The following is a 126780-nucleotide window of genomic DNA, read 5'->3' on the forward strand; positions in this document are numbered from 1 at the left end:
TCATCGGTGGAGGGAGGTATCCAAGCTTGTGTCAGGTTTCCTTGGTTTGTCTTCCGTTCACTGGGGAAGTCCCCTGGCCGCCTTTCCAGGCGCTCCTCCTGAGCTGCAGCTCCTTGCGTGGAGGTTGAAGTGGTGAGCAGGTCACTTCTCCAGGGAACAGGAGGAATGTGCAGATCTGTGGGAAACAGCCTGTAGGCTCCACGCCGTGCCGCTGCCCTCAGCACCATCACAGGATGGGACTTTCTGTGTCCCTGTGGAGGCATGAGGGAGTTCAGTGAGGGGAATCATCCAACAGGGACATAGTCTGCAAGGAAAACAGTGAGATAATGGCAGTGGTGCATTCCCTGGCAGCTCCAGGATGGTCTCAGAGAAGCAAAAGTCTCTTGTTTTTCTGGGTGCAAGGGCAAGCAGCTAGAGATGTCTTCTGCCTTGCCAAACATGACGTGGCTCTAAGGAGGACCAGGCAGGATTTCTGCTGGAGCTTGCACACAGCAGAGTTTGGCCAGCATCTGAATCAAGACAGGGCAAATGTCCGCAGGACGCAAATCCAGAGCTACTCTTACTGTCTGAGCACGTAAACATCAGCTAAAACACACAAAGTCCATGTTTAGTGAGATGGTTTTATCAGCAACATTCCTGCAAGCAGAAGTCCAGGAATACAAACACACCACAACAAACACGTGAAGAATTTGATAAGGCTGAACTGCATCTCTGAACATCTCTCTCCTGGTTTTTCTCTGGGTATTTAAAGTTTTATGGTAGGTCACGATTGCTTAAGAGGCACTGCACGTGCATTAGAGCTAAATGTATTTACTTCCACGTCAACCTCCAATAGAGCAAACAGGAAAGCAGGTGAGGATTTACATGAATCCAGTATCTGAGGAAGTGTAAGCTATGCTTGTTCCCACCTTGGTGAATGTAGGGGATGCAGGAGGTGGCACAGGGGGAAAAGTGAGAAGGTGGAAAGTGAAGATTAGATGGACGAGTCTGTGCTGGCCAGCAAATAACTGTGCAGATCATCAAAGTTGCATCACGGTAACCTAAGTGGGAGCCAGCCTTGTGGAAGTGTCAGCATTTGACCCTATCCCACATGACATAGAATCATAGAATCATAGAATCATAGAATGGTTAGGGCTGGAAGGGACCTTCAAAGGTCATCTAGTCCAACCCCCCTGCAAGGAACAGGGATATCTCCAACTAGATCAGGTTGTTCAGGGCCTCATCCAACCTGGCCTTGAACGTCTCCAGGGATGGAGCATCCACCACCTCTCTGGGCAACCTGTTCCAGTGTTCTACAACTCTCAAACATCCTCGTCTCAAAATTGGAGAGACATGGATTTGGCAGATGGATCACTCAGTGGATAAGGATTTGGCTGGATGGCCACACTCGAAGAGTTGTGGTCAACGGTTCAATGTCCACGTGGAGACCAGTGACGAGTGGTGTTCCTCAGGGGTTAGTACTGGGACCAGTGCTATTTAACATCTTTATTGGAGACATGGGCAGTGGGATCGAGTGCACCCTCAGCAAATTTGCTGATGACACCAAGCCGTGTGGTGTTGTGGACACGCTGGAGGGAAGGGATGCCATCCAGAGGGACCTTGACAGGCTGGAGAGGTGGGCCTGTGAGAACCTCATGAAGTTCAACAAGGCCAAGTGCAAGGTCCTGCACATGGGTCAGGGCAATCCCAAGCACAAGTACTGGCTGGGCGGAGAATGGATTGAGAGCAGTCCTGAGGAAAAGGACTTGGGAGTGCTGGTGGATGAGAAGCTCAACATGAGCCGGTAATGTGCACTTGCAGCCCGGAAGGCTTTAAAATGAAAGAGGGGAGATTTAGATTAGATCTAAGGAAGAAATTCTCCTCTCAGAGGGTGGTGAGGCACTGGACCAGGTTGCCCAGAGAAGTTGTGGATGTCCCATCCCTGGAAGTGTTCAAGGCCAGGTTGGATGAGGCTTCGAGCTACCTGATCTAGTGGAAGGTAGAGGAGGCAATGGAGCAGCACACCCAGACAGGCCGCCTCTCTCCCCCCACCCTGCACCCCATCTCCCTCTCTTCAGAGCTGAACGCAGCACTGCAGGGGGATCTCATGAGAGCAGAGCAGAGGGGCAGAATCCCATCCCTTGACCTGCTGCCCATGCTGCTTTGGATGCAGCCCAGGATACGGTTGGCTTTATGGGCTGCCAGTGCATGTAATCGAGGGTCCGGAAGACCCCGGATTTATATGTGAGCCAAAGTCCTTGGAAAAGAGACACAGCCAAGCCCCATCTGGGCCTTTATGGGTGGGCATGTATGTCTAGGGGGAGGTGAAGCAGATCCTCATCCAGGCTACGTTGCTCTCTCAACAGAAAGCAGGGAGGTTCGTAAACCAAACAATTGCTCCGGAGCATCTCCAGTGTCTTACAAGGAGGTACCCATGAGCTGCCATGGCAGTTCAGTGTTCTGAATTTAATATTTATAGGCAGAGAGAGATGGTACATGGCTGTACTGTGTATAGCCTTGCAATTTATGTGTTGGCAGCAGTGGTTGATGGGAGATGTGCTCTGAGGCTCGAAAGCGTGCTTAAGCTTTGTAAATACAATCAGTTCAGGCTGAAGTGAGCGAACAATGTGGAATGTTTCGAGGCCAAATTTGAGTTCAGAAAAAAACACCATTGAGCCAGTGGTACTTGAGTGTGTTGCGAAAGCGTGCGTCTCCGGGGCTGCAGCGTGACCTCCTGGCTCAGGCAGTAAGGACCCCAGTAGACTCGTTGCAAATTAAAACGTTGCATATGCTCTGAGTGCAAAAAGATTGTACACAGTGCCTGTAAGAAGCCTTCCTGAAAGACTCTTTCCTCTGCTGGTGGTCTTGCAGCTTCGGCACTGGATGTCTGGCTCACGCTCTCTATTTTTCAAAAACATTAATAATCATAATCCATATAAAACTGTCATATTGGTTCAACATGCACGTCACCAAAGCTCTGACTAATTTATCAAAGATTTAGTGTTCAGCTGAACAAAGTCTCACTTTTGTAAGCAGATGCAGTTTGCTGGATTGTCCTATCATCACCCGTTGTTTCCAGGGGAAAGATGCATCCTATCAGCAACTTCTAAGAGTTAAAAAATGTACATTTTAAAATAGTAATGTAAACACTTATCGCATGTTCCACGTTAGTCGTTAATTAAATAGAGAGCTTAGGGGCTAGCGCTGCTTGTGCCAAAGTGGGTCTGCAGCCCTACAGCCGCCAGCGAACGGATGTGCAGAGACCGATGGTCCATCACAATGGTGATGGTGCGTTGCACAGCAGCTGCACCACTAGAAATAAGACCAAGAGCCACTCCAGGGAGCGAAAATTGCTCAAGCAGAGGTGGAAATTGAGATTGTCAGTTCAAAGATGTGGCACACGACACAGCCCTGGCCTGTCTGGATGCCTGCGGGGCTGTTTCCATGAGTAGTGGCAGCACGTCAGACTTTGGTAGGAATAGCTGAGGAGATGGGGAAAGACTGCAAAGGTGAGAGAAGGCAGTGGTGGGAAACACACAGCAGAAGAGAGGGTCTGGTGTGGGGGTTTGCTCAGGTAAGGACCAAGTTTGAATCAAGTGTGGTTCTGCATCTTATTTTGGAGCCCAGACAGCACAGTCGGGTACAGACAGAGTCTGTCCCACGTGATGCACATGGGGACAGTTTTATGTCCCACCTGCAAAGCGATGAAGTGACACAGGCACCTTTGGGACCTCCTCCCTGGCCACTGCGTCCACCCCATGGGCACCCTATATGGAATCTCCCAGCAACAAAACGCAGTGTAAAGCAGGACAGAGGGACGCAGTGTCTGACCTGCAGATGGTGGGACCCAGCCATGGAGAATGATTAGGCCAGGTGGGGGTGGACAGTGAGATGGATGGGGATGAGCAAGTAGATGGCAAAATCCTTGCTGGTGCAGGGTAGGAAGAGGGGTGTGAGGCAGTCCTGGCACACGTAGCACGGAGGAGATGGTATCGTATACAATGCATTATTCTTACTTCCTTATACAGTAAATTGGTAACTTTTTTGTATTAAATCAGATTTTATCACTGAGTCAATCTTGCACTTTTCTATTCTTGTTCTCTACAAATGACCTTTTTTAGCTCTCCTCAGCTCTTTCCTGATGGGACTCATTAGGAGCTGGTGCTGATTCTTACAGGCATTCACTTTCACTTAGCATCTGGAGATTTTTTTGGACAACACTTTGTTGAAACCGTCCTTGCAGCTTTCTTCTATGCTTAGTATCAGCAGCTCCTCCTGGGTCATGTGCCTGCATCCCACAATGATGTTTGGTGTGAGCTGAGTCCTTCCCCTCTCTGTTTCTGATGAGATATGAGTGTCATCAAGGAAAGCACCTCCTTGCCTAGATGTTTTGTAGAAGCACAACCTGAATCTGCAGAATTTCCTGAGTGTTTTCCTGATGTATTTTGACCATAAACCCCACATAAACCTCAGAGTAGAACAATGTGGTAAACAAATAACTCCCTTATTTTTCAAAAACTCCCAAAAATTCTTGCCTAACTTGGTTGAATTATTCATAAAAGCTTTAACTCTACCATGTGTGCTAATCACAGCTTTGGTGTCAAAGAGTAACTTTTGCATGTGTGTTTTACTTTGTAGGGTGTTTGTACACTTCCTCGTGCAAAAGCTAGCTGGTGTTTTCTACTCATCATTTGATATCTGTATCATGTAATTAGCAGCCTATTCTGTGTTGCGCAGAATTATTTCTGTTGTTCAGTTTTCTCAGCAAACCAGAGCCTTATATAAAGGAAGATTGTTCTCATTTGTCGATCTGTTTTGTATTTCTGACAGTTCAAGAGCTCTCTCATGTGGGTGCCCCATGACTGTGTTTTTTTCATAACACACCAGGCTTTCTGCAAATATTCAGTGCTTATGGGTGGACATTATTCCAGCAAAGCAGCCAAGGATGCACACCCGCAGATAAGGTGAACAGAATCAAGCAAGCAATAGGGAATCCTGAAATCTTCCCCTGCAGTGTTTCTAACACAGAAGAGCAGATGAAGTAATTAATTGTCTGTGGTCTGTTTCACAAATGTCAGTCTTTGTTCACTGTTCAAAGGGTTGGTTGGGGACTTCATCCTTACCCGCTCCTCTTCTCTTCCAGAGGTTGCTTTTTGCCTGCTTCTCTACCTGATCATCCAAAGTGGAGCAACCAGAATCTGGACCAGTCCCTTCAGGCACGGTGATGAATGGTGTGATCAAGCAGGATCGCTCAGACCAAAAAAGTGCACCAAGCAGAAATGAAGAAGAAAAGGCACCCAAAGAAAACGCTGCCAGTGAAGTGAGAGACGGCACCAAGCTCCAGCCACCACCCTTTGCGGAGCGGAAGAACGGTAAGTTTCTCGCTCGGCGGTGTCAAGAGAGGGGAAGTAGGACTGGATAAATGCTGGTTTAGCGTCTCTCGCACGTGCTGGCTTTGCGCATCATCATTGTTTTCATGTGTGGTGCCTCCGAGGGCGTTTCTGATGGCAACGTTTTAAGATTTAATGGAAGTGCCTCCTCAGCTCAGTATTCCTGGGTCAGCCTTAAATGCTGTTGTCAGATTTGAGGCAGTTACCATGTTCTTCGCGATCCAAATGTAGCATTTCAAGATCTTTGGAAGAGACTGATGTTCTGATCGTAGTAATGGGATTTGCTGGGGAATTAGAGTGATGTGAAGTTGATCAGTGCAGAAGAAATCGAGAGGGTATTTTGTTTGCAAAGGCACTGATAGACCTGTTCTGCTTTCACAGAGCACCGGAGGCTTCAGATAACCTTGCCTTCAGCAAAATTGTGTTGGTGTAACAGAGAGCAGGATTTGGCCTGGGCCTCTGCAAGGGTCATGCATGTTTCCTTGGTCGTGGATCCAGAAACTAGTCTTGCTGGCAGACATTGATCTGAGTTTCAGTGGAGATCTGTTGGTAGAAAGCTGGTGGACAGAAAACCCAACAATTCAGCCTGCACAAAGCACGCTCGGGCTGAGGGGTTGTTTGCCATTTCTTTCAGGCAACTGTATAATATATGAAATGAAGAAAATTCCTTTGGTGCACTCCAAGGCTTTCAACATTAAGTCCTCAAAATATCGTGCAATGTGAAAGTGCAGCTTGAAGGCACTATTTTTGCTTTGTGTCTTTGATTGTTTGCATTATTGTACAGGACCCAATTTTTCTCAATCACTATAAATCAGAATTAATCCAAATGATGTCAGCATGGCAATGTACTGGTGTCAGACTGGAGTAACACAACAGAGAACCAGGCCCAGAGTCTGACCATAGTCAGACAGTCACACCAGCGAGGGCACTTCTTTTCTACAGTCCCAGATGTCCAAGTATACCTAACATAATATGATAACAATGGGAAAGATGATGTGGACTTGTAAAAGGGGCAGTGTTAAGACCACCTGGTGATGCATAACATTCACATTTCCTCTGTAGCTTTCACATCCTTATTTTTTGCATCCGTTTTCCCACGTGGTTTTTGTTATGGCAAGGCAAAGAAAGAAACGTCTCCAGGTGCCCATAGGCATGACCAGCAGACATGCAGGCACCGCCTGCTCTAAGCCCTGCAGCACCGCCAGCAGCTGCCTTGCAGCGGACCCTGCGTAAGGGGCTCATGCCCCCCAGGGCTGCCGGCTCAGTAGCCCACTGCAGCCCCTCTACGCCAGGCTGTTTGCAGCGTCTCTAAGTGAGAAGAACCCCCCAGAGTCTGGGCATCTCTCCAGCCCTTTGCTCTCCTCCTTTTGCTGCTTTTCCCTTTCTTTCGCACATTTAGACAGCACAGGGGCTCAGCTCTTCCTGCCGTCCCCGTGCAGGAGCAGCCGGCTTCCTTCATCTCACATCATCTCGCCCGTTGGCAGGCCCACCAAGTGTCACGCACGTCGTGTGGCACCCAGGCCTGCCTTTGATGTCACGTTCTCTGGTGTGACATCTCCCGCAGGGCTGGTGGAGCAGCCTGACGAGTGCCTGGGGAGCAAAGAGGGGGGGACATCCCACAGCCCCACGGACTGCCCTCCGCAGCGGTACATGGCAGTCACCTCCCTTTGCCCTGCAGGACACCTCAGAGCCCTGAAGCAGATTAGTCCCTGCCAAGGGCAGATCCTCCATGTTCCACTCAGTGCCATTTGTTGGGTTGTCACAGCAGGGACCTTCTATTCCGTCTGCAGGGTTTGGGGTCAGTAGTTGAGATTGCTGGGGGGAAAGTGAGATGTCAGTGTCTCCTTGTATCCCATCCCCATGAAGAGCACCTGTATGAGTGTATTCACCACTCCCACCCTCATCTCCCACCCTACAAATACATGGAGGAAAGCAGCAGGAGGGAGCAGGGATCCATCACCCAAGATGATGCTACTGAAGGAGAAAGTGCCTGCGAATGAGTTTGGTGAAAGGGAAGAAGCTCCCATCTGTTGTCTTTAAGGATCTGCCAGGCCATGTAAGGAGCAGCAAGTGGAAGGTTTGTGACCCTCCCCCTCCACCCACCTCCACCTCCTCCTCCTCCTCCTCCTGCCCTGTTGCATCCCACTGCCTGAGGGTATAAAATGCGAGCTCCTCGCGCTCCTCAGCCAGGCAGGATCTGGCCCCTTTATATCATGCTCTTTGCAGCTGTGGGCTGGTGGTCTGTGGTGGTTCAGTGGGCATTGGACAGACACCCGCCTGTCAAGGGTGCAGCTCCTCAGCTCCTGCCCAAGTCTGAACTTTCAAACTGCAGTCTTTATTTGACTTAACTTTGATTTAATAAAAACAGTCTAGCAGGAATATTTTTAAATAGGAAAACAGCCTTTTTAACTCTAGTATTACTCAAAAATGGCTGAGGGGATTTTATTTAAATTTGTAAAAATAAATCACCTTTGAGCAAGCAGAAAGCCCGTTCGACAGGACCTACAAAAACCCAGCACTGGATGCATAGGTCCAGGAAAGTGAACACTGTTACCTCTACAACGAGGAGGAATCCTGGCATCTGCCTGCTCAGCTGTACCCCCAGCCCCTGGCCCTTTTCTGCTGCTGGGGTGGTACACTGTTAGGCTGCCCTTTTACCAGGACTGTGCCTGATCCCACAGCCCATGGTATTCATACGCTCAATGACATCTTCTCCTCCTAAGTTCTGGTCCACACTGGCCTGAACTGGGCAGAACTGTAAACTGGTGCCTTGGAAGAGCCTAAGGCAAACATGGCTGTGCGTCTTCCTAAAGTCACTAGTGATACTTGGTTTAGAGATGAGATCTGCCTAGACCTCCCACCGTACCCGTTGGGCATGCACTGTGGCTGGGTACTGGACTCGTGGGCCCTTGCACTTCTGTCTTGCCAGAGACAGGCTCTTTGAGCTCACCCTCTCAATCAATGCTCTACTCGGCCCGTTCCACCTGTCCATGTAGTGGGACTGTTGAGTCGCAAAGTCAATGCATGGCATCTCTCGGGGTGAGAACACACAATGTTCTGCCCACACTTCTGTTCTTCCCACAGCTGATTTGTTTGCACACAAAGGCAAGTACAAAAAGCAATAAGATAATTCGTGATGCAGTGGGCACATGGGTTCCTGCAGGGCGCTGGGGTCCCCAGCAGCCACCTCCTAGGGTGCTGGAGCCTTCAGCCTGGGGATGATGAGGGACAGTGTCTGCACTGCACAGTGTGAACCAGAGCCCCACTGGACAGGTACCAAAGGTCGTCACACCCTGATCCAGGGGTGCTTAGTATGTGCATTCTTCACAGGCTCAATCATCCGCAGGCTCAGTGCTCTCTGACCCCCAGTTTGGGGTCTCTCTCTCAGTGCTCTCTGACCAGTTTGGGGTCAGAGAGGGGTCTGCAGTGCAGCCTCCTCCACATGGTTTCTAATTGCTGGGTCAAGGAAAACAAACATGCTCTCTTCAACACCTTGCGTCTTTGTCGCCTGCTTATTGAATAGGAGTTCCTGACAGCACCTTAAGCATCCTTAGGATTCATAAGCTGCTTTTCCCTCCCAAGTCCATCTGAACCTCTCTCAGATGTTGATACCAGGGCCAGTGGTAACACTCTGAAGCATCAAAGCTCCCAGGATCATTTTCTTCAGCTGGTAACAGCTTCCATCCCACCCCATTCAATTCCATCCCATCTCACCCCATCCCATCATGCTGCACACCTGTACTTTTATCTTTGGCAGCTGTGCCATGGGAACAGCTGTACAACATTGTGCTTGTCTTTTCTGGCTTGCATCAATACAACCCTTTCCCTGCTCATTCCCTGTGTGACTGAAGATAATGATTTCTCTGCACGCCTTCCCGGCAGTGGGGGAGGCAGTGAGGATGCAGGGTCTGTAGATGACTTTGGCCACACATCTCTCTCAGTGCCAAATTGGCCAGGTGGATTTCAGAAAGAATTTCACGATAACACTTACAATCACAAGGGGTCAAAGGACATGCAGAAGCTACTTACTATCAAACAGCTCCTCAAAAACTGTCTCGGTGCACGTGCTCGGTGTGCTAGGAGTTAGGTATTGTCTGGCACAGTCCAGAGATAGCCAAGTCCCTGGCTCAGAGCTGCTGTCCCTTGTTGCCTACCTTGGGACTCTGAGAGTGAAATGTATTTCACTTACAGAGTTATCTAAGCGTGAGACATCCTGTCTGATCCGATAAGGTTTCTCTGCCTCAGAAATTCTGCTCAGAGTGGGCTCAGTCCCCTCTGGAGGGTCCCATTTCTCTCCAGTGACTATGGGAGTTTAGTTGACCAGCTCTGACCAAGGCACCCTTCAGAGAAGAGATCTATTTCACCCATTTGTTTCCGTGTACATGTCTCCAAGTCTGGGTGTCAGAGCTCCCGCTGCAGGTGATGGATCTAGTCGGCAGGCACATGGCCAGAGACTACTGCAGTTCGGAGAGCTGAAGAGTTCCCCCTGTGCCTACTCTGGTTGAGCAGCACATTCACTAACTGCTCGTAGTGTTTCCACATAGGTTTCCCATTGCTGATTTTGGAAAATAATGTGGTTAAACTCTTCTGTTTATTTGTGTTGCGAATCAGACCTTCTGACCACCGGCTCCTTCAGCCCCTGCAACAAAGGGGAGGATTTTCAAGTGCCCATCTGGTTTGCGTTTAGTGTAATGTGCAGAAAGGTTGCACATTTTCAGGGCCCGTGTTCATAAGTAGTAGATTGTACAACAGTTTATTACACAAATGGAGCTTTTTATTGCTGGGCTTTGTTGAGCTGCCAGTTGGGATAAAAAAAAAAGTAACATGCTTCGTAGTCCCTATCAAGGAAAATTAGAAAGCATTAAATTCTGCTCAAACTATCAGCCATTGATGAACTGGTAATCAAATCCAGAAAGGCTGGTGGGAGGTCAAGACTTTCTTGCTCTTGGTGTTTCTGAATCAATAACTACTATGAAAGACATGTAAGACAAATTTAAAAAAAAAAAAAGAGAGAGAGAGATCTGACCTAGAAGTCATTACAACAACACAGTGCATAGGCCAGAAGAGACAAGATATCTACAAGTTTCGGGGAGAAAACCCTACATAGTCTTTGCTCAGTCCTTGTGGTGAGCATGTGTTTTAGTTTAAATCTATATTGGAATGGTTATTAAATTACTATCTGGTCCCAAACAAAATCTGGCCCTTGTTCCACAGAGCCAGGTAAGAGGTGTATCTACAGGAAGATTTTCCAAATTACCTCTGGATCTAAATCAAATAAATATTGCAAACATTGTATTGAACCCAGGTGATATCTAATCCGCAATGAAATATCAGCCTACAGCCTTGAACTGTGCAGCCCAGCTTTAATGCCACTTAAATCAGAATGTAAGAACTAAAAGAATTCCAGGAATCCAATGATATAAACTGTATTTTTAGAGCTGTGAGTGACTTGCGAGAGTGAAACATTGCAGTGACTAAAGATAGCACAAGCAAGGTTTTCCATGATTTATCGCAAGAACGTTCACAGTGAGTTAAAGTCATCGAATGTTGTGATAGCAGCACCTACACGTTGGCGTGCTTCCAAGACAAGTCATTCATAACATATTTGTCACAGAGCAAAATTTCCATAACAGAGCTCTGAGTTGCATCTCACTTGCAGGAGCACCACACACATCGCTTGTCTGTTAAGGCACTGAGAGGTTCACTTGTTTCCTAGGATCTGTCATTTTCTTTAAGACAGGAACCTACTTGTCTGCATGTTTCAAACCTCTCACAAGCTCTGTCTGGCTGAACGACCAAAGCAGTGGTGGCAGAGGACAAGGACCCTGCCTTGGACCCTGCCGGTCGTGGTCCCACTCCACTGCTTGCTGGCCATCTGGAGTTTAGTTATCACTTTAGTAGGAGTTCACCGAGTGACTTGTCATTCCTCCTTGGGGGTCTGTGTTGCTTTGTGCACTGAGAGGTGGGGTAGGACCTTTCTTTGCTGACCAAAATGTCTACAGGGGTTATTTTAAGGATAAAGTCATGGCAAACATTTCCTGACACCTCATGATCAGCGTTGCTCTTGGCTCCTGGCCCTTGCTAGCTGCAGTTTGCAGGGTAAAGGAACGGGCTTGTTGAGAGAGGGATACGCCGCAGAACTGTTTTCTCCCAGTTTCTAACACACCAGGATGCATTCAGACAGAAATGGCCCACCCTGCAGAGAACTCACCTCACAGGCAGGTTGGCCTTTGCCTCCTACAGCCACTTCCCTGGTAGCCTGAGAGTCACCTTGAGTCTTATTTTCTCATGTGTCAAGTCCCAAGTTCGCCTTCCAGCACAGAAACCCTCTGGACGTGCGTGGCCCTGGCCATGCTCCCATGTGGGCTTCCCTTCTCTGCTGGATGGGGACGTCACGTGCAGGGTGGGGATGGTGGCTGGGAGACTGGAGTCAATTCCCCTCTCTCCCATCCCTTGACTAAACCTGCTCTCAGTCCCATGGTGTCCCTGCCCAGCTGACTGGTCTCCACCGAAAAAACAAGGCTGTGCCCAACTCTGTGTAATCATCTTCGCCTCGTCTTGTAGTGGGGCTACCTGTGAGTCACTCCCATTTCTTTTTCAGGTATTTTTTTGAGACGTTTCTAAGCACAATTTTAATCTCATTTTGACTCAAAGCTGCTGCTTCGTTTCCCCTTTCAGAAATCAGACTGAAATGGGGATAGTTGTGTATCATGATCCTTCTAGTTATTCCATCTCCATGTGCTTCGAACCAGGTCTCATGATGCTTCCACGAGTGACCCCATCCTGCTGCTTGTCGCAGCCTTCATGCTGCAAAACACAGTAGTGCTGAGCCACCGTTGTCTTCAATGAGTCTGTTCTCGGGGTGGGGCTGAGTGCCCCACTGTTCAGGACCATTGCTCAGCACCCAGCAGGTGCGGGAGCCCCCAGGACACCGGGTCTCCTTCATTCACTGTCAGACCGGCCTTAGCACTCAGTGCCCAGGCTCTGCCTGTTGTCCTTCCCCTGTAACCATGCCTGTGATTAAATAAACAAAGTGTGTCCGTGATTATAAGCTTTCCTGGGGAAAGCTTTCCTGCTGCACTGGGGAAAGAGCACGGATGTCTCCATGCACAGATTGCATTTGTGTTTCATCTCGCTTACATTCGTGGTTATTTCTGTGTTGCTTTCATGATTTGCACATTCTTGAGGCCGTTGCTTGAAGCACCTGCAGGCAGGTCGCACTTAGAGTCTCCCTCTTTTTTTTGTAGCAAATTTTGGGAGCTACCTAGTCAAAGGTAAATTTGACTAGGACACATTTTTTAATTCGTGATCAAGCCTGATGAATGGCATGTGAATGACATCTGAACATGTGAAAGTTTTTTTTAAAAACTGTGATCTGTGGTATAAAACCTGACAGCCCTGAAATCATAAAAGGAAAACATGCTCTTGCAAGAATAACACCATGTGTGCTCCATACGTGTTTAACCTGCAGGACTCAGTAGCATGTTGAGCAAGCTGACACCAAAAAATCAGGAGGATTCTGGAAAGGATTAGGTATTTCTGGAGGTAATGGGAATACCCACGACATCATAAAGAGCAAGCATCACAAACACAAGCAGAGAATCTAACAGAGCATGGTAGCAAAAGACACCTATTGCAATAAGTCCTTAGGTAAGCTGGCCTAATAGAAAAATTGGCTAAGAAATTAGGCTTAGCTAGTCCTTCAGCATAATTTGTCAATTAGACCAGTTTACCTCATGTGCTGGGCTTATGTGGCGGGGTTTTGGTAGCAGGGGAGGGACTGTAGGGATAACCCCTATAAGGAGCTGCCAGAAGCTGCCCCGGCTCCAAGTCAGACTCATCTCAGGCCAGGGCTGAGCCCATCAGTGCCTCTGCTAATGCCATATTTAAGAAGGAGATAAAGGAGCCCGCGCCACGAGGGACCTGCAGTGGAGAGACAGCGGAGGCAGGGGGACAGGACCTGGCCCCTTGGTCTCCCATGTGGGAGAGACTGGAGATGGCCGTAGTGGCACTGCTTGCAGTGCTCCAAAGCACCTCGCTCCCGAGGTGCCCGCTGGGCAGAGTTCATCCTGCCGGGACTGCCGAGGTTCATCGGGCCAGTTGGGCCTGGCATGGCTGCAGCAGAGAGAGGACTGAGATCTGAGAGAAATGGCCCTGCAGCCTGTGGTGAGGTGGCAGGTGGCCCACCTGCAGCCATGAGAGACACGGTGGAGCAGAGACCCACCCGCAGCCCATGGGAGAGGACGCCACACTGGAGCAGAGGTGCCTGCATCCAAAGCTCATAGAGGACTGTCTCCGTGGGAAAGGACCCCATGCTGCTGGAGGCTGACAACAAAGCGAACATGCATCTGGAGTCCATGGCGGACCCCATGTCAGAGCGGGTGGCTGTGCCCTAAGAAGCCATTACTCCATGGGAATAGCCCATGCTGGAGCAATCTGATGGGTAAGGACCAGATTCCAAGGGAAGGGACCCCATGCTGGAGCCGTGGAAGTGTCAGGAGTCCTTGCCCTTTAAGGAAGGAGCAGCAGAAACAGCATGTGATGAACTGACCTGAAAGCTCCATTCCCTGTCCCCCTGCACCACCCGTGGGGAAGAGGCCGAGCCAGGAAGAAGGGAGGGGTGAGGGGAAGGTGTTTTTAGATCTGGCGTTGTTTCTTGTTATCCTGTCAGGTAACCGTTCATAAACTAAATTGATTTGTCCCCAAGCCAAGTTCATTTTGCCCGGGACCACGTGTTGATGAGTGATCCCTCCCTGTTCTTATCTCGACTCTCAGGTCTTTTGTTACATTTTCTTCTCTCCACCTCACCAGGGGTGAGTGGGAGGAAGGAGTGCGCGAGCAGCTGCGTGGTGCTCAGTTGCCGCCCGGAGCTAAACCACGGCACAGCACCTGGGGAATTACTGCATTCTCCAGCACTTCAAGTCTTTCAGCTGGGACACACCGGTTCCTTCCAAAATATCTGTTCCTATGTAAAAGGAAATTACACATTTATGCAAAAACATCTGGGAAAGTTTCTCTGGCCCTTGCTTCGTGCTCGGTTTCCTCAGTGCTCTCAGATGGTGAGCAGCAAGCCCAAAGGAGTCACAGAGAGCTGTCACAGGAGACACGGAGTACTGTAGACTTCATTAGAGTCAAACACAAAGACAGCCTTGCTCCACATCAACAAGTCATAGCTGGTGCCTCACTGATGACGCTGATAGCCTTTAGACCTGTGCTTTTGTAGTATTGGTAAGAGGGGAAGAGGTGATGATTTGTTACAGCTTTCAGTAGATCACCAAGTTGTAAAGATTGAGAACATTGAAGAGATGATCATAAATGGTGCCTTCTGTCCTTGAACAGAACGAATATATGAACATACTGGAAGATGTTTCCAGTTAATGCCCCATCTGTGTTAGATTTGTCCATTCACAAAGAGGAAACATATTTTCACTCTGGATGACTTTTTAAATTCAGAGACAACAAGGAAAGCAAGTACGTAAGTTGTATCTGCGTGTCTGCGTGCGCAAGCGTTTGTGAGCGTGGACGTGCACGTGTGCATGTGTGAACCCCGCAGGCGCTTCGCTCGGAGCTGCCTGACCTCTGCACGATTTGCAGAGGAACGGCACAAAACCGCACGTCACCACGCGGTCCTCATGACATTCTCCGCAGCGCGGTGCGAGCTCTTTTTTTAACTGACTTCGTGGAAATTGTCATCAGTAGAGGAAGCCCAGGGTGAAACGCCTGGGAACCAGCTCCTGCCGTGGGAAGGGTGGGTGGACTCAAACAAGGGCGTCCCTATGTGGCCCAGGGTCGGGTCCTGGGTGGGGGGCTTCCTCGGGCAGCTGGGAGGGCACTGCCACAGGGTGCCAGGCTCCGTGAGGGGCCAGCGCAGGCACCCATGCCTGGAAAGCATGATCCATGTCTCTGCTTGGTCAGGGCTTGTGCGCAGACCTCATGGAGAGCTGGGGAGCACCAGAGAGACCAGTTGGATGCGGAGCCTGCTCCACAGCTAATTAGCAGCCAGGAAGATCTCTGTGGGAGACCTGCTCGGAGCTGGCTATGCAGGGCTGGCTAGGGCTGGTTCCTCCCTTCCTCTGACATTCCTGTCACAACAGCCCTGTCTGCCCTCGTGCTCCCTTGCGTGCCCAGTTGCTCTGTTTGTCCCCGGGGGACAGACAGTCTGTGATCGTAGCCCTTGTGCTCCGTTCCCATGTTTGTTGTAGATCCTGGTTTCTCAGGACTGGTTCTGGGGCAGGCTTGAAGGGGTGGCACTTCCAGGAATCCATCTGCAGACCCAGCGCTGCATCGTCTTCTGGTAACATCTGGCACAATACGTTTGCGCAGATGTTTAGCGCAAACTGTGGCTGCTTCCCAGTAGTTCGCTGGGGTGGTGTTTGGAGAACGGCTCCATGGATGGGAAAAGCTGCTTCATACTGGGGTTGTGCAAATCAGCTCATATATTTTAAAACCAGAAGAGAGGAAATTCACAGCTGTGTGTTTGTTATATGTGCATTTAAGGCCAAATCAGGCCCGTTTCTGGCTTGGACATAGAGAACACCACAGGGAGAGGGCTGTTCCTTCTGAGGCTGCTAAGCAGCAGCAAAATCCCTCCACAGCTACTGCTGCAGCCCTGGGTCTGCACACCCATTGTTTCTCCTGCACTACATCTCCCAAAAGATACGGGAAATCTCTGCTACCTCCTCCTTTTTCCCCATCCCCCTAAATCCTGCTGCTCAGTGCTGGAGGTCATGAGGTGGGGACACAATAGATCAATGTGAGTATCGCTCCACTGGGCTTTTCTGGACCCACGGGTCTGGGGTAGGACCTGTACTTGCCATCCTATACTGATGAGGTTTCTGCTTTACAAACCCTCCTTCCCAAGGCAGCCTCCCACACTGTCTCACTGAGTTCTTCAGCAGGAGGGGAACGTTTTGATAGGTCGGGTCCCATATTCCTGATGTGCATGCTTCAAGCACCTGTTAAACCTTCTGGAGGTCAGCAGCACCTACAGAGCTGCAGGGGCTGGAGCTGCAATTGCACATGAATTTTAGGGTATGGCACACATTGCTGTTAGCAGTGGATGTCAAACGCTAATCAGCTTGGGGGTAGTGAACTTCGATTTGTTCCTTTTATGGGTTCTTCTCCCAAAACCACAGTCCTACAATGCTCATACCAGACGTGAAGCGTTCCTCTGGCCAGCCAGCAGCAGGCAGGACAATAGACATTGTCCTCAGTGGTGCGCAATCTAGCCAAGGATGGCTGAACTGGTCAGGATGCAAAAGACTCTTTGGAAACGTGAAAGTAAACACTGAGCAGCACTGCTCACACTGAAGCATAGCTTCCAACTACCCGGGGAAGTTAAAGAGGAGAAGAAAAAGAAGGACTAGGACATACAGGCACTGTTAATTATGAGATGGCATCAGGAGGCTGGCTGATGTTTTAGCATGCCCATAAACACCAAGCAGTGAGCCTCTATGTTTGCAGGAGGACTGGGAGCGAGAAGTCTTGGAGGACCACAAAGCAGGCCTGGAACAGGCTCCAGGCTTTTCTCAACTGGAGGAGCGCTGCCCCAGCAGTGGGAGTGCTGGACTGCCAGAGCCGCTGTCGCCTGTGGCTATGAGCAGCCATGGTTTGCTGCGGAGTGACAGGCATGGAGACCAAGGTGGCTGTGGATTTGTTACAGTATTACTGTCCAAATCGGTTACAGGAGAGACTAATGTGAAGCCAGCAGAAGCACCGCACGTCCTGTACTCAGGACTGCGTTTGCAAACCGCTGGAGCAGTGCTCGGAAGGAACACGGTTACTAGCAAAGATGTTAGTAAAACAAGAGGAATCGTAACATTAATGTAAACATGACAGATCCCTTCCTGATGGATGCATGTAGTCCATAAACATCATTGTCACAATGGAGATCTTGCCAGAGATTCCTGAAGGTGCTTTCAAGCATGCTGCAGCCTCGTCCTGTGGTTCTTGAGGTTTCAAAATTATGACCATCTGTTTGCAATTGAGGTCTGTTTGGAGGCAGAGGAGAGTGCTGCCAGGAAACTCCTTTTGGACCAAGAGTGCCTTCAGTCCTGCTAAGAGATTCCCACAGGCAGGTACAGCCCAGAAGGGTTCTGCATCATCCCAAGATGTGGTGGTCAAGCTCAGCTAAAATGCCTGTGATGGGTATGATGTCAGGCCAGCACAAGGGTATGTGAATGTGATGATGAATGGAGGTTCCTCACATTGAAGGCTCAGCCCTGCAAACATCTCCTGTCTGCTGTACTGGCATAGTCACTGCTCAGAATAAGAACTCCCAAGAGTGAGCATGAAGTTGGCTTCCAGAATTCGCAAATGCAGCCTGGCTACTTGAAACCTTCTCAGCATACTTTAATTCTTACTTTGCAATATCTGTTGGGCACAAAAGTCTGTGGACATGATTCAAGCAAGCCGTGCAGGTCACCTCAATTTCATAAAGACCCTGAGGTGTGTCATATAGGGATAATGGTTGGGCATCACTTTGGAAGTGCTCTGCCACCCTTGCGAGTTCTGCACAGACACCAAGGAAGGAAGGACAACACAGACCCTTTCCAGCAGGGAAAGGGATCAAAAGGAAGCAACGATCCTGGGAAGGTGGGAGATTTTGCCAGCGCTTGCATGTTTCTGTTGAAACCACGGAGGGGCTGACACAGAATCTGTCCATCTGCCTCATGTGGTTTGTCCAAGCATGGGCTGCAGTCATCTAAATGTGCACCTCGTAACTAATAATGACAGGTGCCTGCTCCCCTCAGCTCTGTGCAGCCTCGGACTCGCAATGGGAATGATCAGCAGCTTTGCTGTATGCCCGAAGGTCCCCTGAAGGAGGCTGCCTTTATTAGCACTGAACCAGGGTTTGAAACGTGAGTTTAAATGTCCATCTGCCTTAAAAGCCTCGGCAGCCCCTGATGTGTGTGTGTGTGTTGAGATCTTGCTCACTCAGTAGAGATTTGCTCCACTGAAAATGAGCCTGAAAGTTGATAAGAGCCCCTCATTAGGCCTGAAATAGCCCTTTGCAATGTGAGACTGTCTGGAATAGGTATCATATGAAGAGGAACAGTCACAGCACAGCAGAAACCAGACTGAGATCATGCCTGCACTTCGGTCCAGCCACAGGTGCACAGGCTGCGCGGAGGTGTTGCTTTGCTCATGCCGTACGTCACCCAGCACAGCAATGTTTTGGTGCTCCCTCTTCCTGAGATACAATACCAAAGAAATCTATAGAAAGAGCAGAGAGATATTGGAGAGAGAAGAAACAAGGGTGAGAGTTGCTCTGGAAAAGATGCAGTGAGTGCAATCGGGAAACTGGGTTAGGAGACAGGATTCCTGTCCCATTCCCAGGCAGCTCCAGAAAAAGAGCAGAGGTTTTTCCCCAGTTACCTGTAGCTGGGTGAAAAGCAGCAATCCTGATATGAGAGTGCCGCGGCAGCGACTCGTTCCACTGCCTTCAAAGAGGGAGGAGTGACTATACTTTTTTTCCAGCCTGTCCTGGTACCACGTGTGGGAAACACTTCTGACACTGTGCAACTGGGATTTCATTCTGTTAAGGTTTTGCTCTGTGCCAGTGATAAAACTCCTCTCTCCTTGGTCATTTTGTAGGGCTGGAAAGCATGCCTCGTCATTCAAGCACACTTTAAAGTTGGTCAAAACTGTCTGAAAATACATTTCTCTGCTATAGAACATAAAAATATTATCCTTCTGGCATGCCACCGTGAGAATATTAAAAATAGCTTACTGAGTTACTCTGTGAAAGTCACTAACATAGTAAGACTTGCGTGTCTTGTTTCATTAATGAAGGAACTCTAATACTTTGCTTTAATATGATACTGCTGTAAATCAATAAATATTTTTGGAAAAATTCAATCCTATTATTCAGAGATATTTTTGTAGGGTGAAGTTAGGAAGGAACATTTATTGCCATGACTTTCATCCAACTCAATAAGCTATTTGCATCTGAAAACTTTAGTGCTAGTTAAATTCAAGTATGGTTGTGCACACGGGATGGCATTTGCTTTGCCAGTTTGTGTCACTGCTGTTTGTCCAACACAGAGAAGAATCTGTTTGGCAGAGAAAGGCTTGGAGCTAGATCCTGTCCTCACCCTCGCAGCAGAAACCTGTGGCTTACCTAGGGAAGAGATAGAGTCATGACAGGGTTCCTGGCTTTTCCTGAACAGCATCCAGAAGACAGCAAGTCTGGGATGTGGCCTGACTCTGAGACACAGGATTCTGTCCCGTTTCCAGTCTCCAATTGTTTGTTAATAAACCGCTGGGTCTGTGGCCATCCCAGATGAATGCACTGAGAATGCAGCTGAAGAACAAAGGAATGGTCCTGGCTGGATCAGGGCAGAGGTTACTCCAGCTCACCGTCCTGTCTACAGCACTGGTAGCCAAAAGAAATGTGGAAAAATGGCAATGGCACAGTAGCAATTCTCCCACCCAGCAATTAGCGACACGGGGCTTTCCTCAACCAGGAGAAAGACTTTAGATTTTATGGCCTCAGTGGATATTTCTTCCACAGATTTGTCTAATTGCTTTTTGAACCCGCGTAAAAGAGGTGATTTGCTGCTTCCGCTATAATCCACCGAGGGATATAAATCACAGCTCTGCTGCCATAGCCAGAGAAACAGGCAGAATTCCTCCCGCGGCTGCTTCCCCGGCTGCTGCCCCACTGCTGCTGCTGCCTCTGCGCTCTCCAGAGAAGCAGAGAGAGCCCTCATTTTTTGTTGCTTGCAAAGGCTGCCGTGATGGACTATGCTTTGAGGTTAGAAATAGGGTTCTACAACGCCTGAGCCCCTGAGGTGCCTCTCGGTTGGCTCTGCCAGGGATTCACAGTTTCTCGCCTTTAAACATCTCTGCAGGGTGAGGAATGGCTTCTGCAGTAGGAGCACAGATGAGCTGAAGGAAAAGGGTCCTCTGAGACAAAAAACAGTGTTCAGCTGTTAAAGCTGAGAACATGCATCTGGGAGCGAGTGATATAAAACACCACAGTGTGGTTATGAGCCTGGAACTAAGCGTTACTCCCCACCTCTAAATCCACACAACCGTATGGGCATGCTAGGTACATCTGGAGGAAACCTCTCCTGCCCAAAGCCAAGATCAGCTTTCCCTCAGTCATTCCTGACAGAAGTTTGTCCACCGTGATTTTAAAAACCTTCTTTGATGGAGATTCCAACTCTTGCCCAAGCCATCTTCACTCTGATCCCTTCTTGAAGTGCAAACCCATAACTCCTAGTCCTACACGATAGGGATATGGAGAATAAAATTCTCTGTTTCTTTCCATGGTAGCCTTCTCTAGATTTAAAAACTTATTAGGGTTCCCCTCAGCCCAGTTCTCTGCAGACTGACCCTCAGTCTTTGGGTCTTTCATTGAAGGCCCTATTTTATAGACTTCTGGTCTGTCTTTCTGTCCGTTGGACTCTCTTCCGTTGTCTCTGATCTTTCTTAAGGTGATGCACAGCAGAACACAGTGCATGCCCATGCGGAGCCGAGCAGGTTTCAGCGGTTTGCTTTGCAGCCCGCACTGTACCAGCCCAGTGCTCACCCTCTCACCCTCGCGTAGCATCGCCGATGGTCTTGACCTGGCTCATGATCCAGGCCTGTTTCCACAGAATAGCTGCAGAGCATTTTGCTCTGTACGTTGTGTATGTGCAGCAGACCATTCCTGACTAATTCTCACTGGATTCGTTTCTGTAAGTGTCCTCGCATCCTGAGCTCTTTTTAAAATTAATTTCCAGCTGTAATCCTGCTCTGCTGCACGTGTGTGTCCCCCTCCAACTTTCTCTCTTATTAAATATGGTAATTTGCTACTCCACTTTGCAGAAGGACATATGGAAAACAAGGGAACTCTGCGGCATTTAGTGACCCACTGAGAGCTTCTTCCTGAGCGTGCCTTTCTAAGCGTCTCGCACCACCTTGAGCAGTTTCATATAGAACATGTTTTCCCAATAAGCTTTTGAGAATGTCGTGTCAGACAGTGTCAACAGCCTTGTTAAACAGAAGATGGATGACATGTACTGCTTCTTCCCTATCCACAAGTGCCACAGAAGGATTAGATTTGACACATTCCCACTGGCTGTTTTTTATTTCTTTTCCCTGATTTGTATCAGTATTTGTTTGCTGCCTCAATTATTTGTCCCAGTACTTTTCTGGAAATGGAAGTTAAACTAGCTGATCTATAATTTTCCTTTTTCAAAAACAGATATTCTGTTTAGCATTTTTGAAAGCTGTAAGGAGTGTTATTCTAGCCTCATCTCTTTAAAAGTCTGTTTAAGTTGCCAGTGCTTAGAGCATTACAACAGATGTGCATCTTCCAGTTGTTGCATAGAAGGCAGAGTTATGTTGTACCTTGACTGATTATTTCCAAGACTGACTCCTTGCTGGGTGGTGGGCCCAATGGGCATGTGACAGCTACTTTGTACGAAGGGATGTTCTCCTGAAATGAAACACGCTGGTGAGAGGCAGAGGAAAGCTCTGGGAAGTGCTGCACAAAGGTTGGAAATTTTGTTATTCCCTTTTAATAAAGAAATTACGGATTCCCACAGTGATGGTGTCATTGGAAGCGTAATGTAAGAGTCAGCACTCTCAGTGTAGGGGAGACCATTGCAAATCCTGCTATTGCTGTGCACAGCGTGTGTGCTGCTGTCAAAGAAATACAATAATGATTTATCATAGCATCGTTTAGGTTAGAAAAGACCCTTAAGATCAGCTAGTCCAACCATAAACCTAACACTGCCAAGCCCACCACTAAACCATGTCCTTAAGGGTCACATCTACACATCTTTCAAATGCCACTGGGGATGGTGACTCCACCACTTCCCTGGGCAGCCTGTTCCAAGGCTTGACAACTCTTTCAGTGAAGAAATTTTTTCCTAATACCCAATCTAAACCTCCTCTGGTGCAACTTGAGGCCATTTCCTCTTGTTCTATCACTTGTTACTTGGGAAAGAGACCAACCCCCACCTCGCTACAACCTCCTTTCAGGCAGTTGTAGAGAGTGAGAAGGTCTCCCCTCAGCCTCTTTTTCTCCAGGCTGAACAACCCCAGTTCCCTCAGCTGCTCCTCATAACACTTGTGCTCCAGATCCTTCACCAGCTTCATTGCCCTTCTCTGGACACACTCCAGCACCTCAATGTTGGTCTTGTAGTGAGGGGCCCAAAGCTGAACACAGTATTCGTGGTGCGGCCTCACCAGTGCCAAATACAGGGGTGCAAACACTGCCCTAGTCCTGCTGGCCACAGCATTTCTGATACAAGCCAGGATGCTATTGGCCTTCTTGGCCACCTGGTCATGCTGCCAACTCGTATTCAGTCAGTGGTTTGAAGAAGTCTATCTTAAATGGACTGTAAGAAAATGCACCTCATCAGGTGCATAAAGCCACAAACATACTAATTAAAGACAATAGTAGATACGTAAATAGAGGCACCTTAAGCAGGAGGAAGGAAGGATATGATTTCACATCCCCATGCTCTGCAAGGTCCCACTGCCCCCTTACAGGAAACACAGAGGAGAGATGCTCCAGGGCATAAAGCAAGGCTGGGTGACAGTATCAGGGGAAGAGAGGGGCAGGTATCCAAAGCATCTCTAAGAAGAATATGAGTATCACTGACTACCCAAGGAAATAAGGAAGTCCAGGAATGACATCTCTTTCTCTATCTGACCCAAGAGCACAGAATCATAGAATCATAGAATGGTTTGGGTTGGAAGGGACCTCAAAGATTATCTTCCACTACACCAGGTTGCTCAAAGCCTCATCCAACCTGGCCTTGAACGCTTCCAGGGATGGGGCAGCCACAACTTCTCTGGGCAACCTGTGCCAGTGCCTCACCACCCTCATTGTAAAAGACTTCTTCCTTATATCTCATCTAAATCTGCTCTCTTTCAGTTTAAAGCCATTGCCCCTTGTCCTGTCACTGCACGCCCTTGTACAAAGTCCCTCTCCAGCTTTCCTGTAGCCCCTTTAGGCACTGGAAGGCTGCTAGAAGGTCTCCCCAGAGCCTTCTCTTCTCCAAGCTGAAAATCCCAACTCTGCCTGTCTCCACAGCAGAGGTGCTCCAGCCCTCGCATCATCTTTGTGGCCTCCTCTGGACCCGCTCCAGCAGCTCCATGTCCTTCTGATGTTGGGGACCCCAGAGCTGAACGCAGTACTGCAGGTGGGGTCTCATGAGAGCACCTCCCTCAACCTGCTGCCCATGCTTGATCTTGGTTCCTTATTCTTCCAAATTGAATGTAATTTTCTTCTCTCTCTGATGCTGAGTTACAGCTTGGAAAGCATCAAAATGCCCCTTTCAGACCTTGTCCTGGATATACTACAGCGTTTGGGAAAGATTAAGGCAGAGGGAAATAGAGGTCAGCACTGCTCCTTTCCAGCTGCCAAGACCCTCCGGCAGTGCCAGAGCTGACCTGGACTCCTTTCAGAAGAAGTGAGCAGAAACACCGCATTCACCAGGCACCCTTCCACTGCACATGATTTCCTTCACTCTCAGCCTTGGGCAGCCGCCCACCTGCCCAGCAGCCGTCCTGCCAGAGGGAACAGGCAAAAGCCAGGCAATGGCACATGTGGTACCGGATGGAAAGCTTACACCTGCCCAGGCTCGCAACACCCAGCGCAAGGCATGATCCCATCTTGATTGCCTTAACAAGCCAGCCCTGATAACAGCGTTATGGAACTTGTGGATGCAGGTCAGTTTGTTAACCATATATAGCATAACCCAATACAGCTGACTGAGAGCATTTTAATAACTTTGAGGTTATTTCCGTAAAAATAGAAGGAATCTAATGTTTAATCTTTAATTCACTCAGAAACAAAAATACAAGCTTGCTTCTTTCTGCCTTTCCAGCACTTCACAGATCATCATGTGCAATGCATACAAAACACGCGGGAACTTTACCGTGCTCAGACCAAATCTCATTTTCAGGTCTTTCTTTCTTTTTTCATCTTCTTTTAATAAGCTTCCCTCTCCCATAAATTTAGGAATGCGACCTTGGCCATAATCTCTCCTGCATCTCCTTCTCACAGATGCTGTTCAACCACTTACCTCCTTTCAGTCCCTACGTTCTTCCCCCCAATACCTGTGAGGAGCTCAAAGCTTCACAAACTTTTCCCATTTCTCTTTGTCAACAAGGAAACCCACATTTCAGCTCCCGTAAACCTGTGCTCAGCTTCACGTTTCCTGTGAGGCCAGCAACAACCAATTCAGTTTCCTACCTCTGTGCAGTAGTCTGTTTTCTGTGATTTGGAGGAGAACTCTATCCCACCCACTCTGGGTAGAAGCACCCAAAGCACAGAGGTAGGGAGCCACCAGCAAGAGAAGAGCGGTTCCGAGTGTGCAAGTGTGAACATACATGAAGACAGCGTGGGAGCTACGCTCCTCCAGCCGTGGAAAGGCATTAGTCCATAGGACGGACTCACAGGATAAATTTGGCCCTGAATTCAGCCCATTCTGTCACTTTTCAGCGTAGGTGGACACTGGGCGATGTGTCTCAGTGCCGGTCTGGCTGACTGCAGCGTGGTGTCCTCGCAGGCGGAAATGGAGGACAGAAGGAGCAAAACTCCTTCTCAACTCTCTCTAAAATCTGGCAGTGAGGAAAGCAGCCTGTATCTTAATGATCTTGGAGATTTATTCCTCTTTGCTTTTCGTAAAAGAACCTCCTTCCTGCACTTTTCACCTTCTCCAAACAGTTTGACTTTCACTTGCTCTGGGCCGCTGTGACTTTCTGTGCCGTGTTTTATTTCCTGAATAAAATTCTCTGTTTCTGCTCTGCAAGAAAGCAGCAACACTATATGATTACCAGAGAAATGCAGCTGTATTTGTGAGGACTCGTACTGGACCTTCTCCCCTCCTTCAGCAGGAGAGGGAAGGGACCAGGGGCCATTCATCCTCAGGTGTTGGCACAACTTTGGTTGGAAGAATGGGGCTGAAAATTTGAAATTTTTTCATTTTTCCTCTTTGGTACAAGGAATTTCACAGGTAGCAAATTGCTCACACAGCTGCAGCCAACTCAGTCCAGCGGTGACTGTGGAGGAGGATGTAGGAACAAGAACCCCCATGAATAAGGACCCAGCTGCGTTCCTGAGCACCCACTCAGCCCCAGGGCAGCATGTGCTGGCCCTGGGTACACCACTTCAGCTCTGCCTGTTCTTTTCGCAGTTCACTTATGTTTCACACGGTCAGCCCATGGGATTGCTGTTTCTCTCTGTCTCTCAGGATTGCCCATCCCATAACCATCCCTATGATGTCCCAACACCCTGCTATGGGGTAAAGCATCTGCAGCACAGTATTAAATACCAACACCAGCTTCTACACTACTCCACTACTCCATGCCCTGTCACTCCTCCTCCCATGGAAGGATCTCCCTGCATGTTTTATGAGTTGTGGAGGAAATGCTGTCATGAAGGAAGTAGACACATCATCTCTCCAGAACAACAGTGGTGTCTTCTCACGCATCTCCTTGGCACAGCATTGCTTATTTTGACTGACAAGTGTCACATACTGGCAAAGGTTTGCACTGCTCTTTGGGAAGAAGGAAAGAAAGGGATTTTTCTCAGGACCCAGAGGAGACCATGCAGAGTTTGCTGCCACCAAGGCAGGCACTGAAGGTTGCCCAAGGGTTAGAGGACACCGTGTCTGCAAAGACATGGTGCAACAGAGGGGTTTCAAATTTCTACAGTCTGTTTGGTGACCTAAGCTTTTCTACATCAAACATATCTCTGCTAATGTTCATGAAGCTCCCTTCATGAACAAGGGGGTAAGATTTGGGTCTTGTGATCCTTAAAAGTCACAGACCAAATTGGACAGCAGCTGTGGGGGGTCTAAAGGAAAAGGGCATGGCTATGAAGATGGTGAGCACGTTATTGCCATGCCACGTGGAGCAGGACCCTGATGGGTTGTCCTGCATGGATACGGCCACGTGGAAAGACTAAACAGCAAATCCTCAAGGGTGCCAGCAGCAGCAAGAGTCCAGCATGCAGAGTGAATGGGAGCAGCCTAAAAGCTGCACCCAGCACAGAGCCTTACCAGAGATGGTCTCTGCCAGTGCAAAACCCTGGTGTAGAACTGTTTTCTATGGCAGTGCAACAACGCAGAGATGTTGTCCTGCAGCACAGGGCTCCTCTGCCCACATGGGGAAGGGATGCCAGGGGCCAGGAGCTTGAGAAGTTGGTGACAGAGTCATTATGGATAGTCTCTGCTCATGGATGGGCCAGTCGAGGTGGGCCAGTGAGCCAGATGGTTGTGTCTGTGACTCACTGCTGTCATGTATTCATGGTACGTGGGAGCAAAGCAGGAGGCATGGAGGCAGGCTGCAGGTAGCGCTGTTGCACCAGGCTGAGGGGTGCAGCAGAGCTCCTGCTCCAGGAAAGCTCCGAGATGTTGAAGGTGGTTTGCCCAGAGTAGGAAAGCTGTGCTAGGGTACTTAGCTTATTGTCATTTTGAAAAAAAAATAAAAAAAATCCGTATTTCTGGAAAGAAACCAGCCAGCTTGCCCTGCTTTCCAAGGAGGAAAAGCAGTGGCAGCCTATAGCACCCAAGCACCTGGTGGCACCCAGAACTTTAGTGCATGGAGCCCAAAACCCCCACAACCCATCTCATGCTGAGGTTTAAGGGCTGCCAAGAGCTAGATCAGAGGAAGGTCATCAGAGGCCTTTGCAGTGCTCAGGCTCCTGTGTTTGGAGCAGTCCGGAGGACACAGCTGTCCTGCAAGCAGACACACTGGAAGCCATGGGATACCCTGGCAGCCAACCAGTCACTAGTACATCCAAATAATGTCTGGATTTCCTTGTAAATTAATAAAAACTGGTGCATTTCCATGAAACATCTTGATGTCTATGAATCAGCATTTTCCAATAAAGTTGTTTCATCAGAAAATTCCCAGTGTGATCCCGCCCTGATAAGGCGCGGAGCGTTGGCTGCGGTTCAGACAGCGAGCCTCAGCCGCGGGGCAGCTGTGGAGAGCGATGTCTCTGGGCGATGACGATTGTGCCTGACCTTTCCTGCAGCGTGACTGTGTGGCCTGGGCATCTGAGATGTTATTTATAGACAGGAGCAGCAAGTACTGTGGAGACAGTCTCCAGCGGGCCCTCGAGGCAGCGAGCTGCAGCGGGACGAGCTGCTGGCGAGGAGTTTGTTCAGTGGAAAAGCCACTTTACAGAAACACGAGGAGAAACAAACTCCCTTTCGGAGATAAACCGTTCCTGCAGGGGGCTGTGCTCTGGGTGCGCTCTTCTGTACGGCACGGGGACACTGCTCGCTGTGTGAAGTTGCCGATACAGCGATGGGGGGTTCCATCTCCTCTCGTTCCTCTCCCCGTCCGTTGCCCGAGGAGGATTTGTTACAGCACATCAAGGCACTAGTTTCTCTGGGCGCCTGCAGCTCTCTGTGTGTGTTTTCGTACATCTCAAGACATAAGAATTGCTGGGGAAGTTTGCTGGTATGTGACTGTGAGGGCCACATCGCAAAGAAATATATTGCTTTGGCTTCACCTGGAGCATGAAACGACAAAATGTAATGACTCCTTCTCGGATCCATCTGCACAAGTTCTCTGCGTTTCCTAGAGCTGCTGAGCTCTCCAAGCGCAATTGTCTGTATTGGCCCGACAAGCTGACCCAGGAGCTGTCGGAAGGGGTTTGCAGGGCTGAGGACAAAATGGGCGGTGCCAGGACACATAGGTGCTCCAGTTCACTTTGGAAAAAAATAAACACACACCAGTTTTTCCTGAACAAAACATTATTCGAATTTTCTTCACATTAGGAAGTTAGGGCTGTTATTCCCAGAGCTTCCATCAATTACCTGCAGCATACTTGAGAAGTTATTTTCTGCTTCTGACCCCACTTCTTTTCTGTAAAATGAGGTCATTACAATGTCCCTGCCACTCCAAGTTTTTGACACTTGCCGATGGATTTCTCCCCTTGTGTACAATACAACAAAGAAATGAAACTAAGGTGTAGTTTCTGCTCAAGTCCCCTTCAGACACCTGTTCAGAAGCCTCTGTGGACTGGTGGGACAACAGGCACATTTTATTCCAAGCTAACAGTTTGTTTTGGCACAAGCTATAACCAAGCTGGTATGCTGCTGCTGTGGGTGATGAAGTGGTAATGAACCCTCAAAAGCTGAAGAAGAGACTCTTCCAGAATTGCCTACTTTATCTGAGCAAGCTATCCAAAAGACTGAAAATGTCCTTCTGAAGAGAAGAAACACCTCAGAGTATGGCTCTCTGCGTCCTTGCTTAGAGGCATCACAGTGTCTAGCAGGACCTGTAGTATGAGACCATCAGAAGAGATGCCTGGAGAAGCATCCTCTCTGGTTCAAAGGACATGCAGGAGTTCCTGTCTCAACAAGACTGGCGTGTAGGTGTTGTTGGATCCGGTACATCCTGAGAGGCCAAGACATAAGATTTGCAGGGCATCTTTTTTATTAAGTTGTCGTCTGAGAGGAGGGAGCCAGAGGCTGCTGTGGGATTTTTCTGGGACACAGGCACTGTAACAAAGGCTTGGGACAGAGTGTTTACAGCAACACTTACGAGATGCCAGATTACAGTCTTAGGTTTTCACAGGATGAAAATTTGCTGCTTCTGACTGAATTACATGTTTAGTGCTGTGGCTTTTGATAGGTATTCCATGTAGCAGATGACAGCCCTGTAGCAAGGGCTGTCCTAAAGAGTTCAATAGTGAGAGACGGTAGAAGTCAGATATTATCCAAAACCAGTTCAGAAATCTCCCTGGGAAACGGGCTGAACTGATGATTTCTGAAATAAGACCTTCCTGGCGCTTTTAATGTATAGTCAAAAGTGTCTGAATAACCTTCACCTTCTTTTGGCAAAGAGCAATTCACACGTACAGCTATGCAATGCATGAACTTGCGGGAACTTTCGGATCCATAAGTTATCCTATTCTTACGCAGTTTCATTTTAGCTTTCATCAGAACGTGGAAGTCAAACACCAGTATTTTAAGACTGTGCATAATTGCTTCTCAGAAAATAATAGGATGGGATTATATGTTCCTTGAAAGAAAATTCTGCTTATTAACAAACAGGGAACAAATCCTTTATTCCATTTTTTAATGTCAGAGGCAGTTCAGAGACAGATGTATATCTGTGGTTTTACGTAATGCTATGACAATATGTATATTAATGGATTTACTTCGGAGAGGCATTTGTTTGCATACGTGCACTCTCAGTCCCCTTTGGTAAAGATAAATATTTATTCTGACAGCATATATTGTGTTTCCAAGATGGACTGATTCAGGTTTTCATTCGGCATTGGAGAGTTGTGGCAAATCATTAGTTTAAACAGTACAAATAGACTTACATTCTTTAATTTGTACTTCTGCTTATATAAATCAGCCGTAAGACATGTAAACCAAACTAGTTGCAATTCTTCCAATTTAATGATATTTTTATTTGATGTCTGGAAACCATGTTGAAATGCACTGCCATTGCAACAGTGCCTTCTGACAGCCATCTTTGAAAAACGCAAGAATAAAATGGTGGAAGCAGGTTGAAAACTGTACCGTATTCCTCAGGTATACTCTCCAAGCACTGAGCAAAACCTTCCAAGTGAGCAAGTGTACACTGAAGAGAAATGACCAATTCTTTCACTTACCTGCCCCTTTCTGTCCATAACAATAAACATCCCTGCCCACTGGGAATCTGTCAAGTATCACCTAGAAGAGATCTTCCACTTGGAAGAATATATACGTGCTCCTGCAGACCAGTTCTGCCTCACTCCTCTTAGATGTAGCAGGGCACAGGTGGTGTGGATGTCAGTCGCCAGAGGAGGTCCAGGACCTCTGGTTGATATTGAGTCTATTCGTAGAATCATAGAATCATAGAATGGTTTGGGTTGGAAGGGACCTCAAAGATCATCTAGTTCCAACTCCCCTGCCATGGGCAGGGAAATCCTCCACTACACCAGGTTGCCCAAAGCCTTATCCAACCTGGCCTTGAAATTAATTGCAAAGCCTTCGCTCCTCAGCAGCCCTGCTCTTGCACCCCTTGAGAAACACAGCACCAAGCAGACCCTCCCATTTTTCCCTCCTCCGTTGCACCTGAAAGGGAGACTCTGCTCTTAAGTGTCCCCACGGTGCTCCTGAAAGGTGCTGCTGATGGTTGCAAATGTACAGGTTGGTTGACGTCAGCCTGTAGTGAGAAGCTGATTGAAACCCTTCTGCCTGCATAGGGGAGTGGAGGGACAGGCAACTTGGAAGGGCCTTGGAAGGCTTGGAAGAGGCCTTTGGGCAGAGCTGGGGCATGAGCAGGAAGAAACGAGGGGCTGGCTGGTACGGGCACAGGGGGATGGCCGCACACCCATAGTGATTCAAGCACCTTTGTGATCACTTTTCTCTCCATGAAAAAAACCCAGCCCCTTCAGTCTCCTCTTAATGACAATGATGCTGCAGAGCTGAAAATTGCTCTTGGTTCAACTTATAATAATTTATTAATTTATGATTAATTGTGCTTAGCACTTGTGAAAGAAAGGATTGGTTTTCAGCTATTCATGGCCAATGTGTGTTAACTCTCTATGTGCATCTTCCCTTGACTGAGAGCCAAAAACTCCTGTATCCAAAGATACAGAGAAAGGAGATTATGGGAAATATTTTTCTACCCATACTGGAATACACAACTTCCACTAACTCTTGTTCATCTTTGAAAGCTGTGCGATGACTCGTTGGCCTTATCCCTGATGTTTCTGCTGCTGTTTCTCACTCCCCTCCTTCTTCCCACCATTTGTTCTTTAAGAAAGAGAAATAACTTCCTCGTATTCCAGTTCATAGGCTCTATAATTTCAGAATGTCACCCTTCTGCAGTGTTCTCTCTCCACCCCACTGGAGTCAGTGATGGACCCTAGTTATCTGATTCTAGCAAAACAAAACAAATATGCTGGCCCAATGATCTTCTGACCATATATAGGCTTAAATAGCCTTTTGGAAGATATGGTTGATATCTGTGATCAGCACAGGGCAATTAGGAACCATAATGAAACAGCCGTCTTACCAGTAATTTATCAGGCAGTCTCAAACTATTTCCTCTGGGAGGGTGTCAGCTTCAAGACCACCTCCTGCTTGGGAAATGCAACGAATTAATTTTTGTGGAGGATCTGACAGGAGGGGCACAGAGCTCAGAGCAGTAATTGCATGAACCTGAGCACACAGCTACATCTCAGAAATGCAATGTCCCGAAGGAAAGCAGAAGGGAGAGATTTAGCGTTGAGATAGTTCTCACGGAAGCTGCTCTCTGAGAGTACTTCGACAGAGTATTATTTGCTTTTCAATTGCCTCAAAAAAATCTACTTTTCTATTGTGTAATAAAGAAAAAAAAAACTAAATTCAGTTCCCTACTTTGCAATAGTAGGAACAGACTGTAGCTAACTGGGATAACAGTGCAGGTGCACCATAGTGTACAACATGGCTGTGGAGAGCTCACCTCCAGACTCCTGCTGCCTTTATTTATGGAGAATCTGCATTGCCTTTAGCAGCCTTTAGGATCAAAGCATGGCCAAAGGGACCATTGAGCAGACCTGGTGTATTCCAGCAGTGGCACGGTGACATGTGCTGTTGCACATTACCCTTTGCATCCACAGGTTTAGTTCTGCTGGATCTGTCAGGATCTTGCCAAGACACATGATTTTGTTTGCCGTGGGTATAGTGGAAAGAGGCAGAAGGAGAATTTCCAGGCCCAGACAAGATGGGTTTGAAGGTGTCACCGTCATTTTGTAGTAACTTCTGTAAAGCACAAAGTGGGCAGCTGTCAATGGCTGCTGGGGTGGGAAGGGGCTGGAGGAGAGGCCGGAGGTCAGGCGTGACGGGAGCAGTGCAGGCAATAAAAACAAAGGCTGAGCTGCAGGCCTGCCTTTTCTTTGTAAATTCCTTTGTTGCTAAGAATAACCTGCCTGGACAATGTCCTACAGCATACTCCAACCTAAAGGGCATTTTGGTCTGACAAATAAAAACTAATAGGGCGAAGTTATTACCATATCAACGTGCGGATTGAAAACATGTGTTGAGTGATGAAAGGCGAAGGCTTGATGACAGGCCCATACCGGAGATGGTGCATCTTGGGGAGGAGACTCGCTGTTTGGGAAATGCCATATTTTACCATTGAGTTCATTAGTGTTTGCCACAAGGAAAACAACAAAGGTTGACTCCAGCAAAAAACTCCAGCTCAGATCCTATCACTGCGTACAAGATGTTTGCTTTGGAAACACCTCTCCGGGGTTTCTGTCAGCCTGTTGCTCTGTGTATGCTGTCTCATGGACAGTTTAGGATTTCACTCTGCCTGTGTTTGGACTGTGTCCCAGGAGTGTGCTCGGTGTCAGGAATACAAGCTGGAAAAAGTGTGCATTCTGGAAGACTCGCCACTGAACGACATCCCCGCGGTGCCTGCATGCTGGGCAGGTCAGCACACACCGGGGGCTGGTGCAGGCACTTGGCGAGCCGTGCACCAGGGAGTGACCAAAACCACCAAGTACTGTTAAATCTACCAGCGACTGTAGACAGAGACAGCAGAGCGAGCTGTGCGGAAGTTTTGGTTCAATACATGTTTATTATAAATCACTTTCTGCTTGTCTGTTTAGAATACTCTGTCTTTCCTTAATGTTTTTAAGGTAGTAACAGACCCTGTGTTTCACGTTGACAACAATATTTTTATGTGAGAAAATAATTACACATCCTTGTTATTCATATTTTCAGATGAGATGTTAACCATAACTGTGGGTCCAAACACCTCACTCCAAACGTTGCAAATTGAAGACCAAATCAGCCACAGCACAGCAACTTTGCTAATTTTTGTGACAATAACCAGTGTATCTGTGACTTGGGACAATGTACCTGCCTCAGATTAACATCTGACAGTCTTTAGCAGTCATGGTCCTTGTCAGCTTTCCATCAAGATATTACATCAAGAGCTGGTACTTAAAACCCAACTGAATTAAATATTTAGGTCCCTGAAAACACATCAGTATCCAGGCAGCACCACTTTGGCTGTGGGCAGGGACCCCACAGCAGAGGGGCCCTCAGTTGCCACAGCCCTAAGCAACAGAAGTAAAATCAGAAGAGCCTGCACAAGCATTTGTGCCAGTCAACTCTCAGAAAATTTTACTGAGAAGACGCAGTCTGCAGGGAAACTTTTAACCAGTATAAATTCTTGCTCCATCACAGATTTTGCCAGATGCTACATTGCTGCCGGAATTGTGGCACTGCTGCCTTGTGGACTGGGTTTAAGTTAGGTGTACTCTCATCACACTTACATCACAAAAAATTGTATATTCTAATTAAGAAAGGTTCATTCAGATGTGTGCCTGTGTCTATTAATTGCATCTTGTGCAATGTATTAATTGCTACGGAATGGGACAGCCAGTCTCTCAGTCCGTTAAATGTTATCCCAGTCCACTCAGAAAAGTTTCTCTTCAGTGAAATCTAATTGTTCAACCTTTCATAACTCCAAAGACTGAAGAATGATGTTGGAGAAATTAATTTTCAGTTTGAAGGAAATCATATTACAATATCTATCTGGCTTATATTGTTGGGGTTTTTTTGACCTACAATATTTCCCTGACCTCAGTTTTGCCACTTAAGTGGGTGCCGGCAAAAGGGAAAGCAGGCTCAAGGACCGAAAATGACTATTGGAAATACCTGTGATGGAAGAGTAAGACCAAATTTTGTTTTACTTATTTCTGGCAAAGTCAGCTTACAGTGGTTGGAAATCCACAGAAACGAGAAACCTTTCTTCTTCTGGTAAAACAGACTAGCTCAATTTGTTCATGAAGCCCCTCTGGTTTCCTTCTGTCTTCCTTGAGAGCTCATAGGATGTAGCACAGTGTGAACATTTCAGATGACTTTTGATGGCTATCAGGTTTTTCACGGACCCTTTGAGATGTCACGTGTGTTTCTAGTTGCTCCCCACTGGGAGACTCCAGACTGGTGTGGGCTGGGCAGGTGTGAGTGTCCCGCAGACCTGGGAGGAGGATGCACCACAACTGGCAGAGTGGTGGGAGGAAGAGATGTGCAGCTCCATGCCACGAGGTGCCCCAGGTGCCTGGGGCAGGGACAGGTCCTGTAACATGCATTGGATGGTGACTCACTCCGTGTTGGAAGCAGGACTTCAGTGTGCCAGGACATTTCATTCAGCACGTTGCAAGTGTACATTCCAGTTTGGTATTGCCCGTGACGTGTAGGAATGTAGTGGTAGAAATACAGAAAGCTGAGACATTTCTTGGGCTTCTCGGTTTGATAAGGACTTTGCGTGCTCTGCACAGCACTCTGCAGTAGGGAAAACGAAAATAGGAAGTTGTTTGTTGTGGCTTAGGCACCTCCTCTGCTCTTCTCTCCCCCAAGACCCAGATAATAAAGAGTCTACAAAGAAAAACTGCATATAGATGGCAGCTGGAGGCTCTGGGGCTCCAGGGAATGGTGGGAATGGGGTCAGAGACGGTGAAGGGACAGTCACAAAAATAGTGAGGTCCCTGCTGCCAAACTTCCCCTGCCCTTTGAGAAAGGGCATAGGGCACGGGGGTGTCTGCAGAGAAGAGGGCTCTCCCGGAGGATGCAGGCATCCCTGCTGGAGGAGGGACAACCACTGGGTCCATCCCCAGGCAGCAGATATGCCGGGGCACAGAGCAAGTGGCAGCTCCAAGAGGGCAGGTGTCTGAGTGCAGGCAGAGAGGGGGCATCTGCCAGGCAGGCAGAGCTGCCCACCGCAGAAGGAGGGGGAGCTGCTTACCCAGGCAGGGGACGTTCGCTGCAAGGGGGTCTCCAGACCAGACCTCCAGTCCCTCTTTGCTTCCTGTGGCTGCGCCCAGAAGAGCAGAGTGTCGCCGGGGCTGAGGGGACACACCAAGCCGTTGCCCCTGCTGCAGCTTGCAGAGTCCGCACGGACGGGTACCGGCCTCGCAGGGTGGCAACAGCACCTGCCCTGCCGCACCCATCCTGCCCTCCCAGGGCAGAATCACTAAGCAGAGCTCTTTGGAAGCAGCAACCTGCCTGTGTGGGTCGTGTCTCCTTCCTCCTCTGCTGGGCCTGCAGAGAGGGCGACAGGTCAACCTGGTACATGCGGCCAGTTGCAGTCAGGCTCCTGCCCCTACGCATGGGCATGGACGGCGTTCGGGAATGGCAGAGCTGCTTCGCATGCACCCATCCATGGCTTAAACACGGGAAGCTCCCTTTCTACCCCTCTGTGTTGGAATACATAAAACTGTTTTCTGTCTCATGGTATTAATAATCCCTTGGATGTCTTTGTTTGAAGTATTGCAGTGGGAAGTGCTATTTTAAGTCTCCATTGAGTCAGGCGGAATGTGAAACCTCCTCCCGCCGGACACTTCACACTTGGTGCTTATCTGCGTCCACGCTGGTATTTTGTCTAATACAATGTGGAGATTAGCTCTCCTTGCAATTTCACTTTCACAATTTACATTTCATTTGTTTGCAGCAGCCACAACAGTCTGCACGAGATCGTGTCCATATGTTCCTGGTGCATCGTATACGTGGCAGCGCAGTTGTTTAGTGCTAGGGCTGTGCTCTGGGAAGTGGAGGGTCAGGTCCTGCCAGGTGCTTGCTGGGCAGACCTTGGAGCTCGCAAGCTGGTCCTAGAGTCATCGAGAAGGTTCAGCTTGCAAACAATTCGTCAAGTAGCCACGAACAGTGTTTGGCTCTTTAGCTTGAGATAACACTCAGCTGACTTTCTGCATATTCAGAAAGTATTTTTGTTTTTGAAGTGCTTCTAAGTGGAACTCCCTCCTCCTGTTGGCAAAATCGCTGTGGGAGACGTCCTGGTGTAAGCTCCCCTGGGCCGGACGGATTCTGCTCTGTGGCAGCCAGCACATCAGGTCTGGACGCTGAGCCTAGACTGGCACAAGAAGTGCTTTGCTTTACTTTTTTAAACCTGTGCTGTTTTATTGTGATTGTGGACTGAAACTCACTTCTGAAACCAAGGGAAGGGAATGTCTTTGGCTAAAAAAAATGTAAAAGCTGTTGCTGAAAAGGGAACATTTTTATTAAGTTTGCAACAGAAGCTCAGAATAAAAAATGTGTCGAAAGAATGATCCAGGGTGTAGTTTTTGTGATTAAATCTTCATGAGATGTAACAACAGGGGAAGGAGAGGTGGACTATCAGAGTAACTAAACAGTTACTTTGCTGTTGTAACTGTAAAATTGTTTGCATAATATGAATATAAAGAAAAAATTGTGTGTTATTAATGAAGGAAGGTGAAAAAATGGACGTTCTACATGAAAAACTAAGAAATTCATAATTGTAGAAATATCATAAATGTTTTAATTCCTTGTTCTGGCTTTGCAGGTAGTGTAGCAATATTGTAGAATGGCCAGTTCAGGCTTTTCACAGTTGCAGCCATGGCCAAGGCTGACGAGGACATGGGAAGTTTCGGCATTAGTGAATCTTGAGGGGAAGCTTATCTCAGCCCAGCTCTCTGGACTGGCCTCCTGCCCAGTGTGCCCACCTCTTGGGGCAGAAATAAGTCAATAACTAGATCTGAGGAGCTAATCAAGGCTACAGCCGGGGTGATCCCAGCAGCACTGTAACGTCTGCCCGCGCAACTGCGAAGCGAGGGACGGCCCGGCGGGAGCTCCGCTCCGCGAAGGACGAGCCGGTTTGGGAGAGGCGAGGTGTGCTGGGCGCAGGCTCCCAGGGCCACAGTGCGTGTCACTGGGGGATAGCAACAGAACGTGTTACTGCTCTACCCTTTGCAACCTTGCTTATAAATATCACCATCCCTGTTTCACCCGTAACGCGGGAGGAATGAAGCTGATTTATTATCGTTCCTTCAACTGTGGCTAATAATAAAGCGCCAACTCCATGCAAAGCTGATGTCTGTACAGGGGCTCCGTTGTCATGAGATCAGTGAATCCAAATACAGGGCAGATGGGAATACGTCGAAGGTGTTGTTGAGGTTTTTTTATGCCCGTTGCGAGGGCCAGCCTGGGCCAGGAACAGCCTTGTTTAAAGACTCTGGTCTCCTTTGGCAGGTACCAGCTGGTACCTTTTCTTTTTTTTTAAGTGGCACAGGGAGCTTCAAGTGATTTACAAGTCAGAAAGAACAACATGCCAATGACACTTCTGAAGCACATTTTTTTCCTCTAAATCATTTTAAAGTATTTTTCTGTAGAAGCTGGAGCCCTGCTGAGACGCACTGGCTCAGGACTGCGTTTCTCCCGTTTATGGTACCCCACACACAGGCAGTAAATGCCTCTACTCATTGGCCCTGTAGTTCCCCTGCCATCACAGGGCTGCCTTTGGAGAGGTCCTATCCCTACTTCTGGCCTGGCAGGGTTTCCTAAATCACTGGGCTTCACATCCTGCCCCTCAGCCATCACATACTCACTGCAAACAAGCACTTCCAGTTCTTGCCTGGGATCTCCTTAATTCTGACCCTGCTGGAAAATTCAACAAGATGGGGAGGACTGTGTTAAAAAAGGTAAAAACCAACCAAATCCTCCTCAGCATGACATGGAAGAAAAAGTAATATTTAAAATGCATGTATGATGTAATGGGACTTAAAATAGTCTGTATCCTGGAAAAAAGAGATTAACTGCTTAAGGCAAACTAATGAAAAGGTCACTTGGGCAATACTTGCAAAGCACTCCCTGTACTGCATCATGGACTTATCGGTTCTGTTTGACAGGGACTCACACATGATCCCGAGCACTTATCTCTGTTTTATACTTTATGAAAAATTGATTGACTCCTTTTGCCCAAGAATTTGTGTTAAATAAGAAATAAAACGTTGTTTATGGGCAACTTTCTCTTCCCATAATCAGCAGGGGCCAGTTTTATAAGAACAGGGCATCAAATCTTAATACTGCAAAGTACCTGCACATTTGACATGGCAAAGTGAACTCTTCTGTTATTATCTCAGCTGGATCAGTTCCTAAAGTTAAACAGAAACAGCAGCGAACATTTTCCATTCTTTCTGCCTTTAACTGGCTTCCCACACCCTCTGGCACAGACTGCATCCTGCCTAGGTAGCTCCAGTCCTCCCAATAATGCAGAATGAAATGGGTGGAGCAAAGACCTCCATCCCTTGCCACCCCAGCGAGGTGCTGGCAGTGCTGAGATGTCTGAGCAGTACTGAGATGTCTCCTGCGTACCAGGCTTCAGGGTGCCACGGGCTTTCCGTATGTGTTTGGCTGTCTGCTATTCCCTGGGGCAGCAATCCTCTCTCCCTTCACCATCAGATGTTCCCCCCACCACCACCGTTAGGGAACATTAGTGATGGCCAGTGTGCTGAGATAACGATTTCACTGTGGTAGGTGTACAGCATTACCTCTGAATTTGAAAGCTGGGTGAGGATCACAGAGGTGACTCAATTGGGTCTGTTCATCTGCTTAGAATTTCAACCAGCATCACTCAGAGCACTCTTGCCTGGTATATCAGGCACAACTATTGTATAATAGCATACAAGTGAAGCTTAGAACTCTCATGACAGTCCCTGAGCAGTGTTGCTGGACGTGAGGACCACAGTCTAGGAAGGTGTCCTTGCATGCTTGTTCTGTTCTCATCTCCTTCCATAGGCATCTGCTGTTGACCACTGCCAGAGTCTGGATTGTTGGCTAGATGTTCTGTAGTCACCTAGAATTGCTGTCTTTGTGTTCCCTTTCGTCTGGTCACAGCTGGAGATAAAGGCTCTGCCATCTTCCAGAACAGGCAGGGTGCAGACTCCTCCTGGACTGGCTGCTTCTTACCTCTAGGAAGGCCATGGAAAGGGAGCTCCATCCTGAACGGTGCTTGCTCTGTGGTGCCGTCCTTTACCTTGGCTCTGCAGAGCCTGAAATAGGCTGCAGGGAGTTTTGCTAACTTCCTTGCTGTTCTGTGCTGGTCCCCTAGCTGATGGCGGGTGGGAGAAAGTGGGGACAGTACAGGGGAAAGCTTGAGCAGATGGCCTACAAAGTGAGGTGGAAGGAGCTGGGCTTGTTTCATCTGGCAAGAAGGATGCTCAGAGACAATCTAACAGCAGACGGCAATTATTCAAAGGACAGCTAGAAAGGCAACTGCATCAAACTCTTCTCAGTAGTGGGAGACAACATAGCAAGTGCCGAAAGCCACTCGTGGTAGGGAGTTCAGACTGGACTTCAGGAGAAAACTCCAGCAAAAGGGTAATGCAGCACCCGGAAAGGCTGTGGACTTTCCATCCCTGGAAGTCTTGAAGACTCGGGCAGACAAGCCACAGCTGACCTGACCTGGTTTTGCTGATAATCCCTCTTTGGGGAAGAGCATGGACCACAGGCTCTGAAGGTCCTTTCCTGCTGACAGACTTGTGGTTCTGTGATTCTTTTCTCCACTGTTTCGGGGTGCTGTTAACAACAGCCATATGGACAGGACATCATATAAAGGCTGCTCCTTTTAGAAACATTTTTGTTTTCATAAAGGAAGGACTTTGCAGTTAGCAAGCCTTCCCACCAGACTGCTCCTGCTTTTCTCCATTGAAGTTGTATTCTCACAAGATTTTGAAGTTGTATTCTCACAAGATTTCCTTGAGGATTTCTTTGCTTTTCAGCAACACCAGGCAGCTGCAGGGTAGAAACGCCTCTTGGCCTCCTTTGGTGCATGTGCTCTGTCTCAAGGAGATGTATTCTGTTTGACTTACCTCAAAACAGGACCCATGCATATTCCCCTAGGTGCTGGGAATACAGCCTCTGAAAGGGATGTTACACAGTCACTCTTCCTACAGATGGTTTGATTTGCCCAAATAAAGTGTCACAAATCCTTCAAAACTTTTGCAATATAGATCAAATGTTGTGTGGTGCTGCAGCCAGTGCCAGGCAGAAAGTGTTCGATCTCACAGTCCCAGAAGTTGCAGCTTATAAATTCAGGCAGAATTTTCAAAGATTTGTGCTTTAAGCTGGGCATTATGAGAAATTGCTGTTAAAATTTGGTCTGAAGTGTATCGGGAACTGCCTTAGACCCCTATCTCCTCCCTTAGGCAGGTGCTTTTGTAGTCACAAGATGTGGGAGAGCCCACACAGCGGCAGAGCTTCTCTCTCCTCCCTCCAATGAGTCTGCTCCTGGCTCTGAGCTGCCAGTGGAAAATCCATGTCCGGAAGTGTGGATTCTCACCCATTTCCACCAACATCACTATGATTTGCACGGACCAGCAGCTACAGCAGGAGACCTCTCCCAGGCTGTGCACACACTAAGCAGAGCAGGAGGAAACACCAAAAGCATTGGGAAACCATGCCCTCCCCAGGGACGGTGTCAGACTGAGGGATCTGGGCACAAAGATCTGGTGGGGCATGTCACAGGTGGGCTTTGAGTGATAACATGTGAATAGGCAAAGGGGGTGTGACAGCAACATGCCCTTCCATGAGCACTGTGGGTGAGAGGTTTGATACTGCTAGAGAAGAAGATGGTCCTGCATGCAGTTGTGCAGCCTTGATAGGGTAGGGCTTTGTTAGAAATGGCAACTCAGACAGAAAAACACACTCCAGTCTGTGCTGAACTCACATTTTGTTTGGTGGGCTGCCTCAGGCTCTGCTGGATGAGAACAACTCTGGAGCAAGAAGAGTTGTTCTGGTTTCACCTGCTACCATAGCTTCTGCCTCCTGTGCCTTGGGAGATCCCAGGTTGGGCTGCAGTTGTCCTCTCTGCCCAGGGCTGAGGCAGCCTGCTCAGAGTGGCATGGAGGACCTGAGCTGCTCCTTGCAATAACTGCCTTACGATGGCCAGGAGGATTTCATGCTGTGGTGTCATTTCTGCAGCACCTTTCACCAATGATAAATTCCTCCAGAAACTGAGAGAAAATGACCCGGAGACATTGTTACACATAAACCCCTCAATTATACAAAGTCCTGCAAACATCAGATAAGACCATAACAGAGAAAAGGTCACAGCAACACCAGCTATGTCATGAATAGCAGCAACAAGTAGCAGCCAGTGCCTGATTCAGTCTAAGGCTACAAAGATGAAAAGATAGAAACGTTGCTGGCTTTAATCCTTTTGTAGTGTGTTCCAGGCAGCTGTCAACTGCTGAACATTCGAACAACCAGGGCCTCCCAAAGGGAAATAACATCCTCGGAATGGCCAGGCTCAAGAAAACACCACATCTTAGATGATACATTGATGGGGAAAAATAAATTCAGAAGAGAATTTGGTGCTTTGCCGAGCAATGTCCCGCAGATAAGCTTGTACCAGTTCTGCAGTCACGCACTAATGATCTTCGGTTCATTATACGTTATAAATCACTCTGATGGATACAGAAAAGGGTAATAAATGAATAAATAAATAACAAACACTCTGTGGATAGTGCTGGTCATAGAAAGATGAATTAATCATAAACACTGTTTCCAAAGGCTATGACACGAATGAGCATTCCTTTGATATCAGCCGTGTTCTTCTTCCCACCAACTTGTTCTCAAATAAACATCCCAGTAAATATTTGTCTCCTCGCTCCGGACTTGCAAATAAAATGAGAAAGGCCACATCCCTTCCTGGCCTGCAGGCAGCCATTCCCTTAGGCTGCTGCTGGGTTTCAGTTTGGGATTCACCTCAGCTCACTTCACTTAGCTTCTGGCTTGCCATCTCAGTCTGGAGTGGTCTCTCTGGGCTCCCTTTGGAGCTACCCTTTTGATGCGCTACCCTCCAGTACTTGCAATGTCTTTTATCATAGCTTTACTGTCTGATGTCACACCCTGGTGCTCTTTTCCCCAGAAGGCACCCCAGGAAGTTTTGATGCTGCGCTGCAGCACAGCCTGCACTGGGGGCCTTTCTGAGGAAGTGCTTCCCACCTGTGTACACCCAGTTTGTGGCACCATGGTCCACCTGCGACCTGAGCCTTCGCTCTGCTCCGTGCCCTGCTGCACAGCTCTGCCGTCGCAGCACACCAGAACTGAAGCCGTGGAAGCGGCAGCTCAGAGCTGCATCTCCTGCTCCTCTGGGGGTGGTTCTTCAAGGTTCAAAGTGGCCCCTTGGCAGGGAAAGGGGTTGCTTTGCTGTGCCCTGCGCTGCCACGGTTCAGCTGATCCCCTGCCCTACACCAGTGCTGTGACACAGCACTGAGCAAGGCAGAGATGAGCCCCTCTGGGATGTGGGATGCAGGAATTGCTGCTGGACTCAGGACGAGCCTTTCTAATGGATTCGGGGCTGATTCCAAAACCGCGATTCCTCTTTCTGGTGCCGTATGATTGTAAACTCTGATTTCATTCTCTGCCTGCTCTTCTTCCTAGGTGAAGCCATTCATTATTTTTAGCTGTACGCATAACTCTTCTTTATCTCTAAACCCTACCGTTCCTCCCGCACAGGCCGATTACATGACCGCATGCACTCTCTCTCCTGGTAGCTTGCCCGAGCACAAACCATCTCGCTGCTCCCTTTCTGTGTGTCCCTGTGCAGTAGGCAGATGCTCTGAGGAGGCATTTCTGGTGCACGGCTCTGCAGCTTGTCCCTCATTCCTCAGGCTGCAGAGAGGCCACCCCTGGGCAGTCGCCTGCCCTGCTAACATCTGTATCAAAACATCGTGCTTCTTCAGCACAGTGTGTGACCTTGGCCATCTCTCACCTGCATTTTTCCTGTTTGATCTCGGGAATCCCTTGGCAACTCCAGCCCACAGGTGGCCTGGAGTGGGCACCACACCTCAGCCACCTTCAAGCTGTTGCTCCCAGTATCAATTTTGTCTTTACCAGATTTGAAGCCTAAATTTTCATATGCCAAAGCCAAATGCTGTGTCCAAGTTTTTCAAGTTCCTAGTCAACTATTTTCTTCAAAGTAATAGGGTTCAGGCAATGGTAATGCTGCTGCAGATAAATGGTGCTCAAAGGGTTTGGGATCCTCTACTTGACCTGGAGTGTAAAAGTGTGCATGAACAATGCCTTTTAGCAGAAAACTTGTGATGTTTTACCGGATCTGGTTACCTCCTTTTGTGCAGCATTCCCTCTGCTTATCCTCCAGGTTAGCACTGCCCTGAGATCACGGAGATGGAAGGTAGATAATGAGAGACTTTATTGAGTAATCTGAGGCAATCAACAACTTCCTAGCTTCCCCTGCTGCTCATTTTCCCTAGATTGGAAATGAAACGGGTGGCAAAAGAACTGGGAGATGTTTTTAAGTGTGGTTCTGGCCTGCACAAATGCCTCTATAATGTGGATATTGCTGCGTATTGTTTCTTAATAGGCCCCTCAATTAGTTCTGCTCAGTACAGCACAGTGGGAGAACTGGTTTTATCTCCCTGCCTCCAGCCTTGATTTTAGCTCAGCCAAAGAGGGCTGTCCACTGCTGTTTCCCAGCACAGGGCTTGAGGAGGCACTGATAAAGAGAAAGCACAAAGACTATCACAGCGGCAGGAAGAGAGGACGGAGGAGCAGATACCACACTTAATGGTCTCAGCTGACAAACACGGCCATGTCTTCTCTAGCTGGCACTGCAGCGCTCCAGGCTCTAAGAAACATGCTGGGCTCCTTCCAGATGAGATGCCACCATCAGTAACAACAGATGTGCAGGACTTTGTGATGCTTGGTTTAAATCCCAGCCTCAGAGACGCCTGTACAATCCCCTCGCTTTCACTGTGACTTATGAGATGCCTGGGCAGGAGCACTCGGTGCAACAGAGCGGCACGTTCATGGGTGGATGTGGGAGAAGCTGGTTTCTGCCAGGCGATGAGGTTCTGTTTGGTGAGTGCAAAAAAACCCTCTAGACTGCAGGCACGGCTCTGAAACTGGCACATTCAGGCCCAGAGCATAACTGGGTGATGTCAATGCACTCATTTGTGCAGAGGAAAAAACTGTGCTCTAAGAAACCACTGCACTGGGATTGCCCTTGTCTGTCCACCTCAAAACGGGGCACTCCAGAACACCTTTCACTCTGCCCATCCGGAAGAGTGTTTCTACTAATCTAGGTGTTATGGTCTGGATTCCAGACTGGACTTGTTGTATTTACAGGTGGTGGAGGTATGATTGTCTTTCCTCAGCCCATCTCCTCTGCATGACCCACAGCGATTCAAGAGGGCAAGCGCTCTTTCGGTGCATCTTAGCATGTGCCTCTTTGTCTTTTTGTTCTCTGAATGTATACCCACAAACTAGTAATAAAGCCATCTCTTCCTTCAGTATTGTCTTTCTGCCTGAAAAAAAACCAAGAAAGAAATAAATGGACATCTATGAGAAAGAACCAGCTTTAATGAGATTAATATTAAATCATACACTAATGGCTTCACACAGTGAAGTGGAAAATATTGCAGGTGTTGGAAAATTATATGACTTCAGTCAAGACTGGAAGGAACCCAGCTAGACTTAGGTCAGTCTGACAAGTGAATTTTTGAGCTGGTAGTGCGAAGTTTTGCATTCAAAGGATTTTGCAGGAGTCTATACAGGAGATTGGTGAAAAAGTATAGTCAAAAGCAACCAAAAATGGGCTTACTTTTAGTGTTACCAAGGGTAGAACCTTACCCTCCAGTAGGTTTGTATAAAAGGCCGGCAAGTGTTCACCTGGGATGGATCAGTCACCTCGCCTCAGAGGGGATGCCGTGAGGACAGAAAAGGTGCAAACAGAGTAGAAAAGGTGAAGAAGCAGAAAGCATCCTACTTGAGGATGGTGCATGGTTGCCATGACACAGTATATAGACACAAAACTTTAGGTGTAGCAGAGAAAAATCAGAGCGTGCCGAGGTTCTCACTTCATTTTTTTTGTCATCATTCAAGTGCTAAGACGCGTTCAATGAGTTTAGAAAATAACACATTAAAGGTGGAGGAGAACCTGGATGCTGTAAACGCAGAAGCCACATGGACTCTGAGCACGTTGAATATTTATGCAGATAAGAAATCTCCTGTGATAAAGCTTCAGAGTATAAATTTAAGACTTGGAGGCATTCTACAACACTACTTTTCAAGTACAAAGTAAGCACTTGAACTGTTTGTCCGATTTTCCTCTGGAAGTTTTATGCTCTCTGCAAAGCATCCAGTACAGCCTGTGTGCGGGACAGGCACAGATTGCGCGTTCTGCTGCGGGCAGGTTGGAGGGGCTGAGCTTCCGGGGAGCTCTCTGTAGATCATAAACTGGCGAGCACTTGGGAGAGCTGATGTAACCATGTGTCTGTAATTTGGGGATGAGGGGCAGTGACATCAGAAGATTTGGAAGTTTAAACCTGCAGCGCTCAGGGGAGCGCTGGGTGTAGGGGTGCATGCGCACGGCTGTGCACAAGGTGACTCTGGATGGAATTTGTCTAGCATTACTTGTGGCTCTCAGTGGCCTTTGCGTCCCATCCCCTGGAGAGGAAGGACACTCATCTGCTGGGCCTGTTGGTACATGTTGATGTACGTTGGTAGAAGTTGGATTATCCCTGGAATATTTTGCTGTTGACATGTTGCTGTTCTCATGGCTTGGCAAGTCAGGAGGAATCTCTCATGTCTCTTCAACTCCGTGACTTTGTGTCCTAGTAGCCTTCCACCTTCTAAGTTTCCCTTAGGAAATTCCTATTTGCAAAGAACCCTGGGGTCCGACTGAGCCCAGAATCACAGAGTTGGAGCTCACAATTCAGACTAGTCAGAGTCAGCAGGGTATTTCTGAGGTCCTTTATCCAGAACCAGGATGGACCAAACAGAAGATGTATTTTCCTTCTTGGCTTTGCATTCACCTTGGATGATAGTGGCTTGTCCAGTCTTCATTGCCCCACTCAGATGTCCTCAAGTTTCTTCTACCAGGTAGATGTGGACTCCTTGTCCCATTCTATGAGGCTGAGGGTTGGAGCCTGACCAAGGCCCAGGAGAATATCTGTACTGGGTACAGCTCCAGCCCTGTTCCTCTTCAGGACTCTTGATAGTTTCGGTCCACAGTCAGAGCACAGCAGAGCATGAAGGTAAACATAATATCATACCAGTAAGCGTGAATCTAATTCCAAATCAGCAGTTAAGGAGGGCATCCATCCTGCCACGCGAGAGATGGCTCCACAGAGTATAGGAGGTCCTGCCAAGAGCTTTTTTTGGCTGTTCAGTCAAAACTTCCCTTTGCCTAATTTTCCATTGCTCCTGGGCACAGTATGTGCCTTCTTGGAGCACCCCAAATAACCCTCGCTTGCTACCATAGAGTTATTGTTTCATTTAAATGATATTGGAAGCTCCTTCAGCCCCATCCAGGGAGAAAGGCTTTCCCTCCTTGCCAGGGGACTATGTAATACACGAGTTTTCTGCCAGTACTGCTCCGCGGGGGCCAGGAGAGAAGCAGGAGGGACATAATGTGCTTTCCACAAGGGAAGCCCGTCCTATCAAGGTCTGCTGGGGCTCGCTCTGCCGCTGGCATGGTTGCCTCTCCCAAGTTGTACAGGACTTGATAAAGTCAGACAGCTGGATGAAAGAGCGTAAATACCCTAAACTTAAACATGTTATTGAGAAGCTGAAGGCAGGACATAAATAACTGCACTCTCGCTTTCATGTTTATCATACAATTGCAACAGGACCATATTTGGAATAAATATTCCAATATTTGAATGCAACATGTGATTGGAGTTTATCTGTTGTTATGTTTTGAATAAATATTCAGAAAACTCATTATTTCGGATATCCCTCTGTTCTCACTTCTCCCAAAACAAGGTGGAGCTAGGCGGTTTGGACACTGCTCGAGCTGTCTTTCACATGTTCAAAAGCGCTAAGTCTTTCCCTGGAACTGAGCTCAGCACAGTTCGTTCCTGAACCACCCCGGAGGCAGGATCCGTCCAGGGCTGTGGTGGGCCTGGCCCGGCCAGCGGCTGCTCCTGCCCCGCACTCCAGCCCGGGACGTCCCAGAGGGATGGTCACTGCTGAGCCACGGCTCCAAAGGCCCTCACTTGGTAGGTGACTGCAGCTGCTCACGCTGCGGGAGGGGACAGTGCAGCTTTCCTGTGGCAATGACAAGGGACCAACACAAGGCCATGGCAGGATAGGATCATGAGAGCTGCTCCATCCAAAAGGGTAAGGAGGCAGAGCACCCTGACTCAATCTCTTCTCCATGGACAGGCTCCCACTTCTGCCTGCCTGTGGTTCCGAGACTGACTGTCAACATTACAGGGCCAATTCCAGGGCCGTCACCTCTCAAGGACAAAAGGAAACACTGATGTCATCTCTCAGGGCTGCCAGAAGTGCTGTTTCCTGTCCGTGTTGCAGCAGCACACTGGTGTTCAGGTGATGGATGAGACGCTTTGAGAGGTTCTTGCACCTCTGAGTGTCTGGAAGGTGTAAGCTGCCATCGCTGGCCACTTTTCCAGGGACTTTAATCTGTAAAGGGGGACAGGATCTCACTGCCCCTCGGGGCTTCCTGTGATGGCAGCAGCTGACTCCCACAGCCAAGGCTGCAGCCACCTCCAGTTCAGCTGGTGCCATGCTCCCCCAGCAATGATGTGAGCAGCAGCAGTACCACTGCGGAGATGCACAAGAGGGTAAAATGATCGGTGTAGCTCACACCAGTGTCCTTAAGTCTGTTTTGGTTCCTTCATACACCCTCATGGTCCCGGTCCTCACCTGCAAAGCATCCTCTATGTTTGGGTAGAGCTCCCTTGTAACTCCCTGCTGGTAGACATGGTGTCCTGCTACCCCCAGGGGATTGCTGCACTGGAACCATGACTCTGCAGGAGCTTTGAACTGAAAGCAGTTGCCCATCCTCCGGGAGACCTTGAACCTGAACAAAGACATGGTTCCTTCAGGTCTTCGGAGCAGACCAGCAGAATTTTGCTAAGGGGAAACACCTTCACTTAGCCTGAGTTATAGGACAGGTAGGAATTTCCACAGTCCTTAAGCTGTCTTTTATCAAATTATTCCATTAGTCAGACCCACATGAGAGCAGCCATGGTGCAAAGTAACCTAGGGTGATGTCATCAGGCTGCTGGTGACCTGCAGAAGCCCAGGCAGGCATCAGCATCTCCAGCAGGATGAGAGCTCAATGTCAGAGCACCGTGGTGAGGTTTTGTGTGTCGAGGATGAGCTCAGTGGGGGTGGCAGTGCTCTGCTTCTGCTGTAGCACAGATCTTGGCCGCTGATACTTTTCAAACCATGAGCATGCCATGGAGCACACACTGACCAGAGATCAGCGGCACTGAGGGCTGCAGGGACCCAGGACGAGACAATCCTTGCTCACACGGGATCCTGGTGTAGAAATTGTCTTTTTCTTCTGAGTTTTAATAATGTCAAGTGTGAGAGGTCCCCAGCACTGCCAGCCATGATCAGGTGAGGCATAAAATCTAATCTGAAAGTTTTGAGAAGGATGTAACAAAAACAGAGGATCAAGTCATCTACAAGGATATCTTTACCTCCAAATCAGTGTTGTTAACTGAGGTTATGATTATGCACATTTTTAAGAAATTAAAATCTGTTAATGTGTGGCGGATGCAACAGCTGGTCTGCACCAACACTAGGAACATATACATAGGTGGAGGACTGGTGTCACCATCACAGAGTTTGGTTAAAGAAAGATAATGTCTGGTCAATACAGCTTGCATGCAGTGTGGTAGACATCACTGACAGCCAGCCGAAGCGCTAATGCGAAGCTTGACCAATGCTCTTGGCCAGCGAAACGTTCAGGGCTCTGCAGACGCACATGAGCCAGTTACAAGATCGCGTGTGACAATGCTGCTCCTGGGATGCTTTTACTTGGTTCTACTGGCTGAGTTTTGTTTCAGCCTTTACAAATGCAGCTGATTAACGCAGTGGTTCCTTGGGAGGACAATGTGGATTTGATCAGAGATTGCATCCAAGGTTATCTTTGCTGGGGAAATGCCGTGTTACAAAGTAGCGTTTCCCGTGACATTCCCTTTATTTTCCCTTTCACTCTTACGAGATCAGATTTTGGCAGAGAACATTTTGCTTAATTCCATTTACTTTTAAAAACTTGACTTCTGCAATTAATTTTCATCCTTCTATTGTCTCAGAAATGTTGGTCAACAGGAAGAATAATTAGCCTTCTGGACTAGATTTCTAGCGTACATTGGGGTACTGCACTGCACCGTGCTGCCAACTGACTCCCAGGCATGAGTTGCATTAGAGGGGAAACGAAATCTAAGGGCATGGCGTGTGGAAACTCACGATGTCTCCCTCGCACGTTTACACAACAACTAGCACACGTGTGCGCTTACCGCTGCCAGTGCGCTCACGCAAACGTTCACACTGTCTCATGGACACTATGGCTTGCAGTAAGGCACACACGTGTGCTCAGGCAAACACACTGGGGCTCCCAGCTGCTGGCACGGCATGCTCCTGCCCTCCCAGCATATCGTCCTTAATGCTTTGAGCTTCACACAGATGGGCCACAGGGTGCTCTGCGTTCTTGGGATTGATGGAAATGTCATCTCTCCAGAGCTTAAAGCGTCTTTATCCACCTTGATGCTTACCAAGCTGTCCGTGCTGCAGGGAGCACAAGCTATGGATAAACAAACAGTTCACAACCTTTTATCATAACTCTGTGGTTACACTTCCATCCGATTTGCGACTGGGAGCACTGGGATACAAAAGTCTGTCACTCCCTTCTCCCAGGTGCCACTGTCCCTTTGCCAAATGCCCACCTCCTTCCACGCAGAAGACGCTGCAGGCGTGACACCGGCCCCCTCTTGCAGGAGGGTACTCTTGAGTCTGGACACAGTCCCAGCTTGGTCTCTTCACTGCTCTGCATGCAGGCTGGGAGGCATTTGGAGCATTCCTCCTCCCTGGATTCACATCAACATTCAAATGCTCCATTTATACAAGTTCTTAATATTTAGCTGCCCTTTTTTGAAACTTCGTGTTCACCTCTCAAGAGCAACAATACGAAGAGGGGAGAAGCCAGGGCGGACAGAAAGAATTGTGTCCCCAACCTGTTTCTTTGTGATCTCCACTGCTCCAGGAAAAGGCACTCCGGAACATCTTCTTCCTTCGTGAGGTCCTGCACGGAGCGTGACTCAGCCCCTGCAGGTTCGAGCTGCTCCGAAACACAGTGCTCCTTCACTCGGAGCAACTAACTCGGAACAGCGGGTTGAATTTGTTGACACATCTCAGAGAGATCTCACTGATTAATGTGCTGTATCTCAAACACAGGCTAAGAGCATGAAATCCCTAACAGGGGTTTAGATCAGAGATAACATAATAATACACAGAACTCTTGGAAACATTTTCAAACCATGTAATGTCTATATTCTTAGTGTTCCTGACAGTGCTAATGGAACCAGCTAGCTGACAAGATCTCCTCTGTATTCAATTCCCTGATTGCTTTTAAACTCCTTTTCATGTAGACATGGTTCTTCCAGTACCATTTAAATCTCTCAAGCCTATAGGAACTGGGACCTCAAGCTTGACAAGTCACTGTCGCTTCTCCCCACTCTGCGATGGGGGACGAAAGGCTGAAAAGGTTGCCTGGACTGAGAAGCCCACGCAAGGCGCAGGGAGGGCTCAGTTTTACTGGTGGAAGGGAAGATGATACAGACCAAGAGGAGGATGTGAGCTTTGTTTCTCAGCTTTTGTGTCTCTGTTCTGCTTCTCAGCAGTGCGGGGAGGGGAATGATGAAACATTGTTTGAGTGTTCAAGGCAAGTTAGGGAACGCTTATCACTTTGCCTCATCCTGCAGGGAAATTGAACACGAGAGAGCAGACCATGCAGTGATTCATTAAAAAGCTCTGCTTCCCCCTGTCAGAGCCTTACATGGTGTATAGCTTACGCCTGTTGCCTTAATCCTTTTAAGATGCAGGGTCAGTTTTTCCTGTTCATCTGGCTTTAGCTGCACGCGCTCTCGGCGCATTGAGCTGCCGAAGTTTCCCCAGCTCCTCGAAGGGGCAAAGGCGAGATTTTACCTTCTGCTACTTATCTGGTCTGTGTTTCATGCTTTATTTGTAAAAGGAGCAACAAAAGCTGAGACGGTGCCCCTGCCTTTTCCCACCAAGCCCCACATGCACCCATGCCATCGTGTTTACTCTCTTAGGGATTCATGGGAGGCAGCTCTGGGATTTCATGCTGAAGCAGTCACGAATATTTTCTCCGGGTCGTGAGGCAGCGAGGGGGAAGGTTCCCGAACCCCCCTCTGAGTTCTGGCACTGGTGCAATTAAATGAGCTGGAAAAGGGCCCTTCCCAGCAAGGGCCGTGCATGTACTCACAATGGCATGTGCTCTCAGGAGGGGAGAGGTCCCCATCCAAACCTCACACACAGCTGCTCCAGAACCCACTTCACCTGATCCATTTGTGGGTCTCCACTCAGTCTGATTTTATCTGCTTTATTTTGCTTGCTTCCTGCCTTTGGCCTATGATCGCCTTCGCTGGTACAGGACAGAGACCTACTGGCAGCGAACCACATGAAAGCAGAGCCAGATTGCTCTGGGAGCGCAGACCCTTAGGAGCAGCCTCCACAGGGAGATGCCAGCCTGGCTCTGGCAGAAACGGCTTCCCTAGCTTGAGTCGTGCTCCCCAGCTAGCTCTGGCATGGTGAAAACATGGAGCACAGGTCCACAGGTCAAGGCACTATCTCCAGCATATTTAGGCAAGGAATTTGAGGCAGTTATGACAGAGTCCGTGAAGGAGCGAGTGCCAGGACTGGAGCCATCTCAGCAGCGAGAGGAGGGTACCCAAAAGCAAGGGCAGCCATCACCTCTTTGCACAGCCCAGAGTGGTACTAATGAGAGGCTACTGCTCCATCACAGGCCGTTGACCATTGTCCCACCACACACTTCACATCTGGTAGAGGCTGGAGGATCCTTGCAGGCCCGCTGGGTACCAAGGCAGAGCTGCTGGGGTCATGGAGCCCCTGGTACCCACTCCAGCCTGGGTTTTCCCTCCTAACCTTCCCAGCCCCAGCCCAGGTTCCCTCCAGCCCCACGGCGAGCAGCTGTCAGGAAGGCATTTGTGATCCCACTGCCAGTTCCAGAGAACACTTCACTCTGCTAGTAGCATCCTCTGTGTTATGTCCATCATGCAGCCGTCTGCGGGCAGGTCCAGCACCACCTCACCCATCACGGGGCAGGCTCAGCCCCAGCACCCGCCTCTCCCAGAGCCCAGCAGGTCACAGCACCTCAGTGTCCACCTCAGGAGCACCCAAGGGAAAGGGGAAGGGAAACAGGGTGGGATTTTGAGGATTTTCAGGGATACCTTGGGAGCAGTTCAGATCTACCTAAAGCAGTTAGATCTACCCTCACAGTTCTTCTGGGGCTAAAGGAAGAAAAACAATTTACAAACTCTGAGGTCATATCACCTGCCCATGGACCTCTGAGATTAGCAATTAGCCTTTTGTGGCCTCTCAGCTCCCTTTCCTTGCCTGCCTTTCCCACAAACTCTACCACTTTCTGTGGTATAACCTCTGGTTTATGCCAGACCTCAAGGTGTCCTGCAGTTTTTATTTAACAGCCAGTGATAGAGGTTTTGACTTCTCAGGTAAAGAGTTTTCTGCATTATTGTCAGAGGATGTCATGGTTTAATTTTTTTCCAGTCTTTGGAAATTTCGGGGACTGCAGAGATTGAAAACTAAATTTGCTAGACCAAATAATCCTTGTTTTTCCTAACGGAATAAGCACCATATAAAATACACCAGTGACAGTCTTCCAGCTCCTCACTGCACGAGTTCAGTGGCACATCACAACTTTAGGTAACAGCTTCACAGCAGGATTTGGCCCTTTTGGCTCCTTCTTGGAGCTCTGAATGCCCTTTAAGACATTGCCCCATGCAGTCAAAGTTACCCTGTACTTCACTACCTCCCAATGGTTCCTCGTCAGCTAGGCATGATTAAAAAAAGGTGTGATTTTTTTAAAAAAAATATTTTAGAGAGAGAGAGGATGTCTCAGCTGTCACTGTATCGCAATACTACGGCTGTTCTGCTGAGTTCAGGCAATGCTGAGAGCTGATCTTCAGGTGAGCAGGCACAGGATGGCCAACATAAGCATTGCTCCCCGACTGTGTTTAGCTGCAGTCCTTTCAGGGCACAAAGAGACTTCCTGCGTTCTGGCTAAAGCCCAGGCTGCTCTTTTCAGTTAAACTAAGTGGTGCTGCCAACCAGTTCCAGCCCAAAGCTGAATCCCATTGCACGGGGAGCTGGTCGGCGTGGAGCGATGAAGTGCAAGGCTGTTTTTCCTCTTCATAGACACGTGCCTCACTGGTTTTGGCAGAAGTTTGCTACTTGCAATTCTACTGGTTAGAGAGACAGCAAATTAAGTAACAAGAATGAATATAATTTACCAAACGTTGGGTACTGGAAGCATGACTGTTGCTGCTATGGTGATGGTCTCAGCCATAACAGGAGAGAGCTTTGTAGAAATAACACTTTTCATCAGAGAAATTATATTTGATCTTAGAGTACTGGAGATTGATTGCCACATATCAGCATGGATCATGCCCTCGGGAAGTGGGCTTATGCTCCAAACTGAGAGCTCAGCAGCTGGAAATCATGGGGAAGACTAGAGTGCACATGTTCATCATAAGACAAGTATAACCCATGAATGTAATGTCACCATGAAAAAGGCACATGCAATACCAGGATGCCTTGGGATGGTTCCTTCCATCAGTGATAGGGAGAAACCGGTGCCAGGGAGCCCTAGAGAAACCATGTCTGGAAAGGGGCATGCAGTTCTGATTGCCTGCTTCGAGAGACACATTCATTGCTCTCTGCACATGAGTCTGGAGTAAATACCAGGGATTAAGAAGAGCTGTTCTTGACTGTTTAAGCTAAAGATTTTTACTGGCAAAAGAACAAGTAGGTATAAACTGGTCATTATGAATTTAAGCTGAAAATGAGGAAATACAGTCTGAAGGTCAGGAGTGAGATGCAGGAACAGCCTTCCCTATGAACAGTGGAGTCTAATCAAATCACTTTAAAATGAAGATGATTCACTGGAGGATAAAGGCACATTGCTGTCCACAGGGTCAGGTCCAGTGAACAGCAGCTTGGTGGTTCCTCAACTGCACGAGCTTCGCAGCATCAGGCACGATCTGCCTTGTGCACAGGGGAATGCCAGGGCAGAGGAGCTGCGGAGAGCTGAAGCAGACTTTCTGGTTATCAGCCCTTCCTCCGAAATTTTCTCATCTCTCCAGAATGGTCTGTTTGTTTTGCTCAGTCTTTCATCTCCCAGGACACGCTGAAGTCCCATTTTTTTTCCAGACTGGGAGTTTCTGGGTGCTGAGAAGAGGCACTGCTGCAGCATGTGCTTGCAGATGAAAAGGGTTTGCTAAATACTCACATTGTAGCTCTCTGTGCCGCAAAAATAGCAAATGTTCTCTCAGATGCTACCCTCAGCCAAATCTCTGTGCCACACAGCCCCACAACAATCTCTTTTACGGCAGACAGCCTATGTCTGCCATGTGCAGCTCCAGCAGCTGGTCACCCTGGTCCCTCCCTGGGCAGCCCAGCTGTGCACAGCCCCAGGGAATCCCAGCTCCAATTCCAGGCAGGGATAAGAGGATGTGTAGAGGGCTCAGGAATGGGCTGCAGAGGAAGAGGCAAGCACAACCCACACAGGAACTCAGCAAGTCCTTCCTATCACGCACCCAGAGCAGAGAAGAGGCAGGAGCCTGCTGAGACGTGAGCGGAGGGAAAGAAGGATTTGTTTGTTGCACATTAGTGCAGGGTCGTAACAGCTTCTCTCATCCTGAGGAGCTTTTAACCTTTTTCTGGTGACACCCTTGCACAAGCACTTGGCAAGGGAGAGAACGGAGACCCCACAGCCAGAAATCATGCTGCTCCCCCAGGGCTCTGCCAATGTGCCCTTATTCATGAGCAAAGGGTGTGAACAACTATCGTTGGACTTGGCTATTTGTTAGCATTCACATCGTGTGACTGATAGTTTAAACCATCTGCCATTGTTTCTGTTCCCTGACTGGATGGCTTTTGAACAGGAGACCCAAAAATACACTCTGGTAAGAAACATCAGATCAATATTCACTTGGGACTGAATTCACATGCTTCTGCCTAGTGAACACTTGCCCCAGCACGGAGCTGCCGTGCACGTGCTCACCAGGAACCCCGGCACTCCCAGAAACCCCAGCAAGCTGGATGTCAAGCCATGATGAGCACACATCTTGGCAAAGCTCCTGTTCTCTACTGTGCGACAGGCTCCGGGGAGTCCTGAGCAACCGCTCGGAGCACTGGGGGTGAGGTACTCTCCCAAGTTTGACCTGTTTTACTTTTGAGCTTTGTGATCTCTTCCGCACATCTTCCAGTGGAGGAAGTGTTGCTTCAGGTCCTCACTGTGAGCCCTGTGCTGGACAACTGCTGCCATGACATCTCACACCACTGCACTGGTTGCAGACTGTCCAGGTCCTCTGATACTGCCTCTCCACCTCCTTCCGCGGGGCTGCTAAGCACAGGTGGAAATCGTGGATGTAGTAAAGCATTCATGGTCGTGGCCTCTGTAGGGCAAGTAAGAACCATGACTGGCAGCCCTGCCCAATGCCTGGTGCGTGCCACAGCCGCTTCTCTTACAGCATGTGTGTCTTCAGTCCTCCTGTCACCTCTTGGCTGGGCGCAGGGTTGCTCAGCAGACAGCAGGAATGCAATGCCTCCACGTGCACTGGCTCTGACAGCATTTGCCTCCGTAGAGAAGTGACTCCGTACCCTTATCTCTTCCTGCTCTGCCCATGGGGCAACAACTTGTAATACAAAGTGAGCGCCAGGCATCCCGCTCTTCTCACCACCTACCATCTCCATTTGAAAATGTCTCAGTCTGTCTCTCCAAAAGCCTCTGTAAACGAGCTGGTACCTCTCTCAGTCCTAGCAAGGAAAACAGGGAGCCAGGTACTGCTCTGTAATCTCAAAGAGGTGATAAATCCTGCTGTTTGTGTAGGACTGGGAGCTTGCCTGGCTGGCGGGCAGTGGTGTGCCACTGCACCAGACATGCACGGAGCTCCTCTCCACCCATGGCGAGAAGCAGTGCGGTGCTGGGCTCAGGCACACCGACTTTCCAAGGAAGTGCAGTGCAAGTTCCCAGGAACTGCTGCGCAACCTCTCTGGAACAGCTTCTGCTCGAACAGGGGAGCGTGGCTGTCAGGCTGCCAGGGAGCACAGTGACAAGGACTGACCCTGGCTGGCAAGGAAACCACAAGCAGCTCTAACAGTGTATCTAGGGACAGGAAACCCACTTCAGGATTCCTAGAGTAGGATGGGGGTCCCAACCACAAACAGTCATCACCAGTGGGGATATCTCCTAATGCAGAAGTGCTTTGACCTTGAGACGGGTTTGGGCCAACGAGGCAGGCTTTGGGTGAGAAGCTGCAGGTGAGGAGGGCAGGTAAGCACAGAGCCCATGGCTGAACAACTCAGTGCTTCACGTCTCTCTGCTGCTGCCTGGGAATTAGGGATAATATTTCTACAAGAAAGTTTGCAGAACCCCCTGCCTCCCACTGAGGAGCCCAGGCATGTCTGTGTCAAGAGCTCAGTACCCAGGGGCTCATTAGCGTAGGGAAAATCAGCTTGGCAATCAGCCCCACCACCACAAGAGCATCACTGTGAGTGCAGCTGTGCAGGGTTACTGCTCCCCCAGCCTGGCGATTATCCTCCAGCACTTGTACATCTCGAGAGGAGCCTGGCTGTCTTGGCAAGGTAACTTCGCAGAGAGGTGCTCGGCAGCTCTTAGTCCCTTCCCCTCTCCACTGGCCACACTGACCCCAGCTTTCTCCTGATGGTCTAGCACCAGCAGATGCTTAAACATCTGGCAGCCATGACTTTTCTCTGGAAGAATCCCCTGCCACTGTTTATCCCCTAGTCCTGCTGCAGGGCTCTGCGAGGCTCATAGGTGCCCAAGGCACCATCTCCGCTGCCCGTCATCAAGGCTGGATGCATTACAAACCACTGCAAATCACTGCATATGCAAGTCACTGCCAGCTGCACCTCCCAGGGCTGTCAGGATTCTGCTGAGGAAAATACAGGAGCGGGAGGAGCAGGCGGGTCTGGGCCACCTCTGTCAGCGTGGGATGTCCCAGGCAGCTGTTGCACAGAGAGCACAGATGGGAACACAAACCAGTGAGGGTGACGGGAAGAGCGGTGGTGTCTCCCCGCCTGAGTCACCGTGCCGCTTTCGCTTTGTGCTCCGGGATGACGGGGTTCCCGCTGCCGGTTCCCACAGCCCAAACGCTGCTCGGGAGATCTGCGCCTTTCAAATTTTGCCTGCGCTACATGCCAAGGCACGTTTCACTTGCTAGACAGACCCAGAGTGGGTTTTAGATCCCACTAGATCCCAGCAGTGCTGGGAGCCACTCAGGCAGGTGGTTTCCAGTCCCTGGTGAGCCCACTCTGATGGGGTGGACCTCTTGACAGAGTTGGTTGAGCATCTCATCTTGGAAACTGAAGAGAAGAGTTTGTAGCGGAACAGTGCCAGGATGCTACTGTTGGGTATTTGCTGGGGATGCAGGTGAGACCCAGGTCTGGTGTCAAATCATCCCCAAAGGGGATTCAGTCACATCTTTCCTGCAACAGTCTCACTGGCCTGGTTAAGAGGAAGGGCCCCATGGATCTTTGATTCTCCACAAGAGGAGGTTGACCCATCTCAGTGAAGGAGAGGGCTCACAGCCAAAAGCCTGGAGTCCAGCTACGTTTGAAGGACAGGGTCAGGACCTGCCCCTTGCCTCAGCCTTTCTTGCTATCTGTGTATGTCAGTAAAGGGGATAATGTCCAGATGAGCCCCTGCAAGTGGGGCTGAAGGTAGGTCCTACCTCACCTATACCACGTGTCTGGCATAGGTGCTCCAAGGGGTTGAAGGACTGAGCTATGTGGTTCCCCATTCAACTGAGTAACGTCTCTGAGTTGGCATTGTGAGCAGATGGCAACTGAGAATGTGATGTGGAGCTAAGAAAATCAGGGAAATGCAAATATTTGTGATATTAGAAATAGCTACAAAAATATAGACCAATACAAGCTGTGATTAAGATTATAATAAGAAATGCATTCCAGAGCTGCCGCTGTGTCTTAGCTTGCTTGGGAAGCTGGCATCTCAGCCTCCGCCTTCCAGGGCTGGCTTTCCCCAGAGAATTGCTTCAACTACGTCTTTCCTGTCTCTATTGTTTGAGATGTCCAACTCTTTCCCAGGAGAGGAAGGAGGGGGTACATGAAGTGGAGACTTCAAAGAAACTGTGTCCATCCTCATCTGATCTTGATCATCCCTTCCTCTTTTCTTCTCCCATGTAAAGAGCAAATCTGAAGAAGAGACCTCACAACCAAGGCACAGTGGGTCATGAGTATCTTGTTTGCAAAGCCTACTGCTTTTCACTGTGTCTCACATTGAACTTCCTGGCTTTATCTGAAATAATTTTGTATTTAAAGGGTCTTTGTCTTCATGGGGTACTCATGAAGAAAAGGGCAGCTTGGTAGCTCTGTTTCAAAGCTCTGGAGGACTCCCAACCCCATCACCTTGGCTGTAGACTTAAACTTGCTTTGCTTGTTGTAGTCACTGGAAATACAGTGGGATATGTAGACCAAGAATGACATAACTGAGTGGTGAAACTGGGAAAAAGGATCATAAATTCACAAGTTCAGGCAATCGTCATATGCCTATTTATGTGACCTGGGGAACTGTGTGCTCCAGAGATCCGAATGAATTGTTACTATGTCCCCGTTGCTGACCTCAGAAGTTAAGGGCACTGCTGGGAAGCTGGTCTGCAGGTATTCAGGTGTTCTAAAGACAAATGACAAACATTTTCATAGCGACACACACAGCTGGCAGAGCAGGTTGCAGTTACGGTGACATGGATGCAACAGGAGATGTCCCTTGATGGGCCGGCCCAGATTCCAGTGCACAGCACTGGGACTGGTGCGCTGGGAGCATCATGCTGCCATATCTCCACCTTAGACAGACACAGTGCTCCTGTGCTCCTTACCATCATTTTCTGTAGTAGGTGACAAGTCAAGTGACATGCAAGGTGCTACAAATGCAGGTTTATTGTAAGGATGCATTGTAAGGACTAAGGGTGCTTATCTCTTTCCTGAGCACCAGGTAGTGCAGTACACACACTTGTGCCGCGTGCTGGGAAATGGCTGTGCAGCAGCTAGGTCGGGCTGTGTCCGTTTTTCTGTCCTGTTCCTGCTGGAAAGTGCTGAGCTCTGCAGAACTGCAGTGGGAACATTATTGAACTGGTTTTTTTGAGGGCCTGTCTACAGCAGTCTGGAGCAGAGATGCACAAGATAAGCAATATGCAAGTGCAAAGCTGAGCATAGCTCCAGCTCTGCCTCAGCCACTGGCCTGGAGTTCATGGCTCCAGCCCAGCAGCCTGCTCAGTCATCACCACCGTGATCCAGTGCTTGGAGATCTGGGAGATTCACTGATGCTTGACTCAGGTCAACGGTACCTGCAGTGCAGGTGGGTACTGTAAAATGCAGATAGGCACCCCATGCTGACTGCCATTTGCTGTCCTGCCAGAGTGGGTGTTGGAAAGCCCAGTCCACCCCTTCTCTTGGGGAGGTTTTCCAAAGATACTGGCATCTGCAAGAGCAGGTGGTTCTTGTTTCATATGTGCCTGGTTATCTCTGGGGCAAAAGCCAATAGTGCAATAGCTGCACAGACTAGTTGCCCTTCATGGGAAGCAACGGCAGCAGTAGTGTAGGAGATGACAACTGTGTGTGACTACAGGGCACAGTCATGCTGGGCCAAATTTGAGATTGTGTCTGAGGTGCACCATCGTTCTCAGTGAGGCTGTTATCTCCAAGCAGGAACGATCCCAGCTGCCAGGAGCTGGCTGTTCTCAAACTCTGCCAACAGTCTTGGAGATGCTGCTACAGCACCTCTCAATCATGTGAGGTGGCACCTGCTGTGGACCACGGTCTTCTTGTGCTAAAAGCTATAAGGTGCTAGGCAAAACCATAAACATGCAATTTTAGCTGAAACCAAATAGGAAGGTTTGCAGGAACAATGATAATGGTTTTCATAGACCTTTCCACTGTCCTTGAGATATTTAACAAAGTCACAAAGTTTTATGTTAGGCCAGAGAGAAATATGAAGGGGAGAAGAATGAATGGAAATGGTTGAAAGTGAGAAGCTGTGTTATCTTCTCTGGGCAGGTAGTCAGAGCTAACCACAGGCATGAGGCAGCTGGTTCAGCAACACCACGCCAAAGTTGGCTCTAGTCTATCTGAAAATGAGAAAACCTTTCTTGCCATACTTGTACCACAGCAGCTTCTCATTAATTCCTGAAGGGTATGAGAAGTGCCCTTCTCTGGGCAAGATTACCCAAAAGCAGTCTCTTACCCATGCCAAAGCTCTACTTTGCAGGCACAGCCCTGCATTGCACCTCATGAGAAGAAGGTTTTGACACCTCGAGGCTGCCCCTGTGTGCTTGAAACCTGAGAGGTAAAACATGGGCGCTGGAAGCCTCCTTTCCTTCTATTGGTCTTCTAAATATTGTTCTACATATGTCTCTCTTTTCTGCATTATTTGTGTTGCATTATTCTTTATTTAGTTGCTCCATATACAATCTGCAGTCAAAATACTTTGAAGCAATTGGTTTTCTTTTCTTTTTCCCGGGGAGGGGTAAGTTCCTTGAATTCCTCTCAATCCTAGCTCATGTCAAGATGCAGACACTTTGACAAGCAGACAAAACCAAATCTCTTTCTTTTCTTTCGGGCTGTAGTACTTTTTTTTTTTTTGGTCGTTTGGTGTGCAGCCAAGAAGAGATGGGAACTGTCCACCACAGCAACCTAATAGTGGTAATGCAGCTCTCTGTTTGCTGAAGACAGGGATTGTGTTCACCAGCAAGCAGAGAATCAAGTAGAGTTTTGGGTACTGTTCAGTTGATTTCAACAGTTCTGTACTGCTTTTCATCAGATCTTACTGCTGCTTTTCATAATGCCATGGAACTGCCTTCTGGATGACAATTTCTGTCTGCAGAGACTTAATTAAGAGTATATTCCAACCCTAGCATGCAGGATGGGAAACTGTAGGCATCGGGACATAGAAGTGCATGGGTGTATTCAGGATCTGGAGAAAGGGAAGTCAAAGGGGTTGGCCATCCAGGACATGGAGGTGGGACTGAGACAAGCAGTCGGCGAGGGGAGGGGTTGTGGGACATGCCTGCCATCTTGTGTTCCCAGAATTTGCTACTGCCAGGAACGCACATGCAGACATTCCTGTCACGTCTACTGGTTGTCCCCCTCATCACTACGGTAGTGGTGAAAACCCCACAGTAAGTCTTTTGAGAGACACTGCTCTTTCCAAGCCTGAATGGCTGGTCCCCGTAGCCAACCCGTCCTCCTACAACAGCTCAGATGTGTCTGCCTTTCAGAGACATCGGTAAGTCTAATTGAGGGCAACTTTATAAATCCTCTTAGCCAATAGTTTTCCTCTGGAAAAAAACAATTCCTTTCTGGAAAACACTGGAATTAAGCACATACTGCTGCAGTGAGGTATGAGCAGCCCGCGGCGTGGAAGCAAGATTTCCCTTGCGAGCGCGGCTCTGTTTGCTCGCAGCGCACACCAGCCCAACGCAGCTGGCAGCGCCCGCCCCTTGTCCTCGGCCCCACGCACCATCCAGAACAGGAGGAGCGTGTCTGATTGTGTCAAGATTTTTAGCATCCAGTTTAAAGACTGTCTCGTTTTTCCTCATCGTTCCCCGCAGCGACTCACTTATCTCATTCTTTAGGTGATGTCTTTGCCACTTGCTTGCACCTTTGAGCACACATACGCACTCAAATCAGAGTTAGTAATAAGTAAAACTATTCCTTCCAAAACAGAAACTCATTCTTGTCAAGATTCCCATCTATAAATATCTCTGAAAAGGACAAGAAAGTTTAGCTTGGCATGAAAATGTGGGTACCATGAGGAATGACAATTTTCAGTGCTACCAGAACGGGCCCCACAATAGATGCATACCATGGATACGCATGTCCTGCCCAGAATATGTGCCTCTCCTGTGCCTGACTGTGCGCTACGACCTACAGATTGGGCACGGCTGGTAAGGAAAAGCCTGTGGAAAGCTACAGGGTGCTTCAGGCAATCTGACTGGCCAGGCAACAGTGCACAAATTCCAGAAAAAAATGCCATCTACAATGAGGTAACAAGAATATGAGTGAATTGGATGTGAGCTGTACAGACCATGGCAAGGGACACCCCCTCTCCAGAGGAATTTAGCATCTCAGTAAACCCCATGTGTGAGGGGAATCAGGCCAAGAAGTGAGTCGCTGGAGGACTTCCCTGAGCTGGTGGGTGACAAAGGCAGGTTCCCTGAGCATCAGTGCCAACCAGTGCTTCATCTCCTAAACTAGTTTCTGCAATTTGATGTGCACCCACCACCCCCAGAAACTAGTGACCCAACACATCTGCAATAGATGAATCATAGTATCATAGAATCATAGAATGGTTTGGGTTGGAAGGAATCTTAAAGATCATCCAGTTCCAATCCCCCTGCCACCGGTAGAGACACCTTCGACTAGATCAGGTTGCTCAAAGCCTCATCCAACCTGGCCTTGAACACTTCCAGGGATGGGGCAGCCACAACTTCTCTGGGCAGAATCACCTGCCTCGACCTGCTGACCACGCTGCTTTTGATACAGCCCAGGATACGGTTGGCTTTCTGGGCTGCCAGCACACATTTCCGGCTCATGTTGAGCTTCTCATCCACCAGCACTCCCAAGCCCTTTTCCTCAGGGCTGCTCTTAATCAATTGTCCGCCCAGCCTGTACTTGTGCTTGGGATTGCCCTGACCCACATTCAGGACCTTGCACTTGGCCTTGTTGAACTCCATGAGGTTCTCACAGGCCCACCTCTCAAGCCTGTCAAGGTCCCTCTGGATGGCATCCCTTCCCTCCAGCGTGTCCACAACACCACACAGCTTGGTGTCATCTGCAAACTTGCTGAGGATGCACTCGATCCCACTGTCCATGTCATCGACAAAGATATTAAACAGCACCGGTCCCAGCACTGATCCCTGAGGAACACCACTCATCAGTGGTCTCCACTTGGACATTGAACTGTTGACCACAACTCTTTGAGTGTGACCATCCAGCCAATTCCTTATCCACTGAGTGGTCCATCCATCAAATCCTTGTTTCTCCAATTTCGAGACAAGGATGTCATGCGGGACAGACCCAAGTAGATGATGTTTGCTGCTCTTCCCTTATGCACCAACACTGTAAGCCCATCGTAGAAGGCCACTACATTAGTCAGCCACACTTTGCCCTTAGTGACGCCATGTTGGCTGTCACCAGTCACCTCCTTATTTTCCATGTGCCTTAGCACAGTCTCCAGGAGGATCTGCTCCATGATCTTGCCGGGCACAGAGGTGAGACTAACTGGCCTGTAGTTCCCTGCATCTTCCTTTTTTCCCTTTTTAAAAATGAGGGTTATATTTCCCCTTTTCCAGTCAGTGGGAACATCACTGGACTGCCATGACTTCTCAAGTGTGATGTATAATGGTTTAGCAACCTCATCTGCCAGTTCTCTCAGGACCCACAGATGCATCTTATGATGGTCCATAAACTTGTGCACCTTCAGGTCTGTTAGATGGTCCCAGACCTGGTCTTCTCCTACAATGGGTGGTTCTTCATTCTCCCAGTCCCTGCCTTTGACTTCTGTGGCTTGGGCTGTGCAGCTGGAGCTCTTGCCAGTGAAGACTGAGGAAAAGAAGTCATTGAGAACCTCACCCTTCTCCATATTCCAGGTAATCATATCTCCTATTTCCTTCCAGAGAGGGCTACATTTTCCCTAGTCCTCTTTTTATCACTGACATACCTATAGAAGTTTTTCTTGTTGCCCTTGATGTCCCTGGCCAGATTTAACTCTATCAGGGCTTTAGCTTTCCTAACCTGATCTCTGGTTGCTTGGACAATTTTTCTGTATTCTTCCCAGGCTACCTGTCCTTGCTTCCACCCTCTGTAGGCCTTCTTTTTGTATCCGAGTTGGAGCTCCTTGTTCATCCATGCAGGCCTCCTGGTGTTCCTACCTGATTTCCTCTTTGTTGTGATGCACTGCTCCTGAGCTTGGAGGAGGTGATCCTTGAATATTAACCAGCTTTCTTGAGCCCCTATTCCCTCCCACACTTTATCCCATGGTACTCTACTAAGCAGATCCCTGAAGAGGCTGAAGCCTGCTCTCCTAAAGACCAGGGTCCTGAGCTAACTTGCCGCCCTAAGGATCTTGAACTCCATCATTTCATGATCACTACAGCCAAGGCTGCCTTGAGCTTCACGTTCCCCACCAGCCCCTTTTTGTTGCTAAGAACAAGGTCCAGCATAGCACCTCTCCTCATTGGTCTTTCTATCACTAGGAGAAGGAAGTTATCATCAATGCTTTCCAGGAACCTTCTGGATTGCCTATGCCCTGCTGTGTTATCCCTCCCACAGATATCTGGGTGGTTGAAGTCTCCCATGAGGACCAGGGCCTGTGAATACGAGGCTGTTCCTATCTGTCTGTAGAGGGTCTCATCCACTCGGTCTTCCTGGTCAGGTGGCCTGTAGAAGACCTCCACTATAATGTCAGCCGTCCCTGTGCTCCCTTTAATCCTGATCCATAAGCTCTCGGTCAACTCTTCATCCGTCCTCAGGCAGAGCTCCATGCACTCCAGCTTGTCATTGACATAGGGGGCGACACTTCCTCCTCATCTGCCCTGCTTGTCCTTCCTAAAGATCCTGTACCCTTCTATTCTGACACTCCAGTCATAGGATTCATCCCAGCACGTCTCTGTGATGCCAATAAGATCCCAACCCTGCAGGCACGCACACATCTCTAACTCCTCTTGTTTATTCCCCATGCCACACGTGTTTGCATAGAGGCATTTGAGTTGAGACCCCGATGAAGCTGACGTTGCATTCTTGGCTACTGCTTGTCTCCCCTTGAGCAGTCCTTGCTTTCTCCGCAGAAGCCTGCTCCATTGTTGGGAGAATGTGCTCTCCACACACTGATTCATCTCTTCCCTTCTGCCCACAGCCATATCGCACATCTTTTGAACTCCGCTGCTCACAGGCTGTGCTCCCACGTTCTGCATGCGTGTAGGAGCAGGTAGGAGGCTTCAGGGCAGGGATAACTTTCATGGCTGTGTTTGTGCAGTGGAAGGGCCTGTTTCTCTGGCTGGTATAACTTCCATGAGCATGTGGTTATCCCCCAAATCAGGTGTCTTTTCAGTGATACATGTGAAAGAGCTCACTCAACTTTACCTTTCTAAAGGGATCACCAGTTTCCCCAGCAGCTGCTCTGATGTGGCTGTGTCTCTGGCACGCCTGGGCGATCAGAAGGCAGAATGCAAAGGACATTCTCATCCCCTACAAACCAGACACTAAACTGGGGTCTGTGATGGGAGAGCAGCCCCTCCTCCCTGTTATCAGCTAGACCCCTCTCGGAAGGGACCCCATCCGTGACGGCTGCTGGGGCTGCTGATAGCGAGGTCCTTAGGTCAGACCATTTCTGAATAAAGCCCCCTATCTCAGCTCAAAATCCTTTCCCATTCTGTGTTTTAAACCAACGTCTGGAGAGCCCAAGCACTCTGGACAGGAGATGCATTTGGCTAATCTCTGCCTGTGGCTGGCTGCTCGAAGCGCAGCTGACACCTGTCAAAGCGATAGCAGAGGTGGCTTCCCAAAGAGGCCTCTCTTCAAAGTCCTCTGAGGTTCACAGCAAGTAGGAGACAGTGTCCTTATCTCCCAGCTGTGCTGAGAGGAACCTGAGGTGTGTGAAGGCGGCTTTATCTCCCCAAGTGACAAAATGCCTTGAGTAAATAGGCTACTGGGTTGGGGAAGGACCCAGATGTGTTTCTGGGGCACATTTTGAGCCGTCATAGCTCACCATGGAGCACATGGAGGAGTGGTGTGTACTGCCAGCACAAGCCTTCCCCGTGTCCTGCGGAGAACAACAGGAACAGGACACAGAGCAGATGCCCAGACTATCTATAGCAGTAGGCACATCTGACACCCGTGGTGAAGAAAGCAGTCAGAGGAGGTGACTCCATGGAACCTAAGCGAGGGCAGGGTGACAAAGTTTCATCCAGAAGCAGGTCCCTTGGGACTGTGATGTGAGCTGTCACAAAGACGTTGGTCACCTGTAATGATGTGACCACCTGGAAGATGAGCCAGGTGCCCCTGGGGTGGAAACCTCCATGCAGCATCGCTCTGGGTGCCACCAGGAGAACTCTCCCATGTTTCCTTTCAGGCCAAAACCTGGTTGCACCTCCTTTTCCCAGACATGAAAATCAGCCAGGCGTCCCATTGTCCCATGAGAAAACAACAGCTCTACCACACACCTCTAGACAGAGCTGTGGATGTTTGCTGGCCTGCTCACCAGGTTATGCACTCCAAAGGTGATGAACATCAGCCCACAGAGGAATACAACTGAGGACGGGAAGTGCCGTACCAGAGAAGACATGTCCCTCTTTTAGCTCTCTCCCAGCTGCTTCCCTCTGTCTCCAGTATGAGGGAAACTGGTGACCAGAACCCTAGGGTCAGGGCTGCACTCGGAGGACCAGGCAGTCCTGCCATGTCCTGATTATGTCATTGGAAGCCAGAAAGAGAATCAGGTTTTTTACATTTTTTCCCCAAATGTCATTTCCATTAGGTCGTCTGCTTCGGCCAATTTAAGCTCTCAGCAGAATTCCCACCAAATTTTATATCAACTATTTTAGGGAAGGTTTTAAAAAAGTGAAAGAGTTTGACTAATTTTAAACCCAGCTTTCCCAAGGGACACTTAATAAAACACACAACGTCTAAAAACCTTTGCCGTTTCGAAGAGTTCAAAAAAACATTCCAGAAGGGATCTTTAGAGAAATGTTCCTGCACCGGTCCTGCTCCTGCCGCTGGGCTGGGCCGCCTCCCTTTAATGCACCACATTTGTTTTCCATTTAGTTATCAAACCTACATTAAAATAAAATCTCAGAGTAAACGAAATCAAACTAACCTGCCTCCTTTCATTTTCAGGATATTTAAGGCATATTAAAGGAGCAGAGCCTGTCTATTTTCATTTCCAGCAGGGCCAGGTACCGGAGCTCATCCCTCCGAGCCTGCGTGACGGGGACAGGGCTGGGCAGACTCTCCCTCATCCCACAGCAGCGTTAGTCCTGGAGCCACCCAGCAGACAGGCTTTTGGGCTGTCCCTGCCACCCCCACTTCCACCCGAAGGCACCCCGGCTGCCGCTTGCCGTCGATACAGTAAATCTCATTTTGCACTAATCCAAGGACTCTGCGAAGCTCACTCTGTAGCTTTTGTCTGGACAAACTGGATGTGTTCAGAGACAGTTTTATTAAAAGAGGCTAGGAAGGAGGTATTTAAATCACCCCGCTTGGCAGCATGACGAAATTACCTGTGCTCAGCCCAAAGAAAAATCACTGAATCACTTGCAGAATCCCCTTCCTTATATAAAAATTAAAAACCTTTCCTCACAAAAGACGTGATTTCTTTTTCCTGCTGTAATTTGTCTCTTTTAATGTGTTCTCCTCGCTCACAACTGCCCCTCTGTCACTGCTTTGCTCAGGTTACCTGTCGTCAGGTCTGGGGCTGCTGGTCTCCAGCTCGGTGGCAGGTCGTTTGTTTGGGATTTGATGCCAGGTGGGAACCACACGGGCGACCTGAGCAGCCAGACAACACGTTCTTGTACCCCATCGCCTTTGTGCACCAGCACAAGCAATCCTGGTGATGGTGGGCATTTGTAAGTCATTTTACATTTGTACGGATCTGTGTGGTGGGGAGTGTTAATGACAATATTAGATCTTTTGGAAGGAAGACCTATTTTGTCTTGTTTATTTCTAGTTTTCATAGTATGGATACCCTTCAGACTAAAACATCTAATTACAATTATTTTTTTTTTAAAGAAATGAAAATTAAGAATCAATGTATATGACTCAACATCTGCCCAGCGAGCATTTAGTAAAATACTAACTATACAAGTAACTCAATACAACTATTACCTTCTTTTCATTGACAGCAGACGACATTTCTTTTTGTCAACAAAGATATTTTGGATTTATTGAAGCGTAGTGGGATACATCTAGGTCCCGAACATGCAAACAAAACTATAAATAGTTGGAGAAGATAAGAAAAGTATCTTACGTAAATACTCAGCCTAAAATGAATGCAGAACCAAGGAATCCTTCCTTGCTCTCCGGTATATTTAACATTTCCAGATGTGCCTGGATGACCAGTTTGGGATTAGAGGTCTGAAGCTGCGTGACGTGAGGCCCCTCTTCAGACAGAATAAGCCTGAATAAATGTCCTACAGCACATCCACTATTCTACAGTTCTCCCCCAATTTTCTACAGCTCTCCCTTGCCCGAACAAGTACTTTGATATTTCATGAAAGAGAGATCTTTCACTTGATTTTATCTGTCCCGTAGATTGTTGTCAGGTACTTTCTTTTTCTTGCTGTGGCTTCAAACTGTTTCATCCCTTTGCTCTGGTCCTGTGGTCATCAGCACTGAAGAGACTTAGATGTTGCAGTGGACCAAGAACCTCACTGTCCTCAGTGATCTTCACATTCTTTTGTTTAAGAGCTTGGTCAAGGAAAAATGTCATGTCTTGCAGCCTGCGACATTTCCCTGTAGGAGCCCTCTGACTGTACCTGGATGCCTTGTACAAAGGCTTGTCATACCTTGCATGTGAACAGCCCCAACATGTGTTATTGGTATGATCCCATGCAAAGAGCCCCAGGGATTGCTTTCCAAGGCCTTTTCCAGGGAGACTCAGATTCATTAGACGGACTGACAGCGTGTTGCTTGGTACAAGACACTCCAGATTTATTGTGCAGTGGCTAAAGCTGGTACACACTCCAGCAGATCCTGAACATCCCACTGGCATCTGACACACAGGCCAGGCTGATGGAGATGTGCTGAGCCCACAACACCACACAGGACAAGAGAGACATTGAGAAGGAGTCAGGCATTTGAGGGAAGCCACTTTGGCCTGTTTTCAATGACCCACTCACTATTCACCAAGCTTACATCCACTTAAACCATCCCATTGCCACATAAAGACCCCTGATGTTGTCCTCTCTGTGCCAGGCCCACAAAGGGACACTGATGTTAGATGGCACAATGACAGTAACCATTAAACCCTTCTGCCAGTGATAAGACCAGGCTGACCCACAACCAGGAATCCATCCCTCACACAGCCATAAAAAGATATTTGCCATGTTGTCCCAGCAAATGGGGTACAAGTTGGCAATAGCTCCACATCTGAAGGTCTGGATAACTCAGGTCCTAAGACTGGTAGATTTCATACTTTTACCATAAACACCATAGATCCTTAATATATCTACACAGAGTTGGCTGGCCAGCTGGGGAGGGCTTTAGAAGAGGACTGGAGAGAAGAGACTGGGCAGAAGAGGGCTTGCTCCAGTGTTCAGCCCAGGTGCTTGTTGAGTTGCTTTGTACCACCAGGTTTTCCTGGCCTGTTTTGCTTGCTGTCTACTGTTTCTACTTCCAGTATGACTTGTCTCTACCTGCCACAACTTCAGATCTGCTCTTTTCCTATCATGCCACTATACTGCTCTCACTTCCCCAGGAATCTCTTTGGTCCCCACAAGCCCATTCTCTCTGCACTCATCTTTCCGTGCTGTCCAGTGATCAACTGTGCTGTGCGTCCTTTGGTCTCAGCCACGTCTGGTGGGATTCATCTCCTCTCATGTCAGTTATCTGAAAGTTAGAATCTAGTCTTAGCTGTCATCTAGGCTTCCTCTCTGCGTGATGGAAGATTGCTTTTCCTCCGAAGACCAGTTCCTCCCAGTCTGAGCTCAGGGTGGAAGATGAGCAGAGCAGATGGCCATCCGCCAGCACCTGCTTTTGTCCTTTGCCTGTGCCAGAGACCTGAAAGCTGAACTCTCTGTGTAATTTTTAGGCAGTTGTTGGGAAGGATGCAGGCAGCTCTCACACAACAGCAGCCGGGCTCCTTACAACAGAGCGGGGAGTTGCCCCTGCTTGTCCCAGGACTGCCACCTCCCACCAGCACAGGGAGGAATCCCCTCTCACAGCCGGCATGGGTCAGGTGTGTGATTCTCACACAGTTTCTTCCTTCTCCTCCAGAGACATGAGGCTCTGAAAAATCCCTTGATACTTTCAAGGAGAGAGAGAGAGAAAAAAATGTTAATTTCTAAGAGCAGATTTGTAAGAAATAGAATGTTATAAAGAACAAGGACAGACACATCCTTTTGGTTCATTTTCTGTTTGAATGGACAGGAAAAGGCTTTTTAGAGCAGTGTGTGAAATTATTTTATTTCCAAGGGTTTCCTCTTCATCTGCATTATAGCATTAGGTCTGTGTTTACACTGCGTCTCAGAGTCCTGTCCAAATAACTTTCCTTTTTGTTTACAAGTCAACGGCAGGAAGCTCCCTCTTACCGTTGCATTAATGTTTTCCCGTTGTAGAGGGATGGCCACAGGGACACACAGCGATGTGTTTTGTCCTGCAGTGCTGCTCTGTCCCTCGCAGTGGGTCTCTCAGCATTCAGGAAAAGCCAACATATGAATATAAAAAATATGAAAAGCCAACAAGATTCATATGAATCTATGAATCTATGAATCTATAAATGTTAGAAGGTTATATCTAGCATTGATTTCTATTTTCATAATCTTTAAAGTAGTAGGTAAGTCCTATGGTTATATTAAACTTACTCCAATTTCTCTTCTTGTTTATTCGGGTTTTATCATCTCAGAATAAATTTTCCGGAAATTTTGCGTCTGTGCTGCAGCGCTGTAACAAAGTCCTTGCTCAGGTTATTCATCTCCAAACCTGTGTTTTGTAAACCTCTGTATCCCTTCCCAGCCGGGAGAATTTCTAAGGTTCTGCTTCCTCTCCTGCTCGAGTAGCAGAAACTGATTGAAGCAGGACACTTGGGGAAGCTGCCATAAGATGATTAACCCCCATCTCTCCCGGCTTCACGGCAACACAGCTCCCGTTTCTGATTAAACGGTGACCGGTGGAGGAAGACATGTCAGATTGCCCAGGTGAGAGACTGGTGGGGGCGACTTTTGCAGCAGTGGCAGCTGCCCCGCGAGGGCTGCCAGGGGAACTGGCAGCTCGCACACCGCAAACGGCGCGGTCTGTGCCGCGGATGACAAACAGACACGTGTGTGAACGGAGAACCCCCCGCAGAGCCAGTGCGTACGACGGGCGCTGCGGAGCGGCGAGCCAAGGTGCAGGACAGTAGCAGCCTGAGATGATATAAATAAACAACGCGGGCAGATCGCGAGCAGCAGATTCCTGCTCTTGCCTCGGCTCTGCGCAGCAGTGCGGGACCAGCCGCTCCCCGGAGGGAGACAGGGGCTGCAGTGCACAGGGACCCCCGCGCGCCCTGATGCATGCCAGCCCCCCGGGACCCCAACAGTGTCCATCTCCCCAGCAGCTCCGCTGGGTACAGACCATGCCCTCACGGCATCTCGCGGTCCTTTGGAGGAGGCAGAGCCTTGCAGAAGGCTCATGTTCTCTGGTTTTAAGTGTTGTCTGATCTTGGGAACGGAGGTGAGAGAATTGAGCTGGAGAAGGTCCATGTGTGAGGGAGCTGGGGTAAATAATGCCTGGGAGCTGGGGTCCTTCCAGGGTGCTCTTGAGGAGGTGAGGGAGCTCATAGGGCTGGGAACTGGGTGCTGGGCACCGGAGACAAACACCATTATGCATGTGCTCCTGTTTTGCCCCAAACTGCCATGGTCACACTCAGGTACTCCTGCTAGATACTCTGGGCTGAGGGAATGCTGAGGAACCTCTCCTACACCAGGGCCAGGCTCAGACATGCGGGGCAAGCAGTGGAAGGGCAGGGGACTTGAAGCATCTGTGATGGGGCCAACACCTCCATGAAGGCAAGCACCGTTAGCCCAGGAAAACTGGAAGAAAGTCCTGTCTTGAGAGGCTCAGGTGGGATCAGTGTCTGTGCGACCCTGTGCCTAAGGAACTCGTCTGAGCTCAGAGGTCACCTGGGTGGGGAGGGCTGGCAATGCCGCAGACATGGTCCTCCAGGAATCCGACAGTTTGAGTGAAATTTGTGATCCATCTGCACCCTCTTCCATGGCCAAGGCAGGCAAGCAATGGCACAAGCTTCAGTGCATCTAATCCGTCTGAGTAATGCTAATGCAAGCCTCTTGATTAGTGTTTAGAAACCAGGCAAACAATTGATTTAAAATAATTGGTAAATTATGATTAAATAAAAACATTTATACAAAAGAGTTTGTCATTGATATGGTTAAATAAATATTTGTAGAAGTAACTTATACTTGGCCCCGTGCCTGGGCGATGAGCTCTCTTGGGCTGGCTGTGGTTTCATTTTAATAAAGACCAGAAGGCATTCCAGAAATACATAATGCTCCCAGCCCATCCGATGTATATCTGGGGCTTTAGCTCTGCTCGCCACTAACCCGGGCCCGGCTTTGCTGCGTATCGCTCGCCAGTGCCTCTCGCACCCCCTCCCCAAAAACACGCTCCTTATTTAGGGCTGAACCACAAAACAAGTGGCTGTGTCCAGATAGTTTAGTGGGGAGGAGGGAGGGATGTGGATGGACGTGTTGGATTCGTTGCTGCTCTCCTGCGTTGTCGGAGCAGGGGTAGGGCTCGGTAGGCTGCTTTGGAGCGAAAGCTCAAGCTTTGGAGCTGCTGCAGGGCTTACAACAATACAGCTCTTATCTGGCCTTGCTCCGTGGGAGATTTCCAAGAGCTTTATGAAGGGGTTAGCCTCATTATCCACCATTTAGAGATAAGGAAACCGAAAGGAGACGTGACTTGTCCAAAGTCCCGCTGCAGAGGGAACAGAAGCCAGGTCACTCCGCTGACCGGGGCCCCGCGGAGTCTCCGCAGCTCTCGGGGTGCACTGCTCTGCTCAGGCACGTCCTCCTTGGGTCTGTTAGCCTGACAGTGTCTGCCCTGCCTGGCTACCAAGCTGCTCCCATGGACTAGTGGGGCTTGTGCAGTCCATCTGGACACCTGCGTGCTGCTGAGTATCTCTCTGCAAATACTCAGTGAGCAGAGGGTGAGGGGGTTACAGGTCAGCAAAGGGTGTTATCTGGGGGCTCTGGAGGTGATGCTGACACTGCCATTGGTTTTCTCCCTCATTTGCAGCCAGCCACCAAGAGATCAGGTCTTGGAGGAGTCAGGCCAGGCACAAAAAACCTGCCTGCACTGGCCATCTAGCAAGCAACCAACGGCTGGTCATTGCTACTGCTCAGGCTGGCAGCTCACATGCTCCTTAGTGCTCTCAGTATTGGTTCCACAGTTGCTTGCACAAGACTGGCTGACTGGGAAGCTGTGCTTGTAGAGATATCACCCCGGCCCCAGCATTCCCCTTCTCATGCTCTGGTAGAGGCTCCTGAGCACCAGTGCTGCTGCAGCGCGTGCTGCCCAGGCTGGGCAGGATGAGAGCTGCCCGAAGAGAGTGCACATTTGGCTGGCACTGAACGCAGGAGAGCCAAGCAGTTTCTGCATGCAGCAACTGTCCCGTTCACCGTGACATCCCTTCAGGAACTCGCAGTCAACCTGCAGCCTAGGCAGCACACAGAGCATGTCTAGCAGCATGGTCTGGGCATGTGAACGCGTGCTCGGACTCTTGCCTGCGGTAACCTGTGTGACTGGCTGCTCAAGGAGGGAGGAGAAGGAGGAGAAGCTTGAGGGACACAGGAGGAAGGACACAGGCAGCCAACCTGTTGCCTCGGTTTGCATCAAGCACGAGACAGTCATGGGATGGAGGGAGTAAGTTCCTGCTTTCCTGGAGTGCAGCATTTGAGGCTTACCCCGGGCACTGCTGCAAGGGGAGCTCAGCACCTGAGAGCACCCTGAGAACACCCTGCTTGTGGCCTGAGACATCAGAGGGTGGGTGCTAGAGAGGTCCCCTGAGGGGAGTAAATCACCACACTCTGATGTCCCTGCCCAGCTCCATCGGGAAACTATCCTCAAAACATCATCCCCAGTGGATTAAAATAGAAATTCGCCAGCCCTGGCCATAAGACACAGAAATACGCAGTCCCACTCAATGTACGCCTCTCCCAGTCATGCACAGGGAATCATCAAAGCCTGTCCCCACTTGTCATCCCCACTACCTCCCTACAGGGACATGGGGTACAAGACCCTCTGGGGCCTGTGTGTCCGTACCAGGGGTGCACTCAGGGCACACAGTGCTGCTGAGCTGGCCCTCCTGCCCAGGGCAGCACCCTGACCTTGGTGTCCTCCCACAATCATGAGTCAGAGCTTTTGGCATCTTCCGTCCCACAGACCAGACCACTGCTGTCTCTGGACAACACGGGCCATGTCTAGCCTGGCCCTTCCTTGTGCTCTGCATGGACAGAGGAGGTCCCCCAGTGCCTTGAACTCCTGCCAGTGCAGCTTGCTTGACCTGAGAGCTGTGCTTAAGCCAGTGTCCCCATTGAGAGCATCGTCCCTCCCACTGAACCTCCCCAGCCTCAAACCAGGCTGAGACTTTGAGCCTTTAACTCTTCCTTCACCCATTCGGATTCACCCTGCCTTAAGACTCCTGGAGATGACAGACTGGCTGCAGCCACCACTGCCAGAGGTTGGTCGTGTGAGTCCCCTGCTCTGCCCGCTGCCCAGAGCCAGCAAGACAGGGACAACTGTCAGTGCATCCACATCCACTGTCCCCACAGCCTGGACTGCATGCGAAGGGACGGGCAGGGACACGGGGCAGCCTCCGTCACAGTGCCCAGCTGCAGCAGCTCTCTGCACTCACTGTGCATCCCTGCTCGGTAAACACAACAGGCAGAGTTTTACAATCAAATATTTATGCTAGTAAAAAACATTTTACATAATCTTTAAACAGCTATGTCATCTCCCTATTTTCATTCTCTGATCTCTCTGTTTTGAATTGGGATTGGAGAATTTAGCATATTTACAAAGAAGTAAATATTATGATGAAAACATCAGGCAGCTTAATAGTAGCTTTAGTAAAGTGCAGAAGTATTTTTGTGTTCGTGTTGTCAATTGCATAATATCTTCTGGACCTTCATAAATTAAGGGACCTTGCTTGGATGCTTGCAGCATTGTGATAAATAGTTCACAGCTCAAATTCAAGAAAGGCCTGTCTGCTCTCAGAAAGGGAAGAGCTCATGACATCTCCACCATAAATTCCTGCCCTCGAGCTCTAACGAGACAGGGAGATGACAGACCAGCTAAAACGCCTGGCAGACGGTGGCAAACTCAAGGTAGGCAACTGCCACTGCGATGGCACTCACCAGGGCCTGGTGCCATTAGAAGGTAAGGACTGGGTTGTGTTGGACCATCCAGCTCACAGCTTCCTGACCAAAGAAATGCCATGCTCTGGTCTAAGCACTGAGATGGGACCAAGCTAGGATTATTCTGAACTATTCCCCAGAGACCACTTCTACTTCACAGTGACAGAGACACTGCTGCTTTGTTAGCTCCAGCTCAGAAAATCTCTGTTTGTCCCAGGTCATGGAGAGAAATATCCTGAGTGTTTACCAGGTGAGAGCCAAAGGACCTCTTTTCCGTGCAACCCACCCCCGGGCTGAGTCTCAGGCATGCAAAGTTCATTTCTTTGCAGGTTCCTAAAGATCATGAGCGACGGCACAGCTGGAGCTTTGCTAGGGCAGTCTCAGAGCAGGAGATTTGTGTCTGCCCTAACTTCAGATGACTGCAGTGATCCCTGTCTCCATCATTGGCACCCATTAAGGGGCAGTTCACCTGGCCCATTGTAAAAGTCTCCCTCAGGAAAAGATCTCTTCTTCCACTCTCTGTCAAGGTGATGACATCCTGGCAGTAGGTATCTTCAAAGGATGTGCAGAGCTCCTTGTGAGCCTTGGTTACTGGCTTCCCTGTAATGTCTGCCCTACACTCAGTTTATCACAGCTGTATTGGTTATGAATGGAAGAATGCACTCCTCCTGAGCAACATATTCGTAAAGGCAAATCTCTTTCCAGCCTTCCTCTTCCTTCAGGATTCAGAGGTATACCAGCCTGAGGACATTCAGCACAGAGCTCTGTGCCAGTGCAGCTGTATTTCCCCACGGGACCTTTGCCAGCAAAGCTACACAAGCATGCAGCAAATTATCGCTAGCCTACACATGGGACAGGGAGAGTCAGGGTCATGATTGGAGAATGGATGAGAGCAGCCCTGAGGAGGACTTGAGGATGCTGGTTGATGAGAAGCTCAACATGAGCCGGCAATGTGCGCTGGCAGCCCAGAAAGCCAACCATATCCTGGACTGCATCCAAAGAAGCGTGGTCAGCAGGTCAAGGGAGGTGTAAAGTTAGAGTAGATGTAAGGAAGAAATTCTTCACTCTGAGGGTGGTGAGGCACTGGGCCAGATTGCCCAGAGAAGTTGTGGCTGCCCCATCCTTGGAAGTGTTCAAGGCCAGTTTGGATGAGGCTTTGAGCAACCTGATCTATGGGAAGGTGTCCCTGCCCATGGCAGGGGGGTTGGAACTAGATGATCTTTGAGGTCCCTTCCAACCCAAACCATTCTATGATTTTATGACTTCATCCCATCAGTTTTATCTTCCTAGAGCATGCTGTGGAGATTTAAGAAGTAAGGCCATGGCCAGAGGGCTCTTCTCCAAGTGGAGCTGCCAGGTGCTAGAGAGAAAAAGGCCAAGGCAAACTGGGCTCATTCCTACAGGAGAGGACGATCTGAGCAGATGTGACTGGCAGGATACTAGGTTTGGGTAGAAACTGCTTGCTTGGACAATTGCAAACTGTTTAGGAGACCTTTTACTTGGCACTACCCTAAGTCTTGCAGTGAATTCGGTTTGCTGAATTCAGGACTTCGCTGTTGGCAGTGCTGATAAATACACTGTGCTGGCATCAACACAAGCAGTAGCTGGACTACACGGGTAAAACGGCAGGTCTTCTCTGGTGCAGAGCTGGATCTCCTGTGCAACAAGAAAGCAAATGCCAGAGCAGTAGGCCAGGCAAAATGAATCCCCTGCACGATGCTGAGAGGGCAGGAAACAGATTCCAGTCTCACCTGGCAGTGCAGCCTTGGGGAGCTCTGGAGACGCCCCATCCTAGGGCTCCACAGCCCTGAGACCTGCTGGAGTTTGGCCTTCCATGGCACAGACACTGTCACACACTGACCTCTTCGAGTCCCCAGAGGGATCTCGCAGAAACGTCAGCTCTTTTGGGTCTTTTTCCCACAGATGCAAATCTACATAGAAACAAACAATCTGCTTTAAAATAAATCAGTGCTATAAACAATAGGGTGTGCTGGAAGATTAGAAGGGACTGCTTCCTGGTATCTGGTGAGCAACACAGAGCTGATATCCTTATGGCTCTGGGGTGTGATTTCTCGGTTCAAAGGAATTCCCTACCATGACTAATTTATTCTGGTATTTAAGGCTCACTCCTTCACTCACTGCAGTCAATACCACCCTGTTTACAGCAGAGATGCCTAAAGCAGTGCTGGAAACAGGAGGAGGGAGCAATACTGGTCTTTGCAGACTTTGGTACCTATGTGCCTGTTTCAAGTTCCAAAGAATGGTGGCAACTGGCAGTGACACCTGCCCTTTTCTGAGCTGGGCAGTGACTGTGGTGCAGCACAGTGCCTGGTGTCAGACGTGTCCAGGACACAAGGGCTTAGGCAGTGTGAACTCTGGAAACACATGAAGACCTTGTGGAGGGTTTTACTGTTTCTGGGCTATCTAAGGCAGATAAGGCTCCAGGTAAATGGCTCAGTATCTGTGGTGTCATCTCAGTGCTTGTCCTCATTGCCTCTAGTCTGAGGTTTATGGGAGATGACTTACTTACCTCCGTTTCCTGAGGACATCAAGAATACATATGGTCAAGGCTGACTCTCACGTAATGACCAGCACAGAGAAACACCCGCTCTGGACTGTGAATTCAGCAGTTGAGTCATTTATGGAGATGAGTCCTCTCTTAGAGGTTGCATCATCTCCTAAGGAACAAGCATGTACAGTGAACTGAGAGCTTGCAAGGTTTGGACACTGGTATTCCCTGGAGGAGGAAAGAGAGAGGGAGAGGCAGAGGGAGAGGCAGAGGGAGAGGGAGAGAGGGGGGGAGAGGGAGATGGGGAGAGGAGAAGAAAATATCTTTCAACTCTTCAAAAATCTCAGCCTTTGTCAGTAGCATGGTTTTACAGGGCATAGTTTGTGGCTGGTCAGTTTTAGAGAGAGGAGAAAGGATTTCTAAGAGCAGGTCGTGGAATCAGCATCATGGGACTTCTAGTCTTCACCATCTCAGAAGCCTGGGGTCAACTAATAACATGGCCTCCCACCAGAGCCCATGTGTGCCTGACCCCTTCCCACACCTGCCCTAGCAGGGAGAGGCAGCAGTTTGCAAGACCCAGGCCAGAACTGTGGTATTGCTCCCCGTGGAGGTACTCTGTGGGTACAGCACATGTACAGTGTTCACAAGGCAGCAGAAGGTCCTTCTGGCCAAATCAGGCTCAGGCATTGTTTAACAATCTAACTGGCTTTCTTTGTTATCACTTAATTCCATCACAGGCTTGTCTCTGCATTAAAAGGAGTGGTAAAGAGCACACTGGGTTTTAATCAGTTCTCTGAGGGGACGTCAGGTGCGTAGGTGGCAGTAGGAACCTGAGTCGGTTCCTGCCTAGTGGCATTCATGAACTCACTTGCTTCTCCCCTACGCATCTGTGCAACATACCTTACCTTACTTACCTGGCTCGGTAAGGGCAGGGCATTGCCCTCATTTGGGATAAACCATTGTCATACTATGTAAAGCATCCCCAGGACAGAAGAACAGCCATTGCAAGCACCAGCAGAAGAGCAAGAGTTGGAAAGTATGGTGGCCAGGTAATAACATCTTCAGGGCCAGAACTATGCTTGGGTCTGTCTTTCCTAGTAGTGTGATAAAGGAGCTGGTGAAGTAGCATCAGAAGCATTAGAAGAAATTCATCAAATGAGTAGTAACAAATCTCCGGGACCTGATAGTCCTGGAGGCGTGCAGAACTCTGAAATATTCAAAGGAACATGTCTCTGCTGCTCAGCACGGTGTGAGACCCTACATCGTTATCTGCCATGGGTAGACGAGAGTGGTAAATCTGATGCTCATTTTCACAAAAGGCTCCAGTGAGGACCTAAGGAACTATGAATGAGTAGATGTTAATTCCAGTTTACAAATTTCTTGAATAAATTTAGCAGAAATATGGAAGAATCCTATGTACGAGAGTTATCATGCCCATCAATTGCTCAAAAGTCTTTAAAAGTATTCAAAGATAATATTCAAAGATATAATTCACGGATAAGAGTGGGCTAAACAATATCGTGGCTGTGGGTTTCCACCAGCCTTTCAACAAGATTTCTCCTCAGACATCTCTAGCTCTAAGCTTGTAGATGAGAAGAGCAAGAGCCTTCCAGGGACTAACGACTTGTTAAAGATAGGAATGTATGGCCATTTTTCACATCTGAGCCAGGTGGGGTAATTTGTGGAGTGCCAAAGGAACACGGGCTGGGAGAAGGCTCCTCAGCAGAAACATTAGGGTAAAAGGCTGGTGATTCAGTATGACTAAAGCAGCTAGAAGTAAAACTTCCTGGAAACCGTTTCAGAAGGCTCTTTCCATGCTAAATGCCTGAAAGATGAAACATAGATGAGATTCGAAGTCAATAAATGTAAATAACCTATGGAGCGTGGAAAAGAAATGACCAGTCTATGCATCTCCACAGTCAAGAGCTCAGTGTTAGCGATGACCACTCAAGGAAGAGAGACTGGGGTCACTTCAGACTTGAGAAATGACAGCCCCATGTCTAGTGGCTGCCAAAGTGACCAGTACAGTTCCTATAGCCTTCTCAGAAGAACACCTCAGTGCTCTTCTCAGGTGAACACCTCAGTGCTCTCCTAGACAAGAAGGTGCATGGAGAGAAATGCCAGATAAGCAAGATGATCTTGAGAAGTTGTTTGTTCTTACATGGAGTTTCTCCTCAGCCTCCCTAAGAAATTTCTGGTTTAATTAGAAGGTGAGTTTTCAGATGAGATCACGCACAGCAGTTTGAGCTTTCAGTCAAATACTTCAATCTTCCTGCTCTTCCCTTTCATTTTCAGTGTCATTCAGCAGAGTACCAATGCTGATTGTTGTATCTAGGAGTTCAAGAGAAGGACTATCAGTGGCCAACAGGCTGTAGCTGACAAGAAGAAGGAATTAAAGCAAGCTGCAACAGTCTCATCCATTCCCTCATGGGCTTGTAATGCCAGGGAAGAGGGAGCAAAGCTCTAACACCTGCGATCCTGCACAGGCACTGGTGTTCAGAACAGGCTCTGACATCTCTTGTGAACAAACGCTGGCACTGAGAAACCCACACTGTGTGAGACAATGTTTGGGTGCCTCATGCAGCTAAATATCTGATGTAAATGTACTTGGAGCAGGCTCACTCTTTCAGCTAGTGGAGAGCTACCTACACTACCTAGTTCTTTGTCTTCATTTATTGTTTAGGTGGTCAATGCATCTCCATGAAAGAGGGAAGACTATGATACTCAAGGGCTTTAGGGGTCCAGAAGGCTCCTGCACTGTCTACATTGTTGATGTGGGGTCTTTCAACAAGTCCTCTTCTGTGCATGTGCCTCAGCAGAGATAAGGTGCCAGTTGTGGAAATGACGGGAGAAGCCCACCCAGCATGCCTTGGAGCAGGGGCCAGGCCTGTCCTTCTAGCCTCCTCTGAGCATTTGATATCAGACCTGGAGCTCCTGTGCCTACACAGTGCACTTTGAGCAGCTCACTGACCTTTGGTCGTCCTAGGCCATCCCTGCTGTTGGCTTTTTACTGCCACAGGGAATCTTATCCCAAGCAGGATCACACCGTGCGGTATATCCCTTGCACTCCTCTTCCACTGAACTCAAAAAACAGGAGATATATTGTGGTTTAGCCCAGCCGGCAGCTGGACAACCACTCAGCCGCTCACTCACTGCTCCCCTCCTGGTGGGGTGAAGAAAAGGAAAAAACTGAACAAAAGGCTTAAGGGTAGAGATAGGAACAGGGAGAGATCACCCATGGTCCAGGCAAGACAGACTGGGCTTGGAGACAAATCAATTTAATTTGTTAAAATCACTTACTTCAGAGAAGATAACAAGAAACAAAGCCAGATCTCAAAAACACCTCCCCCCCACCCCTCCCTCTTCCCAGCTCTACCTCCTCCCCAGCAGGACGGGGGGACAGGGAATGGGGGTTGCAGGTCAGTTTGTCACATGCTGTTTCTGACACTCCTTCCTCAGGGGGAGGACTCCTGACACTCTTCTATTCCAGTGTGAGGTCCTTTCCCGCAGGAGAGAGTTCTCCATGAACTTCTCCACCATGAGTCCTTCCCACAGCATGCAATCCTTACCCATCAGATTGCTCCAACGCGGGCTTTTCCCATGGAGTCACGGTTTCTTAGGGTGCAGCCACCCGCTCCAGCATGGAGTCCCTTCCTCCCTCTCCAGCTTCACTGACCTGGTGTCTGTGTAGCTGGGCACCCCGGGATCGGGGAGCTTTGGAGCTCTCCAAGCTGTGCCACTGTGGCCACCTGCAGTCGAGTGGCAGTGGCCCAGCATGTCAGTTACCTGCACAGGAGCCCAGGGGAGCGAGGCAACTCCCTTGCCTCCCTCTGCTCTTCACTACAGGTCCCACATGGTGCAGGTTTCTTTGTCCCCTTCTTAAATATAACATTCACAGAGGCACTGATTGGTCCAACCTGGCCAGAGACGGGTTCGACCAGTTTTGGAGCCGGGGAAGCTTCTCCCAGCTCCTCACAGGGGATATCACTGCAGTCTCTCCCCCACTACCAAAACCCCACCACCTAAACCGGCACAAGATGGTAAATTTTAGGCAGAAAAGGACATGAACAGGAACCACTCCAGTAACAGCAAGAAGGGACTGAGGAAGCAGAGCTCATTCTCACTGGAGGACATACCACTGGAGTGAAGAAGTCCTGGAGACTCTTCCTCTGGGCTGCTGGGTGACATATGCATTATCATGGATGATGTGGACCCATCCATCACATCTGCAGATAGTCCTGAAGGGGTAGAGGGACAGACCCAGGGTGAGATCAGCACAGGAAGTGCTGTATGGCCAGAACCTCCTCAGGCAGGCCCAGCTAATGCACAATGGAGAAGACATTGGGAACTGGCAGGCTCCAGAGGAAGCAGGGATACCCGAGTGGGGCTTTGACCAGCAGGGACAGTAAAAAAGTACAAGAAACTGCAATTTGAGGCTGTGAGTGTTGATGAGTCTTGCTTTGTCCTTGAGCTGCTTGTGGGGTGGTTCTGCTAAATGGTGGCATTTGTTTCAGGACAGCACTACTTACGAGGAGCAGTCCATTACATGGCACATTTCAAACATCAGTAAGGAACAAGCCTCCTGGCCAGCTTGCTGGACATTGCAGTAGGGCTCTGTTTACTGACTCAACTCTATGCTTGGAGACGAATTTATTTTATTAACCTCTTCCTCATCAGACATTAAGGAATATCCACTTCATCAGATGTAGCATGACCAGGAGACCTCATGTCCAGCCCACAACAGATAGAGGGCTCAGCTCAGAGGGTTGAGGGACACCATCACTTCTCAGCCCTCAGTGGGGCACTGCTGGAATCAGAGCTCCAGGGTCTACTGGATTTCTTAGGTCTCTGACAACATGGGCCAAGGAGTCTGGAAGCCCTGAAATTCTTATCACCAAGCCAAAACATGTAAGAGGGCTTCCCATAAACCAAAAGATTAAAAAAAAAAGCCCCAAACCAGGTGTGAAGGAGTTTTCAGGTGAATGTTTATGAATCTAGATAGCTTCCCAGGTGAGGGAATGTGTCAGGGAAGCTGAGAACTGTCCTTAATTTAGCTTAGCTTGTACCACTTATGTTACAAAGGAAAAGGTGCCATCAGTTCATTTCCTTCCACTTACCTGAAGGGAACCAGCCATGGGCTTGGGGACGGGCAGCCTCAGTTGCTTTGATTGTTTGCAAAAAGTTTCTCTTCTGTGAGAGAATGTTTGGCAGGTGAAGAAGCATGCTCCATCACAGCTATGTCCAATGCACGGCTGTGACCAGCCTCCCAGAGATGACAGTGCTCGTCTGTAGCACAGGAAACTTTAAGTCAAGAGTTAGCCCTGCCTCGCTTCTTTGGCATTATTCGGAATGTCTGTGTGCAGCAGAACAAGAGGACGTGCTCCGAGTGCCTGCAGCACGTGCCACCTGAGCCACAGCGCAGGTGAGCATCTCGAGCGGGTAACCCCATCTCCAGGGATGCAGCCGCAGGCTGACACAGGAGTGCACCGAGCAGCACGGCTCCGGGCACACCTGCGCTGCAGGAGGGAAGTGCAGACGAAGCACCTGAGCACCCCTGTGCTCACTTTCAGTTCCCAGCGCAGCCCGGAATCTGTGTAGCCCAGGATCCGAGCCCGCTCCCTGCGTCAGCACCCAAACAAGCCGGACGAAGGGCAGCAGCGGTCGGAGTCTCGGCTCCGTTTGCCAAGTAGCCACGTCCTCTGGCTCCCTGTTGGGAAGGGCATCCAACACGGCCCTCACGCGGAAGAACCCACACCCAGCCAAACCCTCGCCCTGACCCCAGCCCTTCCCTCGTCGTAGGGGCACGCAGACCCCGGACCCACGCTGGCCGCCCCGGCGCAGGAGCCGGGGGTGGCGGGGCCTGCCTCGCGCCATGCTGCAAAGAGTTAAGCCCTGGCTCTGTTGATATTTCCGAGCGGCTCCCAAAGTCAGCCCAGACGGGGAGCGCCCTGATTGGCTGCGCACCGGCCGGTAGTAATTAGTATCAGATATCAAACTTCTGTCTTTGCTAAGACCCTTTCCGATAGTCGCTGCTCCCCGCTAGACGATGACATCAGCCAGGACACCCAGCTGCTGGTAGTAAACTCCGGGCGGGAGGAGGCTCCCGTTAGCTCCACGTTAATTAGTCCAACACAGCACAGGGGGAGCAGTTGGTGTCTGTGGAGGGTCAGTGCTGGATGGGACCAAATCTTTCAAAGCCACTTGCTGCTTCTTGCCAGCCAGCTGTAAAAGCACCCAGAGAGTCCAGAAGAGCTGGATGAATCCTGAGCACTAGCCGCGGTCTGGTCGGCTTTTCCCTGTGGAGGAAGTTAATGGTTTAAGTGAGGGGCGTCTGGATCTGGTCCCCAAGTCACCATGACGCTCCTGGGGTCCGAGCACTCATTGCTGATTCGGAGCAAGTTCAGATCAGGTAGGGGAAACCTTGAGATTTCTCTTAAAACTTCTCTCTCCGGCAAGCCGTAGCCACAGACTGTTTTGCATTAAATGTTTGGAAGCAGCATGCGAGCAAAATATTCAGGGGGTCGTAGAGCTGTCACGGCTTTGCTCTTACAGAGGCTGTTCCGCAAGTGGAGAAACTCATCTTCCTTCCTCTCTGTTGCTTTTTTTTTTTTCCCCTGGTTTTTCATTGTCTTCGATTATGTCTGTGGTTTATTTTGGTAAAACTGCAGTTCCCAGGTCTCCTGCCCTGGCCCTGCTGCAAAGGATCTGGGCAGGAAGCCAAAAGGGCATCTGGGATAAACAAGGTACCTAACGGTGTCCGTGTGTTCCAGGTGCTCTTGTGGGTCCGTCTGTAATAATCGCAGTGAGGATGGGCCTGACAGTCTCTCTGACATGCAGGCAGCTGACTTTGTTCCATTAAGTTGTGACTAATTGGAGAAAAATGAATTTGAAGAAATGCGTCATTTTTAGAAGTAAAAATAACAAATGGAACATGAAAAGTATTTAAAGTGACATCATCAGAGAAATAAAACCAGAGCCACACAATTGATTGCCACTCTCGGAGGGTTTGCGAGTAAAACATGCCTCCGTCTCGTAAGTTAGGGGAAGCACCGGTAAGGGGCTTCTCAGAGGACGTCCAGCGTGAGTGAAGGTGAGTGAAGGCGAACTATGGGACGGTCACTCCTAAATCAGACCTCCTGCTGGATAGTCGTGCCTTTATTCCCTGGCTTTATTTATAGTAAGTACGCCGCGTTTGTGAGTGGGTGTCTTTGCTTGTAACTGTTTTAATGAACGGAACATACGGTAATATTAACGATAATGTCAAAAGATGTTCTCGAGGAGCCTTCTCTGACCTTCCCAGAGGTGAGGTTCTCCCCAGGAATATTATCTGTGAGGATGTTCAGGCAAACCAGCTGCATGTGCCGTATGGGACGCTGTAAAACCGGACGGGGTGGTCACATTGGAACATGCGCCGGGTCTGGCATGTCACCCACGCCATGTGTGTTTTTGCCTCCTCGTGCGTTGTAGATAATGAAATCAGAGATTTATGATACTGATGGTAGACATGAGTGGTGTTATCAGGATCTCTTAGATAGCTGGGTGGTCAACTTAAACTTTGTTTTCTCAGCAAATACAAAGTTGGCAGTTGGTTGAAAACCCAAGAGTATGTGTGCAAACACAAGTGTCCTAGTCTGGCTGAATTATACAAAACTTGGGTCCAGCGCTTTGGTGTGGTTTCCATATCACTCTGATCTTACATTTCATTAGATTAAGTCATTCCTTAGATTTTGTTGGTATATTATGGTACATTGCTGCTCATTTGAAAAAAATCTCAGTCTAACGATTCCTCCAGCAACTACAAAGCAACACTGCCACCTTTCTGACAGAGGAGGACAGGCTGCGTTACATGTCCCTGCATTCTTTTCAAATGAACCAGTATTGTTTTCAAGGCTCATTTCTGGTTTATTTGTAAGCTGGCTTTATTAGGGAACCAACAGTGGGATCTCTAAACATATTTTTCAAATGATTCCCCAGTAAAAGTAAACTTTGTGGGTCCTTGCGCCCATAAATTCTCATCCCTTTCAGCATTTCTAGGGCAGTCAATTTGTGCGGCATTCTTTGGTCCATGACTTATTCCCACAACGGCCATCCCTCGCTATTGCCTGGTGAAAGACAGACTTCCCGTTCGACAAGATTTCTCTGTCTATTTATTACATTTGAGTCGGGCTTGCCAAAATCCCAAACGCGTGCCTGGGCCCCGCTCTCCCCGCGGCTGGGACGGCCGCAGGTAACGTGGGACGTGGCTGCAGCACAGCCCTGGTCACCGCAGGCTGTGAGACGGGGCAGGGAAGAGGGACGTTGCGGAATACGAATAAATCAATAGTGCTGCTTTTGGTTTGTTCTGGATTTTTAGTAACATGGGGAATGGAGAAGAAAAGCTGACATTTAGTGGTTGAAGTGGTCGAATCTCTTTTATGTGCGAAGTCCCCGTGGGACAGTGTTTCCTCTGGTGTCCCTGCTCCACGGGCAGCCTTCGGTGGCTGTAAAGCCCCACGGAATGGCAGGCGGTGCAGCACTCTGATTTACTGTCCGCCGTTCGCTTGGCAGAGGGGTGAATGTCCCAAGCGACCCCTCGCCCTGCCCCACACCCCCGCACGGCTCGGGGGCTGTAACCCTGTTGGACAACCACAGTTGACACACAGAGCTGTGTAGCTTGCACGGAGAGAGCCAAGGACAAGCCAGAAGGGATCAGGTCCTGGAATGCCAAGTCCCGGAGAGCTGTGCTGCACGATGCGCCGTTGCTTTGGAAATGGTCTTGTGCAGGCAGGTGTGAGGCTTTGCTTGCTCCCCAGGTTTGGGAAGGATTAGCTGTGCTCCGTGACTCATGACGAGTCTGAATCCTTTTTGAAGGATTCCAGGCCAATGTTAATGAGGGCTGAGGTAAATCTTAATATCTAACTTTTTGCTGTCTCTCCACGGCCTGCACACACGGAGCAGCTGAAAGAGCTATGTCTGTGTCAAAGGGTGCTAGAGATATATTACTTGCTTTTTGTCTCCTTATCCCAGAATCCCTTTGATCTCTGTGGCACACAGCAGGTACAAAGTGGGGCAAGGAGGTGGCAACTGGAAGATGGTGGCACATAGGTGTCCTTCTGAGAGTGGCTCGAGGGTCACCTTTCCAGTCTTTTGCTTCCATCTGGCAGCATCAGTAGCAAGAAGAAGAGTTTGCCCAGGAAAGGCTGATCTGGTGGTGGCTTTTTCACACAGTGCCCAGCAATCCTCCCTTGGGTCCCACAGGGTTTTCTCCAGCTCTCTCTCTCCAGTGGTCCACACCGAAGGACCAGCACAGCCGTGCAGTGTGGGGAGACGGTAGCTACCCCAATGCAGGGCACCAGGAACCACTCCAGAGGAGACAGATCAGATCATCGACGTGCTGCAGGCCTTCAGGTCCCCCCTCCCCTTCCTCGAGGATTTGTGCGCGTGTTTATTTTGTCTCTTTTGCCAAAGATAAATATACTGATCTGAGGTCATCCTGACAAATTTTGCAGGAATGATGATTCTTCAAGCCTGCCATGCTATCCTATGTGCTCCAATTATCAATGGGATTACACTAAATCAACTAGGACATCTAAGGGCTGTTCCAGAAACATATTTAACTCTTCCCAGAGACAATCATTTATGTGATCTCCTACTTTGAATACAAACCAGTCGCACTCCAGCAGCAGAGAAGTGTTGTCATCGGACAGAGCAAACAAAGCTGGCAAACGCAGACTTAACCTTAACGCTGACCTTTTCTGCCCACTGATACGAACAGAGAGTTTACACGGCCAACATCTGCAGAACATCAGTGGTAGTTCAGATAATTGGTGAGAAGCGAAAGTTTGACACTCTAAATACGGCTCCGGATGGCTTGGTATGGGGTAATATTCAGGCCTAATTGTGGACACATGGGTGTGAACTTGCAGAGAAGACTTGCTTGGCTCTACGGAGGAAAGGATTCATGCTTACCCATAGGGCTTGAATGAAGCACGTTGAGACGGGAGAGAAATTTTTCTGTCAGCCTGTGGTAGAGAGAGTGATTTGGACCAAAATCAGCAGGTTAATAAAGGCAGAAGAAGGTCTTGGTAGAGTGTTAGCCCAGGCATTTTGGCACAACCTTTATTTTCATTTTCCTGGTGTCCAAAGATAAAGCATGTGCATGTGTTTCCTCTCAGATTGTGAACTCCTACAGTTCACAGTCAATGTGTGTGTTCAAACCAAGGCCTCTCTGTAACTGACAACACTGTTTTGTGATTTTGCGAAGTTTTTGTAAAACACTGACTTGATGTAGATTGGTTTGTGCTTGGTTTTGGTTTTCCAGCATCTTATACCTTGGTGTTCTAGCTGACAAACATATGTTTCTCCGTCAGTCAGGAGTGTGTTATAGCAGAGACTGCAATGTACCTCACTGTGCTTGAGGAGAAGGATGCATGGTCTGCTCACGGGGATGCTGAAGGGATGTCTCCAAGGACAGCTGATGACAACCTATTCTCTGGACCACAGCGAGGTTGGGGTTGCACATTGTGATGGACACAGCTCTCAGAGGGATTTCACAGCTGGTTGTTCTTCAGTGGTGACCTGTGCTCATTTGGTGGTCTAGGCTCTTTGTTAGCCAGGTGTGGTCCTATGTCTCTTCCAAGGCACCTGCAGGCCCAGACATGGGATTAGAGATGTTTTTCTCACCAATGATGAGATTTTTCAGTAACACACAAACTCGTAGCACATCTGCCTCTTTGAAGTGGTGAGCATCACAGATAGAGGTAAAGCTGGTGTGGCCGGGCCGCGCTCCGAGGCAGTGCCCAGCCAGGAGAGGACTGCCCAGGGCTTTCCAGGGCTGTCCCGGCTGAGCAGTGCCATTTTCAGCTGGGATGTGGCTGGCTGAGCTTCCTCTCTGCTCCCCCAGGTCCCACACAGGCCATGTTGTCAGAGGATAACATGGGCTAGAGATGTGATGCTACAGAGAAATCACTTTGTGGCACCTGGCCATCAGCAGAGCAGATGGGCCAAGAGCCATGGAGGGGTTCGGGACAGAGCTTGGCCAAGGTGTTTTTGCAAAACAGCAGCTCCAGAAAAGCAGGCCCTATGATGCTCTGCTGGACCAGTGCTTCACCCTGGCAGTGGTGGCACCAGTTTGGCTGGCTGGTCACCCAGCTCAGGGTGACTCCATCTTCCCCCACGTACAGCCCTACGTCAGGAGCCTGATGCCAGCCTGTTGCTCAGCCGGGACGGAGCACCACTGATCCCAGCTGCCCTGCCCGTTCAGACGTCCTGCTTGAACACAGGTTGCTGCTCCTGACGCAGCTGAATGAAACAACCACAGCCCCGAGAAGGCCACGAGCAACACGAATGGCCCCGTCACCAAGCCAGCCCTGCTCCTGCCCTGCTGGGACCTCCGGACAGCCAAAGGATCCCATGTGCATCTCCCACTGGGTAGCTTCTCTCCTGCTGACATGCACACACGAGAAAGCCTCAGGCATCATCCATAAACAGTCCCAAAGCAGACAACAGTTCTGTCTTTCAAGGGAGGCTGGGTCCAAAACAGGGCTGTTTTCTGCCTGCCAGCACGTGAGCAAGAGCAAGTCAGCAGGTCCCTCTGGTACACATCATGGCCACGGACGAACACGTGTCACATGTTTGCTCATCTGCTGTTTGACATGCAGCAAAGCTGCTGCTGTTGAAAACAAGAGTCCCTCCTCCCCACCACCCCATTCCCAATTTGCTGCCAGCTCCCCACTGGACCCAGCCGAGCAGTCCCCATCCTGTGCACCATTCAGCTGCACTCATGCTCCTAAAACCCCAGCTCGGGGCCACGAAGGGCAGGAATGAGCTGCTGGGGTGGCTGGCAGAGGGGGCAGTGACTTGCTGTTGCTCTTTTCAGTGGCAGTGCCAGCTTCAGTTGTCAAACCGCTGACTCCTGTCCCGATCACACACTGCGGTCCAACTGGCATAAGGTTTCTGCTGGGCCCCTTCACCGCACCGCTGAGACGCACCGGCGGGTGCAGGGAGCAGCGCACGGTGCAGGGATCTGCAGGCAACTGCCCCACCATCAGCTCTGGGAGCAGCAGTGACTGATTCCACAGGAAGGCGAGAGCACAGTAACCGCTCTGGTTGTGAACGTGGTTCCCAGCCAGCGCGAAGGTGCTGGCACAGCCCAGGCAGGGAGGAAACCAGCAATTATTGGGATTTCACCTGAAACCGCATAAAGGATCTGGAGAGCAGGGACTCTGCCTCAGTCACTCCCACTCCCAGAGGGTCTGTCAGAGATAGAGAGATGCAGGGTCAGAAGTCACGGAGCAGCGATGCACCTGCAGCTCCACCTGAGCAGCTCGTCTCAGCTGTGAGGCTGAACTGAACACTGAGAAAGCCTTGTGCAGCCTCGGAGTTTCCAGGGAACATGCTCTGGCCGCTGCATAAGTGTTGGTGGGAAGGGACAGGCTCTGATCCAGCCTCTTTCTCAGAGACAGACCATCACCAACACTAGGTCAGCTCAGCCATGCCGTTCCCTGCCTGCCCTCGTCCTGAACCCCATGAGAAGGGCAGTTCCCTCACCTCCATGGGCAATGTGCCTCAGTGCTGCTCAGCCCCTTGTGCTGTTAAAGCCAGATCCCCAAAGAGAGGAGGGTGCTATGAGTGCTTTGGTAATGCCCCAGCGTAGGGGATGCTCTGATGGAAGTGACAGAAGTCCCATCCTGGTCAGCTACTGAGCACTGGACTCAAAGTTTCCACGTAGATTGAAGCAGGAGGCCAGGTCTACCTGCTGCTGGGATGGAGAGATCTGAAATATCTTTTCCAGTGCATCATCAGGCCAGGCAAGGCCCAAGCTGCCCTCTTAGCTTCCTAAACCTCTGAGGCCAACTCCTAGGGAGGAGGATGACTCATGACTGCGAGTCATGGGCAACACTCAGAGCTTGGGCCACCAGAGCTAGCTATGACTGATGCCAGGAGGTCTTCTCTGCACCGATGACACGGCCCCACTGCAGAGGATGTTTCTGGAAGCAGTATCACCAAATGGACCTTGGTGCTGGTGTAGAAGAGGGGATTATTTCTGACAGAAAAAGTTCACAAGCAAAATCACTGGAGTAGCTCTGAGATGCCTTGCAATCACATAGGGAGGGATTTCTCATCATGTGGTGTCGTAGGAGGGAGCAAGTTTGCTGAAAGGAAGGCTTTGTCTCGGCTGATGGCAGCTGATGGTGCCAGCACATCTTGGTACCACGAGGTGACCAGTGTGCAAGACTGCTCCCTTGGGGGTACGTAGAATGGTTTGGGTTGGAAGGGACTTTTAAAGGTCATCTAGGTCTTCTCACCATCCAAGCTGGTGCAGACAGGGATAACGATGCTAGGGGTGTGGGACCAAGATTCTCTCACTAGCGGTACTCTAGCTATCACTCTTTGTAATATAACTGTTCCTCTGAAGTGCTAGCAAAGCACTTTCCTCAAAAAATAAGAATATTCCAGAGAAAAATAATTCCCATGTGTGATGGGTGACAGCATCCTGAAAGTGAGTCACCGGCAGCATCAGACCTCAGGCCTCCAGACATGTAGCAAAAGAAGAGGACCGGAATGCAGCTGGGGTCAAACACAGCTTCAAGGGACTTCAAGTCCCCTTCAAGAAGCAAGGTGGTCATTTGGATGGTGCCTGGGGCTGCGCCAGCCCTACTTTTAAGCATTGTTGGTTGTCAGGGAAAGGTGCAAGCCTTGAGCTGGCATCCGCCGAGCTGCAAGCTGCAGCGCTGACTCCGAGACTGCCAAAAGTAGTGGCTGCTTTCCCTCTTCCTGCAAGGATGTTCAGTCTTATTGTCTGACATTGTTCACAGGTACATTTCTTCCGATGGTTTGCAACAGGATTTGAAAGTTCATAGAGATGATATCTGGGAGTCAAGGTATGCATCCTACTGCATAAGAGGATCCAGATCTGGATGAATATTCGGTGGTTGCAATAACTGCTCAACCATCGAGCTTGGGCTGCTTCTGGAAATGGCCAGCATTTGCACAGGCCTGGCCCCACATTTTCTGTCAGCTTGACCTGAACGGACAAGGCTGGATAAACTTTTCCTATTTGCTCTGTGGCTTAAGAATGGGCCAGGAAGTCTGTAAGCTCAGCATGGCCCGAGGTGAACCACGTGTCTAGGGGAGGTTGCATGGCCTGCCCATAGGCACTCAGCCATGGAAGAGTTTAACTCCCACCCCCAGAACAGCTTGTGTCGCTGTTCAGTCACAGCCTTTATGCCTGTCAGCAAGAAAAACAATTTGGAGACCTTTTCTCCCTGCACAAAATTACCATTAAATAGTATCAGGTCCCCTCTGTGACAGCCTATCAGCAGTGCTTAGCACAGGAGACAAAGGAGAGGCTGTTAGCTGGAGCATGGACCAGCTGCGGTAGGGTAGGCTCTCCTGGATTTTGCACTGTTTGCTGGAAGGGAGTAGGATCTGGGAAGTCTGCATTCCTGAGTGCTGCTCCTGCATCCAAGCAAGGGGAGAGCTATGGCAGTGAAACCTACACATGTTTTCAGCACTTCTTGCATCAAGGCAGATGTTGAATCATATGGCCACCACACTGGAAATGATCATCACCTTCCAAGCTGTGCTTCAAGGGAATTTGTAACATCTCCTTTTTCTCCAAGCAGGCCTGGGTGACACCCTGAGGCTGTTAAATTATTTGTCTGCTAGGAAGAGCTATGAAATAAGCAGAAGCAGCAGAGAACACGGGCTTTGAACAGTTCATCTGATCGATAGCATCCCCCTTGCTCGTGTGGACGTGCTGCATCACTTGGCCTGGCTGTGTCGGAAGCCGGAATGAAATGGTGCAAATAATTTGGCACACGTGGGAGCTGTGAAGGGAAGTGGTGGCACATCCTCACTTGGGATGTTTTACAGCTAGGTGGGGGAGACCACTGCGTCCTTGGTAGAGGGTTGTGTGTGACTCCAGAAGTCTTTGCTCTCTCTGATACCCATTTGACGATGGCATGTTGTGTGTAAATTGCCTCAGTTTAAGGCAAGATGTTCTAATGCCTGGGACACTGGACCAGGATCTAGGAGAGTAGAGAACCATTCTCGGGTGAGCTACAAAGCTTCTTCATTCTTGGACATTGTCTGACCTCTCTTAGCTCACCTGTTCCATAAAGATACATCTCTTCCTCAGGAAAAGTGCAAAGCTCTGCATGGTTCTTCAATATTGTGACCAGTCACGGAGGAGGTTCTACACAGAGAAACTGTAGTCCACCTCACTCTGTGTAAGATACCCACAACGAACTGATTACCATTGAACTGGCTCTATAGTCAAGGATGAAAGGTATTCCTAAAGCACGGACTGTTGAATTTTGTTTTGAGGTCTCCTGAGGGGGATGACTCCTGCAAAAAGGATGCAGATAACTGGGTCCGATGTAGATACCTAGAGTGCAAGAGTCTAAATCTGTGCCCATGGGCAAAACCAGCAATCACTGGGAGTGGTGCCATGGGGCAATGGAGGGCTACAAACTTCCCTGGCAGCCAGTGACTTTTAGCCACCAGCTTCACTCTGGCATAAGGGGCACAGCACGCATGCAGACTTCACCAGGTACTGAAGGCTACATTTTTCCCTCACAGCAAGAATCTATCTCTGGTGTCCTACGAAATGCTGGAATTTGGCAGGAGATCATTGTCACATGTGGGGCCTTCACTAAACATTTTACGTGAATGTGAGACATGGTTTGTATGGAGGACATGGAAAGGTCATAAGCAATGGCACAGCAGGGAGCCTTGTGCTTTGGGGACTCCTCTGGAAGGGATTATTATTCAGCTCCGTCCCACGTCCCAGGGAAGCCACATTGTAGACATGAGCTGTTGGCAATGCTCAGGAGGTTGCTCCCAAGGACAAAAAAGCTGTTAATCCCTCTCTTCCCTTCCAATAGCGGCTCTCTCAGGGCAGCTAAGGGGATGTAATCTGGGGCTGTGCTGGTACACAGGGGTTACGCGTGCAGTCGTGTTGTGACCACTGAAAGATACACGTCTTCGTGGCAAGCTGTACTGAGTTTGCAGCAGGAAAATACGGAAGTGAGTTTTATGTTTTACCATGTGATACAAGTGTCTATCTTCTTGAAGGCAAATTTGCAAAGACAAAGGGGTAGAATATGTTGTATGTAACTCAAAGTACAGGCAGAGTCACCCGAGCGATGGAGTGAACTAACGTGTGCAGTCCTGGGGCACGCTGAGCTCTGTAGCCTTGCACAAGGCAGGCTGCAGGTGTATGGTGGGCTATCGTTGCATGTTGTAAATATTGAGAGGTGCTTCTTTGTTAGATGCCTAATTGATGCTCTGTGGCTGAGGCCATGCCACTTAGTGACCCTGAGCAGTGGTTCATTCCCATCTGTCAGCGCATTGTTTCCAAGAGGAAGGTATACTGGAGATTGCAGGTCTTTGGAGCAGTGAGGTCAAACAAGATGGCACTACTCTCTCCTCATCGCTTTATCTACATCCCCCTTGGCAGAGTAAGCATATCTGCATCCATTGCCGACCCTTGCAGGGCTGGAAACATGCTGCCAGGCCTGCAGGAGGCTGATAGATTTGGAAAGCTCTACTCAACCTACAGTGCTGGGGCAAGGGAGAACCTCTCAGCTTCAGAGGTCAGAGCTGAGCAACTATTTGAGCTGAAGCCATGGTCATCTGAGGCTGCTATTACAGGTGTCAGGCAGGGACCAGTCTGTCCCCAGCACTAGGGTACTGCCTGCACCAGGAGCAACCCTGCCCTGTTCATCTGTCTGCAGAAGTGAGGACTGGGTCAGTGCAGGCTATGCAGCTCCTCCTCGGCAGTCCCCCTTGGCTTGGAGCACTCTGCTGCACCAAGACTGGTCCCGCAGCAGCAGGAATCAGTGCATAGCCTGTCGCTGATAGATGTATTAGTACCTCAGTAAATTCCTGCATCTTTTCCTGACTCTCTCTCTCTCTCACACAGTTTTACAACTACGACTTCAGCAGAGAAGGACCCGTGAGCAGCTGGCAGACCAAGGCATCATGCCACGTGAGTCTCTTTTTCTGCCTTTTTCACCCACTCCTGGCTGTGTTCATCCTGGACAGCCCTGGGGCACTGTGTGCCACCAGCTGCCTGCTCAGACCCACTCAGCTCTGAGCAGATTGCTACTACAGGGGACTTTGCTTCCTGCCCTGTAGAAATATTATGGTCCCTGGTGCCGTACAATAGTTCCCAGAATTTCCCACACATATTATAACACTGCTGCTCAAACTGAAGTCAGAAGAGATGTTTAGCTTACATCATCCAAAAATTCAGCTGCATAGCTCCCTGTCCCAGAGGTCACTGTAGCAGGACAAGCACATCCAACTCCAAGCAGAAAACTCACAAAGCTCTTCACATAGGCAAGGGCAGAGAATCTCATGTCCTCCTGTAAAAGCCAGGAACCTCTGTGGCAGGATCAGACCCACCGAACAAGGACGAGGTAGAGAGGGCCCATTCTAGGAGGCTGTGGAAGAAGCAAGCGGTGAGTAACCGCCTTGGCCCCAGCGTGGAGAGGCAGCTTCTGGATGAGTGAGACATATCCAGATCCGTGCCTGTGCCCAGCCAGGACCCCACAGGGCAGAACTCAGTGTACAGTCGAGGCCAGTGAAACCCCACCTGGGCTTGCCTGCTGCAGACTGATGAAGGATGTCTGTGCTTTCCCCTCTCTGCTCACGTTCATCCTTGCTGACTTGGCATTCAAGCTGGAAGGACAAGCTCCAGGCCAGTATTATCACGGAGCATTATCACTCAGCATCAGAAAGCCAGTTGCTAGAGTCCAAAAAGCAAGTGAATGAAAATGATTCCCTTCTGCACCCGCAGGTGCAGCATGAAACCTGTAGCACTACCAGAGAAATGATGTTGGGAGCTCAGCCCTGCTCGATGGATAACTCCATCCTGACCTGCTCAGGGTCCATGTGCAGGAATCCTTGACTATATGGGACCCAGATAGAGGATTAACCTTTCTGTCTCATCAAGGGCCCCTTGGGTTCACTGCTAAGATCACAACTTTCCAAGGGCTGTGTCACTTTTGCCTCTTCTGGCTAACCTTGAAGACTGTGATGCAGCTCTTGTCTAAAGGCAGAGCAAGAACTCACTAAGAGCACGGCTATAGCACTGCTTGCTGCACCCTGCCCATCCCTCTGCCCTTCTCGTGCAGCTGCCTTCACAACGGGCTGTGACAAGGTAGGCAGCAACAGATGCCTTCTCAGTACAGCACCGCCAGCATCAGCATTAAGAAAACTTGAGCAGGATGACAAAAATCATTACTGTCAAAATGATCACATGGTTTTAAGACTGACAAATGAAATGCAGGTTCTTTTCATTTTTCTTCTGTTTATTTCTTTAAGCATTCAGATTTTATGCTGCTGGCCACCAAATGACAAGCATTTTAATGACAGGACTCCAGGAGCTGGAGCTTTAAGCAAAATATTGTGGCATTTGTTATAGTATTGCAAGCACTGGCGATACAGTCAGTGGCCAAAACCATGTCTAACATTTCCCGAACCGCTACGCTCACTCTGTCAAAGTGGGCGCTCTCAGACAAGGTGCAGGACACCCCATTTCAGACGTGTGGAGCAGCAGTGCCAGCAGAGAGGTTTGTGTACCTGACGCTGCCCTGTAGGCACCGTTCCCTGGGACTGCACTTTTACAAACGGCTCCGAACATTTAAAACCTTCCACACTGCAGAACACATATTAGGCCCAATTTATCTGATGGCAACTGAAGGGTATTTTCTTGTTGCTTATGGCTTCTTTGCACTCCCAACTTCTAGGCTGACATTTTTCAGTCTGGTTTTTGTCCAAGAAGCTGTTTTGGGAAGCTCAAGCATGGTTCACCCGCTGAAAGTCATAGAAGAAAAGGCCCTTTTGTTGTTATAAAAACAAATGTGCAGAATTTAACTGCTGAATTTGACCTCAGGAGGAAATGTCAGACATTATCATTTAATACATGGGAGCCCCAGCCAGCTTCCCCATGGCTCGGGCATGTGCAGTCGTTCCTCATGAAAAACAAGTCTTTGTTTAGCTATATCTTCCTGTGCCCTGTTGGCCCTGAGGATCAGTGGGTGAGGTGGGCTCTAGGAGGTGCACCAGGATGGAATCTGAGTTCACATGTGTTGGAGGAGGGCGAGAAATGAACCCCTGTGGCTGTAACCCACAGTGGTTGAGAACAGCCCTTCCAGAAAGAGAAAAGATGGGCATTGCTGGTCTCCAGAGTGGGAGTCAGGTTTGGTACCAGGCTTGGAGTAGGCACTTGGTCCCACATTGCACATCAGATTTTGCATAAGGATTGTTTTCAACCCATTGCATGCATTTTCTGCTGATATAATCCCAGGACAGAGAAACTTTGTTTTTCTAACTCATCCATTTTACACGAAGACCAGACAGAGAGGTGGAGGAAGGTCAGAGTAACAGAATAGCATTGGATAAAAGGTTTGAGGCCTTGTAGAAACCCTGATAGGAAGAGGAGTTGACAACTATACACAGAGCCTGCTGAGCTGTTCAGCAGCGTGGCTGTAGCACAGTAAGTGTGAAACATTGGAGTTAAGTCCTAGGAAGCTGCCTGGTTTGTGGTATCCAAGAGAATAGTGCAGGGAGAAGTGTCAGTGGTACCTGAGCATAGCGGAGTGAGATGAATATCCTTACCAAAGCCAAGTCTGGGTTTGGTTTGACTGGAAAAGGTTAATGCCATTGCATACTTGAGCTCTGTTCACACTCCCTTGGATCTTCCTCTAGGAAATGTGAAACCTTCAGATAGCCCTATCACTGGAGAAGGCAGGAAACTGCCCAAAGGAGGATGCTCAGGAGCAAAAGGCAGTAGCACTGCATAAGACTTCAGGTTCAAAGCTGGACTCTGATTGTCAGATGTTCTCAGGTTGTAAATTGAAAAACTGGCTGGCAAAACAATCAACACTACTGAAAAAGGCTCTGCAAATAAAGACAGGCACAGACTGGTAGGCGAGGGCAGCCTGTGGGTCCCTTCAGCCCCATGACTCTGTGTATGGAGGATCCTCTGAAAGCAAGGGGAGATCCAGGTTCATTGAGACACAGTCACAATCCTGACGCATAGGAGTGCGAGTGAGAGCAGAGCCTGTCCCATTCTTCAGGATCACTGAGCAGGAAGTTTCCAGTTCATGCAACAACACATACAGTTTTATTTTCCTAGTGAAACTGGTACAGACCTAGCAGAAGCATTTAGATCAAGAGCATGTGAGGTCACTTGCAGAAAGGCAGGCTGTAGGGTTGAGCATGGATGAGCTCTTCCTCTAGATCTGCATAGACATGTGTTCCAGACCCCAGCCAGGTCCTGCTCACCTACCCAAAAGGAGGGGGAAGCAGCTTGCAGGATCAAGGATTCCCCAAGGCAAGGTTCCTCCTACTATGATGGGCTGCAGAAATAGCTGCGCTTAAGGTAAAGACCCTCTTGCTGTGTGCAGCCACCACCCCATCCTCTAACTCAAACCTTAGAGGCAATAGTCCCAGGATTATCCACACCAAGCACAGCAGCTCTGCCTGTTGCCTCCAGACCCTCAGCCATTTCAAGCTGACATGTCATCCCCTGACAAGTTGTCTGAATAACCAGTGCTAGCGATGTCTTCATTTGTTTTGCAGACTAATACAAGCTGCAGAATCCACATAATTCCTCCAAAAATCTTGGTAAATGACTAAATTCTGCAACATTTTCCTCTTGAACAGCACAGCGTTTGGTCAATGCCCATAGCACACTCCCAGTGTCAGTACTTCACAGCGAGCAGGGCTGTAAAAGTCATCTCTCTTGCTAACTTCATTTTCTCATATGCACGATTTTACTTTGTTTCTGATTAAACCAGCTGTCACAAGTCCTCCTGGCTGCTCACCGGAGCATGGCACAGTAATGCTAGCTTGTCTGTATGTCTGCTTTCCAATTGTTAGGAGCAGGAATACGACTTCTATGTTTCTGTGATTGACTGGAGGTTAGAGGGGTTGCCCTGGATGTTGCCTGCCAAAAGCCAATTCAGAGGGCCCTCCAACGTTTCCCATCTGCTCTCAGTCTTCTCTTCATCCTCCTCTAGACTGATGGAGGATAACATGTCCTGTGTGAAAATAATTTCTGTCTTTATTGGATCCCATTCAGAAGATGGAAAGGGAATTCCTGTTGCCAAACAAAGAATTGCAGCAGACTGTTTTTTGTGGGTCAGGACACCTTCCCCTTCCCTGTCCCAGTGGGAACAGTTAATTTTGCTTGCTTACACAGCCAAAAAAAAATTTTTTTGCAGGATCTGAGAAATATTAACCCCTTCACTGTACAAATTGTGCTCCAATTCCTACCGAACCAGAGTAAACAAGAAATGTGTAAGGTCCCCCATGACTCCAGTATAGATTGCTCCATGGGACTGATGTTCATTGGTCCAAAAGCCAGGGATTATTTGCTTTCCTTCAGAGCCCCTGTGGATTAATCCTCCTTGGTGTCAGGAGGAGCTGAGAGCATGATCTGCTGCCTGGTACCTGGCCAGTCCAGCTTCTCTGAGAGGGCCCATGTCACACAGATGCTTCTGGGCAGGGGACAGGTCAAATGTCCAGTGAGAGGGAACCTAAAAGAGGTGGAGGAGTAGTCAGCGATGGAAGAGAGACAAAGGACCACAGCTCTGGGGTCTTGCCTTGAAATACGCTTGCTGGCGGCTGCACCCACTTGGCCCCAAGAGGCGAGGCAGGTCTTTTGGTTTTCCTGCTGCCTCGAGCCTCAGTCACCTGCAGGTTTACTTACAGGTGCAGTCCTCTCTCAGGTTGTTGCTCTTCCTAGATTTGTCTTCTGGAGCTGTGGTGCCTTCCACGACCTGCAAGAAGCACTGCAGGGAAAAGCTGCATCTGCTCTCTGACATGCCCCACGGAGCACTACGTTTCAAAGCCATCGAATTCACCTGCACCCCCTCCCTGCCCATGTGCCTCCTGTGCTCCCCCTGCTCTCCATCCCCCTGCCCTCTTGCCATGGACTGGCTGAGAGCATGGGGTTTCCCAGAGCTTTCCTGAGTTATTTTTAGCCAGTGCAATAAAGAGAACGGCTAGTTTGTGTTGCTATTTTTATAGCACTCGTTAAAATGCTGTTGCTGAATATCCTGATGGCTGCTTGCTTCCGCTCCTGTGCTGACTGCTCCTCTTTCTTTCCTGTTGCAGCACTGAAAAGCCCATCTGCATTCCATGAACAGCGAAAAAGTCTGGAGCGAGCCAAGGTAACTCCTGCAGCCGTCCCAGTGGGGGAAGACGTGGGCTCGCTTTGCACGCGTTGCGGGCTCTGAAAGCACCTTCCACCACTGTCCCCTCCTCTGGCATCCTCCAGCCAGGCCCTGCGGCCGGGGATGAGGGTCAGGGCCTCTCCCCTGCTTCCAGACACGGTGGGGCCAAGCCAGGGTTCACGAATGCTCTGCAGCACCCTTCCCCAAGTAGGGGAGGTTTGAAAGGGCAGAGGGGACATCTGTGCCCTGAGCTATGAGCTTTGACCACAGCCCCTGGCTCTTACAAGAGGCAGTGGCCAGGGTGTAGTTCAGCATGCCATTGGCAGTCCTTCCAGTAAGCGTCCAACAACTCAAGTGCTGTTTTCCCCTCCGGGCCAGGTCCACAGCCCGCTCCTCGCTGCTCTGGCTGCTCTCCGCTCCTGCTCGAGTCAGCAGCGTCAGAGCAGGGCCAGCAGCAAGCAGGGCCAACGGAGCCCAACTGTATGGCAAGTGTGCAGGAGGAATCCAGATGCCCTTTGTCACCTGGAGTGAGTCCCCAGGGAGCTCACACTTGTCACCAGACAAGAGTCTGGCTTTTAGCTTGGCGGTGCAGCTTGGCCATTACAACACGCTACGTCCAAGGGGCTAAGTGGGCCAGGCTCCCACCACCCCGTTATCTAACTGCACTCAGACTTCCCTAAATATCGCTGAAGGCAGAGATAAGATAAGTAGCCATTTCCAGAACACATCAAAACTCTGTGATGTGACCACTTTCTGGGAAATCACACTGGTTTTCCAAGCGCCCACCATCCAGCCTCAACCAAGCTGCAAGGATGTTCATAGAAAAGGGAACCATCAGTCATGCAGGTTTGTCTGAACAGAGGAGTTTGTTCCATTAATCTGCAAAACGTGCTTGCAGTCACGTGGAAAAGGACCTTTGCAAGGAAGAATGATTGTGGAATCTGGAGAAGTGCTCTTCTGAACTTAAACACACTCCAAATCACTTGCCCCAAGTCTCCTGTGGTAATAAACGGCTCGCACAAGAAACATAATATGACTCTGAAAAATTAGTACGCTTACAAAATTTCAGGCAATCCAAAGTATCCCTGCAGTGTCATATATTTTACAGTTTAAGTATACATTTGTGTCTCTTTGCCTTTCTCTTCAAAGGCTTTCACTGGCTAGTTGCCTGGGGAAGAGGAAAGATTGGTCTAGTCTATCCCAAACTGTATGCCTTTCTCAGAGCATGCTAACGAAGACACTAATGAACATGGCCCCTAACAAACACACACTCCTTTGCAAGGATGCCCTGCGTGGAGCTGTGACAGGGAAGGAGCAGCAGCTGTTCCTGGATAATTACTCAATGGCATTTGTTGTTTAGCTGATACTCCTCCAAACTGATGTTCTGCAAACAGAAAGTAGATAACAATAACCACTTTCATGTGTTTTGAAAGCTCCTCTTCTTCAGCTGATGCTAAAAAAACCCACATCTGAGGTCTTTTTCCAGCATTTGCACCCCAGTGACACAAATGCAGCTTATAAACAGCAAAAGTCAAAAGGAACTGAAATCACAGCAGAAATTCAGGCTAATGCAGTGTGAGTGCTGGGTTCAACACAAACAACGCCACATCTGTAGGACAGCAACTCAAGCTCAGTCCAAGTCAGGACCTGATCTGAGGGTTAGCTCGAAATGCATTAGGTGAATTTAACTGCGCTCAGGTGCAGACACCAGCTTGCTCTTGCACAGGAACCAGGCAAACCTACACACGGTCCAAACAAGGGATTGTGTTGGTGAAAACAAGTTGAGGAAAAAATATGTGGGGGAGGGTAAGACATTGTAAAGGCTTCAGTAAATAAAATGTCTATTATTTGTTTAAACATGTCACTGGCTATGTTAGAGGCTGGCATCAGGCCAGTGCAGCAGACTTTGAAGTCAATGTCCTATAATAGATTGCTGGATTGGAGGACAGAGAGCAGGCTGGCTTTCCTGAGGCAGTCTGGCTCAGCAGGGCTTTAGCAGGGGGACAGCTATCTTGCTTCTGCCCCAGAGCAGAACAGCCCCATCTGTGTCATTCCTGACATATGTGTGACCACCAACGGACATGTCACCTCCCAGCAACTTGCTCCAGTGCTCTCAAACCTGTGCTGTAAGCAAGTGTCCCCTGATTCCCAGCCCAAGCTTTTCTGTTGCAGTTTAAGCCCATCACTTTTTCTCCTACGTGCATGGACATGCGGAACTGTTTATCTCTTTTCTCGTAGCACTTTTTAAAAGTATTTTGCATCCTGTTTCCCTACAGCCATCTCACCTCTGGACTAACCAACCTCCCCTCCCTTCAGTGTCTCCTCGTTGATCCTGTCTCTGGCTCAGTGATGATTTCTGTAGCTGTCCTCCAGACCCTTCCCACGGACCCTTTCATATGCAGGACACAGAGCAGGATTTTGCTATTCCTAGGGTCCATCTGACATTCTTCACTGTGTCTCCTAGAAAGCTGCCTACTGGTCTGGGGATGTGGTTCAGCTGCTGATCACTAGATTCTCCAGAGCCTTTTATATTTTTTTTGTCTGTTTATGCAGTTACTAATTTCTGCCTAAGGCCACTGTCCAGCTACCACTACAGAAGCATCTCTGGTGGATTAAGTCTTCATTCACCCCAGTGCTTAGTCCACTGGTTTAGCTGTGTCTAACTCTGACCTAGATGTAGTCCTTTCCAAATGTCCTTCTTTAAATTGTAGCAAATGTATTTCAGATCATTTCATCAATTACTCCAAATCACATTGCATTGTAATCTGTTAGTCTTCAACGATTCCGAGTTAAGGAGTATGTCTTCTATCATGCAAGGTATTAATGAATATATTGACTAGGAGGAAAAATTACTGTGTAACATGATTTGATATATTCTTCTGTTTAGACTGTGAGCCATTCCTAATTCCTCTGGTGACCCACAGTTATGCTCTTTTCTTATGTTACTCTTATCCAGACCAAATTTCTCTGGCTTGCATAGGAGAAAGCAATGTGAGATGATGTCAAAACATGCTTGAAGTCAAGCTACATGACATTCATTGTTTATTCCTGTAACAGAAATCTGTCATCTCCCCATAGAAGGATATTAGGTTGATGTGATGTGGCTTGCTCTTGATGAATCCATCCTGGCTGTTACTCAACTCCTTGCTATCTTCAAAATCCATTTATATAGATTGTTTGATTACTTGGTCCAATGTCTTCCTAACTGGTTTGCAATTTCCTCATTTCTTCTCTCTATCTCTTTTAAAGTCTTAAAAGAGACTTTTTAAAGTCTCTATCTCTTTTAAATTATGTTCTCCTTTGCCCAGTTTCTAGAGACCCACAGATAGTTGCTATTACTCTAGCCTTGTGTATCTCAAACTGTTTGGGAACATTTAATGCATCTGAGCATTCTCCAACCTGTTCTCCAACCTGATAACTGGAGCTTCTTCTCTTTTGTTGCTGAAGGTTCTTGGCTTAGTCATCTGATTGATAAATAGCCATTTATGTTTCTAGTGAAGATGGTTTAAAAAGGCATTAAATCCTGTAGCCATCTCAGCAGCATCCACAATTATTTCTCCTGTTTATGGAACACAGACAGCACTTTCCATTGCCTTCTCCTGGCTACAGGAGTGCTTATGAAATCTTATTCTCATGATCCTGTACACTTTGTACTATGGGTTTTCCAGTTTCGCTCCAGCTGCTTGTACTATTCTTTTATATTTATCCTTAAGAGTTTAACTTCTTTGAACTACGTACATTTTTTTGTACTATTTCCTCATGCATCTTAACTTAGCAAACAGCTAATGATTTGTCCAAGCCATGCTCTAGCTTTTCCTCACCAGGGGATAAGCTTATATTTGTATTCTTGAGGGCAGCTGCCCTCAACACTGAATTTCTTGGCCCTAATGGAAGGCAGTTTTGTACCTTTGCATGCCTTTCTGTTCCCAAAGCCAGGAGGAAGTTGGCACGAGGCTGCAGGACCATGTTCATCACAGGCTCATCTGCAGTGACCTGCAAAGTGCATTTTCCCAACCCCACATCATAACGGGTGAAGAACCACAGACCATAGGAGCTGCAGGGCTGCAGGAAGGCTAAGCCTCATGGTTGACCTGGGTGGAGAGTGTGGCCATCTTGATGACTTGCTCAGCCTTATCTCTCAGCCCAGAGTGCCAGGCTGCCCACAGAAGCCATTGCTAACAGCACACTCTGGAGCTGCCTTGGTGCAGCTCTCAAAGGTGACATAGTATAAGCTCTTGTAATACTTCAGGCATCAGAAGCCCCGGAGAAATTGGAAAGGACCCAGCTTAGGAGTGGGGACAGTGAACAGTGTAGCTCCAGGCACGTTGTTCCCTTTCTGAAAAACTTCTTCCCAAGAACAAGTCAGTGTCTGAGTGAAAAAAAAAATGCTGTTTAGGAGCTCACTCAACCCAGCTTGTAATAAATCTAAGAGAACCACGGGATGGCACTGGGGCAGACACTTTCTGTACCTTATTGCTGCTCTAGCCAGGTAACACTCTCCGCATTTGTGTTCTGCAGACTGAAGATTATCTCAAGCACAAGATCAGAAGTAGGCCTGAGCGATCAGACCTGGTCAATATGCACATTTTACAAGGTAAGACTGCTTGAGCTTCTCCAACACACTCCTTGTCTCCTGCCTTGTGACTCACGCCTCTCCTGCTCCACTTGGGTTCCCTTCAGGACTCTCATCATGACTGACTTTGTCCCAGCTGCTCGTGACAGGCAGATTCAAATGGGACACACGTTGTACAAAATTCTGTCCAGACCTGGTCTTCAGGAGGCAGGACACACATTTATTCCCTGCAGAAGCAGGACACACTTTTATTGCCTGCAGAAGCAGACTCAAGGCCATCTAATCTTTGTCCCATCTCTGGTAGGGACCAGTATAAGATGCTCTAGAAGACAGTGGGGTAGAGAACAGCTGTGAGAGAGAACTCTCTTAGACAGAAGTGCTGAGATCTGATCTTCATGAAAAGCATACTCGGGGCATTTGTTGTTCAGGGCACTGAAATCCCTGGTTGCAATACCCTCCTAAAGCTGGACCTCTTTCATTTTGCCTTAATTCTGGATATTTTGTGTGACAATTCATGGCAATGCAGTCATATGAAAAGGGTGAGCCCTGCTATCAGTCTGTGAGTCACAGCAGCTCTCCTTTCTCCCATCTTGGTGCCCCCTCCCAGCCAGAGAGCTGGCACGGCTCCACTGCATCCCATCACAGACAGCAGAACACTGCAGTGTCCCTCGTTATCTCCAAAGATAATGAGCTCCTTAGAGACAGGGAGGATGTGCAGCCTCTCTCCTCTGTCAGTCCCCTGGAAGAAGCAGATCACTCCCTGGCAACTGTAAATGCTGGCCTCTGCTCTCAGCATGGATGAAGTTCATTTTTCTTTTTCCTCTGGCACGCAGGAGGGCTGAGCCAGGGGCCCATGCCAGATCAGTGCCACTGCCTTGCTTTTCCCTTGGGACTTCATCCCTAAAATGAGCCAGCACCGTTGCCTGTCTAACAGGTGGAAAGTTTCTTTCCCATAGGTTAAATACTAGAAGCAGTACAGACTGGAGTTGGGGCCCGAGGGCTGTAAACCAGATGTGGAGGCAGCTGCAGTCACCAGGCATGGACAGGGCCAGCGAGACACAGCTGGAGGAGAGGTGGAGCAGAGACTGCCTGGCTGAGCATTAAGCAAGCTGACTGCGCTGCCTGACACACATCTCGGGCAGAGCCCTGCTGTCCTCTGTCCATCATGCTCTGCATTTCATGGAGGTGTGCCATGGCATATCACAGACTTACATGTCCATTTGGTTCATAACAGGACCTAGAGACAATTGAAGTTGGCCAGCTGAGACACCTTTTATCGTCTAAATACCTTCCAGGCACACCTTCTGTTAGTGTTCACCTCAAAGAACTCGTGTGTGTTCACTGCCCTGTACACTCTGACCCCAGACCAGCTCTCCTGACCTGCTGCAGAGCATTTTTCCCCGGTATCAAGCCATGTAGCTTGTGTTGCCTATAGTATCTCTTCTAGAAGAGTGTCCAGTCTTTGAAGATAGCACAACCTAGATGCAGTCCTTCTTACTTTGACCTCTGAGTATAGACATGGTCTAGTTTAGGATCCCGCCTCTTCACTACTCACGCCTGCGCCACCAGAGGAGCCAGATCACCTCTGTTCGGGAAATCACCACTTTCTATTATAATTGGCCACTCGATAACTGGGAACTTCTTAGCTGAGTTTGGTAGGGCTGTAGCTTCCAGATCTAGCTGCCTTTGTTATGCTCCTCTCCACTGGCCTGTTTTTCCCCTGAAGACCTGGAGCACTATAGTCATGCCACTTCCAGATGTCCATTCCCAACAACAACACAGCTTTTGATCTTCCAGTGTAAGGCATTTGCTCCAGTTGTCAAACACTGTTAACACTTCTTTTCTCCAGCTGTTCCCTAGAAGTAAGGAATACAACGGACTCCTGGCAGGCAGGAACCAGAGTCCACTTTGGCCTTTATGTTAGTCACAGTTTATTGATGAAGTTTCCATTTCAGACCATTCCTGGGCCTTGGAGAGGATGCTCCAGCTGCAGGCTGGCTTTGCAAGCCAAGGCAAGTAAACAGAGGCTCCTACTTGAGAATGGAGAAGCTGGACCAAAGGCTCAGAGGAGGACCCATGTCCCATTCTCCACCATCCCCATCTAATCCAGCATCTTGCCTCCCAGCCTCAGAGCAGCTCCTGCTGCACACTGAGCCATGCTTAGGTCTTGGCCACAGCCCAGAAAGGCTGTGCCGAAGGGGGAGCACATTCCCGCCGCACAGTGTGCTCGCAGGTGCCCCAGGTCCTAACTGATGCCTTCCCTTTGGCCTTGCAGACTCGGCTGCAGAGGGGTCCATTCAGTCTACTCAAATGAAGCTGAAAAGAGCCCGACTGGCAGATGATCTCAAGGAAAAGATTGCTCTCAGGCCGGGTCCTTTGGAGCTGGTGGAGAAGAACATTATTCCCGTCGACTCAGCTGTGAAAGAGGCCATAAAAGGTAGTTGAAGTGAACGTGCATGTTGTGTTTTGTGCATGGCACGGGGCAGGGGCTGGCAAGGCTGCGAGGACGCGCCACAGCAGCTGCAGGAAGTGGCCGATCTGGAGTTAAGAGCTGCATTTATTGCTTAGATTCTGTTATTTCCACAGTAAGCAGCCCAGTCCAGCACAGCCTGTGCTTTCTTATCCCAGCCTAGGAGAAGAGAGCTCTTAGAGCAATGACCACAGAAATATCCACGATTGTTCAGCAGTGTCCCCTCAGAAAGAACCTCTCTTCTTAAACGCCTTCCTTCCCCAAGGCTTTGAGCACGTAGATGACACCACTGGAGACAGGACACTCCTTTCTCCCTCAGAGAGGACCCGAGTGCACACGGGTGGTAGTGAGGCCAGCCTGGATTCTCCCACTCGTGCTCTGACAAGCTTTTGCATCCCAGGAGGCAGAGCTGACGTGGAGCCACTTCAGACAGGCTCCTTTTTTTCCACTGATGCTAGTGACGTGCAAGGCCCAGCAGAGCAGGATACTGCATGGCTGGGAAAGGGAAAACATCCCTGGGGTGCTAGACGGCTGGGGAGTACGAGGGGCAGCCTGCACGCCAAAGCAGAGTACTCTCCTACCAACCAGTACCCAGCGCTTGGCTTATGCCTAAGCTTGGTTGTCCTCCACCTCCTACCCCCACCTCGAGGGGGGAAGCAGAATCCTCCGCAATTATTTCCCCCTGCTGCTGGGAGGCTGGTGCAGGAGCTGACACAATGTGAAAACGTGACTCAGATTTTGACTCAGGACCCAATGCCAGGACAGAGAGGTCCAAAAGAAGAGAAAGGATTGAGAAAGCCAGCAGAGTTCTGCAGTGCCAGAGCAGCAGCCTGTATCTTTGAAGCCTGGGGCCATCTCCATATGTCCCTTCCAACCCTAACCATCCTATGATTCTATGATCCTATGTCCAAGTTGGCCTTCAGGTCTCAAGCGAGGCACTGAGAGATACTCTGACCCCTGGGAACTCCTTGTTCTGCTGCTCCTGGTTTCTCAATTCATGGGATATTTCCATTGGCACAATCCCATGTTAAGTGCCTGCTCTGGGGTTCAGAGCAAGTTGGGGACAGTGGCAGGGCTGTGGAACATGAGAAGTCTTTGCATGACAGGAGTGAAGCTGAAAATGGGAATTGAAACAGAAAGTACTTTGACTTTAGATTCATCTCAAAAAAAAAAACAGTGTAAATGATATGAAGTATTCCAGGCTCAGATACTGCTCTGAGCTGCACTGCAATTGTTCCTGCTCTTGGTTTTCCCACTGTGAAGTGCACGCAGCGTTCGTACAGCGGCTTCTCCAGGCTGGTCCTTGAGCTGCTCCATTTCCAGCATTTCACGGCTCTTGCCTTTGAAGGTGAAATGTTCCAGGACTCTGCCTGAAGACGAATTTTTAAGGAGAGTTCAAGCAAAATCTCCCCAGCCACTTGTTGAAGGAGAGAAGAGAACAAGAAAAGAAGTTTAAAAAAATCCCCCCTTTATAAACATTCAAGGCAGCTTGAGCGTGACTTTATCCGCTGGAGCTGAGGCTGGAGGCTGGGCAAGTGTGCTTGAAGTTTGAGCAGGGTTTTTCTCCAGCTGCCTTGTCAGGAGCTTGTGGTAGACTGAGATTTACGGCACAAGATTGTTAAAAACAAAAAGTCTGGTTTAAAACAATTTGCTCAATTCTAAATTTCTGCCTTTCGCAACGCCTTTCTATCACATTGCTGGGGGAAAAATGTGTCCTGTAAGCAAGTTTTATCCCAGTTAGAGTGAAGCACACAGCACGTTAGGGTCAAACATGAAGTTACTTGGTACTGCTGGGTACCATGAAAAGGAGGTGATGCACCTGCACCAGGAACACAATCCTAGCCCTCAGGTTTCTGCAGAAGAAAGCCCCGGACTGAAGGATCTTCAAGCTGATTTTCAGAGTCAGAGGCACTTTACAGTGCTCGTGGTTTGGGGCGAAGGGCTGAACACAGAGCAGAGATGAGCACTGGCACTTCTGAACGTTAAGCCTTTTGTTTTTGTAATACCAGAAAGATGACAAGGTTTAAAATCACTTTACTTTAACCTTGGAAGCTCAACTGTTTATACAGTGGAAAGTTCAGCTGACGTGTTCCTCTAATCACCTCCGGCAGGGTGAGCAGAAAGCGCCAGACCCCAGCCGAAAGCCCTAACGTCCCAGTGACAGGAGGCTGCCAGTGCCCTGCATAGCTGAGCAGTGATACAAGAACCCTTTTTTACCAGGTCCTTGTCATCACTTTGTCCAATACGCTTGAGAGGACAATACCCAGTGCATTAGAAACAGCCCGGAGCAAACACCATTCTGCCTGAGATTAGGGCAGAGACATGGGATCGCAAAACAATACGGTCAGCCCCGGGCTGGGTGAGAGCAGGACAGATAAGGGCAGCATTCCCCACCCGGCACAGGCCCCTGGTATCAAGCAGCAGGATGCAGCACATTCCTGTCGTGCTCAGGGCTGCTGCTCTGTCCTGAAGGTCCCTTGGGCTCCCGGCTTTGGCACCATTTCTCAACACGTTTATTAAACGCCAGCCTAGTGGGAATCTTGCAGATCTGCAAGTCCCCCTTGCTTGGTGCCATTTTTCCCGAGAGAGGATGCTCACGCTTGTCTGCACGCATGGGAAGCAGCTCCCACCCAGCCCAGGCGGCGGACCACGCAGCATTGCAGTTCCTCAGGGAAGACTGAGTTTGGGTGCTGCCTCTGACGGAGAGGGCACAGACTCTACTCCCAGGGATCTATGAGTTGCTCCATGCCCTGAAGAGTGGAGGAGAGGCTCTCCACAGGACACAGTTGCTCTCACGTCCCGACCCCATATGGTTGCTGGGCAGCAGCTCGGGGCGGGGAGCCAGGGCTCCCTGCTCCCTCGCCCACCCTGGCACCGCGAGCCCGAGCAGGCAGAGATAACCCTTATCTGCCAGATAGGAGCAGGGGTCAGAGCAGGAGGGTGTGTGTCAGTGAGAAGACGCACATTGCTAGACCCGCAGCAGGGACAGGTGGAAGTTTGTCCCCGAGCCCTTCCTATTTCCCCATTTGTCACCTCACTATCGGCATGCCAAGCTGCCTGACAAATGCCAGACGTGAGCAGGAGGAGATTACGAGCATGGCTGCGCTGCTCCTTCCTCTACCCCCACCTGCAGCCCTCCTGAGCCTCACATGAGACCTTTCCTTTTCAGCACTTCATTTATCAGCAAAAGCCGGGGGTCAAGAGCTCTTGCCCATCTGACTAGGAGATAGTGTGCCAGGAGCTCTGCAGAGGGGAGAAGCAATGTCTGGGGCAGTCAGGAGGCAATGGTGGTGGTTTGAAGCATGTCATGAGGGTGAAGCTGGCAGACAGAGGCAGGATCTGGAAGGCTCTGTTCAGCTGCAGCCGGGACCATGCATGTTGGTTCTCCTGCCATGAACAGATGGGTCACTCTCCAGCTGTATTTCAACCTCCGTTCTTCTGCTGAGGACAGGGTCCCACACATGGTGTGGGGATGCTCAGCTCATGGAGAGGGCAACTCTAACGCCCCTCTCCCCATCTCAGCCCAGCAGTGGGGTAGGACGGCAGAGCCACTCCTGCTTCAACCCCACCTGCCTGCAAAAAGCCTCCCGCCCCTGGCGGGCCAGGCTCCTCGGCGGCCTCCTCTGCCCCTCTCCCAAGTAACGTGATCCACGGCACGGGCTGGGAGCTGATGCCACCTCCTCTCCCACCAGCCTGGGCCGCAGGGGCACACCCAGGAGCTGCCCCTGTGCACGACTGGGGATGGGAGCAGGCGTCTGAGCTCCGGGCACCTCGGCTGGGTCTGGGGGAGGCGGGCGCGGGCACGGAGGCATCCCGCAGGGCTCAGCCCGTCCCGCTTGCAGCGGGGCAGAGCCCTGACCCGCCGCCCCTTCTGCCCCGGCAGGCACCCAGGGCAGCTTCCCCAAGCCAGCCGACGCCTTCGCCTTCGAGGAGGACAGCAGCAATGACGGGCTGTCCCCGGAGCAGCCCCGGAGCGAGGGCTCCCCGGGCTCCACCGAGTCGGCGCCCGGCCCCAGGGCCCCCGAGCCCGCCCGCGCCGCGCCCGCCGCCGCGCCGCAGGTAGGGGCTGCGCGGGGCCGCCCGCCCCCTGCTGGCCACCGCGGGTACTGCCGCCGGGGAGGGGGCGGGAGCGGGGGCGGCGGGGGGGCTGCGGGGAATGGGGGGCGCGGGGAGACTGGGAGAGACTGGGAGGGGCTGGGGAGACCACCCTGGGACTGAGGAGACCAGCCTGGGACTGGGGAGAATCGGAGGGACTGGGGAGACCAGCCTGGGACTGGAGAGACTAGGAGGGACTGGGGAGACCAGCCTGGGACTGGGGAGAATGGGAGAGACTGGGGAAACCAGCCTGAGACTGGGGAGAATGGGAGGGACTGGGGAGACCAGCCTGGGACTGGGGAGACTGGAGGTACTGGGGAGACCAGCCTGGGACTAGGGAGAATGGGAGGTACTGGGGAGACCAGCCTGGGACTGAGGAGACCAGCCTGGGACTAGGGAGAATGGGAGGTATTGGGGAGACCAGCATGGGACTGGGGAGACTGGGAGGGACTGGGGAGACCAGCCTGGACTGGGTGAGGGATTGGGAGACTGGGAGGACTGGGGTGAGCTGGACTGGGGTGGGAGCAACTGGAGGGCCTGAGGCAGGCCAGAGGTGGACTTCAGGGACTGGGCTACTGCAGGGGACACTGAGAGCCAATGGTGTGCTGGGGGGAACGAGGATAGAGAGCTGAGGGGGAACGGAGAGGGCTCGGAGACTGGTTTGCACTGGGGAGACAGAGGGTCTGGGAGGGGACTGAGATAGACTGGGAGAAGTGGGGACAGTGGGCTGGATAGACATGGGGAGACTGGATGGACTGAGGCATCTGGGACGGACTGGGGATGACATGGGGCAGCGGCAATGGGGTACCAGGTGCCCCGTGCGGGCAGCGGCCGTTCGGGCTGGCCAGCCCCGAGCACCGGCCTCCCATTCCCTCTCCCATGGCACGGCTCACCTCTCCCTCGCAGGATCACCCCCACGGCACCGACAGCCACGCGCCAGACCCGGCCTCGGCACAGGGCAGCCAGTGCGACAGCCCCAAGCAGGCAGCGGGGCAGGAGAGCCCACCCCTCCCGGTGCCCTCCGCCGTGAAGGTAACGCCTGTGCCTCCAGCCTCCCGGAGAGAGGGAACAAGCCCGGGGCACCTGGCTGCATCCAAGCCTGAAGTGTCCACGTGCTGCATCCCTCGTGTGGGAAGTCTGGGGGTTTGGCCTTAAGGCTTGGAAAAATGCAGGGAAACAAATCTTGTTAAAATCTTTAATTTGACTCACTTTGTAATGGCATAAGGTGTAGTGATTGCTCAGGTCCCGCACTGGAAACATCCCCAGGGGCTGGGAGCGGAAGGAGATACAAGACAACACTGAAACACTTTCCAGGCAAAAAGAGTCATTCTCCATCTCATGTGCCCTCCAGCACTACTGGGATGAGATGTGGCCCTGAGGGAGTCCCGCATGCAGGCCCAGCAGCTCTTGGAGCTGCAGTGTCAGGGTGTCAGCGGGAGCTGCCCTCTCTGTCCCAGGTTTCTGAGTTCTCATGGGGATGGCAGAAGCTCTTTTTCCAGCTAATTCCCTTCTTTCTTGGATTAACAGTCCAAATCGTCCAGTGATAGCAAGAACCGTCACAAAAAGCCCAAAGACACCAAGCCCAAGGTGAAGAAGCTGAAGTATCACCAGTACATCCCTCCGGACCAGAAGGCAGAGAAGTCCCCTCCACCCATGGACTCTGCATATGCCAGACTCCTCCAGCAGCAGCAGCTCTTTCTGCAGCTCCAGATCCTGAGCCAGCAGCAGCAGCAGCAGCAGCAGCAGCACTTCAGTTACCCAGGGATGCACCAAGGCCAGCTAAAGTGAGTGCCAATGTGCCAGTAGCAGGGTGTAGCCCTGTCTCCCTCCAAGCTTTCCCCTCTCATGCTCATTTGTGCCAGTGCAAGTGGGATGGATGCATGCAAGTGAAAGCCTGGGAACATAGCACGGTCTCCTGCAAAGCTGTTCTGGCTTTGGGCACTGGGTCTGGGGCACCTGTGACCTGCTGGTGGGTCACCGGCAATCTCCTTACGGCCCAACCTGGTTTGCCTTGGGGTTGGTGACCCTTCAGGTTTCATACAGGAGATAGCAGCCCCAAGGGAGCCGGGAGACAGTACATTGGGCACAGAGATCCTAGGTGGGGCAGACAAGTTACCCCAAATCTCCTTTGTTATTTCAGGCAATCAAATGAGCAAATGGTGAAAAGTTCAAATTCTCCGTCAACTTCTGTCAGCAACACCCCTCTTTCTCCTGTGAAAACCACCTTTTCAGGCCAGACTTGTGTCTCGTCTATCAAGCCAGGCCCTCTGCCGTCTAACCTGGATGATCTGAAAGTGAGTGCAACCTTTGTCACCACAGGAGCAGAATCTTACAGCCTGTATGTGCTCTGCCACCCCTGAAGCCAGTGTAGTGCCACAGGCTGAAAGTGACCACGTGCTGCAGATCAGCAAACCACAACCACCACGCTGTAAGCGAACCCAGGAGTACGTCACGCTGGGTCAGGAATTGGTCACCGTGATGGTGACTGAAAACATGGGTTTGCTGCTCTCCAGATGGTGTGAGTGCATTGCTCCAGGGCATGTATCAGCAAACCTTAGCTATGACTTGAGATGGCTGCAGGCCAAGTCATCAGGTCAAGGACTGAAGGATGATCTGTGCTGCTCCTGCAGCTCATGGCTTCGTACGTTCTGTGGTTTTATGGTGGGCATCATGGATGCTGCTAGCAGAGCAGCCAGAAGCTAGGAGGTCAGCATGGCCTCCACTTAGTGACTCAGCTTCTCAGTGTTCGTTGCAGCCAGGCCAGCTCAGCTCTCTGCACAAGCAGCTATCTCCTGGAGTCTGCAGCTACGAGCACAGCTTTGACCAGTACCTAAATCTCTTAAGTAAGCAAGACAGGCAGGGCATGAGGGAGAAGCACTCACATCACTGGTTCTTTTGTACTTTGCTAACGGAGCCTCAGCCGTGGGGAAGGCTAGGTCCTTTTAGGAGCAGAGACCTGGGGAAATGCTTGTTATCAGAGAAAGAAATAAGATGAGGTAGAAATAAGAGGAGCTTGACCATAGCAATGCCCCAGCTCAGGTGCCTGAACCGTGTGCAGATGCCTGAACACGGAGTATCTGGCTCCAAGATACGTGGTCACTTTCTTTGAGATAACGGATGCCATCAGTTAGTTCCTGGGCTGTGTGAAAGTCTTCTGCTCCTGTAGAAATCTACTGCTGGGAAGGGAATCTTGGATTACCTCCATGGCCCAAAGACCACTGCAGAGTTCCTGGAGTAAAAGAAAGGTTTTCCTGCTAGGAAAGGCTGAGGTCCTGCAGGACGTGCAGTGGTCAGGGCTGTGCATGGTGACTCTGGTGACTACAGGTGAGACAGTGAGCACCTGGCAGGTCAGGAAGCTGGGAGCCTGTGATCTGAGACTCTTTGTTAGAAATGGTGGGTTTCTAAAGGGCTCGTTGAGACTGATCGTTGGTGACTTTCCTTCTAGGTGTCAGAACTGAGACAGCAGCTCCGAATACGAGGGCTGCCTGTGTCGGGTACCAAAACAGCGCTGATGGAACGGCTGCGGCCCTTCCAGGAGTGCGGCAGCAACACGGTGCCCAACTTCGGTGAGATCACCACCGTCACCTTCCCAGTCACTCCGACAAGCACCCTGTCGAGTTACCAGTCACAGTCCTCCACCAGCATGTTATCAAACGGCTTCTACCACTTTGGCAGCACCAGCTCCACCCCACCTATCTCTCCAGCTTCCTCTGACCTCTCTGTGAGCGGCTCTTTGCCAGACACATTCAACGACGGGCCCATGTCTTCACCACAGTTTGGTCTCCAGCCATCTCCAGTTCATGGCAGTGCTGAAGAGAGCCTCATGAGCAGCATGAATGGTGGGAGCATCCAGCTGGAGCTGGAAGGGATGGACACAGAGAAAGACAAGATGCTGGTGGAGAAGCAGAAGGTCATCAATGAACTGACATGGAAGCTGCAGCAAGAGCAGAGGCAGGTGGAGGAGCTACGGATGCAGCTCCAGAAGCGAAAGAGAAGCAATGGCCTTGAGGAGAAGCAGCAGCCCGCTCAGCATTTCTTTGGTGTCCCCATCAAGCAAGAAAATGCAGTGTCCAGCTGTCCGTTTGCGTCCAAACAAACGGCCTTGAAAGGCCAAGGCAGCAGCTCAGACAAGTTAAGTAACTGTGGGGTGGTGCCACAGCTGCCTCACGTTGTAAATAGCCACTGCTTGGAGCCTGCGGGGCAAAGCACCATCACCTCCTCGACATTCCTGAGCCCCCAGTGCTCCCCCCAGCACTCCCCGCTCGGGGCTGCCAAGAGCCCCCAGCACATCAGCCTGCCGCCGTCCCCCAACAGCCACTATCTCCTCTCCGTGTCCCCTGGCTCACAGGCAGAAGGTCGCAGCGGCTCCCCCCAGACCAACAGCTGTCTCCGCACGGCGTCGGTAAGTGGAGAGCACCCCGGATGGCACTGCAGCGCCAGCGCCTGCGGCCACTCAGTCAGACATCCCAGATGGAGTCCTCTCCTATCGGACCGGGACTGCTGGCACCCAGCGTGGGTACCCAGGGGGCTGCAGCAGCACGTGGGGCTGCCTGGAAAGGCAGAGAGTAGCCCAGATGGACAACGGGTTGGAAGTTGATGGCACTGCAGGGTCCTTTGCAGGGCACCTCCTGGCGAGCCCCGCTGCCACCACCCCCGATTGCCCTGGGAGGTCACAGCACAGCTCCCATGCCCCGTGGAGCCCTAGCACAGCTCCTGCCCTGGGGGAGCCTTGGCACAGCTCCCCTCTTCCCCAGGGGACCCCAGCACAGCTCTCTGCCCCTGGGTGAGCACTGGCAAAGCTCCCTGTGTCCTGGGAGAGTCCTGGCACAGCGTCCTCTGCCCCATGGAGCCCTGGCTCAGCTCCCTCTGCCCTGGGGAGACCTGGCACATCTTCCTCTCCCCCTGGTTAAGCACTGGCACAGCTCCCTCTGCCCCTGGAGGAGTCCTGGCACAGCTCCCTCTGCCCTGGGAGAGCATTGGCACGGCTTCTTCTACCCTAAAGAGCCCTAACTCAGCTGCCTCTCCCCACAGGGGGAGGCCCTGGCACAGCTTGCTGTGCCCCTGGGGGAGTCCTGGCACAGCTCCTCCTGCCCCATGGAGCTCTGTCAGAGCTCCCACCACCCTGGGGAAGCCCTGGCACAGCTCCCTCTGGCCCATGGAGCACTGGCAAAGCCTTATCCGCAGTGTGGAAGCACCGGCACAGATCCCTCAGCCCCTGGGAGAGCCCTGGCACAGCTTTTACACCCCTGGGGGAGCCATGCTGCAGTGTTGCAGGGCTTTTCAGCATCTTGTTGAGCCACTGCAACCTCTAGCAGTGTGTGAGGGATTTTGGCCACTGGGTTGAAGGAGGGCAGTTACCCCAGTCCTATGGGAAGCCTTTTCTTGGGAAGCTAGAGCAGGACTTCCATTTGGGGTCTGCAGTCAGACAGAGCTTGTGCGTCCCCACCAGGCAACCAGCACAGCAGAGAGCTGTCCCTTCAGCATCCACCACTGTCCACTCAGTCCTCTGGACAGATACCAAATCTTGGAGAGGGGCACATGCTGCCCACACATAAAAGCACCCCAAGGTGCTGCTGATTGCAGTCCCAGTTCATCCCAACACCCTTCTGGGGTTTCCCAGGCAGCTGCAACACCTGTGATACAGTCTGTAAAACACGCCCAGGGGTGCGAGGCACGCACGCTGCATGCAGGGCAGACGTGCAGCAAGCGCACGCTGAGCACGCGACAGTGGCACAGCAGAGCGACAGCCCCTGCGAAACGCCCCGCGCTCGCGCAGGGCAGCTCACAGGTGGCATCGCTGCAGCTGGCACACTGAGCAGCGTGCAGCAGCAGCTGGGCAGTGGGGTGCAGTGCCAGAAAGTGGGAGGCGGCGTTGTCGCTAAGCTGTTCAGAGGACGGCAAGATAGGTGACGTGGGCAGTTGGCACACAGCACTGCCAGTGAGGTGGGCAATGGGCAGCAATTCAGGATGAGGGGGGCAGAGAGGCAGAGCGCTGCCAGTGGGATGGGCAGTGGCGTGCAGTGTTGTTGGGGTGAGGTAGGCAGCAGGGCTTGCTGCTGGGGTGAAACAGGCAACGGGGAGCACTGCTCTGGGTGAGCTGGGCAGTGGGGCAGAGAGCAGGAGAGGCAGTGGGCAGGAGGATGCAGTGGGTGACCTCAGCAGTGGGGCACAGAGCTATAGAGGTGAGCTGGGCAACAGGGCGGAGCTGCAGGTACAACAGGCAGTGGGACACAGTGCTGCCAGGTGATGCGCCAGGAGAGGCAGTGAGGCTGCTCTGGACAACTGGGCACTGGTCAGTGAGCATCAGCGACACCTCAGGCGCATCTGCAGCTCCTGCACTGCCTGAGTGCCAGGGGCATACAGAGGGGATGGCCTGCACCTGTGACACCACCTACCCTGGGCATTCCTCTGCCGCCTGCAAGGGGCTCCCAGGAGCGAGGGTCCCCCCTCTCCAGCAACAGCTCCCTCTCTGTGCCAGCACTGGAGTGTCATCGCCCTCAAGCCAGGGACACTGTTCATCCCAGGTGCCCTTCACTGAAACGTGGCCAGGGTGTGCACAGCCAGGCCAAGCAGCCTCACTGCTGCCCTGGATCCACTTCTGGATCTGACCTGCCTGCTGGGGCCATGCAGCATCCCCTGGCACTGGCTCTCATGGGACGAGGCAGCCGTGGCCAGGCGGTGAGGAAGGGCACACAACGGCAATGGGGACAGCAGCTGGCAGGCATTGGACCTTCAGATGAGGTCCTGCCTGGAAGGGAGAACTGGCAAAAAGCTGGCACTGATATGCAGGTGTTTAGCACAGGCACAGGGAGAGCCTAGGTCACTTGGCAGTGACTCTTTTGAGTGGTCTTCCCTGGTGTGGGCTCTGCGAGATACCCCTGGCTCAGTGGTGACAGAGGGGGTTCCCAGCACCGAGGCTGGACGGCACATGGCAGCTGGAGAATCACTGTGTTGCCGGGTGGGTGCAGCAGACCACCAGCAGCCCCTCTCTCCCCCTTGCTCTGCACGTTCGAGGCTGGACTGAGCACCAGGATGCTCTGCAGCATCGTGCCTGTGGTCTGGCATCAACCAGAGGTCAACGTGTCCCTGACTCTCAGAGCTAGCCTGATGGAGGTAGTTTGCCTCCCTCTCTCCTGCCCGGAGGCCAGGCACTTTGTTTGAGCTGATTCAGCCCACAAAATCATCAGTTTCCTCCGCACCACTCTGGCTTCAACAGGGGTGAGAGAGAGCTGGGCCTCCCGCCGTGCCTCCCCGTGCATTGACTCCGTTTCCCTGTATTTCCCCCACGCAGATGGCTACGCAGGCAGGTCAAAAGTTTTCTATTCCATCCCCAAGTTTTTGTAAGTCAAGCCCATCCCTCTCAGAGGTAAAGCAGCCTCCACCCTATGAGGATGCAGTGAAGCAGGTAACTGCATGATTTTTTGTTTTCTATAGGGCTGCACAGGGTGTTCTTTTGCGGTTAATGTAATGACTTATCTGCAGGAGTTACAGCCCATTACGGGGTCTCTGGGTAGGACAGGCCTGTTTCCATAAGGAACGGGCTTTTCTTGAAGGGTTAGTTACTGAATGACTGCCACAAAGCAGTCGGAGACCACACTGGATGGGATAGCATCTTCTGTGATGAAAGGCACCAGTCGACACTGGGGTCCTGACATCCCACACAAATACCCCAGGACTTCGGTGTAGTCTTCTTTGAGGTGCTCAGTGGTAAGGGAGAAACAGACTCTTGAGCGTTCCCAAGTCACCAGGAAACCTCACCTTCCCTCTTTATCCCATTAGCAAAGTGCCCTGCTCCATGCCATCTGCCTCCCTCAGCCTTACCCTGGAGCGCTGTTCCCACGGGGAGGACTGTCTCCATTGCCCATGGACCCCTTACTTCTTGTGAGAGTCTGTCAGCAGCGTCAGTGCCAGTCATGATGGTGCCTTTAGGCACATGGAGCGCTGCTATTGTTAGTGATAAAAATGAGCTTAAGCTGGCTGGCAGGCAGGTGTGCAGAAAGTCCTTCCAGTTTCCAGTCAGGGAGAGGAGGATGATGATGTGTTGCCCCCAGGGAGCTGCAGGGAGTGCAAAGAGGTGTGAGGTGCTGGGTCCAAAAAGTTGGTGTATCCTGACCCACACTTCCTGGCCCTGGGAAGAGGCAATCTATGGTGGCCACTGAGCAGACGGTCAGCAGCAGGGTGGGGAGAACCTGGCACTGTGCTCCCCAGATCCACCATGCTTGTCCCAGGGCCCTGCAGTGCTCACCTAAACTCCGCTGCCACCCCCATGTTGAAGTGGCATCTCTCCTGTGTGGGAGAAAGCTGTTTGTGGGGTCTAGAGCCACCCACCTGGCTTGTGGCTGGAGGGACTCTCCTCCTAACGCCCTCTACTCTCCTCTTTGTCGTTTGCTGCAGCAGATGACACGAAGTCAGCAGATGGACGAGCTCCTGGACGTGCTGATTGAGAGTGGAGGTACGCACTGCTTCCCTGTTCCCCTCCAGGGCTTCCCCTCCAAGCCAGTGTCAGTCCGTGGGACCCAGTGCACTCTGTGCACCCCAGCAGAGCTGCCTGAGTTGAGTATAGCTTTGATTTGCCCTCCCTGTGCCAGCAGCCACTGAGACTGTATCCAAAAGAGCATTGGCTCTCTCGGAGCCTGCTCCTGCATGAGCAGACCTGGTGGGGTGGGGTGGGCTGGGCTTGGTTATCGCCTATGCAGACTGAGCAGGGAGAAGGGGCAGCAGCACTGCCAGCACCCTCCCTATGCACAACCCCCAGTATCCCCCACCATTCCCAGTGCTGCCAGTGCCATCTCCCGCATAGAGCACTGCCAGTGCCCTCCCCTGTGCAAAGTGCTGCCTGTGCCCGTTCTCGCGCCCATTCCCATGCCCAAGCGATGCCCAGCCCCATGGGGACAGCTGCCAGTGCTTGTGCCCTGGGGACTGTGCCCAAAACTAGGGAAGTCGAGGTCAGAAAGCAGGAAGGTGTGAGGCTTCCAGCAGGGAGGATGAGTGAGCAGTGCCAAGGGTATGGAGTGGGGAGCGGATCTCCATAGGCACACCCAAGAGCCCAGCTGGGGGGCTGTGGTGGTGCCCCTGTGCCCAGCAGTGGTGGACACTGCTAGAGCACCTCAAACCCCTCTCATTTGTTGACAGAAATGCCAGCCAATGCCAAGGAAGATCGATCCTGCCTCCAGAAAGTACCTCAGATAACGGTGTCTACAGGGAACTCCAGCGCTTCGCTCCCAAAATCATCTGCTCCGTTCGAGCAGGTGTCCTCAGCCCAGCTCTCCTTCGAGCACTGTCCGGGCAGCAGTGATACTCACCTCGAGGTCCTGCTGAATGCCCACAGCCCCCTGGGAAGGGTCAGTGAAATTGCCCTGCTGAAGATGGGGGGAGAAGATTCCCACTTCGAAGGGATGATGGACGGGTTCTCCGGCAAAGCCACAGATGAACTGCTCACCTCCCAGGAGATTTTACAGACTCCCCTTTCACCCATGGAAACCCAGCTCTCCCCTTCCCCTGCCGATGGCTCCGGTTTACAAATGAGTTTCACTGAGTCTCCCTGGGAAACGATGGAGTGGCTGGACCTCACTCCCCCCAGCTCTGCCACGGGCTTTGGCTCGCTCACCCCTGCGGGTCCCAGCATCTTCAACATTGATTTCCTGGATGTCACCGATCTCAATCTAAACACCAGCATGGACCTGCACCTGCAGCAGTGGTGAAAGGGAGGGCGGTGGAGGCAGGATGCTGTAAGCCTGCAGCAGCCAGCACAGTGTTTCTGTCCCACCGGAGAACACGCAGGGCTGATGTGTCACACCCAGGGGAAAATGGAGTAATTTTCCCACCGTATAAACTTGTTTGAATTTCCAGTTACTGCAAATTGACAGCACAACAAGCTCCGGTACTTTGGTTTCCTTCCATCGACACGTCCCCACAGAGGACACCAGTGCCTTTAACAGCACTCCTTTAGATTGACAAGAACTTCGGTTTTGTTTCTTTTATCTTTTTTCACCCTGGTTTTAGCAGCCACTCTCATGAGAACTGGAGCAGCTCGTAACAAAAGCGTGTGGTGAGGAGACTTCACCTGGGTGGCAACGGGATATCATGGAGAGGAGAGCCCGTTGCTGTCCTCTCCTCTGTTTCCTCCTGCCTGTCCAGTCCTTTAGGCTGTTCTCACCTTGGCCATGCCCAGGCCAGGGGGTGTGGGAGCAGGGAGGCTCTGCCCAGCCAGGGCGACAAGCACACTTCTCCCTACAGCCAGGCTCACCTTGCTTCCTTCCTCCTGCCCCCGGAGCTGCATTGCCCAGTCCCTGCACAGCCCTGCTCCAGGTGGATGAGAGATGGAGACCATCATGTTCACGGTGACACCCTGTCATGTCCTTACAGTGCCTGGGGGGCTGAAAGCCCAGGAGCCGTCCTGGCAGCAGCCTGAACTGAATCAGGCTGAAGCCTGTGACCTTGGAGCGGAGAGCTCTGGATGTTGGAGACAGCTTCTCAGGCTGCAGGTGCAGGTGTTGAAGGGACGTGGCATCCTGACGTAGCTGCCATGTCCCAGCTAGAGTGGTACAGAAGAAGAGATGTGTAATGTGTTTTGGTCCAAGGAAGGAGCAAGTCGAACAGAAAATATGGCCAGGCTTTGGAGGGGCTGTCCTTTGCACAGCCAGAAGTCAGGATGAATCTCCACCATCTTGCATGAGCCGGGAGCGGGGGGAGCCAGAAATGGACAGACTGGCACATGGGGCAGGGCTGAGCAGGCCCTTGCATGGCTGTTGTTTTGCGCGAGCATCTGCTTTTGTTGCCTCCACTCCTCTGCTACCCGTCCCTCCGTCCTTCTTCCCATTCCTCCTTGATCCACAGCAGTCATCCCCTTCCTCCTGAGTTTACTCCAGCATCACTGCTCACTCAGCCCAGAGCAAGGCCATCCGGAGAACAGCTGTGAATCACTCAGCCTGGAGGAGCTAGTTCTCCTGAAGCCGGCAGAGATGGATGCTCTTCTGCAGTGATGCCTCCTGTTTGAAGTCACCAGCATTTCTCCTGCGAGTCTCTGTGCAATATACTTCCTCAGGCTCTCACGAGAAGAAGCCTTTGCTTCACCTCTTGGCTTCCACCAAAGAACTCGCTGCAGACTGCTTGACGGACACGTCCACTTCTTTGCAATTCTGGTTTTGCCAAAGTAAATATTGTTGCTGACGAAGATTGTTAAACTATTTACAAACTGAACGTATTTAATATTTGTGTTACTGGAAGGACAGCACATGGAGATGCAGCAGCTGGGGAGCAGGTCCGGCCGCGGGGGCCGGCGGCAGCCTGGCCGTGGTCCCGCAGGGCCCCCCCCCGGGATGCTGGGGCTGTTGGAGGCGGCTCCGCAGCCCCTGCGGTGTCTGCGGTCCGTGGCGTTGTTGCATGCTGTGTAAAGCACGTGGCAGTAGCTTTCGAGTCACTATTTAAAGCATCACTTTTCTATTGTACAAATGGTCACAGTGCACTGCTAGGATAGACAATCACAGGGTGCTTTTTTTTTACAGAATTCCTTTTTCTAAAAGTGAGAGGTTTTTTTGAAGCCGGTCTGTGGAGGGTATTAATAGCACTTGAAACAGAGTAGTGATAGCTGCTACACTGCGTCGTTGTACAGGGCTTTCCAGACAACTTTCTTCTCCCAACAAATGTATTTCCTTATTCAAAGGGATGCTGTCAGCTTCAAACTTGTAAGCAAGCACGTTTCCTTACCTATGTTACCAGTAACACCTTCATTATTAAAAACCCCTTTGTCTTGCCACTCTGCTCACAGTTTGCCGCTCGATTTCACCGGCTGGGGCAGCAGCAGCCATCCCGCTGCCACCGCCTGGTATCAGCTCCGTGCCCTGGGACAGCTACAGTCCTTGCAAGAGCAGAAGTGTTTCTTTTACAGCAACGGTTTCCCCTGGAAGATTTCTAAACAAGCTAGCTGGAGTCTCCTGCTTCTGAAGGCTTTTTCTTCTCTTGGCTTTGATTTTGCTTTGCTCTCCTATAAACCCCGCTCCTCGGGTCGGTGCACCCCTCGGAGGCAGCGGTTGGCACCCTGCCCGAACACCTTTGATTTTCCAGCAGCCGAGCCCTGGCCGGCGGTGGGCTGCGGGCTGTGGGGCGCGTGGGGGGCACGGGCAGAGCTCTCGTCCAGCTGAACCCCTGGCTGCCCATGAGCCAGTGGCAGAGCAGGCTGGGGAGCTCTCCCCAGAGGGGAACCCTGGCTCCTCCTCCCCAGCACCCACGAGGGTCGGTTTCCAGACTCATCACTTCTTTCCTTTGATCAAAAAAGGGTGCCCAGAACATTCACCAACTGGTTTGCGGGGAGGGACTGGCTGCCTGTGCGTCCGCAGATGAGCTTAAAAGGTGAAATGATCCTGAGACACTGCAGAAGTGAATATGAAAAGATGTAGAAAAAATTACTGGTGCCTATGAGTGGCTTTTAGTCTCTAAACCACACTCTGCAACCAAGGGTGTTGTGATAAGCTGCCTGGACTGAGCCAAGTCACAGTTACTTAGAGAAAGAGAAGTCAAGCTTCAGGCTAGCATTTTTGGGGGAATACTGATGGATAGGAGCACTCTCCTGCCCTGCCTGCCCATTGAGGAAAACCTGCCTGTGTTGGTTGACCTGCAGCAGAGGAGCTGGGAGGATGTGCTGCTGATCACCTCCTGTCTGCAGAAGGCAAAGAGCAGGGTGAGCGGCACAGGGTTTGTGCCAAGGTTTGGAGCAAAGCACTTGGGGAGGCCAAGCCCAGACCAAGGTCTTGCTGCGGGGCAGAGGGAGGGATCAAAGGGTCTCTGGAGGTCTCCTTCCAGTCCCCAAAGGATACCTGCTGCAGAGCTCCTCGGCTGCATGGAGAATTGCTCAACCCAGCTCTGCCCAGCTGTCGGTTCTCCAGTCTCGTCAGAGCTGCCTCCTGGGAAAGCCCAGCTGGTGCTGGCAGGACAGGACCTTCTCTCCCTCCCATTGCCTTGGGGCAGTCCACACTCAGCCTTGGATGTGTGGGTGATTTTCCCACACAGGCTGTCCCCAGGGATTTAATGTTCTGGGGTTTTCCTGTCAAAGCCCAGCTGGAGGATCCCAGTGGTGTCCCACTCTCCTTGGGCCCTTCTGCCTGAACAATACTGGAAATACAAAGCTAAAAAAATATTAAGAGTCAAATTATCATTTTTCAAATCTTGCCTTTGGCAAGATTTTTAAATGTGAGATGCCTGGCTCAGTGCACCATCCAGTGCTTCCTCCATGGGAGACACTGAGATGTCAACAGCATCTTTCCACCAGCTCCCGGGTCAAGACATTTTAGGGGCACAGTTTCCCCTCCCAAGCAACACAGGGAAACATCTGTTCCTCAGCCCTTCTGGGCTCGACGAGGGTACCCTCTGCCCTTGGGTGTGTGCGGGACGAGGAGGCAGCAATGGGAGGAACTTGCATGTGCCCATCGCAGACCCCTGCAGCATAGGGGAGCCTGAAAGCCCCAGAGCCCAGCACCACGGCTGCCAGTGCCTTCCACCACCCCATCACCGACACCCTGACGCCCTGTGACACCCACATCAGCACCCCCGGCATCGCTCACTGCCCCCCGGTGCCACCTCTGCACCCCCCACAGCCCCCAGTTCTCTCCAGCCAAAGGCCCCTCGGGCTCCTCCTGTGCACACAGTCCCGGCACCTCCTCACCCACACAGGGTCCCCGCTGACCCCACCAGCACATACAGCCCACTTGCACAAGGCCCTCCCTCACCCCTCTTGGAGCAGACTGCCACCCACCACCCACCCAGATCCCTCTGCTCATCCCTGGCCTCTACCATCTTCTGACTCAAACTCAACTCAGGGAGGGACCAGGGCCACTCCTTGCCCAAGCATGGACCCTCTGCACCCCTAGACCACACAGATGCTGCTGGCACCCCTGTATCTGTAACACCTAAAAGGAGGCCACCAAGGAAGGACTTCTTCTGGCTGTGCAGGATGCACTGAAGTTCTCAAGGGGCATCAGCATAGTTGACATCTGGTTTAAAGCCTAGACACCTGTTCACCCTGGAGTACTGGCCGTGATACAGCTGTACGGTCAGTTTGGTTTTTTTCCAAGCCCACCAAAGCCATTTGCACATCTTGGCTTACCCACAGGAGTACCAGCTGGCCTTCAGAGAGATGGGCTCGGCTTTTTTTTAATCGTAGCACCTCCACCCTCAAACTGCTACCAATTGGTTGCATCCCAGTTAGGGACTAAATATGTTCTTTGTATTGCTACCGATTTCTTACACTCAAAACTTTGTTGCATAAGACAGGAAACATACGTTTTAACAGTGCCATGAATTTATTGTTTATTTCGTTAATGTCTTAAGAGTCGAATAAAAAAAAGATGTGTTTAGTCCAGTTACAATGACACTAGTAGTTTGTGTTACATAACAATTCAAAATCAATGCTCACAGTCCTTCTCGTTCCTGCCCCCTTTCTCTGGGGCTCTGCTCACCTCCCACTGCCTCTGTGGGGCCTGGAGTTGATGGCTTCGTCCCGGAGAAGGAGGATGTGCAGTGCCATCACATGGCATGTGTCAGCATCCTCAGTCGTTTGCCAGGACGAGCATAATATTGATGTTGATGGGGTTTTCTTCATCACTTTAGAATCGGCTGTAGGAAACGGGTAAGTTTTACACCCTTGCTAACATGGTCTACAGCTGCTCATTGTTCTTTGGGCTATAATTCCAGGTTACATCCGAATTTACGGTACTCGGTGTGATTCACATATGCGAGAGGCTCGTTTTCTGGTCTCTTTGTTTGAGGTGGTTTCACCCTACCCCCCAAATGACATTCCTTTGATGACCAGTGTCTGGCTACTGATGAGGTGTTCATGGCCCCGGGGCCTCTGGCATCACCCGGTGCCTCTTCCTTCAGGATCCTGCTGTCATCCCATGCCTGCAGTCCTCTACATCACATGTTACTACAGAGGCATTTCTACACGGAAGAACTACTTGGTGTTAGTAGCTCTTACATACAAAGTATGTACAAAACAACGTGTTACATCACACAGTTGCAGGAGATCTAAACCAAAGTAAACAAGTCGTGATCACCATGTCGTTAGATAACTGTGTTACAGCCAAACAAGCCAAAGCAAAGCTCCAGGCAGGCTTGGGCAAGTCCAGACAAGGCAAGACGCCCTTTGCTGGTTGAGCACAAGGCTGTGGCTTGTACAAGCAGCAGCACGTTTACTGGCCTTCAAAGCTACAAAAGCATGGGACCTCAGGAGAGGCCACGGAGTGTCTCATGCATTGCTCATCTGGTAAGAAAACATGTTCTCCAGGGACACTAGAGGTTCCAATGTCTCCCATCCAAGCAGTTCCCCCTTCCTGGTGCCAACCTTAGTCAGCACCCCACACTGGAAATGCCCCTGCGTTTGGATCACACACTGGCGGCCGTGACTCCATCAAAACGGTGGCTTCAGCTGCACTGACTTTTCCTCAGGAAGAAGGAATTGGCTGGATTTCAAGATGGTTTCAAATGACCTCTTGAAACTGGGATCAGATTCAAATGTCTTCAGGAAATCACTGTGCTGTGGAATCCCAGGATCTGAATCTTTCTGTCCTCCCTCCCTGTTTGCTTCCCTCCTGCTGCCCCAGATAAAACCCAGGTACAGAGGGAGAAAGAAAGGCAGGATCCTGGTGCAGGGAACCAGGAGAAT

General features: G+C 50.2%; 1 protein-coding gene across 3 annotated transcripts; it reads left to right on the forward strand.

Moving 5' to 3' along the window:
* Positions 1–5203: 5203 nt before the first annotated feature.
* Positions 5204–120899, forward strand: MYOCD (myocardin). 3 transcript variants are annotated; one of them, XM_086623972.1, is made up of 13 exons: positions 5204–5351; positions 94722–94787; positions 99929–99984; positions 104506–104581; positions 106836–106997; positions 110914–111089; positions 112032–112157; positions 112653–112909; positions 113266–113419; positions 114571–115527; positions 118417–118530; positions 119520–119577; positions 120258–120899. In XM_086623972.1, the coding sequence occupies exons 1-13, from the start codon at positions 5204–5206 to the stop codon at positions 120824–120826; spliced, it is 2919 nt and encodes a 972-aa protein (XP_086480098.1). In that variant the 3' UTR covers positions 120827–120899. The 3 variants fall into 3 exon arrangements, with proteins under 3 accessions (XP_086480098.1, XP_086480099.1, XP_086480100.1); XM_086623973.1 differs by having other exon boundaries at positions 114571–115521; XM_086623974.1 differs by lacking the exon at positions 118417–118530.
* The last annotated feature ends 5881 nt before the right edge of the window (positions 120900–126780 follow it).

The sequence above is a fragment of the Tauraco erythrolophus genome, chromosome 20 (genome assembly GCF_009769465.1).
Source record: "Tauraco erythrolophus isolate bTauEry1 chromosome 20, bTauEry1.pri, whole genome shotgun sequence".
NCBI classification, from domain to species: domain Eukaryota; kingdom Metazoa; phylum Chordata; class Aves; order Musophagiformes; family Musophagidae; genus Tauraco; species Tauraco erythrolophus.

Excerpts from the sequence above, each read along its gene's own strand:
- MYOCD (XM_086623972.1), top strand. The coding sequence starts at position 5,204 with ATGAATGGTGTGATCAAGCAGGATCGCTCAGACCAAAAAAGTGCACCA. Across the intron at positions 113,420-114,570 it reads CTAACCTGGATGATCTGAAA|GTGTCAGAACTGAGACAGCA; the intron begins GTGAGTGCAACC and ends CTTTCCTTCTAG. Across the intron at positions 119,578-120,257 it reads CGTGCTGATTGAGAGTGGAG|AAATGCCAGCCAATGCCAAG; the intron begins GTACGCACTGCT and ends ATTTGTTGACAG.